The sequence below is a fragment of the Chanodichthys erythropterus genome, chromosome 8 (assembly GCF_024489055.1).
Source record: "Chanodichthys erythropterus isolate Z2021 chromosome 8, ASM2448905v1, whole genome shotgun sequence".
NCBI lineage: Eukaryota > Metazoa > Chordata > Actinopteri > Cypriniformes > Xenocyprididae > Chanodichthys > Chanodichthys erythropterus.
In genome coordinates, this window is record NC_090228.1 from 19037699 (window position 1) to 19175198 (window position 137500).

At 36.3% G+C, this 137500-nt stretch overlaps 2 protein-coding genes across 2 annotated transcripts; one reads left to right on the plus strand and one right to left on the minus strand.

Moving 5' to 3' along the window:
* The first annotated feature begins 37831 nt into the window (after positions 1-37831).
* sema3c (sema domain, immunoglobulin domain (Ig), short basic domain, secreted, (semaphorin) 3C) lies at positions 37832-118768 on the plus strand. The gene is made up of 18 exons (XM_067392228.1): positions 37832-37999; positions 46808-46971; positions 75158-75318; positions 76668-76730; positions 79346-79465; positions 88226-88316; positions 92742-92861; positions 93392-93534; positions 93641-93755; positions 96929-96998; positions 99525-99669; positions 101288-101510; positions 104887-104975; positions 108120-108161; positions 108347-108504; positions 109427-109494; positions 114565-114695; positions 115510-118768. Exons 2-18 carry the CDS (start codon positions 46839-46841, stop codon positions 115909-115911), a joined length of 2274 nt encoding a protein of 757 aa, XP_067248329.1. The 5' UTR covers positions 37832-37999; positions 46808-46838; the 3' UTR covers positions 115912-118768.
* A 2572-nt stretch (positions 118769-121340) lies between these two features.
* Positions 121341-135620, minus strand: cd36 (CD36 molecule (CD36 blood group)). Its single transcript, XM_067392229.1, has 12 exons — positions 135333-135620; positions 134530-134690; positions 133928-134072; positions 131903-132049; positions 131463-131554; positions 131306-131355; positions 130977-131046; positions 127001-127185; positions 126789-126907; positions 126628-126701; positions 126478-126532; positions 121341-121832 (listed from the first exon to the last, which is right to left on the minus strand). Exons 1-12 carry the CDS (start codon positions 135453-135455, stop codon positions 121647-121649), a joined length of 1407 nt encoding a protein of 468 aa, XP_067248330.1. The 5' UTR covers positions 135456-135620; the 3' UTR covers positions 121341-121646.
* Positions 135621-137500: the final 1880 nt, after the last annotated feature.

Below are 137500 nucleotides of genomic sequence, written 5' to 3' on the forward strand. Positions count from 1 at the left end.
CATCATTGAAATAAATTATATTTTAAAGCATATTAAAATAGAAAACCATAATTTTAAATTGTAATAATATTTCACAATATTATTGTTTTTTCTGTATTTATTATGAAATAAATGCAGCCTTAAATGAGCTTAAGAGAATTCAAAAACATTAAAAATAGTAATGTTTCCAAACTTTTGACTGGTAGTGCATATATATAAAATGCCGGACGAAAGTAATGCCACAACTTACACAACGGTGTTCAGATCATCTTTTCTCTCGACAAAATCAATCTAATGGCAATATTCCCATCCACTGATTCTGAATGTAAGCTTTTCCATACATTCAAAGCTTGCCTGTTACACTGGTGACTTCATGTGCCCATGTGAGTATTGAAAATTATAAAAAATAAATCTAGAAATTATTGAATTGTTGGATTTCAAATCAGTAGGGCTTGAGGCATCAAAAGTAACCAAGAAACAAGCTGTTTTATAGATGGTAATGTAATATTATTACTGAATTCTTATTAGTAATTAGTTACACTAATGGTTACAGCAAAAAGTAATATTATTATTGTAACTAATTACTAGTAGCTATTTACTGTCCAACACTGTAAGTGATAAACATATTGTCTTTGGCCTCAGTTGTGAGCTCTTACAGCAATGAGGAGGTCCGAGTCTATCAGACAACACATACTTAAGATCTGAGTGATGCACCTGTATGTATATTGAGATTGAGAATTTGGCATGTTGGTCAGGAGAAACAAGTAAAACAGTATTTCAATGTACAACCGATTCAGAAGAAGAGGATGGCCAAGATTATTCAGCACAGAGACACAGAGCCAATGCCTGGAGACAGTCTTTTTTGCAGTGGTTCTACATATATGTTACACAATGTTTCTCAGTGGCCACTAGATGTAGCTAGAAATCACTGTGTGCTCTGGTTTTGTATATTTTCTTATTGGAAACAATGAGAAGGTGTATTGTTCAGTTCACATTCTTGCTCAGATTGTCACTTTGTCCTGTGTCTGGGTGTCCAGTTAGTTTGTGTATATGTTATAGTAGTTTATCTTTTTTTAAATATACATTGTCTTGTAAAATTTGACTCTACTGATGCTGGTATCAGTTTATCCATAAAATTACCCTCCAATCAATCCTTCCATTTTAGTTTAGATATTTAGTAGAGTAAGAAGAATCACACTCAAAAACCGAGGAAATGTTACAAATATTTAATAACATGTGAGTGAATTTAGACATGCCAGCTCAAGAAATGTGAAAGTGTTGTGTGAACTGTCAAAATGCGTGTGGGGAATGAGAGGGTGAGAAAACAAGTACAGCTGAAAAATGTGCTAACATCAGGTCAACAGCGCCAGTCCTCAAAGTCTTACCGTATCAACATTAAACAAGCCAAGAATGAAATCAACTAAAACACCACCCATTTACTGAGATTTAGGCCAGGACTTCTAAAAAAATCTCTTAAAAACACGTTTACACAACCAGATTTTCTAATGTGTTTACCATGTGCTTCTCGCTATACACTCATATCCTTCCCTCTGAACGTTTAGTGCAAGCACATAAACAGATACGCATGTACAGATATGTTTCTATATTTCCTAAGTAGAAAAACATGCTGCTTAGATGTTAGGGTTTTGCTATGATGCCAAAATATTCTAAATTGCCTTCCTGTGTGGTTGCTAAGGTGTTGCTAGGTGTGCCAAGACAAAAAGTCAAGATGAATATGGCTCAGGTTCATTTTTTTAATTTATTTTAAGTATGAGCAACAGTAGTAAACACCACTAATCGCATATTATACTTCAATGTAAATAATTTAACTCATAAATATAATGTTAAATACATCCACACTTTAAAGCCAAGTTAAAAACTCTTCAATTACATCACAGGAACAGTCTATCTATAGATGTGCTGACAGGCCGTATCCCAGTGTTTCTGTTGACTTGTTAGACTCTTTAACACTTATACATCTTTAAGGGTTTTGTCTAATATATAAAAGATTCACATGCTCATTTTAACACTTGATAAAACATATTTAACCTCATCTCCTCTTCTGGGAAAACCTAATCTGAACCACACATCCCTGCAGATAAGTGGTGTGTATCAACACATTACTTGTAGATAAGTGGTGTATTTGTCCTCTCCCGTGCCTCTCTATCTGTCTTATGGGACTCTATCTGTGGACCAGTGCACATATATATATATATATATATATCTCACCAAAAGTGTCTGGCTTCTTCCTGTGAGAGTCTTCACTAACTATATTTTAGGTATGATTTTTTTTCAATTGCCTCCTTTCACCCATGTGATTTTACTACGGAAGAGGATTAGGGCCAAGCAATAATAAAAAAATAAAACCATCTCGAGATTAAAGTTGTTAAATTATGAGAAAAATGTTAAATTTCGAGAAAAAGTCGATGTAAAATGTTGAGAATAAACTCATTAAATTATGAGATTAAAGTCATTAAATTACGAGAAAAATGTAATTTAATGAATTTGTTCTCGTAATTTAACGACTTTTTTCTCATAATTTAATATCGCAATGTGATTGTCACGCGCATTTTGTCAGTAAAGCCGGTTCTCTGATTACCGCTAAATCGCCATCACCTGTCATTCAAGGCGATTCATCTGCGATAATGAACGCGATATTGCGTAGCTTGTCAGTGATCTACGGTTCTGTCTATTAAATGCCACTCCATTTGAAAGCAGGTGATGGCGATTTAGCGGCAATCAGGGAACCGGCTTTACTGACGAAATGCGCGTGACAATCGCATGCGATATATTGCCCCGCCTTACTTTATTCTCAACATTTTATCTCGACTTTTTCTCGAAATTTAACGACATTTTTCTCATAATTTAATGAATTTATTCTCGTAATTTAACAACGTTTTTCTTGTAATTTAACGAGTTTATTCTCAACATTTTATTTAGTCTTTTTCTCGAAATTTAACAACATTTTTCTCATAATTTAATGAATTTATTCTCATAATTTAACGAGTTTATTCTCAACATTTTATATCGTCTTTTTCTCGAAATTTAACGAGTTTTTTCTTGAAATTTAACAACTTTAATCTCAAGATGGTTTTATTTTTTTATTATTGCTTGGCCCTAATCCTCTTCCATATAAACTCATTAAATTACGAGAAAAAAACTTGTTAAATTTCAAGAAAAAAGTCGAGATAAAATGTTGAGAATAAACTCATTAAATTACGAGAATAAACATTAAATTATGAGAAAAAAGTCGTTAAATTATGAGAACAAATTCGTTAAATTACGATAATAAATTCATTAATTTAATGACTTTATTCTCAACATTTTATCTAGACTTTTTTCTCGAAATTTAACGACATTTTTATCGTAATTTAATGAATTTGTTCTCGTAATTTAACAAATTTTTTCCCATAATTTAACAAGTTTATTCTCAACATTTTATCTCGTCTTTTTCTCGAACTTTAACGAGTTTTTTCTTGAAATTTAACAACTTTAATCTTGAGATGGTTTTATTTTTTTATTATTGCTTGGCCCTAATCCTCTTCCATATAAACTCATTAAATTACGAGAAAAAACTCGAGAAAAAAGATTACAAGAAAAAAGTCGAGATAAAATGTTGAGAATAAAGTCATTAAATTACAAGAAAAAAAGTCATTAAATTACGAGAACAAACTCGTTAAACTTCGAGAAAAAAGTCGAGATAAAATATTGAGAATAAACTCATTAAATTATGAGAATAAACATTAAATTAAAAGAAAAAAAGTCATTAAATTATGAGAACAAACTCGTTAAATTACGATAATAAATTAGTTAATTTAATGACTTTATTCTCAACATTTTATCTCGACTTTTTTCTCGAAATTTAACAAGTTTTTTCTCAACATTTTATCTCGACTTTTTTCTCGAAATTTAACAAGTTTTTTCTCAACATTTTATCTCGACTTTTTTCTCGAAATTTAACAAGTTTTTTCTCAACATTTTATCTCGACTTTTTTCTCGAAATTTAACACGTTTTTTCTCGTAATTTAATGAGTTTATTCTCTACATTTTATCTCGACGTTTTCTCGAAATGTAACGATTTTTTTCTCGAAATTTAACAACTTTATTCTCAAGATGGTTTTATTTTTTATTATTGCTTGGCCCTAATTGTCACGGTTCATTAATCCGCTGTCTCATACTGTTGTCTGCGTGTAGGTTTTGGGATGTGTCACTTGATTGTTCTGTGTGGGCGTCGCCGCTGATTGCTGATCAGCGGCAGCTGTGGATCCTTACACCTGCCTATATAACGCCTTGTCTTTCGTCTCATGTTTGTCAGATCGTTTGTTGAAGTCCTGGTGTTGTCCCGTTGTTTCTCGTGTTTCTTGTTCCTGGATTGGATTCTCGTCGCTGTTCCCTGTTACCTGTCTGTCTCGTAGTGATGGGCAGAGCGAGGCTTCGTGAAACACTGAAGCAGTTGAATCAAATGTTGAATTTTATCATCGCCCTCTACCGGTGAACCACTGAAATTTCGAACTGTTTTGAAATGTTTCGAAACAGTGATGACGTAATGAAGCCTCGTTTACTAAAATCACGTGACTTTGGCAGTTTGATACACGCTCCAAATCACTGATTCGAAACAAATGATTCATGAAGCTTCGGAGCTTCATGAAGCATGTGTTTCGAAATCGGCCATCACTACTGTCTCGTTGGATTACTCGTTCTGGATTTCATTCACGGATACTCACACGGACACACGGACTCATCATTCAGGACCATCACTCATCACGGACACTTCATCGCCCATCGAAGTCCCTGTGTTACCCCTCTCCTGCTGTCTGTGTTGCTGCTGTGTGTTTGTTGTCTACTTACCTGGCGTGAAGCTCTATTAAAGAGATATTAACTTGCATTTGTATCCAGTCTTCTTTTCCGTGACACTAATCCTCTTCCGTATTTTACCAATATAGATCTACTATATTATTTATATTGTGAGGGAAGAGCTTTTGTTTTGGTCTAAAATGAAAGTTTAAGTGACATATTGGCATACAATTATTATTATTATGATGAATAAAAATAGTAAACTCTATTAGACTTAAAATTGTAGCTATATTTTTAGTAGCCAATGAATAAAATACAACAAATGAAGTACAGTTTATTGTTTTTGGAGGCATAAAATCAACAGTGTCAAGGTATTTCAACTGTCCTGATATCATAATGATGAAGAAAAAAAAAAAAACAGTCTTTGAAATCTTTGAGTAGTTTGACATATTTTTCATCTGACATTTCATACAGTCGACTGATGATGAATATGATGCAGGGCAACATCTCACTGCATGATATAGCCTATAGAATGCACATAGCATGTCCATAAAATTCAAGATATGAAAGGCGATTGATTTGAACCCTTTGAAGCTACGCCAACACCGGTAAGATCAGAACATTCACTGCTACATTCAAACGTGCCAGAGATGGACGTGCTCAGCGCTTCTTATATCACAACTATTCAGTGTTTATTTTAGATTTCAGACATTTAAATAGATTTTTTTTTTAATTTAAATTTTAGACTGGCTAAAAATCTATTTGTTACATTTATGTTTCCAGCTGGTTGGTGGTGCCCACACTCCATAACCGAGTGCATACATGTAATATCTGAGCAAGAGTACAGCCATGAGGACACTACAGTATATTTTCCAGTTTTGTGGAGAGATTCGTGCTGCACATTACATGCACTTTCACGTTAATATATTACATTGATGTGCCCTCGACATGAATTGTTAAAAAATGCCATAGTAACTGCCTCAAGCGAACTATAAAAATGAAAAGAATGACACGTCTGAAAGCTGCAGTTGTTTTTTATTGGCTAAAATGAATGGCGAATATCTCAGCGCCTATAGCCTATAGTTCATGATAGGCTATAGTTGACAAGTTTGTAAATATTTTAAATAATAAAAGGAAAAACAAAATAAAAGTGATAGATCTGTCATACAGAGCTATTGTGCCTGCGTGACACGTTGCTCCCCCACGTTAATAATAAATGTGCACATATTGTGAATTAATTTAATAAATGTAGTAACCTAGCTTTCTAGGTAGCCTTCAGTAAATTAACTTCTTTAACAAAATGATTCATAAAACATCAGTTGACCATATGTTTACTTTCAATTTCATATTTCCATATTGATTAAAAAAATCGCCACATTATGTATATATATATATATATATATATATATATATATATATATATATATATATATATATATATATATATATATATATATATATATATATACCGCCCTCCAATTTTTTGGTGCAAATACATTACAGTAACTTGACATTATCATTGAAGACCAGCAATAATAATTTTCATTTTGATTACATAACAATGGCAATAATGGGAATATATACATGTCAAAGACAGATATGCCCATTTGGCCCAGGTTTGTAAAAGATACTAGCTTCAACAACTGATTACCAATTAAGCTTAGAATACAATGAACCAATTAGAACCCAGTTTAGGTCAGATAGCTGCTAATAGTGGATAGTTTGATGAATCGAAAATGTAATTTTTTTTCTATGTATAAACTGTTTATATAACTGTTTTCGTAGTTTGTGTTGTCCCTTATCAGTGCAAAATTATCACAAATTTAAAAGGATTCATGCCAATATTGTCCAAAACCCCACTTTTCTAGGGCGTTTCCAAACTTTTGGAGGGCAGTGTATATATATACACACACACACACACACACACACACAAAAAAAGATTATAAAATTATTTTAAATTTTAAAATAAAGTTATTTTATTTTAACTTTTTAAAATATTAAGATGTATTTCACATGTATTCAAGGTGTAAGGAAAATAGTTTTACTTCATGATTACACAACATGACATTTTATAGTAATACATTTTAAACTTTACTTGAAAAAACTATATGACACCAGCATAAATACAAAGGGTACATAAAAACTTGGCATGTGTTTTAAACTAGATTTTTAAAAGAATTTTCTTCATTGTGGACACTCTTATTTGTCATTGATCATCTAAAAGGGCTGGAATAAGCTGTAAAGTAAAACAGACTTCTTTGCAGATCGTCAAAAGTCTGGCTCTGGAATACTAAAGTTCATCTGGTTAATAGTTTACAGACTGAAGCGTTAACTCTGCTGACACATAGGGGGAGATGTCTGGCCATGGCAGTGGTCCAGACGTGCAGCGATGCGGCATGCTGCTCTCCCAGTAATATTTCCACTGCTAATACTGTTATCACTGCTAATGTTGCGGCGTGATGATTGTTTTTTTCATCTTGAGCTCAGTGCGTGGTGTATCACTTATACAATGACAACAGGAGCATTGGGCTGGGGAGCACAAGAAAAAATATGTCAAGAACGTAGTAACTGCAATGCGTTCCAGATGACTACTAAGTGGCATGTGTGTGTGTGTGTGCCTGGGGCGTGTAAAGTGAGGTCTTGGGTGAGTCTTGGTTGACTCAGTGAAATAGTTGTTGTTGTAAACCCTTGGCCTGCTGATTAAATAAGTTAAGCAGCAGACAAAAAGGTCTTCAGACCCACAATCACTAAGGTCTAGGGTTGAACAGACATCACAACCAATAACCAGAGCAGCAAAGATGATCACTGTGCTGCCTCTTTGCCTGCAACACACGTTGGAGATGTATGTTGTGTAGAAGTGTTAAATAACTGAATTTGTTAGATCAAACAAATTGTCCAATCAAGAATCTGCAAATAATTTGTGATGTCATGTGGCAAAATCACATTACCAACATTTGTGGCTTTAGGTTAAAAATTGGAGTACGATTGTTACTTGGATTCAATACAACTTCACCAAAAATGCACATGATATGTATATATTAAATACAGAAATATCCAGAAGTTCTTCTGTGTGATTTCTACTGATAAAAGCATAAGCCAAATGCATACATGTAAATGCTCTTAGAAAGAAATTGAGAAACTGACATAACAAAACACTTTATTTTTTTATAATCCACTTTAGACTTTCTACTTTGCAACATGTTAACTAACTCTCATTATAGTATTAGTAGACTGTTAGAAATATAGAAACTCTGTACGCACATTTGTATTTAGGCATGTTCATGAGCAGAAATTATAATAACTCAAGAAAAACACCATAGATTAAACAGTATTGCAGACAACTCAAAAACCGAGCTTAAAATTGACCCACAACCTACAGTAGGGGTAGCCTAAATAATGAAAATTCACCCTCATATTGTTTTATATCAGTACAAGTTCTGTTTTCTGTTGAAATTAAAAGGAGATATTTAGCAGAATGTTCACACTAATCTTTTCCATACAAAGAGGATGGTGACCGGTGATCAAGCTGTGAAAAGCAACAACAAAAAATCATCATGAAAGCATTATATATGACATTGCACTACATTCAAAGGTTAACCATGTAGTTTCTGTGACACTACTGTAGTGGAATTACAAAAATAATGCACCTTTCGCGCATTGCGTCTCCCCAACTCAAACATCACAAACACAGCTCTTGTAGGTGCTTGTGAAAAGTAGGCTAGTTTCAATAAAAGGTCAAGCATATTAGGAATTCTTTTAGCTGTGTTGCTGTCATGAGTAAGCAATTGAGTAGAAAAACACTGTTTAGAGCGAAAGCAAACGTTTCGCTTATAATAAACCCATCCAATGTACTGCACAGGGTATTTTGGCATGATATGCCACAACTGTTTGAAACTGTCTACACTAGACACATCAATGTAAACAATATAAACTGAAACATTTGTCTTTCTGAACTGGTGAATGATGATTGTTTCAAAGCGTCCACTGTAGTGCGTTGCATTTCAGTGCCCTGTTCGCTTTGACATGTTCATGGCCTGTTTAATCTTTGTTTAAGACCTAAATGCAGTAAAATATTCCATGCACTTTTGTAACTGAAGCTGAATTTCTTTTCCCATGTAATGTGTCAGCCATGGTCCCGCACCGACTAAACACCCTCTGGCTAAGCCTGCTACAATTTCTCGCCCCAAACTCAAGCTGTTGTTTGAGCTGGAAAGAGAGAGATGGATCTCAATGTTTTGATGGTGCCTGGGGGCTCAATGTTTACACTTTTGGGGGAGATAAACCCATGAATGGCATACTAATAGTAGTCACTGAACAATAAACTGGGTTAAAAGAATGTATTTTTAGCACAAAAATCTTACATACTTTACCTCTCTAACTCTTTCCCCGCCACTGACGAAATTTTCCGTCATTTATGACACAATGCTTTGTCGCCATTGATTAAATTTTCTGTCAATCCATGTGTTCAATGTTATATAGTAAGCATTTTCTGAAAGAGTACAGAAACTCTGGATCAAAACACAGGCGAATATATATATATATATATAATATAATATATATATATATATATATATATATATATATATATATATATATATATATATATATATATATATACAGTGGGTACGGAAAGTATTCAGACCCCCTTACATTTTTCACTCTTTGTTATATTGCAGTCATTTGCTAAAATCATTTAAAAGCCACACACCTGTCTATATAAGACCTTACAGCTCACAGTGCATGTCAGAGCAAATGAGAATCATGAGGTCAAAGGAACTGCCTGAAGAGCTCAGAGACAGAATTGTGGCAAGGCACAGATCTGGCCAAGGTTACAAAAAAATTTCTGCTGCACTTCCTAAGAGCACAGTGGCCTCCATAATCCTTAAATGGAAGACGTTTGGGACAACCAGAACCCTTCCTAGAGCTGGCCGTCCGGCCAAACTGAGCTATCGGGGGAGAAGAGCCTTGGTGAGAGAGGTAAAGAAGAACCCAAAGATCAGTGTGGCTGAGCTCCAGAGATGCAGTCGGGAGATGGGAGAAAGTTGTAGAAAGTCAACCATCACTGCAGCCCTCCACCAGTCGGGGCTTTATGGCAGAGTGGCCCGACGGAAGCCACTCCTCAGTGCAAGACGCATGAAAGCCTTCCTGAAGGACTCCAAGATGGTGAGAAATAAGATTCCCTGGTCTGATGAGACCAAGATAGAACTTTTTGGCCTTAATTCTAAGCGGTACGTGTGGAGAAAACCAGGCACTGCTCATCACCTGTCCAATACAGTCCCAACAGTGAAGCATGGTGGTGGCAGCATCATGCTGTGGGGGTGTTTTTCAGCTGCAGGGACAGGACGACTGGTTGCAATCGAGGGAAAGATGAATTTGGCCAAGTACAGGGATATCCTGGATGAAAACCTTCTCCAGAGTGCTCAGGACCTCAGACTGGGGAGAAGGTTTACCTTCCAACAAGACAATGACCCCAAGCACACAGCTAAAATAACGAAGGAGTGGCTTCACAACAACTCTGTGACTGATCTTGAATGGCCCAGCCAGAGTCCTGACTTAAACCCAATTGAGCATCTCTGGAGAGACCTAAAAATGGCTGTCCACCAACGTTTACCATCCAACCTGACAGAACTGGAGAGGATCTGCAAGGAGGAATGGCAGAGGATCCCCAAATCCGGGTGTGAAAAACTTGTTGCATCTTTCCCAAAAAGACTCATGGCTGTATTAGATCAAAAGGGTGCTTCTACTAAATACTGAGCAAAGGGTCTGAATACTTAGGACCATGTGATATTTCAGTTTTTCTTTTTTAATAAATCTGCAAAAATGTCAACAATTCTGTGTTTTTTCTGTCAATATAGGGTGCTGTGTGTACATTAATAAAGAAAAAAATGAACTTAAATGATTTTAGCAAATGGCTGCAATATAACAAAGAGTGAAAAATTTAAGGGGTTCTGAATACTTTCCGTACCCACTGTATATATATATATATAATTCTACCTTTTTTCGTTCTTTTTTATCAAGCATGAAAAAATATAGTGCACACATTGTATGGACTACTTTTATGTTACTTTTTTGTGCTTTTAGAAATTTGACAGCCCCTGGTCATAGATTTTGTTAAATACTGCTGAACTATCCTTTAAGGCTGTATAGAGGAACACATACTTTGTGACTCCAAATTGGCAATGGACTTACTTATAGTGTAAGCCTGGTAAATATGACTTTGATTAATATGTGAGCAGTTCTCTGGAGTCAAAAGTGTTTGGAGTCGACACAGTAATCACTGAGTCATGCACAGAGGGTGGCACGTGGCCACTCGGTTATAAATGAATGCCCTCTGTGTTGAAAGGTTGGCTGATTTCCATTATAATCTTTGTTTTGTTTACATTATAATTAATCATGAAATTACTCACTGGCCAGTGGTTAATAGGCCCTATTTCTCTTCATGTTTGCCTGACCACCACGGCTTATGTTAAATGTGCATTGTGTGCCCATATAAACACATAGCGGAACAAGAACATTAATGGGGAAATCTCAGGGGATGGTGTTAGAGAAGAGAGTTTGTTTAAGCAAAAGTGTTAGATTTACTGTCCAAGAATGTGTATGTAAAGTGAAAAATATGGAATAAGAGACAGAGACAGTTTCTTCAGAGGTGTGAAAAATGAACATAGAGAGCCTAGCATCCAAACTGACATGAAGAAACCTTAACGTGAATAAAAATAAGTGACTAATTTTGGAATGCTGTAACTTATCAACTATGTATATGGAAGCCTGTTTCCACCTCGGAGTATAAAAAGTTTAAAATATCTGGTGTTTCGGCCCGAGACGCTGGGATAAGCTTTAGCAGCCCTGCAACCCTACATAGGACAAGTGGTTTGAAAAATGGATGGATGGAAATTGTGAGATATAAATTGCATTTACTAGAAAAAAGATATTAAAGGTGCCCTAGAGGTGCCTTTTCAAAAGATGTAATATAAGTCTAAGGTGTCCCCTGAATGTGTCTGTGAAGTTTCAGCTCAAAATACCCAATAAATTTTTTTTAATTCATTTTTTTAACTGCCTATTTTGAGCCATTATTACATATGCACCGATTAAGCGTGCGGCCCCTTTAAATCTCCCGCTCCCTGCCCCCTCCTGAACTCTCGACTCTATCACTGCATAAAAAAAGTTCACACAGCTAATATAACACTCAAAATGGATCTTTACAAAGTGTTCGTCATGCAGCATGTCTAATCGTGTAAGTATAGTATTTATTTGGATGTTTACATTTGATTCTGAATGAGTTTGATAGTGCTCTGTGGCTAACGGGCTAATGCTACACTGTTGGAGAGATTTATAAAGAATGAAGTTGTGTTTATGAATTATACAGACTGCAAGTGTTTAAAAATGAAAATTACAACGGTGAATACAGTAAGAAGCGATGGTAACTTTAACCACATTTAACAGTACATTAGCAACATGCTAACGAAACATTTAGAAAGACATACAAATATCACTAAAAATATCATGTTATCATGGATCATGTCAGTTATTATTGCTCCATCTACCATTTTTCGCTATTGTTCTTGCTTGCTTACCCAGTCTGATGATTCAGCTGTACACATCCAGACGTTCTGCCCTTGTGTAATGCCTTGAACATGGGCTGGCATATGCAGATATTGGGGGCGTACATAATAATGATCCCGACTGTTACGTAACTTTGGAGGTCGTTTAAACAAATTAGATTTTTATAAGAAGGACGAAACAATGGAGTTTGAAACTCAATGTATGTCTTTTCCATGTACTGAACTCTTGTTATTCATCTATGCCTAGATAAATTCAATTTTTGATTCTAGGGCACCTTTAAGTCACAGTTTGAGTTAAATGACTTTATAACTCAAAATGTGACTTAATATATTTTTTCAATGATGAGAAACAAAATCACAATAGCAAGATTGCAATTGCAATGTAAATTTGCAATTGCAAGATATTATATCACATTGTGAGTTACTGTATAAAATTGTAATTATGAGGAACAAAATTGCAATACAGGCACAGTGCGATTATACATAAAGTCGAAATTGCAAGATATATAACTCACAACGTGACTTTAAAGTTGAAGTTTCAAGAAACAAAATCACAATTGCAAGATACAGCCAAATTGTGATATATAAAGTTAAAATATTACTTTTTTAAAACTATATAAATGACTTTAACAGTCTGACTTTAGCATGCTGCTAAGCTAACAACACAGTACTCTAATAAGCATTAAAAAATTACACACAAAGTTTTTAATCAATAGTTATCATAATTGTATGGAGCTCTGCGAGGTAAAAAATAGATATTGTGACTATGAATTAAGAATTTGTTCCCACAACTTAATTTGTGGCCATGTTTTATTAATTTGTTCCCTAGTTTTAGTTAAATCATGACCAGTGTTGGGTAAGTTACTCTAAAAAGTAATTAATAACTAGCTACTAAATATTCAAAAGTGTAATTAGATTACTGTACTAATTACTCTCTTTAAAAATGACTGAATTACTTCTTTATTGTTACTTTATAAATCACATCCATCAACCTTGACCAGTTGAACAGATATAGACATGAAACTGCTTTTTTAACTCTTTAAAATATATATAATATACAACTGCATAAATTATGCTTGGACTGATCACTGAGCTTTTTGCAATGCATTCTAGAATTCATGAACTATACATGTCAGCTTACATTTTGGCCAAAAGAGGGTATTTTAACATAATGATAAGCATATAGTCTCTATTCACTGCAAGAAAAGCCAAAATCCACACATACCACACAAACAGCCAAAGAGCAGCAGGTCACCACCGGCTGTGCCATTATATATTTAGTGCTAAACTGGCTGTGAAAGTTTGGATTGGGCCCCAGGGAGCCCTACTGGCTCTATAAGCTGCAGCGCACAACCATGCTTACCCTGCATGCCACTGAACACTCATGTCAAGTGCCTCCACAAATTTACGATATGATCAATAGATACGCAACACAATGATCTCATCTCTAATTTTGATGCTGACATCAAAATTTACTCAAACCACAACGATAATGAGGAAGAATTTGAAATCTCCCGAATGCAATTTGAAATTTTGTGGATTCAAAGGATATTCGCAAGCTACTAAAAGACCATAATGTATCATATGTCTCATAAGCGCACTATAATCCAGCAGAATACATACAAACAAGCAAGCATTTTTTTACTGATGGCTAAATAAATCATATGAAAGTGCATCTGTAGAGTCAATATCCACTAACATGCTGCTAAGGGTCGTAAGTCATCCAGTGCACCAAAACGCTGAGGCTGTAAAAGACTAATTATATGATCTGTTTTCGCAGTACACAAGCAGTTGCATTTTTGTATGAAATATGTTTGCTGGTAGCCTAAGTGTGTGTTTATTTTTGTGTGTGTGTGTGTGTGTGTGTGTGTGTGTGTGTGTGTGTGTGTGTGTGTGTGTGTGTGTGTGTGTGGTTCAGTCAAGCAGAGCAACAAATCACAGCCTTAATGAACACAGTCACGGTTAGATGAGAGAGATCATACTGTAGACTGCTGCTGACAAATACACCAGACGCTACAACAGCATCATGGTCTGTTGGTTAATGAGCCATACAGTATTAATCTTGTCAAGAATATTACTGATGAAAATGTTGGCCGATGAGGGATTTAATTACTTTTTTCATTTTTGTTATTTCATCAACGATAATGAAGACAAAATATACATTATGATGATAATTAAATTATTTTAATTAAATACATATTGTAGAAAATTAATAATGCATTAATGTTTTTAGCTCACTCAAATGATTCATATATACATGAATTATTGGCACCCTTAATAATTATGAGCAAAAGCAGCTGTGAAAATAAATCTGATCTTTCATTCAAAGAATTTACAAAATTATAACCTTTCACTTAAGGAAAATAATTGAAAGTGGGGGGGAAATTCATAACTTTATTATGAAATAAATGTTTTTCTCCAAAACACATTGTCCACAATTATTGGCACCCTTGTATTAAAAACGTTTTGCAACCTCCTTTTGCCAGGATAACAGCTCTGAGTCTTCACTTATAATGCCAGATGAGTTTGGAGAACACCTGACAAGAGATCAGAGATCATTCCTTCATACAGAATCTCTCCAGATCCTTCAGATTCCCAGCTCCATGTTGGTGCTTCTTCTCTTCAGTTCACTCCACTCATTTTCTTTAGGGTTCAGGTCAGGGGACTGGGACGGCCATGGCAGAAGCTTCATTTTGTGCTCAGTGACACATTTTTGTGTTGGTTTTGATGTTTGTTTTGGATCATTGTCCTGATGGAAGATCCAACCACGGCTCATTATAGGATTTCTAGCAGAAGCGGTCAGGTTTTGATTTTTTATCTGTTGGTGTTTGATAGAATCCATGATACCATGTATCTGAACAAGATGTCCAGGACCTCCAGCAGAAAAATAGGCCCACAACATTAAAGATCCAGCAGTATATTTAACCATGGGCATGGGGTACTTTTTATCCATGTGTGCACCAAACCCATCTGGTGGGTTTGCTGCCAAAAAGCTATTTTTTTAGTTTCATCTGACCATAGAAGCTGGTCCCGTTTGAAGTTCCAGTCTTGTCTGACAACTGAATATGCTGGAGATTTTCTTGAAACCATCCCAAACAACTTGTGGGGATGTAGGTGCTGTTTGGTAATTTTTTTTAGGCTTTCTGAGACTCAAGACTCAACTAATCTCTGCAGTTCTCCAGCTGTGATCCTTGGAGAGTCTTTGGCCACTCAAACTCTCCTCCTCACTTCACATTAGGACGATTTAGACACACGTCCTCTTCCAGGCAGATTTGTAACATCTTTAGTTGATTGGAACTTCTTAATTATTGCCCTGATGGTGGAAATGGGGATTTTCAATGTTTTAGGTATTTTCTTACCACCACTTTCTATTTTGTGAAGCTCAACAATCTTTTGCTCACATCAGAACTATTCTTTGGTTTTACTCATTGTGATGAATGATTACGGCAATTTGGCCTTTGTGTGTCCTCATGTTTATTCTCCTGTGGAACAGGAAGTCATGGCTGGAATTTCATGTTCATGATCACCCTGGTGTGCTACAAAAAATGTAAATATGAATGGGAATATACTTCAGAGATATTTCACTCATAAGAATTACTAGGGGTGCCAATAATTGTGGCCAACGTGTATTGGAGAAAAAAATTTATTTCATAATGAGCTTTTTCCCCCCATTTTCAATTCTTTACCTTCAATGAAAGGTTAGAATTTTATGAATTTTTTGAATGAAAGATCAAAAAGATCAATGCAGATTTATTTTCACATCCACCTTTGCTCATAATTACTAAGGGTGCCAATAATTGTGGAGGGCACTGTATATATATATATATATATATATATATATATATATATATATATATATATATATATATATATATATATATATATATATATATATATATATATATATATATATATGAAGAGTTCAGATGCAAAACCCTCTAAATCCATCAGACATCTTTTATTTTAAATGAGCATTTTTTACCAGGCTTTTACAATCAAGTTCAGGAGTTTCATTTTAAAGGTAATGATAAGGTTATTAGCTAGTGAATAAAATAACTTTTTTTTCAAAAATGTCACTTTAGACAATTTATTGGTTTTTAACGATTTAGATTTTCTTTTGCGTCAAAACCAGCTAAATCCACTTGTGCTTATTTTGCAAAAACCTAAAAATCCACCTATTTGTGGCAAGACATAGTAAATAGTTGAAAAATCACTAAAGATACAACTAGAAACCCTGAAAAAGATGAGAGCACAATCATTTAAAAACTAAACAGTAGACAAACCTCTTTACACAGGGATCTAACACGTCTCTTCTATTCAGACTCCACGTTTGCCTCCTCCGTTTACATGGCACAGCTTCCATATGAGACAGAAGAATAGCATCTTGTTTGTCTTTGTCGAAATAGAGCTGTTGTTTGATGTATAATAAATCCGATTCCTTCAAAGTAACGCACTGCATGAAGAACTGTTATGAGTGCATGATACAATTGCGACCAAGCCATTTCCACTGTAGGCTATTTTGCCTTATGACAGGCGGAGTTTTGAGGTAAATAACGTTTTCTTCTGCCATTCAATGTTAGTAGGACAGGCTGATCCATTTCATCGTACTCCATCTTTTAATTTAAAAAACTCAATCTGAATCTGAATCTAAAAAAATCTCCTCAGCGCGCCGCTATATTGAAACCGCTCGAAATCATATGATTCGATTTGCACCTTCTGATTGGTTCTCGGAATATAGCGGCTTTTGCTGCCAAAGGGAAGTGGCGTCTAGAGGCTTTTGCCAACAAACCGATATTTCTGAATGGGCTGACGCTGCGATTTAGAGGATTTGAAGCACGTGATTTGTTGAACTTGTACTACGTGCCATAAGCATTCGTTCAATGTCATTATCTCTTTTTTGACAGAGATGGCGTTTAGCGGCTTTTGCATCTGAGCTCTTCATATATATATATATATATATATATATATATATATATATATAGATGTTAATCAAGTATATCCAAAAAATTTACGTAATATTACAACTTCTTTTGCACAGATAGTGAACGCACATAGGTGCACTTGAACTAAGTTACATGCTAATAAGAATATTTTTTACTTACTTACTTACTTATGTTGCCTTAAAAACACACTACATGTAATACAATATTTAAAATACTATAAATGTACTACAGAGCGGAAAAAAATATTAAAATAAAATTATGCATTCAAAAAAATAAATTTGAGTTAAAGGATTAGTTCACTTTAAAATGAAAATCACCCCAAGCTTTACTCACCCTCAAGCCATCTTACACAGCAAAATCTCCAGAGTTAAATCAACTCTGCTCAGAATAAATATGGTCCCTCTCTAAATAGTGCTAAAGTGACACTGAAGCAGAGTTAAAGTTAATGAGATAATTAAGTTATGATTGAGCATTAGTGATGAACACCTGCTGTTAACAAGCAGAATCAATGAAGAGAAAGACAAGAACTACAACTGACTTTAGCCACAGCCTTAGATGAAATCAACTGAAGATAAAAGACATAAAATCTCTCATGATATGATTAAACAACTCCACAAACAACTGTTCTCTGAGTAGAGTTGATTTAACTTGATTTTGCTGTGTAGGTGTATATGACTTTCTTCTTTCTGATGAACACAATCAGAGTTATATTAATAAATATCCTGACACAACCAAGCTTTATAATGGCAGTGAACTGGACCAATGAGTATGAAGCTCAAGAAAGTGCATCCATCCATCATAAACGTACTCCACGTGGCTCTGGGGGGTTAATAAAGGCCTTAATAAAGGCCTTCTGAGATGCGTTTGCATAAGAAAAATATCCAATTTATAAAGTAAAATATTTAGCTTCCGCCAGACCGCCTTCCGTATTCCACTTACGAAGAAAGTGTAAAAATCTTGCAGATCAAATGGCTTAAGATACGTCCTACGCCTTCCATATTCAAATTACATCGCATCAGTTATTTAGTTAATAATGATGAGAGTTTTACACTTTCTTCGTAAGTTGAATACGGAAGGTGGTCTGGCCTTTAAATAACCAAAGCTAAAGCTAAGAAATGTCAACTAAATATTTTGCTGTCCTTCCCACATTAAAATGTATTCAGTTAAAATATAATGCACAAGTATTTAGCTCTGTGCTTGGATAAAGATTTTAATTTCAATTTCTTTCATACACAGCAGTACTCAGTTGTGTGAATTATATACAAGTTTGCAAACAGAGAAAGAGTGAGAGAAAGAGATTCAAAGATTTCTTCACTGTTGACCCGATGATGTTATTTCCTCTTTTCATTAGCAGCCCAATAACAGTGGCAGTTATATAGCTCAGAACCTTTTAAGTAATTAAAACTAGTAAATGTCCAGGAGGTGTATTAGGTTATGTGCTTCAAACAAATAAGCTTGGAATGGACTATATGCACGGAGGCACCTCAGTGTTCCTCCTCTGCTAAATTCAATTCGACCATAATTTTTTACACTTTCGTATGAAAAAAAAGCGTAAAAAATTAAATATTTATTGTGCACTTTAGTTTGATTCATTGAATAAAATGTGAGTTTATACAAGTGTGCTGAAATCATTGATCTTGCACTGCTCTGACTGACAGCTGCTGTGATTATTAAGGGAGAGTGCGGTGCTCGCTTTCTGTCTCATTCATTCACAAGAAAAGTTATTGTTTTTCATAAGATTTTGTGAATACTTTATACTTCACATTGACAAAAGGTATAACCTAGTTATTTTAGAATGTTTAATAACTAATCAAAAACAAAGTGAAAAACAATTTGAGGAAATGGCTGATATATTCGCAAATAAATCCTACTTTGCCGCCACCTGCAGGTTAAAGTGGTAATTATTGTCTTTTTTATTTTTTAAATAAGTGTATTCTAGAAAATGTTGAATTTCCTACATTTTGAAACGTTCGTTTTTACAATGGGGACAATCTCAGAAGGATGAACAAATAATGTTTGTGGTCATCACATTAAAAATTACATTTGAAGTGCAGGAAAATAATGCGTGCGTGTGTCTAATTACAGACACGGCATTTCTTAAACGGCCCCAATATCTTTGTCTTTATTGCAATCAATAAAACTGGTTTATTGGCAAATTAGGTAAATGTGATAACTGCATTAAAATATAAATACAACATTAAAAAGTCAACCACTGATGGTTTTGTGTCGATGTACAGCGAGTAGAGAATGATCCGCTAACAGTTCACCGGAAATGCCCGAGCTGGATTAATGACAACCAGGAAGTAAACGTGCATATAGCCTATTATCTTGGAGTTTGAACACATTTAACAAGGAATAGTGGACCCCAAAATAAAAATTTCTCCATGTCTTGATATTGAGTGTATTAAGACATAAGAGCATTCATCAGATAAAAAGTTACGGTGCTTGTCACTGGGGCAGTACCCTAAGGTGCAAAAATTAAAAGGTACTAATATGCAGTTTTAATGTACTAATATGTACCAAAGATGTACTTTTCACTTTTATACCTTATAGGGTACTGCCACAGTGATAGCACTGTACCGTTTTTCAGAGAGTGTTGAATGGCAAGCGTTGTTGGATCTCTTGTATATCATAACCAGTTGCAGAAGTGTACATTAGAATATGCACAAAGACTTTGTTTTAAATTTGGGGGAAAAAAGTAACTACATCCAAGAGACACTATTGACTTATTATGGGATTATGGAGATTCCATGTCCATAGATAATACCACTTTTTCAGCTTAGGTTTTCACTGGTCACATATGTTTGTAATAGCGTGTGGTTGATTGGCCAGCCTGCTTTGCTGTAATGAACCCATTTCCCAGGATTCTTAAAGTGGCCTCGAACACTGTTTGAACCTTTCATCAGCAAATGAGGTAATGGCACAATGAGGAATTCCAGTAAAGAACCAAAGCCTCATGTAAATGGATATATGATCCAGTCCATCTGCTGGCTGCAGCCTTATCTTTACCAGGTTTGTGACTCTTAAAAGTTGGTGAATATCTGGACTCCAACCTTTTGCTATAATTAATGTTTACTTGATATTCAAAGTACAAAATGTTCAGAATGCAACCAGCCTTTATCAGTCAGTTTCTGAGCATTGAAAACAACCAAAAATTGATTGAAGTGCCGGTCTATAAGTGCAGATATTTAGTGTAATAGCACTGTTTGTCTGTGTTCCTGGCGTTTCAGAGTATGTTAGCAGAATGGAAAATACGGAGTGATTACAGAACACTTTCAGCAGGAATGGGAAATGACTGTCTCTCTATTCAACTTTTTATTAAGTTATTATGAACGCATAAAATATTGAAGGGCAATAATCAAACCCTTTCCTAGAACTCATGCAGACTCTGTTGTGATCGTTCTTAAACTGTCCTGAGCAGTGATACGCAATGGAATGGTTCACATTAAGCATGAAATTACTGTGAAATTCAAAATACAAGCTGTAAACAGTTTTTCCCTATTTATTTCATAAATATGAACTCATTCTTGGCATGTTGGCCAAGCATGTGAAAAGTGTGCAAAAAAATTATTTAATGTAAAGTTTATTGCTAATTTTACTGTCGTTCAGGAAAAATATACAAGTCTGATTGCTTAGAAATGTTACAAAGAATCTTTCTTGAAAAAACTACATGATTTTAGGTATATCAAACTTTACAAAATGATTTATGTGTGAACTACACTATAAAGTTTAATAATTAGGGTCAAGAGTTTGTTCAAATTACTAATTGTGCTGCTAATAATACATATTTATCTTTCATTGTTAGGACATGGTGTATGCTACATTTGGTCATTGTGTACTTATTAAATCAGGATTCATTTATAATACTGTATATAATCATTTATTTAAACAAAGACAAACTTACACTAGTGCAGGAATGTTAGCGCTTATTTAATTTAAATGCTCATTTTGCAGTTTTTTCAAATCTGAAATGTATGTACTCTGTCCATAAAAAATTCAATCCATCAACTGAAGTCAACACGCGTTCTTCTTCAGTAAATTAAACGTAATTGAATTGCACTGTGTGGATGACAGGCCCCGCTCAGATCTAGATTTACATGATGATTGGTCATGCCTGTCTGCAATGACCTCTGGCCCCAGGAAGCATATAAAACAGCAGGATGTTTGGACAGGGTGGATTCATAACAGCTCCCCAAATGTTTAGCCAATACTCTTTCATTCCGCCAAACCAGGCTAATCAGAGAAATGTGGAGATGTCCCACGTTAATTTACCCAGTATGCAAGGGAATAACGTATGCGGCCCTATTCTTAATTATAAAAACAAAGTTACAAGTTGAGTGCATTGTTATTGATTGTGCAATCTAGCAGGGTCTTTTTCCAGGGTAGAGGTAATTTATAGCTGTAATACAATTCAATTTTCAGATGAGGCCATCACAATATTAGTTAAACGTTAGAGCACTTTCAGTGGGAGTCACTTCCTGCAAGCACTGACTTCCTTAAGATTTTCTTTAGGGAGTGTTTACTGAATAATGATATAGGAAACTGAAACCATAATGACTCAGAAAGTGGAAAATAAGTCTAAAATTTTTGTAAGCAGAGCATCTGGCACCATTGTCCAGAGGCAGAATATGCTTTGCTAAGCAGCTACTGGTAGAAATAGCATTTTAGACCCGTGTTTATCCAATAATGTTGTACATCAAAAAGCCTGACATCTGAAATAAAATGCTACTGATTATAGAGTAGAAAAATGATTTTGCCAGGTCTGAGAATACTTGTATGCATAATGTACGATAATGGACAGTCAGCCACGCTTTTTGTTACAAAATATGAGAGGCATGCTACAGTGTAAACCCTAACACCCTAAATAATTAATTGGTTTGAGTAGGACAAACATAAATTAAACAAATTAGCTCAACCAAATGAACTTTTATGAGTATTTAGCACTTTCTTTTTCTTTCAAGTTCACAGAACTGATATATTTTAAGTAAACTGAACTGTTCAATTGTTTTCAGTTCTATTAACTCATTTCTTTTCATTTAGACTAACTTAAGTTTAACTGAAACTGGCTGGGATTTCTATTTCCCTGCATACTTTGCCCATGGCACTCGAAAGGGAGAGTAAATGCTAAAATTAAGTGTTATATAGTGTTTTTTTTTTTTTTTTTTTTTTGTAATGTTAAGTGGGAGATTTAGTAGTGATTAATGTTATTTGTTAATGTTAATGTGGGTTTTTGGAGATTTACCATCATGGTGACAAGTGGTGCAAGTGGCTTAGTTTGAGAGCAAGTATGTTAAATGCTTTATATAGCTGCACTCATTCAGCAAGTACTTTATCATGCTATTGTTAACATGTTAGCAAATTAGCAAGTTAGCATTTTCCGAATTAGCTTGTTATAGCTAGCTGATAAAAATGTTTACATTGAGATTACATGATACTTTTGAATTAAATGTATAAATTAGTGTACTCAAACATTTCAAGTTAAGAATAATTAAAATGTGAGTACAAAATAAAAATTTGCCAGTTCTGCTTACTTAAACTTTGAATTTCTTAAATTAAAAATTTTGATTGCCTCAATTTTTTTGAGTTTTGACAACTTATTCATGTTTACAATGTTGGGCAATGGTGAGTTATACGGTTTAGTGTCATGATACAAAAACATTTGACCACAGAATGCCACAATTGACCAATAAGAATCAAGCAATCCATAGAATATCGAACGATATCTGCTTTTCCTCTGTACATCTGTGTGTTTCCAAGTGAAATGAATACACAGCTGGGTTGGGTGAACTTTAGGCCACCGTACAATGAAGCCTTGACCTGGTCGTCCCTCAGGAGAACCAGCAATAGCAGACATCCTGCCCCTGGTTTCTTAACCACAGGTGAGTGAACTTGGTAGGTGTCAAGGGTTTTAGTAGCTATCCAGGGGATAGTTTGGGTGTAGGAAGTCTCATTAAGGTCAAAAGTGTGGCCGCATGAATACAGAATGTGGTTTCTGAGGTATATCATTTATTCCACAAGGGACGGTTCTCCCTCCCTCAGAGTCAGACAAGGTCCCATGGACTGAATAATGTCACATCATGCATCTGCATTCAATGGCTGGAGTGGTAAGTGATATGCTTTGTCCTTTGACCCCAACAGAAAGGCCAGCATTCGTCACGCAGGACTTGGCTTCTGGAACATCTGTCAGAAGGCAGGTAGTCACCAGGGCAAACAGGGTCGGTGCTCCCGCCTATGATGAATGGATGCTAATGGAAACTGACTCAAGATGGCTTGACTCTCAGTCAGTCGACATATCTGAATTTACTCTGACTGTCAAAGAGTCTTTTACATGTTGTGAATTCTGTGTAAAATAGTCTTAACTGTGATTTGAGACATGATTTTGACTTTCAGTCAGCTTTGGTAACCATGTGGTCGTTACCTTGTCGCATTTAGTTTTCTTTCAACATCTGATGATTCGTGCATTGTTAATTTCAGACTTTTGTACTTTAAAGGCCCCTTTTACAAAGTCTTGATTATGTTTTGGGGTCTACTGGAATAGGTTTTAATGCTTGAATGCTCAAAAAACACATTTTTCACATATTTTACATAGTTGCAGCACCTATCTTCCCAGTCTGTCAGTAACGCTCTGTTTAGTTTCAGTCTCCATGTAGTCATTCCTTATAATAAAGCACGATGTGCTCTGACTGGTCAGCTGGATCTGTATGTTGTGATTGGTCAACTGCTACCAGCGTGTTTGGAAAATATCATAACCACGTGTTTCAACAAATTACTAACGCAACTCAACCAAGCCTTACAATCCCTTAAATGAGGGATACTGTGACATGTACATGAAGAAAGACTACAATTGAGGAGTTTGAAGGAGTATAGAGAATAACTCCCTTTGCAGTGGACTTTGCTCTGTAACTTTGCAGACTTTTTCATGCACAAACAACAACATCACTCACTAAAGAAAGCTGGAAATGTAAAAAAAGCATAATAAGTCCCCTTTAAAATGCCAATTTGATGTAAAATGTTGGATACATAGTTTAGTGAGAGATCAAATCCGATTTAAATCCGCAGGAGATAAATACTGATTTTGGAGGTGGTGAACTTGGTGCCTTGGATGAAATATGAGTCAACTGGAGATACGAGTCAGCTCCCCAGAAAGCATGCGAAATAATGTTGAAACCCTTTTCTGGTAGATCTATAGCTATATTTGCTAGAAACTAAAACTTTACAGTAAACCATGAGCTTAGTTTCTTAAATTGGATTGAAAGATCAATGACTCTGTTCATAGCAGTTCTTCAGTCACAGACAAAACTACAGTATGACATCAAAAGACTTCAAATATATAATGTTTTGAGCTTTTTTTAAAGTTTCTATTAATAGCCATTGTATGAAGTTCTGCAAAATGTGAATTATTTTCTTCCACAGACAAAAGGAAGCCATAAAGTTTGAGTAAATAAAGACAGATTTTACATTTTTTGGGGTAAAATATTCATGTAACACAAGCAGTTCCAGGGTTAAAGTTTTCTTTTTTATAATGGAATGGGGCACATTTGGTTACATTTCAGGATTTCACTTGCTACATCATATCTGTTCTGGCACTGGCAGTTGAAATCTATTTTTTTTTTACTTTGATCAAGAGTAGGCTACTCAGTTAACCAGATGAGTATTCTTCATTACTTTATTTCCCTAGAGGTCGAGAAGGTCACCCTTGAGACTGTCAAATGAGATGGACAGCTGACCTTATAACCTTTCCAAAGGCTCAATAGGGGAATCATGACCATTCACAGCAGCTAAAAGCAATGTGATTTTCTGAAAGAGAATGACCAAAGGACAAGATCTATTGACACCAGCTGCCTAGTTGGAGGAATTGAGTATCGAGCTATGTAGCATTCAAAGAGATGGCCTCAATAAGAAGTATTCCATTAACACAAGCAAATTAAATTCCTCTGGTGTCTCCTTTTGAGCTTTTCAAGACTAGAAGTGATCTGCCAAGGCAATTAAATGAAAATACTGTAATGAAAAGGCTAAGCCACCTCAATGTCCCCAAGGTTAATTGGTAACACTTTATTTAAGTGTCCTTGTTACACATGCTACATTTAGTTACTATAGTAATTACTATAAATTGTACATAACTACATGCAACTAACCCTAAACTACACCCTAATCCTAACCCTATCAAGTACATTTAGTTAATTATTATTACTCAGTACTTAAATGTATTATTACACAGTAACACTGACACTTTAAAATAATGTCTAACAATTCCAGGTAATCTTATCCAATGTCTGTTCAATGGTCTTGCGAAGTTGAATTCATTCCTGCATCAACATCTTTTACTAATTCTCTAACCTCAACCATAATTTACCTCTAAAATTTGAAGGAAATCATAGGTTCGTAAGATGGTCAATGACATGATGCTAATCTTCTATTAATTAATAAATAACAGTCAGAAACATTCAACATTTTAAAATCCTATGAAGCCAAAATGAACAAACAGCATAATTCTTAAATTTGTACATTTAAAACTAGACTTTTTTTCGTAGATTTTTTTTTTTTTTAGAAGATCTTTATCGTGGACACTATTATATGTCATTAACCCAAGAATGTAGCTGAAGTTCCAACCTTAAATCTGATTGTTCGATTTGTTCCAGGAACCAAAATGATTTGAATCCAAGAACACATCCTACTTGGCAAAATCACAGTAGGCCTGTCCAACTGAATGGAATAAGAGGAGTAATTTTGATGGATGAATCCTTGAAAGGAATGTTGAACCTGATGCTCCACGTTCTTAACAGGTCTAATTTATCACGCTTGTTTCAGAGTTATCCACATTGAGGGAGGTCTATGACAGTCATCAGAATGTATAGAAACTAAGCTGTGACCCCTTCAAGAAAGGTCAAGCAGGTTGGTGAAAAACCCAGTTTGAGGGTAGACCTCAACAGCGTTGTTTTCACTGTCTAAAAATGTTCACTTTCTTTCTCCCAATGTTGTGTGTTCACATACCCTAAGTAGCATATGCATTCTTTCTAAGGTGTTTGCTTGGTATGTTCATCTGTTTTCACTTGCTGTAAGTTCCACCTGTCTACCGGAGAGTCTAACAACACCGTGTAATGTTGATGGACCGATATTCCCTTTTTTCTGTCCTGTCTGATTTCCTTTCAGGTGAGGTTGTTGGATCCGGTCCAACAGAGACTCAGAAAGCAGACAGACCATGAAGAAGGTGATTGTTTACAGGCATTCTGGAGGCACCAGAGCAGAGAGCATGTTCTGCAGTGCATCACATTGATTAGTACATGGTGCTGTGCTATGTAAAGTTATATACCCCCAAATCATCCTCATCCGCAAGCAACGGTTCACCTACAAACAGTGCGTTTAATTGGTATTGTTCAAGTTTACCATTCATCATTTACTCTCCCATTCAACATGTTGTTCCAAATCTGTTTCTTGCCATGGAACATAAAAAATATGTTTTGAAGAATGTTCATGCTGCTCTTTTCCATATAATCCAAGCCCTAAAAAGGAAAATTTCAGAATGATCCTCACATAAAACTATCGTATGACATCAAGAGACTTAGTGCGCAAATTGTATGAACCTCTTTTATGATGCTGTTCATTAACTTTGACAAAGAACAGCATAAACATTTTTGGGGTTTCACTGAGGAAAGAAAATCATATGGGTTTGGAACAACATGATGATGACAAAATTTCTATTTGTGGACGTGCACAAAACAATGCAAATGTTAATCTATCTGTGCACATGAAATATCTCTTTTTATATGAAATGCATAATGATGCATGTCCAATACAGATTCATAACTCGATAATTTGTTGACAGGAAAAGAGAGACACTCTATCTTCTCTTCCTAATTTGCATAACTCTTTTAGTAGATAATTATATCCATCTTGTGATGTCCCACAGATGTGTGTCTGCTCTGAATGAGGCTCCTTTAGTGCTGGAGAGTGAGAGGAAGAGGGAAAGTGCCCAAGACTATAAAAAAAATGAAGGGAGTTTATTGTCCCATAAATGCCCACATGTTGTCAAGTATGTTGTGTTATGTAGGTCTTCAGCATCTGTCTCACTTTTGTCTCTCTTACTCATTGGCTTTGAGCAGTTCTGTATACTAAACATTTCACTGGCTTTTTTTGTTTGCTGTTGACAGAGCCTAGGACTGTAACAGAGGCAAGTGTGATTTAAGCCAGGACATCTAATTAATGTTCTGACTGATGTTCCAAAACAAAACAAAACAAAACAAAACAAAACAAAACAAAACAAAACAAAACAAAACAAAACAAAAAAACAAAAAACAAAACAAAACAAAAAACAAAACAAAACAAAACAAAACAAAACAAAACAAAACAAAACAAAAAACAAAACACACACACAAAAACTAAAACATAAAATAACACATTAAAGTGACTGACTTATAAAATATTTAGATTTTTTACATAAATTGCATTTAGTTCATGGACAAAAGACATGCCAACTTCTGAGACTTACACCCATGCTGCCTTTCAGCCCAAATTAAGCCATGAATCAAAATAGCGGCGCTCTTTAAAGTGCAGGAAATATGATCTGTCCAGGGGATCTTTCCATGAGCGTATTCTTTATTAGGGTAAAGAGCTGAAATGCAAGGGTTATTAACTTTAATGCAAGTCTGAATTGATTTAATATCCAGTGATTATTTAATCATGAGAGCAAGTCTTTGGCCGTCAGCTTTACGAAATATGTCAGTATTAAAATTAGCTGTAGGGGCCAAAATTAATTTATCCATACTCCCACTGAGCACTAGGAGAATGGAATTTATTAAATATATTGAGTGATTATATGTATTTTACAAAAATAGATGGGATTTGTCTTTTATTGGAAAAATGAAGAGGATTCACAGCACTTCACAATGCCTCAGTTCGACTACAATCAGACCGAATTACTGCTTGTATGGAAAACAAGATGTAACAGATCAGAAAATGTACATATTTGACAGATTTAGTGTGTTATTCAATACTACATTTAAAGTTAATTTGTATGTAATAAACTGCAACTTCAACAATGAAGTGTAATTACACATATTTTAATTAATACATGAATTTATATGATTAAATATATTTAAATACATACAATTTTTAAAATGACATTACAGTATATTTTAGTTTACCATAAATCCTTGTCAATACATTTAGCCATACTCACTTTAACCATATTTCGAAGACAACAGAGGAAATTATGAAACTATATATAAGATGTGGTTAAAAGGTTAGTTCACCCAAAAATGAAAATTCGGTCATTTATTACTCACCCTCATGGCGTGACCTTCATTAATCTTCAGAACACAAATTAAGATATTTTTGATGAAATCCGATGGCTCAGTCAGGCCTCCATTGACAGCAAGATAATTAACACTTTCAGATGCCCAGAAAGCTACTAAAGACATATTTAAATGATATAATATCCTTAATGTTATGAAGCGACGAGAATACTTTTTGTGCACCAAAAATCAAAATAATGACTTTATTCAACAATATGATGGGTGACTTCAAAACACCGTTTCATGAAGATTTGAAGCTTTACGAATCTTTTGTTTCGAATCAGTGTGCCTCAAACTGCCAAAGTCACATGAACCATTGAAATTTCGAAAAGTTTCAAAACACTAATGACGTAATAAAGCCTCGTTTACTGAAATCACGTGACTTTGGCAGTTTGATACATGCTCCAAACCACTGATTTGAAACAAAAGATCTGTAAAGCTTCGAAGCTTAATGAAGCAGTGTTTTGAAATCGGCCATTACTAGATACTGTTGAATAGTCATTATTTTGTTTTGTTTTTTGGTGCACTAAAAGTATTCTCGTCGCTTCATAACATTAAGGTTGAACCACTGTAGTCACATGAACTGTTTTAAATATGTCTTTAGTACCTTGCCCCATTGATAGTGTTAATTATCTTGCTGGCTATGCAAGCCTCACTGAGCCATTGGATTTTATCAAAAAATATCTTAATTTGTGTTCCGAAGATGAGCAAAGGTCTTACGGGTGTGGAACGACATGAGGGTGAGTAATAAATGACAGAATTTTCATTTTTTTGGGTGAACTAACCCTTTAAGTGAGTCAAAAATACTCTGAAGTTCAGCTAATTGCATTTAATATAAATTTAAACTATAATTCATTTTCATTCAATTGTAATAAACATGCAATAAAAATGTGAAAATGTTAATTCAGTTCAGACAAGTATAGTCTTTTAATGTATATTATTTCCATCTGTACTAAAGAAAGTATGCTATAAAAGTATGCTAAAGTGTACTTCACAAGGGTAAATTTATTACCCTTTGAATACTCAAATGTGTAAGTACAGTGTCAATTACATTTTTTGTCAACCCAGCCACAAAAAACTGATTTTGAAATGTAAATTAAATATATAGAAACATATAATCCCCAGCACTCGTTTGCATAAAGTTGGGCATTTCTCCATGTTTTGATGCTCTCACCACTTGAGCGGCTGCAACTGTCTGTAGTTGTCTATTTTGAGATACCGTTTGGGAAAGAAACAGAGCGATTCTGACACAACGACATACTCAGGGAGAAATGGTTGCCGAGTGAGTCAGGATGAGCTAATCTTGTTAGATCAAGATCACGCAGCTCTGGTATAAAGCTGACTTTGTCCGTTTTCCTCCTCATCGCTTGCTCATACATTTTCGCCCATTCCTTTGGATCACTCCTAAAATCACGTGTTGTCGATATCCCTCAGATATGGAAATACTCTCAGTCTCTCTCCTAAACTCCAAGTCATTTTCCATCAAACACAAGAGCCTGAAATCAATAACCAAGTCTGAACGCCTTCGTTCTTCAAGAAACAAGTGTCAGTGGAAATCTCACTCAAGCTCTTTGCAATGAACACAGCTAAACCTACAGGTCTGTGTGTTCTCTGGGGTATTAGCAACTTGATTTAGCATGACGTTCAGAGAAGAGGAACTCTCAGTGCTTGAAGCATCCCTCACAGCTGTGAATACCACCATTGTCTAGTTAGTGGTCAACCAAAGTCGAGTTTTGTCATTTCTTTGACAACGATTCAAATTTTAAGTTCATTGACCAAATTTTTCAGTGGCTCTGCACTTTCTACTCTGCACTGCTACTTATTAGCAGCCTCATTATTCACCTTTTCTTCTTTGTTTATCCAAGCTTTGCTTCCAGGGTTCGAGACCCAGCCGCAGCTACGTTAGATATGCTAAAGCTAGGTCCCCTGGCCTTTCAGGGAACAATGTGTTTCTATTCAGAGTCATAGGCGAACACGCAAGGCTATCAATCAGTGGATCTAGTGCTTAGAAGTAACTTGCTCATCAAAGAACCTTATTAGAACTGAGAAACTTTTACCGAGGAGAGCTATAATGGGGCGTGCTGGGTGACTGGAAGTGAAGATGGTGAATTTCCTCAGAGCATGCTGAGTGAAAAAGGCAATATTTGATGTGTTTAAATTAAAGTGATGTTAAAAGGGCTATCCAATGCTGGATTTAAGCTCTAGATTTTGATTATAACAATAATTTTGTTCAAACAAATGCACAATGGAAGTCTATGGGAAATTTTCAGTCAAAATGTAAAGTTTGTATTTTAGTTAATACACTTAAATAAATGTATCCATATTTGAGCTGTAAAGATGTATAAATAATTTATAATATTTAACATCACATTTATGATCATGGCATGATTGTCTGATGTTGGTTAATGTTCACAATGACATTCAGGTAAACAAATAAAAGCGTTGCATTTTGATTGTTTTTATTTATTTATTTATTTTTGAGATTTTAAGTTAATATTTCAATAATTTAACAACACATTCACATCATCATAGTTCTCTGATGTCGTTTAAAGCTGCAGACTGTAAGTATTGCCTCTTTGACGCCATCTCTGTTTGAAACCTGCAATTGCAGTTATTTGCGGAATTATTATCTTTACATGGGTTGTGCTGTGGGTACTGAACATTGGAATCACAGATTCTAAGTCTTGGAAGTATGACCAAAATAAGAATTTTCACCAGAAAATGTCATCTGAACAAGTAAGTAACATGTCTGCCACTTTTGTTCTGACCAACTGAGAAAAAAAAAAGTATTACAATAAATAGCACTACCAATGATTAAAGGGTTAGTTCACCCAAAAATGAATCAGTGTATCGAATCATGATTCAGATCGTGTGTAAAACTGTCAAGGACTGAAATCACGTGACTTTGAACTCCAAACAGCTGATTCTACACGCTGATTCATTATGCTCCGAAGCTTTATGAAGCAGTGTTTTGAAATCGGGCATCAATAAATAAATTCCGAATAAATTTGTGTTCCGAAGATTAACGAAAGTCTTACGGGTGTGGAACGACATAAGGGTAAGTAATAAATGACAGAATTTTCATTTTTGGGTGAACTAACCCTTTAAATCTAACAGTGGCTTAGCTCATATCACATCAAACCATGCAAATTATTATTATTGTTATACTTTGTTCTCAAACTGTTAATGTTAACAACATGTTAACAATGTGTATTTAGTGTGTATAAGTGTTACCTGTAGATTTTAATTTCTGTACAGTCTAATCTCTAATGTTAATTTGTCATACCATACAATCTGCCATCAGAATTGTTCCAGCTGTGAGAAAAGGCTATAAATGATCCGCCTCATATGCGATATAGCCTACTAGCTGGGACTCGTTTCTTTATGTAAACAGACGTGATGCAAATGACGCAAAGACGAATGGTGGGATGCTTGAATTTCCTGCGAAAACCCACCAGTACCACGCAAATTATTTCAGATAGTCGAACTTCAAGAGAAAATTGGACAGAACTTCTCACAGAAAATGTTAGTAAGCAAATTTATCACACTATTCTCATGTTAAGATGTAATTTTGAACTCTTGTGGCTGTATTTTTGAAAGTTTCTTTTTACGTTTATAGTGCATTACTGTAATCAAGCCTTTGCTTGTTTTTAATAAACTGAGGGACAAGTCAAATTGTTTTCTGGTAATTAATAGAAACAGCTTCAAGGTGCAATATGTAAGAATTATGCAGTAAAATATTCAAAAACCACAAGGCCAGTGTTATATATTTTGTTCACTTGAGTACTTACAATATCACAAATGTTTGCAACTATTTGTAAATCGTGAGAAAATTGCATTTTTAACCAAGGCTCCGGGACGTGTGAGGAGTCGCCTGTCAATTGCGTCATACCCGCATTACCCTCAGTTTCCGGTTTTATTTTGTAGAAACCATGGAAACACCAAATACGCTTTAATATTTACATGTTTTAATAGACAAGGGAGCAACTGTTTTGATATATTTATAGACAGAAAACTAATTGTTGTTTTATAGCTCAACACGTTCAGTCTTATTGTTTAAATCAAATTTTTTTGTGAGTACCATGCTTTACCATGCCTCAGAGAAAAACACTATTTTGTGAAGTAGCTAACATAGCATAATCAGATGCAGCTTTATTTTTAGTAACAGTAATACAGCATTTTCTCCATCATACAATACGTTTTATAATTAATTGCATGCCATTTATCAACACAAGACATCCAATATTTAATATGATATTCTAAAATCGATCTATCTTACTGCAGTGTGCAACAGTGTCTCACAGCACAGATTAACCTCATTACATCATTTTTAACACTCAAATGTATCTAACATGATAAACAGAGCTGCGTTACCTCATACTCATGACCGGAAAAGCGGAAGCAGCGCCGGCGACTGTGGCATAATAAAAGTTCTGCTGCTCGTGAGGCGTGTGTTGCGCAATCGCTCCAGTGGCCTCGTTCAGCTCCCACAACACTCTGTCCTGTTCTGTGTCATACTACAGTAACATTAATAATCACATCCATGAACATGATTTCTTCCCGAGTCCTATCCCAAATCTTTTCCACTGGCTGTTGAGGTGAAGACCACATGTCCCAAGATTCCGCGCTCAAACTTGGTGTCATCAAGCTACGCCTTTGTTTTGAATAGGCCTCTAGTGACCTCTAGCGGACAAAAAATATTACATATTGCACCTTTAAACCAGCTTAAATACATGTGCAAAAGTCGGACCAGCACTGATCACGTCAGGCTACAAGTTTAAGTCTTTCATTCCCAAACTCAATAAAAATGTCTTACTTTTCCATTTTCTCCACTTTTGCATTAGTGGAGGCGGTGATCTGTGCAGAATGTCTGTGTCTTTACATTAGCATGTGTGTCTGTTTGTGATGACCATTGCTAATGCAGAGTTTAAGCCACCTCTGACCCCAGATTATGTATGAGCCACTTAACATTAGTGTGACAAATGCTAAACATCTGTAAGAACACAAGGAAGCACACACACATCAGTTCAAGTGGACAAAAGCAAATGCAGCACTTCACTGCTGTGTGACTCAGATTTTATCTCCATTTACAATGTATTATTTTCCTTTCATTAAACTAATCACCTTAATATTCCAGAAACATTCCTTCAGCCAACGAGGTATTTTGGCAGTCGATGGCCACCCATTTTAGCCAAACATTTCTATCATCACAGATATCTGTGAGTAATTTTTTCCCAAAGCACACCGAGTTTAATGATAACAACTCTCCAGTTTTTATGATCAAGCATCTCAGCAAGCCACAGTTGTCTGTGTTTTTGCATTAGGCCTTAGATATTGTCTGAGACACTTTCTAGTTTCTGATTTGTGCTGTTTCTTCACTAAAGTAAATAATGTGACATGTATGTGTGTGTGTGTGTGTGGTTTTACAGCCCCAAGAACCTCCTCTCTGACCATTTCACTGAAAAGCTATTAATCACTTCAAGAGTCAGTGAAGAGCTAATTATTTCCCGCTATCCCCACACACATACAAATACACACAATAGGTTTAGGCTAGTCTTATTGTCGAGGCACAGAAAACCTGCTTATTTAAACTGAGGCTATAAAGTGGCAGCAACCTGAGACCTGTTGAGAGTATCTAACTTGAGACTATAATTACAACACAGGAATATAATGACCTCTAATTACAACTCACAACCAGGAAGCCCTTTCACACATCAGTAACCACACAACTGCTGAACAATGCAGATATTTACAATTGAGGTTTGCCTACTGCAATTTACAGTCTTTTTATAATATATTTATATTTATCTGTTTCCCCACTAAATAAAAAAATGAGGCTATTGTACATATATAATATGCAAATAAATCAAAGAATAAACAGAGATAAAAAAAAAAAAAAAAAATCTGAACACACACACACATATATATATATATATATATATATATATATATATATATATATATATATATATATATATATATATATATATATATATATATATATATATATATATATATATATATATATACACACAAATAAATATGAATATATTTGAAAAATATTTTTTAAAAAATAGTTCTGAAGATGAAGGTCTTATGGGTGTGGAACGACATGAGGGTGAGTAATAAATGACAAACATTTCATTTTTGGTTGAACTAAGCCTTTAAAGAAACATTTGTAAATGGCTTAAGGGTCTGAAATGTTTTGGGGCCACTGTACTGCACTATAAAAAATATATTTTCATGACTTGTTATCACAACATTTTTTCTTTTGTCAAATCAACTTAATTAATGTGGTTCAGATAACATAATATTTTGAGTTTCTGTTGATTAAATCAATCACCTTCATTGTATTCACTCAAATTTTTAATTTCAATGAACTCAAAATGTTAAAACAACCAGGTAACTTACTTTTTTTAAGCTGAACCAACAATTGTTTTTTACAATGTGTGCATTTAATTTAGAGCACTGTATATGGGCTCTTCATACTGAATATTTGGCTATCATTCACATGATACAGATCCAGCTTTCACCATCTGTAATTAATAACTTGGCAGTAGAGTTGTGGCGGTGAGGGCAATTCTGACTTTCCTTGCTGAAGTCTGCACAATGTGGTTTGGAAATTGGCTCCAGAGCGTCCAGCTCCCTACACTCCCTTTACAACTGGAATCTTGGATAGAAATAACATTTAATCTGGGCTGTGGAAGTGTGTATAGAGACATTTCACTGTTGATTTATTGGGCTTTTTATTAACGGCAGGATGATAGTTTAATCCGGTGGTTCTAAACTAGTGGCCTCCAACTCCGCAGGTCTGTTCTGAAAGCCGTAGACAGCAGGGATGCTAGAGTCTAAACGCAAATAATAAAAAGCTACTAACCAGTTAGGACAGCAATGTAATAGGCTTCCTGATCGCCCTGTTGGGGTTCATTTTTATGATAACAACCGGCTTTTTTTCCTAAAAAGGAAAAAAACGTTCCTTCTGCCGTGATTTCTCCTCCATTGTTTTAAGTCATGAGTCCTGAGCCCTACAAGGACAGATCTGCCCAATTCCAGCCTTACTGGAGAACTCACAGATCACTACCAATTCACAGTGGGTGCGAAACACTGTGGGTTTGGCCAACATCTGCGGCTAAAAACTGTACTCATCAGAGAAGATCAGCATCAGGCAGATCTGTCTTTGTAAAGGACACGTTGCTGCTCTGACAATGTTCCACCAACTCGAAGGATTGTTTTTTTCCTGCAGGATAATGCGCCAAGCCACACAGCCAGGCCAATTAAGGTGTGGATGGAGGACCATCAGTTCAAGTCTTGGCCATGTCATGGCCAGCCCAAACTCCAGACCTGAATCCAGCTGAAAACCTCTGGAATGCAATCAAGATGAAGGAAACATGGTTAAAATCCACCAAACAAAGTGGAGCTATGCCAGGAGTGGCATATTTTTTGTGTCAGGAGTGGCATAAAGTCACTCAACAGCAATGTGAAAGACATGCCAAGACGCATGAAAGTTGTGATTGGAAATCACGGTTATTCCACCAAATGCTGATTTCTGAACTCTTCCTAATATAAAACATAGTGTTGTGTTGTTTAAAATGAATATAACTTATTTGAGGTCTGAAAATATGGCATCTTTTTGTTGACCAGTTGTCCTTTTCTGCAAATAAATGATCAAAATGACAATGTCTATACTTGAAATTTGGAAGAAATATCAGTTTATAGAATAAAACTAAAATGTTCATTTTACTCTATAAATAGTAAATCCAAATCTGTTAATTTTTTCCAGAGCTGTATATATATTTGTCATCATAAGAATAGAGGGTATGCACATGACGTCACCGTCGACTGTTATGACTGCGGTTACGCCCACTGAGTGGAAAAAAAGAGAGCGTCAGCATTGGTTTTCAGCGTGAATGCCACGAAAAACACATCCAAAACATGAAAGAGCTTTATGACTGACTGAACAAATAGTTTTGGACACAAAATCTGAGGTATATATTTAAAGACTGTCGAAAGCTACAGAAAAAGGAAGCATATGGATCACTGCAATTCACAGAAACAGCTGGACTCCAGGCAGTGAAACATGGATTTGCAGTTATCATTTTGTGTCAAAATGTTGTATTTTGAGGTAAAATCATACCGTATATATTGTGTTGACAACTCATCAATTAAATATTTACCATCTTATATTCTGTATAATTGGGTGTTTTTAAATAAACACTGACAAACACTATACAAGTTTTAGGGCTGGACGATATGATGATATATATAACATTAATATAAGTGATTACTCGGATTTAAACCTACCTATATTGTAGTTATATAAAATATTCACAGGAAGATTTGCTTAATGTATTTCCCCAGAGTCAAAATCAGACACATATAAATGTCAGGAAACACGATTCCTGGCTGCATGTCAATATCCATGGATTAGGTTTCTTTGACATGTCATAATGAACCTTTAGTGTAATCGTTTGTTTTACTCGCATGTTCACAGTTTCCCCTATTAAATCCAGTCATGCAGAATGTTCTTTTGCCACTCAGTCCAGCTGAGGGAGCACGTTCTGGCTGGAAACTGACGTCATTGCATACCCTCTATACATTTTTAAATATATATTTTAAATATAAATAAATATTTTTAACATTTTAAAATATTATTACAAATCAAAACCATTTTCTATTTTAAAATATCACAATATTACTGTTTTTACTGTATTTTTTGATCAAATAAAAGTGAGTACTTCAAGATTTCTTAAAAAAAAAAAAAAAAAAAGGTACCAACCCCAAACTTTTGAAATTACATTAGTGTTTGTGTATTTCATTTATATTCACATTAACTTACTTGCATATGGTACTGTTATTTAAATAGTCTTAAAGATTGATATTTTAATTAGTTAAAGATGGCAGCTGAATTTAGAGTCTGTGAATTATGAAAAATATTTTTTTTCCCCTGCTGTGTTGGGTTGTCATTTTATATAAATGTAAATTAAGTACAGTAACTTCTGCATCCAGTGATGGATCTAAAGGGGCTTCAATAAGCAGAATCTGACTGTGGAGTCCTGGCACCGTCTCTAGACTGCTGCTCACTGCGCATGCAGGCAAAGTGAGACTCCGAGTCAGAGGTCTGGAATATCTGTTCAGTTACTTGTAGAGAGAGAGAGAGAGAGAGAGAGAGAGGAGGGGAAAGAAAAGAGGAGGGGGGCTCAAGAGGAGAAGAGTGTAATAGGAAACCAGTCCACCCTTCTCTCTCACTCTCTTTACCTCTCTCAATCTTCTCAACCTCTCTCTTCCCTGTCCCGCAGTCAGCCGTTTGGAATAACGCCTCTCTTCACTCTCACTGGGGAAGTCCACGCAACACTATTTCTTTACTACGTCTGTGACTATAGTGTTCACCCACTCTCTGCTCAGTGAGGATAGTCCAGCTGGGAAGCCTCAGAAGGTGAGTCCCGTTTGGGGGAGATTTAGGGAAGGGGGGAATCCAGGCTCAGGCTAACAGGTGCAGACGCCCACCAGAGACAAGAAATCAAGACCTCATAAAGGCTTCAGTCACTGAAAGAAGTGTCTATATTATTAAAAAAAAAAAATGCTTATTTTAGAAATAGACAGTCATATAATTGTTATTTTAAATCTTTGTTCATATGATTCCTACTTTTTTTATTCATGAGCAAATATTTTACCTGATGGTGTGCCAAAAATGCTCCTCAAAAGTTAAAATAGCATAATTTCTGTCTAGATTTAAGATTCATTGATATTTTATTGATATTAACTGAAATTAACTGTGCTATTATGTTTTTATTTCTCCATTGGCATTTTTTGAATTAATTTATTTTGCTTGGTTTTAGGAAACTGCTCTATATTTAAGTGTTTTTCTTGTTACAAAAAAAGAATTTCTTGATTTCTTGAAGTATTGTGAAGAACACTCTTCCATCACTCAGCTGATATGTATTATTTTGTGCGTCTTGAGCGTTTTTTTTATTGGTAGAGTCACTGGGGAATGTGTGCTGTGTCTCTCTCAGACAGGACAGCAGTGAGTGTGAATGAGTCTAGGGAGTTTGAGACTAAGACAGTGATGTTATTATTTTATAAGTGTGTCCTAAAGATAGTATCTGGGATTTGGTCCAATATAAAATGCAATATTGAATGGGGATTTTTATTGTTGTCACATTGTGGAAGTGTGTACATGGAGCACGCTGGTGAATGACAGGGTGTGGTACGGTGACGGGCATCTCTCAAAAAAAAAAAACACAAAAAACACAAAAATATTACACAATAGGCTTCCAGAATACATTTACTCTGCATCAAATTTCAATGTCAATATGATATTAGGATTGATTATTTCTATTTCATTAAAGACTTGAACCTCTATCCTTAAGGTAGTAAACTTTGGCATGTTACTTGTCCAGTACTGTTTGTGATATGGACATCAAATCTTGTAGTTTGTTGTGAAAGTTGTGGTCATATTAGCGAAATGTAAAATCGCATTTTGAGCAAAAGGTCTATTGTCTATTGTCAATAGTGTAGTGATGTATGAAGCTCAGCTCACACAAAGTCACTTTCAAACCAAGCAGCTTTCTGTTGGTCAACACAACAAATCCGCGTGATTCAGTTGCGACATCTTCAAAATAACCACAAAATCATTCACCCTCACATGAAATTTCAGATTGCGTGGATTCATTTTGAAATGACTGGATTTCTGTGAAAAATTGCCAAATGATGTATATGTGAACATGCCTTAAGCAAGTGGACAAATTTCACCTGATGGGTGAACAAAGCCTCATTAAATTAAAACCCAAGCCATATATACAGGATAGAGACCTGAATATCATCAAACACTAGTGAACTTCCAAACAAGCACATGGCAATGCCCTGGCAACCACCACCAACAACACTTTAGCATTATGGCATTCACAGGTAAGTACTACTAAAAATCTGGTAACATTCAATACGGTTTCTATATCATTGTTTTAAAACATCACAAAAGACACGTAATTTCCTTCCATCTGTTTAACCTATCTTAGATGAGCCAGTTCTTAGTTGAAGTTGGCAGTTATATTTCCAGTGAGAAATAATTGGTTTTGATTGACACTTTCATAAGGAGAAAGATGGAAAACTCATTACGCAGATAGCCATGACAAACACAAGACGATAAGCTTGAAGATAAACGGCTTGTAATACGTTTCCAGGCTGCTGTGCTTTCAGCTGAAGCTGCATGAATGCGCATTATGACAGCTTTGATAGACGTTTGAGTTTCTCAGATGACACTGTGATCCAGGTTTAGTGTCGGTTAAAAGCCAGTCAGAAATCACCTCATGACAGAATTTATTAGGAATGTGGAAGTGTCAGTAAGATAGTTTTAAACAATTCAGCAAATAGTCTGCCAGATTTCACAGACTTCACATTTGAGGGACCTGTTACCACAACTTAAATAAATGCGTGGATGCAATTTAAAAATTCTAATTTATTGTTTTAATTAAGCCTTTAAAGTTGCAAACATTATTTTTTTGACATAATAATGTTGATCAACTTAATTTTGTTTGTATATTAACCCTTAAATTCATGACTGTTTCGCCAATCATTCTTACATATTCGGGTCTTTATCGACCCAGATCTATATCTAACACGGTGGATCTCTACCTGTCGTGATAATATAAAACTCCTCTGATATTAAAGTAACAATTACAGAAGAATAAAATAAAGCATATTTTGTTACCTTTTGGAGCTTGAAAGGGCTCAGTTTGAGCAGATGTTTTATGCCATCACCACTGTCCTCGTCAGAGCTCAGTTCCCAGTAAATTCAGCAAATAATGGTCTAGTTTTATGTTTGAGGTCACGAATATGAGCCCATTCACGATCTCAAACGTATTCTCAAAACTATATAATTTTCAACATCTTTAAAATCAATATTTCAATCACTAACAGCTTCAACAGATCCATCCAGTGACAGTTACAATCATATTTGATTGAGTTTATTACTTGCTCTGCAGTAAATCGCTGAGCCATTTCATGTTTCTCTTATTATTTAGTTTTCTTTCTGAATGAGTCGTCACTGCAGCATTGTGTTTCAGACATTGCCACCTTGTGGAATAAAAGTGAATTGCACTTATTCCTTCATCTAAAGTTCAATTATTGTTGTGAAGAAAATACACTCATACACACCTCGGGTCTTTAGCGACCCTATACAATTTTTTACAAAAAATGGATACAAAAATAGGTATTCTTTTATAATTTTATGATTTTTTTTCTTGTTATATACTTTATAATGAATTGATTTAGGAAGGTTGAGGTCTTACTTTAAAAAATGAACAAGGAGGAGGGTAGTGAATGATGTCCCGGGTCACTAAAGACCCGAGGTATGCATTTAAGGGTTAAAGGGTTAGTTCACCCAAAAATGAAATTTCTGTCATTTATTACTTACCCTCATGTCGTTCCACACCTGTAAGACCTTCGTTCATCTTTGGAACACAAATTAAGATATTTTTGTTAAAATCTGATGGCTCAGTGAGGCCTCTATTGCCAGCAATGGTTCAACCATAATGTTATTAAGCAACAAGAATACTTTTTGTGCGCCAAAAAAAACAACAACAAAATAACGACTTTATTCAACAATATCTAGTAATGGGCAATTTCAAAACACTGCTTCATGAAGCTTCGAAGCTTTACGAATCTTTTGTTTCGAATCAAACTGCCAAAGTCACGTGATTTCAGTAAACAAGGCTTTGCTATGTCATAAGTGTTTCGAAATCTCAAAGGTTCACGACTGGGGGCGTGACTTTGGCGTGACCTTTTAGTGTTTAATGCTGTTATGTTTGACATTTAAAAGAGTTTCCGTAATCTTGAAGATTTTGTGGTTACCACTATGCCAGTGACAAGTAAATCTTACTAGCTAGCATGTGCTGTGCTAGCTGTTGATCTGAACTGAAATAGATAAGATTAAATGATTACCAGTACTACAATTATGGTAGTTTGAGCGAACTTAATTTTTTTGAGTAATCAACCTAAAAATATGCGTTTATGCTACAAAGTTCCTCTAACTCAATGTAGCTTGGTTGGACGTTAATTCACTCAAAGTTGTCATAACTCGATGCAAACTGTTGCATTATTTTTTTTTGTAGAGCCAAAACATTATTTTTTAGAGTGTAAGAGAGGTGATATCCTAAAGTTTGATACTCGCACACTGTTTCATGATACAATAAAGCCAAAAATTTGGGCCTAACCAGCTGCAATGTAACAAGCGACAACAATCAGGACATTTTGTGCTGGATAACTCAGCTTAATACAACTTTTTGTGATACCAATTTGTTTCATTTTCATGCTTTAACTGGAGACTCAAATTCTAGACATCTATCAAATGTTTTATGCTCAACATTAAAGAAATACATGCTCTAAGGCCATTTTTACTACAGTTGGTAGCTAATGGTAAAGTCATAATATGGTGGCAAAGAGCTATTCAAACATGTGTTGTTATGAAAAGAGAGACGCAAAGTGTTGCATAGCGAGACATAAAAGTAGCACTGGATAAATGAAATTTACAGAAAAGCCGCAATATTAAGGCCTTGACTATACCTGGTCATTAGGCACATAAACAATGAGGGATTATGTCTCATTTAAGGGTTGTGATCTTAGAAGTTTGAACATCAGCTCATGCTCAGTATCGGGCCAGTGATGGATCTATGATAGCCCGGTGATGACTTTAGCAGCTGTATGTATGTATGTCTGGCAGGCCCTGACCAGCAGTAGAAAGCCATTGCTGTCCAGAGAGCGGTAGCCTCCACCCAGCTTAAGAGCTACTCTCTAATACTCACTGCCAAAGACATTTCAGCCCACTGCAGTTTATCATATGCTCAAACAAACATACGCACATGTATATACATACGCACCCTTGTAAATATGCACTAACTCATACAAAACACCAAGGAGACTTTTTCCTTCTCCCCATCACAAACACTCAGGCAAACACTCTCACTTATAAACATGCTCTACACAAGCATACAAATTCATATGGTCCTGTTGTACATACACTCGTGGGCAAAAAAAAAGAAAAGAAAAAAGGGCCAAGCCAAAAATGGCAAAAATATTTAGTGTTCTTTTAACGATCAACCATCAAGACATTAGCAAGAATTTCACAAATACTGTAACTTAGAATGGAATAGCCTTCACCAACTTGCAGACAGCTTTTTACAGGAAGAGTCAGTGTTGTTCCACTCAATGTTAATGGCTTCAAACAGTACATGAGTTGTTGAAAAATGTCTCCCAGCTCGTTTGAGTTTAATGTGACCAAATATTCACAATAGGGTTCAAATCTGGACTCTGAGCAGGCATGAGCCTGATGGACTTCTCAAGCCATTTCAGCCAATTTGGGCAGGTGCATTGTCTTGTTGAAAAATAACAAGTCATCATTCCACTTTAGATAACTTTTTAATTGTGGGAATGAATTTTCACAGTTAAGTAGTTCACCAATACCAGCAGCTAAAAAGGCTATCCAAACACCTGTTCCTCCAAGCTTCACAGTGGTAGAGATGGATTTATTATTATGTTTCTCACCAGATTTTCGAAGACACTGCTCTGGAGCATCACCACACAACTCGTGTTTCATTGTGATTTATTACTTCACACACAACTTCCCATATTTTGCCAAAAACATTGAGACAGCAATGGGTTTTTAAATATTGCATTTGCTTTGCTAATTTCCTAACCATTCCTGACAATTAAAAGCTTAGTGTTTAGCCCTTTAGGGCTTGGCCCATTTTCTTGCCCAGGAGTATATGAATATTCTTTCAGTAGTGTGGCGGTAACAAACATCAATATTAAAGGGGGTGCGATAGAGTTACCAGCAAATAACTAAAGTCACACAGATTGAAGTGGGACCTATTATGCTATTTTTTATTTTACCTTTCCTGTAGTGTGTGATATAGCTGTTTGTGCATTGTAAACAATATGAAAAGTTGCAAAGCACAAAGTTCATGCCAAATGGAGTGAATCTCTCCAACAGAAAACGCCTGCCTTAAAGGATTAGTTCACTTTCAAATTAAAATTTCATGATAGTTTACTCACCCTCATGTCATCCAAAATGTTTATGTCTTTCTTTCTTCAGTTGAAAAGAAATGAAAGGTGCCATCGAATGTTTTTTTACAAGATGTAATATAAGTCTAAGGTGTCCCCTGAATGTGTCTGTGAAGTTTCAGCTCAAAATACCCAATAGATTTTTTTTTAATTCATTTTTTTAACTGCCTATTTTGGGGCATAATTAGAAATGCCCCGATTCAGGTTGCGGTTCCTTTAAATCACACGTTCCCCGCCACCGGAGCTCACGCTTGCCTTAAACAGTGCCTAAACAAAGTTTACACAGCTAATATAATCCTCAAAATGGATCCTTACAAAGTGTTCGTCATGCATCGGATTATGTGAGTATTGTATACTGTTATATTGTTTACATTTGATTCTGAATGAGTTTGAGGTTATGCTCCGTGGCTAATGGCTAATGCTACACTGTTGCAGAGATTTATAAAGAATGAAGTTGTGTTTATGAATTATACAGACTGCAAGTGTTTAAAAATGAAAATAGTGACGGCTCTTGTCTCCGTGAATACAGTAAGAAACGATGGTAACTTAGCAACATGTACATTAGCAACATGCTAACGAAACATTTAGAAAGACAATTTACAAATATCACTAAAAATAACATGTAATCATGGATCGTCAGTTATTATCGCTCCATCTGCCATTTTTCACTATTGTCCTTGCTTGCTTACCTAGTCTGATGATTCAGCTGTGCACATCCAGACGTCCTGCCCTTGTGTAATGCTTGAACATGGGCTGGCATATGCAAATATTGGGGGCGAACATATTAATGATCCCGACTGTTACCTAATAGTCTGTGTTATGTTGAGAGTCACCCGTTCTTCGAGAGGTCTTTTAAACAAATGAGATTTATATAAGAAGGAGGAAACAATGGTGTTTGAGACTCACTGCATGTACTGAACTCTTATTTGACTATGCCAAGATAAATTCAATTTTTAATTCTAGGGCACCTTTAAGGTTTTTGAAAAAAAAAACATTCCTGTATTTTTCTCCATATAGCGGATTTCAATGGCCTCCAAACGGTTGAAGGTCAAAATTATAGTTTCAGTGCAGCTTCAAAGCATTCTACATGATCCTAGGCAAGAAATAAGGGTCTTATCTAGTGAAACGATTGGTAATTTCTAAAAAAATAATAAAAATGATATACTTTTAACCATAAACACTCATCTTGAACTAGCTCTCTTCTTTTTCTTCCCTATTTGAATTCCGGCAGTGTAGACACTGCTAAAAGTATTACTGCCCTCCACAGGTCAAAGTTTGAACTAATTGATATATACTTGCACTAACATATTGTATATGACAATTTAGTTCAAACTTTGACCTGTTTTCATCAAAAACCTTAATTTATTTTTGACTGAAGAAAGAAAGACATAAGTAAATTATCATGAAATTTTAATTTAAAAAAGTGAACTAATCCTTTAAGTGCCTCATTTAGTACTGCCATTATGTCTGAGGCGTGGCTACATCACCATGTAACACATTTGAATAATGCCGCCTGCTACTTTGGCTCTTCCTCAAACAAAAGTATTTTTCTAACAACTGCTTTCTGAACCATGCAGTTCGAAGCAGGTTAGTGTGTTAATGGACATACAGTTTTTACCCATGATGTAAAGAAATGACAGTTATAGCATCACATCTGAAATAAAAGAGGTATACAATAAAGAATCACCACTGTGAAGAGTCCTGCACAAGTATAACAAGCATAATAGGGTGAATAAATGGCAGAATTTTTTTTTTTGGGGGGGGGGGGTTCTTTTAAAATGATTTACCTGAAAGCTGACTATAACACTTGAACTTCAACCTGACACTGCCTCCTAAAAATGTGGTGCTCATGGCGTAAGATGCTGAAAAACCAATGAGATACATCAAAGATCATCCATATAGCGGATGACTCCATACAAAACAATTTAAACGGCACCCAACATGGTGTTTTCTGTGGTATGCATGCACTTGTGTTTACTGTGAACACACCCTTTGCAGTGTGCTCATACCTCACTGAGTCAGACATGCACTGTAGATGTCTTGTACAAAGTTCCTATCAATCTTTCACATGATTCATGTATAAGACATGAGCAGAGAGACTGTGCTATTCTTACTCTGTTCTTTGTCCTTCTGCACTCTCTCTGCTACAAAACAAACATATTATTAATATATAATTATGAACTACATGTATTCTTATTTTCCAAGAGAGTTCTGGTCAAAGAAGGCTGTCTGTTCTCCCTGGAGCATGAAGCAAAAGTTATTCCACAGGAAATCAAACTTCGCCCCATGTATTATTGAACTTCTGTTGTCCCATAATAGAATAGAGAGGAGAGAAACACAGGGGAGTGTCCATTCATTCTTTTGTTAGAAGTAAAAAGAAGCATCCATATATTTGAGGTACCACTAACCTGACATTCTTATTACATTATACAAGACGTCCTCGTGTAAATGTAAAATAATGACTCAGACTGGACAGGAGCCATTGTTTATACGGCATTGTTTAACATTATAACTGAGTGGATCAATGTCATGCCACTTTCTCAAACTAATTAACTAGAAGACATACAGGAGGCCTTTAAGGAAAAAGCTTTCAAGCATAACTGTTATGACATAACCATTAAAATATGTATTTTAACTGGCTGCTTTTGAAACACTGTTGATTTTACACTATATCAAAGACATTTACTCACACAGAAAGTGGCTAATGTTTCAAATGTGAAAAATGTTTAAAGGAATGTTGTGGGTTCAAATACAAGTTGAGCATTATCAAAATCTGTAGAAAGGTGTCAATTACCACAGATTATTTAAAATTGTGCCTTATTTTGTAAAATTGCATGCACAGTAATGTATTTACACTGGATTATGTATGGATAATTGATTACAATAATGCATTATTTTAGGTATAAAGTTATACAAATTGTCCTTCTACAGCTGAAACTACTTTAAAAGGTGAATTATAGTAACTTACCAATGTAATTCTTGTGATTTGCACATATAGGGTTAGTAGTCTTACATCTTATGTAGCAATAAGAATCTTTCTTTATTAAGAATATAATTCCTGTAAGCAATCAACCTCTATTTTCCAACTGCATATATTTATTGCTCCTACTGTACTTTATAAAATAAAAGAACAAGAATGAATCCCATGCCCAGCATCCTTTACATTTCTTTTACCTTGTCTTTGCAGGTGGGCTGGTCTGGGTGTCTCCTCAGCAGTCATGGGGAGGTCAGGAGCACTCTGGGTTTGGTCTTTGGGGACGAGCGTGCAGTTGTTCCTTCCCCTCGTCCTCTGTGTCACCTGCATACATGGTCTTTCTCCACCACAGCCACGAGTCCTCCTGTCATTTCAAGGTAAGAATGGTCAATGTCATTCTCCAATCAAGGCATTTCCTTTTAGATAGGGATACTTTAATTACAAGAATGCTTCCTGATGTTATGAAGGCATAGCAGGGTGGCATATAACATTCTTATGTAATGACTTCATGTCCTCTTTTAAGTGAGGTCACTTCCCCTGATAAAAGCATTCTCATCAGATTGCTTTAAACCAGATTGAGGGCTCCATTTGTTCCTCATTACATCCGTGTGCTGCTGTTATGAGTGTTTTTTTTTTTTTTTTAAAGGACTAGCTGAAATGAAAAAGCTTTTTACTATATTAAATTAAGGTATGTTGTTCATTGATCAAATGGCACGTGATATTTTGTTCATTGATTGGCAGAGAAAAGCTCCATATAGAACTTGTACATTTGTATATTTGAACATAGTGCATATGTGTTAAAGTTACATATATATTTTTGGACACCGAACTACAACAAATGGCTGGTAGGGTCTACGAGTTTATTTCCGGGTTGGTAACATCAGGAACCCCAAAATGTACATAAACCCTGCCCCCGGGTACAGGCAACAAAGGAGGTGAGGCCATGTTGGGCTGCTTTAGAGAAGAGGAAGAGTTGTTGTAGTAGAGTGTTGTTCCCATGCTATCATTTTACGCCAGACTGCTTCAGAAATGAGGGTCAATTCAATGCTGGGTTTGCACAAAAGATTAACATGACGGCACATGCTAGTCGATGAGTTGAATCAACTCCACAGCAACTACATACATTTATCCACTAACCATTCAGAAATGTCCAGTTGCATTATAATAGTTGTAACTTCTTCCTGACTCTCTCCATCAGTGTCTGAATCTGGTTTGAACAATGTAAGGCTGAACACGGTTACTGACAATCCTCATTTTGGCTGCATGTGAGATTCTCCAGCTTTGTTGTTGTTGAGCAATTGAAGTGCGAGCTGTTAAAGCTCCGCCCTCTTCTGGAAAGGGGGCCGGGAGCAGAAACTAATTTGCATTTAAAGGGACACACAAATTTGGCATGTTTTTGCTCACACCTAAATAGGGGCGAATTTGACAAGCTATAATAAATGATCTGTGGGGTATTTTGAGCTGAAACTTCACAGACGCATTCTGGGGACACCAGAGACTTATATTACATCTTGTGAAAAGGGACCTTAAACTAAAGTGTGGTCAGGAAAAAAGTGAATACTTTTTGGGAACACACTGAAATGTGTTATTCAAAATGAATAAATTATGGAAAATATTTTCTGCTTGTGAGTCACACCAGACTTGCACAATCCTGAGTTTCAATTGCTATTCAAATTTTCCAAAAGTGATCCCTACTGCAGATGGTTTAATGGGCTGTAATGATAAAGTGTTTGTTGAGTTGAAATGCTAAACATCACTGAGACGTTTAAACTGTAAAACCGAACAGTGAAATTAATTAAATTAAATGAGTTTGTTTCACTCAAATAATACTGAAAGTTCATTGTACTTAATAGAAAAAAGTTGCATGAACTCAAAATTTCATTGTAGTAAGCTGAACACAATATGATTGAGTTGAGCTGCAGCAGATTTCTAATTCCCAACATGCTTTGAGTCAGACCATATAAATAACTGTTGAAATTAAGTATTATTTTGTGTGTTTTTGCACAAGATTAACATATGGAGATATAAGTTAATGTTTAATGTTGTGTTGTGTTGGGATTCAGGGGGGTTCTGTTATGTGGGTTACCACTGTGGTGAAGAGTAGAGCCTGGGGTTCGGTTGAGGATGAGCTGCAAAACATTTAAGACCACATATGTTGTTTGATTACATTTATGCAAGTATGTAATGACAGTCTCTCTGATAGTTATAATAATAGCATGTGTTATTTGCTATGTAACATTTAACCAAGATCTGAATGTGATGTTTATGTAAATTAACTGTATGTAATTAACATTATGATGATTTGGTAAAGGGATGCTGGTGACGGGATTGTTAGTGAGAGGCACGTGTGCACCACACTGTCCTTGATCCGCTTCCATGGCTCTCAGCCCCGCCCCACTTTTCACAAAAATTTTAAGTTCTACCAACTTTAAAAAAAAAAAAAAAATGAGTTAGTTTACTTAAATGTTTTGAGGTAATAAGTTTCCTCAAATGTTTTGAGTATTCTGAATTTATTGGGTTTTACAGTGTGTTTTTTGTTGTTGTATATCCACAGTATTACATAAAGCTTATATTATGTGCTTGCAACATTATCTCTGAGTGCTAAATCAAGAGTTATGTTTCCATGACTTTGATCATTCTAATGGAAATGGCTGAGCTGGGTCTCATATCAGATGTCAAGGGTGATCTTTCCTCTTTTATCTGCTGTAGCAAACATTTAATATAGTTGAGTAAGGAAATGGATGGTGTGTCACTGCATAGGGCATCTAGACCGTCATGGTGCAGGCTTGCTGGGAAAACATTTTCATTTGAAGGTTTTCTGATCTGAACGGATCTGATACTTTTGTTGGTGTAACCTGGACAATGTAGACAGATTGATTCAGGCATATTAAACAATTTGTCATGACTTCAATGAAATCGGTTAGCTTAGATTTTACAACATGAAACTTTAAATGAGAAGTCTTTTAAAAATCTACCTAAAAACATATATGGCAAGTTATTAAAAACTTTGTTTTGATGTTGGTTTGCATACATTTTTTGAAAAACATTCAGAGCTTTTTCCAAAAAAAAAAAAAAAGTTTTAGTAAAAAGTCAAGTGGTTTAACCATTAAGTGAAATGTAGTCTAGTTCTTGCTTTATTCCTTAGTATTTTTCATTGTCTGGTTTTGTCAGTGGTGAACATTTGTTTCTTATTCTTAACATTTCAAACTGTTTTTACATGCTTTCCAGCTTTCTTATTCCTTTCAATTAATGTTTTTGGCCTAATTTGTCATTCCACTCTTTCTCCTTGTCTATCCAACACATTCCCTAGTGTAGTCATCCGTCTATGTCTTATGTGCTGAAAAGAAACAGTGGGAAGCTTTGGATATGGCGACATAAGTAGTGTCAGAGTGGATTGTGCCATGGAAAAACTCTGCTCAGACTCAAAACATTCTGGAACAGTTTTGTGTCTTTCTGAAGAATGCCACGTAACATTCACTGTTTGAGACTAATAAGGACATCCTAAATAACCAAACGCCCTTGTTCTGCCATTTGCAAATTAAAGTGCCCAAATATGTCAGAGCTGGTTTTCGAGCCAGATCTTGGTCTTAGACTATTCACATTCAAGTCTTTTACAGGTGTGGATTTGAGTAATGTCTCTGAGTTTGAGATGGCCTCTGGAGAAGTCATCCAGTCCAGAGACCTCTGCAAATAATTTGCGTTTTGAAAAAAGATTTCACTAGGTGCTATAGCGTAAATACCAGAGATGTCTTGATCATTGAAAAATCAGATGTATCTGTATTTTGGAGATTGTTTCATGGTAAATTAACAATGTAATGTATAGCCTGGGAATCTATCAACAGAACAAATTTATGAGGTCCCAGTTTGTCATCTACATGATTTAGACATCCCTTTAGTCCCTTAGACCTTTTGGATCATTTTCATCCAGTTTCGGAAGAAAACAGATGTATAGGTTAAAACATTCCAGTATTATCACGGAATAGGGGCTGAATATCTCAGCTGCATCGCACTAAGAATGCTCCAGATGTTCTGGGGTGTTTGAGGTGCTCCAGTAAAGTCACATCTAAAAGCATCTTTATGGAGAGAGCTGGGAGTTTTGGGTGTCTCTGAGCTTCCATGATTGGGGGGGCTGGGGGGAACACAGTGGAAACGGTATATTTCAGTTGATTATGAAATGTATTTATTTCCTTAATGAAGGAAGAAATAAATGGCAGAATGCAGCTTTTGGAATCTAATTAAATAAAGATAAAAATGCTATGCAATGTCATAATTTATGAGCACATTTTACTTAACACTGCCCGAAAATTTCCAGTGCATTCCTATTGGGCGTTCTGTAAACTTTGTCTTTGCCAACAACAGTAACCAAGGGTGGCAGAACTTAGCAAAGGGTCAGTTACTCTATGTGATTTCAAACCAAACTAACACCTTGTGAGAAAATAAACCAGGTTGATAAAGCGGAGGTCAGAGTGTTTGATGGTCAGTCTGGCGAGAGCTCTTTTGAAACTCGATTCTGAGGGTATACTGGCGTAAGGCCAGATTTGAGTGCTTGTGTCGTGTCGAAAGAAGAGTTGCTGCCTCTGAAATTCTTCCTATCTCTGCCTAATAATCTGTTCATCCAAATCAAGCCTGGCAATTGAAACTCAATAATAAACTATGATAAAGCTGAACCATGTGGTCCCATTGAATAATAAAAAAAACATCTATATTATCCAACAATAAGTAGGGATGGTGTATGATAATAAATCTCCCCTTAGTAATCAGAAAGTTATCCAACAGATTTGTTTTATTTGGAATCTCAAGATACAACCCGAATTCCGGAAATGTTGGGACGTTATTTAAATTTGAATAAAATGAAAACTAAAGGACTTTCAAATCACATGAGCCAATATTTTATTCACAATAGAACATAGATAACATAACAAATGTTTAAACTGAGAAATTTCTCAAATTTGATGCCTGCTACAGGTCTCAAAATAGTTGGGACGGGGGCATGTTTACCATGGTGTAGCATCTCCTCTTCTTTTCAAAACAGTGTGAAGACATCTGGGCATCAAGGTTATAAGTTTCTGGAGTTTTGGTGTTGAAATTTGGTCCCATTCTTGCCTGATAGAGGTTTCCAGCTGCTAAAGAGTTTGTGGTCGTCTTTGGACTGCAGGAAGGCCAATTCAGCACCCGGGCTCTTCTACGTCAAAGCCATGCTGTTGGAATAGCTGCAGTATGTGGTTTTGCATTGTCCTGCTGAAATAAGGCCTTCCCTGAAATAGACGTCATCTGGAGGGGAGCATGTTGCTCTAAAACCTTTATATACCTTTCAGCATTCATAGTGCCTTCCAAAACATGCAAGCTGCCCATGCCGTATGCACTTATTCACCCCCATACCATCAGAGATGCTGGCTTTTGAACTGAACGCTGATAACACGCTGGAAGCTCTCCCTCCTCTTTAGCCTGGAGGACACAGCATCCGTGATTTCCAACAAGAATGTCAAATTTGGACTTGTCTGACCATAGAACAGTTTTCCACTTTGAAACAGTCCATTTTAAATGAGCCTTGGTCCACAGGACACGACGGCGCTTCTGAACCATGTTCACATATAGAGCTTTAGTTGGCATCTGCAGATGGCACGGCGGACTGTGTTTGCCGACAGTGGTTTCTGGAAGTATTCCTGTGCCCATTTAGTAATGTCATTGACACAATCATGCCGATGAGTGATGCAGTGTCGTCTGAGGGCCTGAAGACCATGGGCATCCAATAAAGGTCTTCGGCATTGTCTCTTACGCACAGAGATTTCTCCAGTTTCTCTGAATCTTTTTATGATGTTATGCACTGTAGATGATGAGATTTGCAAAACCTTTGCAATTTGACATTGAGGAACATTGTCTTTAAAGTTTGCCCATCTTTACTTCTGAGAGACTCTGCCTCTCTAAGACATCCCTTTTATAATTAATCATGTTACAGACCTCATATCAATTAACTAAATTAGTTGCTAGATGTTCTTCCAGCTGAATGTTTTCAAAATGTATTTCTTTTTCAGCTATTTGTTGCCCTCGTGCCAACTTTTTTGAGACCTGTAGCAGGCATCAAATTTGAAATGAGCTCATTTAGTGGATAAAAATGTAAAATTTCTCTGTTTAAACATTTGTTATGTTATCTATGTTCTAAAATATTGGCTCATGTGATTTGAAAAGGTTGTAAAATAAAAATTAAAATAAAACACAACTATCATGTAAAAATGTTTTTTTCTTTTTTATTGCATTATAGTATGCTAATAATAATTTAGGCATAAAAAATGGCGAAATAATATGTCAAAGTGACCAAAATTACATTTAACTTGTGACGAAGACATGCTCTTGGCAAGAGATTCACACAGTTACATGAGATTTTTTATTTTTGGTGCAATACTGTTTGGGAGGAGACAGCCAGACATTTGCACATTTGCCAATATCATGAAGTCAGCTTGGTTAATAATGCATTTACTTCAATTAGGACACAATCGCAAACAGCATGTTAACTTGGCTCAGCCCCTTTGTAAGGATAATGTCTGTTTATCAGTTCTGACCTGAGTCCACCCTGTCCAATTTGCTTTAAGCCACATGTGTGAACTTGAGCCAGGTAACACAAGGCAACACCCTTTGCAAATAAAGGAGGTCATGCATGCTTTAATTGATACCCATGTTGATTTGTCCATGGGTGGGTTGTTGTGGTTTTTGGTTAACCTTCAGAAATGCAAGGCATTTTTGGAATCCTTTATAAAGTATTCTTTCCAATCATGAGATGAACATGGATGTTTGCCCTTTTATGCAGCTTTTTTATGTCAAACACACACAACAGGACTAATCTGACCTTTACATTGTTTTACTAGCTGTGTCAAACTCTGTTTACATCAGCTGACAGTTCTGTTCTTTGTTATTTATAAACTGATATTTAACAGAGTATTGACTGAGGCAAGTAATGCATTTCATCTCATAAGCCTTGTTGATGAAAAATAGGAGATGGACAAGGCAGCTGTATGGGAGGACATAGCTGGGTGTTTTCATTTTGCGACGAGCCGTCATCTATGACAAATTTATGCCAGTTTGCGTGCATGCACAAATTTTCTCTTTCCACAAAAACACGCACCGCATTTTTGTCCTCTGATTGTTTTGTTCATACTGCAATTATGCAGTATTAAAACTCTTTTATCCTCCAGCAGGCCACAACATAGCATTTAAGAGTGAATGTGTGCATTATACCAACAATGCCATAATTTGAGATCGTTAAGCCTTCAAACATTTATAAAAAAATACACATTCGGAACTTTAAAAAATCCTCATCTATAAGGGTTTGATTTTTATCTTAATTATAGCCCATTTAAAGCAGAAAATCAAGACTAACATTTGCTCAAACCCAATCATGGCCAGGGTAAAACATTCTCTGAATTTTTTACCCCAGATATCACTTTGAAATGACTTGAGCCAACATCACATTCATCGTCTATAAGGTAACGTCTTAGGCATAAATCATTTGAGTGATGTAGCTGAAGCCCAGAAGTGCAATGTTAAACGATCCATTCAAAAGACTTGAAGTTTTACTTTGGTTTGACTGTAATGGGTTTTTGAGAGAGCTGACCTGATGCATGTGACATCTCACACTAAGGGCCCTATTTTAACGATCTAAGCACATGGTCTAAAGTGGGCGGCTCAAGTGCTCTTAGGGCGTGTCCGAATCCACTTTTGCTAGTTTAACGACAGGAAAGAGGGGCAGCGCGCCCGTAGCATGGTCTAAAAGTGTTGCCCCTATTCTCTAAATGAGTAACGGGTGTGTTTTGGGCGTAATGTGAAATAAACTAATCAAATTCTCATCTCCCCTTCCCTTTAAAAGCAAGCTGTGCTCGCGCCGTGGCGTGATTCACTATTTACATGGTGGAATTTGCAAGTGGAAATACTGAACGCTTCTCCAGTGAGGAAATGGATCTGCTCGTGCATATGGTTAAAGCACGCAAGCAGACCGTCTACGATTCCACCAAACATTTTTATTTTTAAGCACACAATAATAATTTATTGTATTACTTTTATTTTTAATATTTGGCATGTTTGCATGACGTTGCGCGTCCCTGTGTGTGTAATAATCAGAGTGTACGCGCATTGTGCACCAGCATAAAGGCACATATTACCGACACACTCTTTAAATAACAAACAAATATTGCGCCATTGACTTTAGACCAGGTTTCAGTTGGTCAATGGCACAGTCTATTTCAGTTTTCTCAAAATAGTAACGTGCCAACAATGCGCCTGAACACACCTCGTTTTCAGACCAGCACGCCCATGGGTTCACAAATGGGCACACAAATGCATTTGCTTTTAAACAACGTGGCGCAGGACATAAAAATGATAACTGTGCTGATACTAGCAAAAAACATCGTGCCTGGCGCCGCATTGCGCCAGGTGTATGATAGGGCCCATAGATATTAAAAATAAAAGAATTTTTGATTTACATGTGAGCTTTGTTCTCAGTAGTTGTTAGCTCATTGCTAGGTGCTTGCTGGATAGTTGCTAAGACGTTGCTATGCAGTTTCTAGGGTGGTTGTTTGGGCATTGGTAGGTGGTTTCTTTAGTGTTTTGCTTAAGTTGCTACAAAACAAAACAAACAAAACCACAAAACAATACATGCAACAAAAATAAAACAAAAACAAAAAATCAAAACAACACAAAACACTGTACACATGCATCAAGAAACAAAACAAAAAACAAAACATTCAGAAGCAGAAAAAAACAAAGTGCAACAAAAACAAAAAATACAAAACAATACACACAACAAAAATAATAATAAAAAAACAATGCAGAAACAAAATAAAACATAGCAAAAAAAAACAAAAAACAAAACACAAGTCTACTCGCTAGGCAAGTTACACATAGTCTAATACTGTATTTAAGGCACATTCACACTAAAGACAATAACTATAATTATAATTATACAGATAGTGATAAAGACAGTTCTAAAAATCATTCAAAATATAATAGAATTGCAGACTCCACACCACAACTATAAGGTCACAGAGAAACTATATCGTTGGAATCACTTTCAGAACAAATAGTTTTTTTCCAGCTGATGAACGACATTGGCAGCCAATTAGAGTGCATCCTGCTTTAAAGAGCTCGAGCATTTAAAGCATCAGATGACACTTAGAATAAACAGAATGATGTTGTTCGCTATTATAGTTATCCATAGCATTATCTTTATACTTATCATTCTTGGTGTGAACGGGCCTTTAGGATTCTGAAAAACACTTATCACCAAGTATGAGAAATAGTAATACTGATGCATGCCTTAGAAAACAGCACTATAAATCAACCATTGGCTGCAGCTTGCCTCTATAGGTTGAGTGTGAGGTTAAGAGGTTGTGGTTAGGACAGCAGAGTTAAAGTGAGGTCTGACAAACTATCTATGGAATATCAGTCTTTTTCAAGTTGAGATTTACAGTCCGAATAGCTTTGTAGTCATGACACTGATTTTTTGTGGCTAAGGATAATAATTCAGAACATTGAACACATGTAAAATATTAACCAATGAACACAAACACACACAAACAGTGCAAAATGGTCAGGGGGAATTCCATTCCGTACAAAACATGGCTTGTCGAAGCATATTAAGGCCAACAAATGTGTTTATCTGCAGGCTATGTCTAGGTTAACTGTATAGATCGAGTTAGAGTTTGGACTGCAGTGCCCGAGGCAGACAATCTCTGTCCTCTTTTTCAACCCCCATTTCACCTCCATCTCTGCCTGAAGGTCTCTCGCTCACCTTTCTAACCTTGGTAAATACCGCTGGTTTACTCTGTTTGCCTGCAGATACCTTGATCAATCCATGTCCATCAATATTGAGAACAGCCCATCATAATGGTGGTGTTAACATGCACATTCTGCCCTATTGATTCACGCTAATGTATTCAAGCATTGTCCCATGTTTCACCCTCCAAGACTTTTAGCATTATAAGCTGTTTTATATCTGTTTTCTCAAACTGTGCAGGCCTACGGCTTTGAAAAGAATGTTTAAAGCCAAATATGGTCTATGGTTTGAAGATTCTTAATGCTTTTCCAGCTGAGTGGCCAAAACTCTAAATTGTAAAAGGAAAGAGGTTGGTTTAAAAAAAAAAGAAGAAAGGGAAACATTGGCGTAATGGAGTCGACAGGTCTTTCCTGTGCTCAAATGTGAATTTCACTTTCAAAATGAGACTTATTTTAGTCTACATGTCTGTGTTCATCTGTATTACAGTAAGTTACATGGGATTCACCCCGGACTTTCCATTGTCACCGTTTTAAGTAAATCAGCACACAACACTGTGTGTGCATGTTTATGTATTTGTGAGGGGTGCCTCGTGTTAAGGTGAAAGGTCACGGGGGGCCCAGGGGGATCGGTGACAGGTGAAGATGTGGCCATGTGCTAATTGGGGCAAAGAAGCCATTAGCATTATGGGTAGGTTAACGTTTAAAGTTACAGCTCTTGTAGGAAACCTTGAGCGGTGCCAGAGAAATACAGCACTGTAACTGAGTCTGACCTGACACAGAGAGATACGAAGGATCTGATAAACTGCTGATAAACCTTAATGCTGCAAGAGAGCTACCCTATCTGAACTCTGTGCGAATATTATGCTATCTGTAGCGGATTCTGACAAAACTGTATTACCATGTGGATTAAAACCCAATCATTTCTAATCATATTTAAACAGGAAGCACTTCTTTTCATTGCAGACTTTCTGAATCACCTGCTTCACCCTCTGTTGACCTCAACAGTTTCATTTGTGAAGCTGAAGTATGAGTCACATGATGTAGTGTTGTCAAAAGTACTTCGATACCAAGTTGGTACTGAGATATAGACAGATATATCTCATTATTGTGTGAACACAAAGGCCAATCAGATGTGTTGTCGAATCCGCTCAACAGTGCTCAAAGCATCACATTTTAAAAAATTCAGTACCGACTTATCGAAGTTGATACATTTGACAACACTAACATGATGAGTATGACTTGTCTATATTCATCCTAATAACATGCAGGATAAGATTTAAAACATCCCAAATAACAGTAGGCTAAAAATATGAACCAAAGTGATTTTGAAGTGTATGGATTAGGACATCATTTATGAATAATATTGCCCACAATCCATTGTATAACAGAAGAAGAGTTTATGATGGTTCACTTAACATAGCCAGTATAAAATAACTGTATTATATTATACATTATTATATTCATTAGTATTTATATTTCCTAATAATAAACATGATCATCAAAATTGATAATATTAAATATAATATAAATGTTATAAAAGTAAAAAAAAAATTCAAGCTTTTTTTTTTGACTTTATTATTACTTTGATATGCATATGTTTAATGCATGTTTTGAAGCTCTGTTTTTATATTATGAGAAGCTTGCTTTAAAGGCGCTATATAGTTTTATTGCTATTATTATTATTTTAAGGAACTGAATTTAGCTATATGCAAACACTTGCAAAAAGTATCCCACAAATGGTAGCTGTTATACAATTTTTTGCACTGTATATGAGTATGCAAATTGAGACACAACCATATAAATAGTCCTGTTTTTCTTCTACCATGCACAAGAGAACCATTGTATCTGGAAATAGTGTGGCAGAAACAGTTCTTCTCTGACTGGTCACCCGAGAGGACAGATGTGTTGAAGGATTTAAGGGTAAAATGGCAGCCCATTTGTTAATTGATGCAGTCAGTTGCTAACAGTGCTGTCAGTGTGAAATGCAATGTATGCAGGTCTTCTTCCCCTGTGCCAGTATTTATAAATGCTTATTGAATGAGAGTGCTTGTGTATTTGTGTATGTGTGAGTGTGTATGTGTGCATTCGGAGACCAGAGGAATGTGGGTAATGTCAAGAGCACAGACTGTCTGACGACTCTGTCGCATGTTACCCTACAGTCTGGGTGGTCGTAACTTGTTGAGCGCATCCCAACCTGCTTCCTGTGTTCACCTGATCACCCTAAATCAAAGTAGTTTCTTACAGTGTCTAATACTTAGTCACCATGAAATCCAAATAGAATTTAGATTTTTTGTTTTTAATTTTTAAATATGTATTATAATATTTACATTTATTTTTATATAAATTAAAGGAGTGGTTGATTATGATTTCACTTTTTTAACTATAGTTAGTGTGTAATGTTGCTGTTAGAGCATAAACAACATCTGCAAAGTTACGACGCTCAAAGTTCAATGCAAAGGGAGATATTTTCTTTTAAAGAATTCTCTGTTTAAGGACTACAACAAACGGCTGATAGGGACTACAACAAGCTTCTTCCCGGGATAGTGACATTACAAACCCTAAAATTTACAAATTTACATGGGAACACAACAAAGGGGACGAGGCCATGTTGGGCTGCTTTAGAGAGTTGTCGGAAGAGTTGTTGTAGTAGAGTTTTGTTACAATGTTGTCATTTTATGCCGGACTGCCTCACAAATGAGGGTCAATTCAATACTGGATTTGCACAAAAGATTAACATGACGGCACATGCTAGTTGATGAATTGAATCAACTCAACAGCAACTACATACATTTATCCACTAACCATTCAGCAATGACCAGTTGCACTCTAAAAGTTGTAACTTCTTCCTGAGTCTCTCCATCAGTGTCCGACTCTGGTTTGAACAATGTAAGGCTGAACACAGTTACTGACAATCCTCATTTTGGCAGCGTGAGATTCTCAAGTTTTGTTGTTGTTGAGTAACCGAAGCATGAGCTGTTAAAGCTCCGCCCTCTTCTGGAAAGCAGGCCGGGAGCAGCAGCTCATTTGCATTTAAAGGGACACACACAAAAACTGTTTTTGATCACACCCAAATTGGGGCAATTTTGAGCTGAAATTTCACAGACACATTCTGGGGACACCAGAGACTTATATTACATCTTGTGAAAAGGGGCATAATAGGTCCCCTTTAATATATTTATATTTATTTCATGAGTTTGAAAAGCCCTAACCCTAATCATTCTCAAAAAGTAATAGTGCCTTACCAAGCACCAATCACTTGGCAGCCTCCATTTTTCCATCTTCCAGCATGATAGATCATGCCACTGAACTAGGGCCAAAGATATTGTAAGCTTTAATGAGGATGATGTATACGGTTGCCTGGACAGAGGCTTTGAGTCTACGAGTATGTGTGAAATCACTTACACATCACATTATGTGAGTGTAACCATGCAGAACCAAACCAAAGAACCATGTCATTGTCTAAACAGCGGTGGCTTTTGAAAGGGGTTTAAAGTCATGTCTTGAAGGCAGGGGCACTCCATCTTCATGAAGAACATGAGTTCTGGGTACTCCACCCACTTGTTTCCCTGAGCAACACTGGCACCAGTAGTGTTCAGGATGAATGGGACATGGACGATATATATTTGCATACAGTTAATTTATGCATACAAGCTTTTGGTGTTCAGGCAATGAGAAGGAAGTTAACAAAAGCTGTGGCTGTAATTGGAGCTTAAGCCAGTAAAACAAAGTTAATGGAGCATGGAAGACTTTGGCTCTAGAGCTGAACTGCAATTAGTGACTCTCAGCAGGTCCATGCAATCATTTGTCCACATGGTGTTGATTGCAATATAGTCTTGATAATCCTTTGACATTCTCTGTGAGAATAACTATTAGTGCTTTTCCACTGCACGGTACGGTTCGGTATGGCTCGGTACGGCACGCTTAAATAGTGCCACCTCGGTTGAGGTTCCCAGCGTGCCGAGCCGATACTAAATGTGACGTGTAAACACTGCAGATCACTGACTGGTCAGAGAGAATTGTCACTACCAGCATAATTGGATTTGAAACACGAGACACCAAACCCGCCAGATTTAAATAGCCAGTAACAGCCACCGCAATATCATTTGTTCGCGTGACTTTTTTTTTAAACGACTTGCTTTAAATTACAAGCTTGAAAAAAGGAGTGGCTATATCATGGTCAGTAGATGAGGTGCAGACTCGTTGGTAGCTGAGGAACGGATCCACGGCAGTAGAGGTAGCACAACTATAACGATCGGTCTATAATCCCACACACTTTGAAGCGGTACTAAACTGCAGTGGAGAAGCAAACCGAAAGTAAGCGAGCTGAGCCGAGCCGAGTGGCTCCACGCAGTGGAAAAGCGACATATGTTTACACATGCAGATTTCTGTGAATCCGAATCAATCCAATCTGAGATGTTTATCTGTACTATGTAGGCCTATGTACACAAGTCACCATGAAATAAAAATTAACAATCCTTATTATAACAAAATATTGCAGTATTTATTATAAATTATTTATCAGTGATTTTTTTTTTATTAATGTGCCCTCGTAATCTTTAATTAAAATAACTTCTCTTCTCTTCTTTGATGACGTGTTTACTGGCGTGAGGGCGGGGCAACCTGTCACTCAAATGAGTTCAACCAATAGCAAACCACAACGATTCAAAGATCCAATCAATTTTCCTTTGACAAAAATTATTTATGATTATTATATTAATTTGGCATTATTTATGATTAATAAAACAAATAAATTACCTATTTATTTATAAAATAAACTAATATTTATTATATATAATTATATATATATATATATATATATATAATTATAATAATTAATTGCACCTAACATTAACATTTATTTTCACAGAAAATATACAAAATTTTTCAAAAATATATTTTTACACTGAAACTCCAAATTAATGCAGAAACAACATCAAAGACAGTATTTAAAATGTATTTAAATATTTGTTTAATGGCATCTTTGTGTACGATGAATGAGGACCAGTATCACTGAACAATACTGATTAAACAGCTATATAATGAAAATGAATACATAAATGATGTTATTTTGGATTTTTAAAGGATTAGTTCACTTTAAAATGAAAATTAACCCAAGCTTTACTCACCCTCAAGCTATATGACTTTCTTCTTTCTGATGAACACAATCGGAGTTATATTAATAAATATCCTGATGCATCCAAGCTTTATAATGGCAGTGAACGGGCAGATGAGTTTGAAGCTCAGGAAAGTGCATCCATGTCATAAATGTACTCCTGGGAGTTAATAAAGGCCTTCTGAAGTAAAGCGATGCATTTGTGTAAGAAAAATATCCATGTTTAACAAGTTATAAAGTAAAATATCTGACTTACGAAGACAGTGTAACACCTCTTGCAGTTCAAAACACTTATGCTACGTCCTACTTCTTTCCTAAGTTGAATACGGAAGGCGGTAAACTCCCCGGAGCCGTGTGGAGTACGTTTATGATGGATGGATGCACTTTCTTGAGCTCCATACTCATTGGCCCTATTCACTGCCATTATTAAAATTGGATGCGTGAGGATATTTATTAACATAACTCATCAGAAAGTCATATACACCAAGGATGGCTTGAGGGTGAGTAAAGTTTGGGCTAATTTTTATTTTAAAGTGAACTAATCCTTTAAGCATACAGACTAGTTAAATGTGGCTAGGGCTGCCGGTTTGACTGATTCATCTTTGTTTTACTTTCAAATTACATGGCAAAGCTGAACTCAGTCTGCAATCAGTTGTAGTGATTCTAATCTGACAGGAGGCTGAGGCTGGATTTTGTGTCTGTTGCTAATTTCAGCCTTTGGTTAAAGCATTGGCAGCCAAGACAGAGGAGAATGCAGCTCTTCGGTGACATTACTGGGCAACCTACACCAGACGTTTGGCATCATGACTTTAAAATCAATCCAGCTTCCCTTGTAAAAGAGCTCAGCTGATATCTTGCCAATATCAAACATGCTCCTTGTAAGGCTAACAGACTGATAGTATTCTGTTAGCCCATTCTAAGAATATCATCACCTGATGATAATCTGATCAGGCCAATAATCAGAATAGTGTTCGAATACTTTTACATTTAATGCATGTAGCAGATGAGTGCATTAGCTTAAAGTTTACTCACATTTAAAGATGTTAAACTTTGTTGATATGGAATGATCCCCAAAATCGTTAGTTAGTTAGTTCTTACGGACAGGTGATAAAACAGGCTAAAAAAAACAGGCTAAAAAAAAATTCTACTGTTTTTTTTTTTTTTTTCGTTGGTGAAATCCAGTCATCTTCTCGCAATCTGGAATTTCATGTGACAGTGAAATATTTTCCCATGCAGAATTTGCAATGGGTTTGAGTTGGTCAACTGAATTTGCCATGCTGACCAACAGAAAGATCCTTGGTTTGAAAGTGATTGATACACTATTGATAGGCTTTTCTGCCCACAAAATTTGTAAATATGACCAAAATTTTACACTGAAGTCCCATACATGGGCTTATTTGACTCAGGCCATTGAGTAACCACCTAGCAAGCACTTAGAACTCCTTAGAAACATGCTAGAAACCACCCAGAACACCGTTGCAACGCCCTAGCAACCATATAACTCCCTAGCATAATGGTAGACATTTTTGATATGTAAATGGACTTATAGGACACTGTTTCCCACTATCCCACATAACTCGTATTCTTTATTTGAGGACAATTAGTCTAAGCTACATATCAGACAATTTTGTAAAACAAGATTGACTTATTTACTTAATTTTATCTCCGTTTAAGCATCTGTCAGTTTTTATCATTGTAGTAGAGCAGCTTCACAAAGCTAATATGAACAGAGCAAAGCAAGTATTGACAACACCAGGCTGGAAGCTTAGCAAAAAATATGGATTATTTGATCCGAGTCAAGGTGGATGTGTACTCATTAAACTCTTAAACTCGTAACCTTGATCCACATACATGCAGTATATGGATTTCTCTGGAAGCTCCTCTTGTATGATCAAACATGCGATCTTGCATGTCTTGGTGGTCTCCTCTGAGAAGATCGAAACCCATAACCCTCTCATGCTGTTTAATAATGGATGTTTAAGAAGTTTCTTAGCACAAAAGGGCCTTGTTCCAGTTCTGCTTGACTGCTCTGTATAAATGAAAACAAAAAGGTTGTGAGTGGAATGAGGAAGAGGAAACTCATCTACAGTTAGTAGTTCTTAGTTCATCGTTTGGATGGCTGCTCAAAGCTTGCTCATGCTAAAGATCTGAAAAAGATCATCTTGTTCACATTGTTAATAACCTTTTTTTATGGGTTACTGTTCTAGGTTTATTATAAATTAAGCTGATGAGAGGCTAAAGGTTTTGAATCCAAAGACCCTTAAATCTCTTTGTGAGGGACTCCCCTCCTAAAATAGAAAGGCAGCTACTTGATCAAAAATATAGTAAAAACAGTGATATTGTAAAATATTACTAAAACTAAAATAACTATTTTAAGATAATTAAAAATGTAATTTATTCCTTTGATTCAAAACTGAATTTTCAGCATCATTACTCCAGTATTCAGTGTGACATGAGCTTTCAGAAATCATTCTAATATGATTTTCTGCTCAAGAAACATTTATTATTTTTATTGTTGACAAAGTTGTGCAGCTTAATATTTTTTATGGAAACTGTCATATGGTTTTAAGGATTCTTTGATAAAGAGAAAGTAAAAAATAGAATAGCTTTTATTTAAAATATAAATTTTATGCAACATTATAAATGTCTTTACTGTCATTTTTCATCAATTTGACGCATACTTACTAATTTCTTTCAAAAAAAAAAATCTTTTGAATGGTAGTGTATTTTCATAGAAAGACCCATTGTGAGAGTTTATAAAGTGTTATTGTAAAGTTATATTGTGTTATTGTAAGCGTTATTATAAAACACCAGAAAACAAAAAACAAAAAATGAAAATAATAGAGCAGTATCAAATTTGGTATGTTTAAAAAATAGAGTTGAAAAAATTATTAATATTTACATTTTTTGATAACCCTAAACTAGATTAGATAGAGCTTTCTATCTGATTTAAACATTATCAAACTGTAGTATAATAAGAATCAACCTTCCCATTTTGACTACACAAGCTCATAAAAGACTTTTATACATATATCAAATATCACTCCACTGAGGAGCTCAGGAAGAGACCTAGACATAACACTTCTGAGGAAAACGTTCCCAGCACTTCTCAGCAATACAACCCTTCCAGAAAACCACACCATTGGCAGTTTAAAGAGCACCCTGCTGCGCGAACAACCATGTCATGGTCAACGGTATCTACAGAGCAACACCCTGTCTCCTCCAGGACCAATCCTACTAGGATGTGTGATGAACATCTCCGGGTTGATCTTCCTGATTTAATCATGCAGGAATGTGGTCAAGCCCATGACTAATACTGTATGCTCACAAACAAAATATTCATTATCATAAGCCCTCTTGACGTGATTTAGCCTGGGGTTTAAAGTTACATATTGGCCTTAAAGTTATGGAATATGGTTTTGATTTGCTTAACATTGATTCATATTCATCGTGTGTGCTGCGTTTGATTGCTGACAGTGAGTTTGATTGCTGGAAGCTCAGTGTTTCTCTCAGAAGTTGTCACTGTACAGCAGTTTGCTGGGTTGATGTCTGCCAACTTTCTGTGATGTAGCATAACTATGCATTCTTCATCTTTTATCCAAACTGAGGTCAGACCTCTTATCAATAGTCTCCATGACTGGACTAAATTATGTTTTTAAATTAATAACATGAATTAAATTGTAGTTTACCTTTACAGAAATGCTTATGTGGTTAGTAATTCCTGTTCTGGGGTCTCCAGACTGTCTCCAGACTGATCTGTCTGTAGATAGATCACTAACGTGATACTGGAGTCTGGACCTACTAACTTATTCACAAAACATAAAGTTATAGCTGTTACATCACAGTGAATCTTCTCAAAACAGAAATAAAAAGGAACAGCAGCATTTAACTATACTTTGATATAAATAGGCATAAAATGGTGAAAAATATCCAATGGGACCTTCATTTACATCCAAACAGATACTAGTATATCAGACTTTAGGATAGCAAGTTTGATAACTCTCTCAGTTTGCATTGTCGCAGATCTGTCATCACACTACTAAAAATATAATCAGTAATATCACTACGTTTAGTCACTCCTTATATAAAAAGCGAGTGTGATATTGCTTTTATACAATAGTTCAATAAACAAGAAGTTAATCTTGAATAACTTTCATTTTATATACAAACTTCTTGGTTATTTGCGAATTATTAGTTGAATTAAAGGTGCCGAAGAATATGTTTTCAAAAGATGTAATATAAGTCTTAAGTGTCCCCTGAATGTGTCTGTGAAGTTTCAGCTCAAAATACCCCATAGTTTTTTTTTTTTAAATTAATTTGTTTAACTTCCTATCATTATAAATGCGCCGATTCAGGGTACGCGGCCCCTTTAAATCTCGTGCTCCACGCCCCAAGAGCTCACGCTTGCCTTAAACAACATAAACAATGTTCACACAGCTAATATAACCCTCAAAATGGATCTTTACAAAGTGTTCGTCATGCAGCATGTCTAATAGCGTAAGTACAGTGTTTATTTGGATGTTTACATTTGATTCTGAATGAGTTTGAGGCTATATGGTCCGTGGCTAAAGCTAACATTACACACTGTTGGAGAGATTTATAAAGAATGAAGTTGTGTTTATGAATTATACAGACTGCAAGTGTTTAAAAATGAAAATTACAACGGTGAATACAGTAAGAAACGATGTTAACTTTAACCACATTTAACAGTACATTAGCAACATGCTAACGAAACATTGAGAAAGACAATTTACAAACATCACTAACAATATCGTGTTATCATGGATCATGTCAGTTATTATTGCTCCATCTGCCATTTTTCACTGTTGTCCTTGCTTGCTTACCTAGTCTGATGATTCAGCTGTGCACATCCAGACGTTAATACTGGCTGCCCTTGTGTAATAACTTGAACATGAGCTGGCATATGCAAATATTGGGGGCGTTAATGATCCCGACTGTTATGTAACAGTCTGTGTTATGTTGAGATTCGCCTGTTCTTCTGAGGTCTTTTAAACAAATGAGATTTACATAAGAAGTAGGAAACAATGGTGTTTGAGACTCACTGTATGTCATTTCTATGTACTGAACTCTTGTTATTCAACTATGCCAAGATAAATTCAATTTTTAATTCTAGTGCACCTTTAACCTTTGTGTCTCTCTGAGAAAAGGTGAGGTCACATTTGAGTACTTTCAGCCAAATTTTGCGGGTGAAAAAAACAGAAAAGCACTATTGGCGTGGGGAAATTTTTCACCCTTACAAATAACTCACAGTTGCTCTGAATCTATTTGAAATGACTGGATTTTACCCATGAAATGTTTTAATGATTCCATGAATCATCCATAAGTTGTTTCGACCCTGAACGAATCAGTGTTTTTGAATGAGTACTTTGATTGAAAGATTTAATGACTCATTCATAATGTTAGTAATATGTCACCACCTATTGGTGTATTGATGTAAACTGCACAAACTAAAAAACAAAACAAAAACACCAATAATGTTCATTGAAAGTAATGTTCATACAAAGTATAAGATAAAAAAGATAAGACACGCAATATCGCGTTCAATATCGACGGCGATACATATCGATATTGAACGCGATATTGCGTGTCTTATCAGTGAACTACGGCTCTGTCTATTAAATGCCGCTTCATTTGAAAGCAGGTGATGGCGATTTAGCGGTAATCAGGGAACCGGCTTTACTGAAGAAATGCGCGTGACAAAAGCATTCGATACATCGCCCAGCCCTAATGCAAAGATTACTTTTCTAAGAATGTGGCCCATCGTTTTAAACTGTTTTTTTTTTTTTTTTTTTTTTTTTTTTTTAATCATCTTGAATATTCTTATTGGTCACTAGCTATGCTTCTATCCTCATTTTTTTATAAGCATTTTGGGATAATCTTATAAAAAAATGCTGGATGGAATTCTGAAAATGTGCATAAAAAAAACATATGTGCTCAATTGAGGTGGATACATTTTTTAAACGATACGAATACATGTGCATAATAAACTAGATGGAAATACATTTACCGAATAAATCCCTCAATGTGCAACAAAAAACTTGTGTGACTGCCTCGACAGTGGATGTGATTGGATAATTGGACTAGTGGATCAATTTCATTGCACAGCATCTCAAAAGTTAGTTAGAAATACCTGAGCCAAAGATGATATTCCAATTTAGTGCACAAGTTAAATTCACAACTTCACAACTATTGACCCGAAAACATGTTCTCCAACCAATACGAACATATAAGTCATTTGTCACTTCCCTGAAATACGACCCATAGGAGCGTTTACTAAAGTGGCGCCCCTATCGAAAACAGGACACTTTCATTTTAATTCATGAAATACGACCCATATGAGCTTTTGTTAAAGTAGCGCCCCTTTCGACAACAGGACACTTTCATTTTATTGCATTGTTCCCTTTTATCTGAGTTATATTTTGGGTCTTGCGTAGCTCAATTGGCAGAGCATTGCAATAACAATATGCAATCATGTGATCATGCGATTGTGGGTTCGATCCCAGGGAACGCATGTGCTCATAAAGTGTATATGCACTATAAATCACTAAGGTTAGGTTTAGGGGTGAGGTGGGTGTTAATAAAAAAATGATTTTTGCTAAATGGAAATAGGAGAAATGGTGTAAAAAGTCCACACATTGCATTTAAATGAACACATATTTTGATTGATAATGACAGTCACACGTCATTTCATGACGACAGACGTAACATGACACTGTCATTATTTTTACGCCAGCTAGAGGGCGAATGATTTTAAAACGTAAATATAGGTCATAATAAGGTGCTTTAAAAAACGACATTTAGGGGCTTTTTTTTTTTTGGAGGACAGTTTGTAAATACATTATGTAATCCTATTATCACATGGAATATAAGCAAATCCCCTTTTCAAAAGCATTCAGATCCTAATAAAGTCTCATTTTCATGAAGCTGCCAGCCTCTCTTGCAGTATGATGCAACGATCAGTCAGTATTTCTCTGTGATGTGCAACTTCCAGCTTTGCAGACAGTTCAGGAAACACAGGGCCAAATTAACACTGCAGTGGCTCATAAACAATAAGATGAATGTTCTCCATTGACGCAGTCAAAGCCTTGATCCTAATCCAACTGGCCTGGCACAATTTGAAAACTGCATTGCATAAGTGCCATCTAACTAACTCAGGCTACCTGGAGAGAATCTGCTTAGAAAAATGTACGGAAATGGAAAAATAATAAAAATACTTGCACAAAAGCATAATTCACCTTGTTAGTTAGTACAATTTCAATGTAGGATTTATAATTCAAACAACTGGTTAGTTTAGCCAAAAATGCTTTTCAGACACAAATCTCTTGTTGCATCCCAATTTACATACTATTCATAATAAATAAAATACAAGACTAGAATAGGTAATTCTCACACACTCAAAAGTATAAACTTTCCCATCTCCAGTGAAGTGCATACTTTTAGTGCATAGTATAAGCATGTGGATAGGGATGTACCCTCTGTCTGCCCTAACTGAGAAATGTGCTAAGTGACCTTTGGCCTTAAGTAAAATATTATTTTACATTTAGAGTAAATTAGATTATAGGTCTGTTGTATTTTCTTCTGAAAACCCAAATATGAAATAAATTACAGCATTTTGCTTAATCGCATTATTAACAGGTGTGATAGCACCTGTCAGTTGGGAATGTTGACTTGGACATGTGTCCATAGCTCTAAGAATGATTCATGTTTTTCAGAGCTCAAGGGTCAGGACAGGCGGACATAAAACACCACACAATCCTCCCGAGAGGGGGAACGTGTGTCTGTTTATCCATGGGGTGGGAAGGTCTTGTGAACGCTTCCCACTGTGTAGTCTTTTACTTCACTACATTAGAAATTCTTTTAGAAAGAGAGAAAAAAATGCCACAAAAATAAACTGTTTAAGGTTAATCATTGTTTAACCTAACACACTCAAACCTAAACCTAAACTAAACCTTTATTTACACTACCGTTCAAAAGTTTGGGGTCAGTAAGATTTTCTTTATATTTTTATTTTTTGATACATTAAATTGGTCAAAAGTGACAGTAAATGACAATGTTACAAACAATTTCTATTTCAAATTAATGCTGTTCTTTTCAACTTCCTATTCATCAAAGAACCTAAAGAATTAATCATGGTTTCTGCAGTAATATTAATATTGATAATCTGAAATGTTTCTTGAGCAGCAAATCATATTAGAATGATCTCTGAAAGATCATGTGACACTGAAAATTGAAGTATTGATGCTGAAAATTCAGCTATGCCATCACAGGAATAAATTACATTTTATAATATGTGTTTGTTTGTTTGTTTATTAAGTTTTTTTAGGCCATGTTAGCATCATGGCTATTTACATGGCAAACACAAACATCAATATTATAATCCATAAAATTTACAATATTATATAAAACATTTCAGTGTGACATAAAATACAAACCCGGTTCCAAAAAAGTTGGGATACTGTACAAATTGTGAATAAAAACAGAATGCAATGATGTGGAAGTTTCAAATTTCAATAATTTATTCAGAATACAACATAGATGACTTATCAAATGTTTAAACTGAGAAAATGTATCATTTTAAGGGAAAAATAAGTTGATTTTAAATTTCATGGCATCAACACATCTCAAAAAAGTTTGGACAAGGCCATGTTTACCACTGTGTGGCATCCCCTCTTCTTTTTATAACAGTCTGCAAACGTCTGGGGACTGAGGAGACAAGTTGCTGAAGTTTAGGAATAGGAATGTTGTCCCATTCTTGTCTAATACAGGCTTCTAGTTGCTCAACTGTCTTAGGTCTTCTTTGTCACATCTTCCTCTTTATGATGCGCCAAATGTTTTCTATGGGTTTAAGATCTGGACTTCATTCTGGCCATTTCAGTACCCGGATCCTTCTTCTACGCAGCCATGATGTTGGAATTGATGCAGTATGTGGTTTGGCATTGTCATGTTGGAAAATGCAAGGTCTTCCCTGAAAGAGACGACGTCTGGATATGTTGTTTTAGAACTTGGATATACCTTTCAGCATTGATGGTGCCTTTCCAGATGTGTAAGCTGCCCATGCCACATGCACTCATGCACTCACCCCATACCATCAGAGATGCAGGCCTCTGAACTGAGCGCTAAAACAACTTGGGTTGTCCTTGTCCTCTTTAGTCCGGATGACATGGCGTCCCAGTTTTCCAAAAAGAACTTCAAATTTTGATTCGTCTGACCACAGAACAATTTTCCACTTTGCCACAGTCCATTTTAAATGAGCCTTGGCCCAGAGAAAATGCCTGTGCTTCTGGATCATGTTTAGATATGGCTTCTTTTTTGACCTATAGAGTTTTAGCCGGCAACAGCGAATGGCACGGTGGATTGTGTTCACCGACAATGTTTTCTGGAAGTATTCCTGAGCCCATGTTGTGATTTCCATTACAGTAGCATTCCTGTATGTGATGCAGTGCCGTCTAAGGGCCCAAAGATCACGGGTATCCAGTATGGTTTTTCGGCCTTGACCCTTACACACAGACATTGTTCCAGATTCTCTGAATCGTTGGATGATATTATGCACTGTAGATGATGATAACTTCAAACTCTTTGCAATTTTTCTCTGAGAAACTCCTTTCTGATATTGCTCCACTGTTTTCGCTGCAGCATTGGGGGAATTGGTGATCCTCTGCCCATCTTGATTTCTGAGAGACACTGCCACTCTGAGAGGCTCTTTTTATACCCAATCATGTTGCCAATTGACCTAATAAGTTGCAAATTGGTCCTCCAGCTGTTCCTTGTATGTACATTTCACTTTTCCGGCCTCTCCCAACTTTTTTGGAATGTGTAGCTCTCATGAAATCCAAAATGAGCCAATATTTGGCATGACATTTTAAAATGTCTCACTTTCAACATTTGATATGTTATCTATATTCTATTGTGAATAAAATATAAGTTTATGAGATTTGTAAATTATTGCATTCCTTTTTTATTCACAATTTGTACAGTGTCCCAACTTTTTTGGAATCGGGTTTGTACATTTGGGTGATACATTTTGAAATATTCCATGCAATATTCCATGTATCATAAAAATTACAATTTGTTTAACAGTCAAATGAACTTGACACAAAAGACATAAAGGAGGATCTTCGCTTATCAATAAAAACCCATGGGTAAGTCTTGAGTGACCCAGTCTGCACCTAGTGAAGATGACTTGGTCATGTCTAGATTTGAAGTTATGGAAGATACTTCTTTTTATACTGGGGTTTATTTCATACAGTTTATTATTTTTATTTTTGTCCCGTTCTTTCTGCCACTTGTTAGTGATGTATAAGTTAATTACCGGTCTAAAATCAGAAGGTGGTGTTTGACAGTCAGATATTTCCAAGTCTAGCACATCCCTGGCAGCCATGTTTGCTCTCTCATTACCAGTCAGTCCAATGTGACTTAAAACCCAGCAAAATATAATATTAAAGTTTTCCTTCTTTAGAAGATCTAATTTAGTTAAATTTCAACAATTATGAGGTGATCAGTCTTTACGGATTCAAGTGCTAATCAAAGGCAATTAAAAAGTTCTGTTCTTGACCCTTCTCAATATTTTCCAGAACCAGGAGTAATGCCTGAGCCTCAGCTTTGAAGATAGAGCCTTGGTCTTTTACAATATGTGACCCATGCTGTCAAAATGAGTCACAATAAAAAGATGTATGATTTGTTGGAATCCAACAAAAAAAAAAAAACCTGAGCTACACCTGTTTGAAGTCAATAGAGACAGTAAAAGTCAATTTTGAGATAAATCGAGTTAAAGTTTTCTGAAGGTTCCAAAACAAAATCACCTAGCAACCATACCTTAAAAACATTGACAGCACTTATGCCGTTATATTCAGTCAACATCTCTTATAGTTATTTTTTGTTGGTGTGCATGCTAATATAGTTATTATAACTTGGGATGCACAGATACCAATACCAAGCTCATGTATTTGTACTTGTACTTGTAAAAATACCCCCGATACCAAAGACTGATACCACACGTAATGTAACTTACAGAACTGTCCGTGCACAGAGACACTGGCGACAGCAGCAGGTGGTGAAATACCTGAGAGGTGTGGAATTACTTCAAAATTAATGATGACAACAATTGGGAACATTGCGAACTGCATGCTTTCAATCACAATTCATTATCGATAAGTGAAGGCGGGATAGGCGGAATCGCGCTGAATGACACAAACCAAACGCACTCTCTCTCGCACACGCTCTCTCTTTCTTGCGCGCGATCAGTTCTCCTTGCACCTTAATGGTCAAATGCACATATAGTTGTCAAAATGTCGTGTGGAGTATCTCATGTAAGTATAGTCGGTTATGGCTTAAGTGGACGTAAACATTTGGGTGAAAACAGGATGTGTATCAGCAAAGTCCCTTTAAGACAAGTCATTTCACTTGGCGGCCATCTTTGAAACACCTCTCGGGCATCCTGGGCATCATGCAGCTCCAAAGCTGTTTGCCAAGCTTTCGATTAAATTTCCTATTTGAAATCAACAATGAAACTGTCTCATAATTTTTTTTCCAAACGCTCAAATCACGACAAAAAAACCCTGTATTTTTATGCTGGATCAAGCTAATGCGCATGCGCAGATCTAAATGCGCTTCGCTTGTGCCTAATTTAGGATGCGCGCGTCTGACTGTATCTATAGAAACCGGTGCTTCTAACGGCCGCTGCAGTGATGCGATGACTTTACCAGACGGCGATTGGCTCTTATTTAGAAGGCGGGACTTATTCCGCCATATTGCGTGTTACACTTTCTCCCATTCAAAACAATACGAGTGACACGTCTTGTGTTATTCTAGAGTCTTTGGTATCAGTATCCATGGATTCGGTCTTAAAGGGACCGTAGCCTATATTTGTCATTAATGTTAATAAAACAAAAAAACAAAAAACAAAATATGTTAAATAAATGTAAACAAGGTAAATAAACCTACTGTACCTGAAAAACAAGTTTATTTAATTTGTATCTCTATAGTATTTGTTGTATTGTTTGTAATTTGTTCGCAAATTTCTTTTTATATAACCACGATTATATATATTGTTTATAATGCCCTTTGAAGGTTATTGGACTGTGAATTTTTTGTTCTTTAAGTTTGTGACAAGCATATAAAAAATATTACTTTTTTCATTAGAGTAATAATAAAGAAGCTGTCCTACATTCATTAGTTTCACTGTGTTGTGCTTGAAAACTGCAACATCACCAAAAAAAAAGAGAGAGAGAGAGAGAGAGGAATTAATAAATGTATAGGCATTGGTATCGGCAGGTACTTGGTTCTTAAAAAATTGTATCAGTGTATCCCTAATTATAACTATACATTGGTGTGAATGGGCCTTTAGAATTTAACATCTGGGAAATATTTTGTGCAGCACACATGGTTAAGAAAGAAACTTAACCTTTAGTTATGAGCAACACAGCATTTTTACTATGTTATAACAAACCTAAAACAGAAGCTAAAATATCCTGAAATTAAAGGCTCACCAAACAACAATTTTCTAAAGAGAAAGTCTTTCTGAAAGTCTTTAATGGCACGAGTCTGCTGAATGGGGTGAAATGGGATTTTATGATTTCTGTCTGAGGTTACAGATGCAGCATGTTTCTAATTAGTCTCCTGAAACCAAACCAGAAGTGGGATTTCTCTCTTTCGCTCCCTATTTTGAGGCATTTCATTTAATACTTATTTCCACACATATGCTTCCTCATACATTTATTCTTCAACGTCACATCTTCGTTCTTGTCTAGTTCTCATGCTCTCAGCACGTCGCAGTCTCGCCCTGATGAGCTCCTTGAGCAGGAATAATGCCACTCTTATCTTACGGAGATGCTATCCGTAGTGCTTTGAAGCCTGGTTGATGCAATCTGTTGCCCTCCGCGCCTCACTTTATTAAATCCACGTTAGAATGACAAGTTTGACAAGGCCCTCTCCACTAATATAATCCCATAATAGTCTGGTGAGACATGCTGTCTACTGTCAATGTTCGTCAGAGAGCCTGGGGTGACTATCTTCACTTTGTCTTGTTTGCTGGGTGCTTTCTGAGAAATCTTTAGAATAATCAGGATGTCTTTTGAACATATATATATATATATATATATATATATATATATATATAAAATTAAATTCCTAATTTTGCCCAATCCTGCTTTGGATGTGCTGGTTTGAATAGGAAGCAGGGGATGGAGTTATTTGTCACAAGATCCACTAAGGAAGGTGGGAAATGGGGAATTGGGCTGGTTTTGTGATCATAGGCTCTTTATTTGAGGATAAAAAGCATAAATGTGAAAGGAAAGTGGACGTGGATAAGAGAAATGTGACTTTAATTGGAACTGGAAGGAGTTATATGGACATTGAGGAGAAAAATAAGGAGGGATGGCTTTAGAAAAGTGTTAAAAGAGGATAAAGATGAGGAGGAGGGTATCAATGTGGCCTCCACTTCTCTATACATTAGTGAATGGCTAATGAGAAACAACAATGAATATTCATGAGTTTGGTCTTCATTAGAGAGACTTTGATGGTATGGTGAAGGGCCTTGCATCTCTGTATATGTGTGTGTGTGTTCTGGAATAGGATCAGGGTTCAGCAGCCTCATCATTGTCAGCAGTGCAAGTAAACACCAAAACCTCACTCATATTAATGCAAAGAACATGTTTGTGTTCGCGTTACAGAATTACAGAAAACCCAGTCCTTTGAGCACTACACTTTGTCTGAGAAGGCCATGGACTACAGGATTCTTTTCATGGATGAGGATCAGGACCGCATGTACGTGGGCTGCAAGGACCATGTACTCTCGATGGACATCAATAACATCAGCCAGACCACGCTGAAGGTGAGAGAGCAGTCAAAACCCCTCTATATCAACAACAGTTCGGCAGCTGTAAAAAACCAATGGCGACCACATTTCTTCTTTCACATCTCATTTGACAAATGGGAGGGATGCAGTTTGGTTAAACAGTGCTGGCTCTTGAGGAGACAGATTGAACACAACTGGCACAAATTATGGTAGTTTATCTTTCCTTTTCCAACTAAGGCTGGCAAAACTTAAGATTCATTGCATTCTGCTGGTCTATCTATCCTGCAGGGTGATTCAACCCTAATCACATGAGTTCGCCAGTAAAAAGCCTTAGGTCTGAGTACAATACAGCATGATTTGTGTTTTCTTTTAGAGCTTGTGATTGCCGAATAACTCCTAGGCTTTAAAGTGGATATTTATAGTAACTTGCTTTTTTCAATGAAACACGAAAAAAGAGAAATTTTGCATAATGTCCAGGCTGCTTTTGTCCATTTAATGAAAGGTGACTAAAAAAAAACAAAACTAAAAAAAACCCTGAAATGTGCCATATAAGCATTTTATGACTCATATTCTATATTTGAAGCCAAGCTTTCTGTAAGGTCAAAAGTTTAAGGACCTTAAAAGTTTAAGGTCAGTAAAAATTTTTTTTTTTTTAAATATCTTATTCTCACCAAAGCTTCTTTTTTTTGGATGAAAAATATAGTAGAAACAGTAATATTGTGAAATATTATTACAATTTAACTAACCTTTTTCTATTTTAATATATAAAGTGTCAATTATTCCTCTGATGCGAAGCTTAATTTTTAGTGTCTTCATTGTCACATGATCCTTCAGAAATCATTCTAATATGCTGATTTGCTGCTCAAGAAACATGTAGTATATTGGAAATTGTTGTGTTGTTTAATATTTTTGAGGATTTTTTGTTTCAGAATGCTCTGATGAATAAGTTCAAAAGAACTACATTTATTTGAAATAGATTTTTTATTTAGTCTTTAGTCACTTTTGATCAATTTAACATAACCTTGGTGAATAAAAGTATTAATTTCTTATATATATAAACCTAACCAAACTCAAACTTTTGAATGGTAGTGTAAACCTTTTTTTCACAGCTCCCAAATCTCATTTGCGGTTGCATATATTCAAATATGGTGCATCAAGACATTTTATGCCAGGTTTGACATCAATTGTCATAACAAAATGGCAACTATTGATTGAATATGATCAATAAATTGGCTAATTACATATACACTTGTCTAGTAGTACCAATGGATGTGCATTGTAACATAAATCTGTCAGTCAAAAACACTACTGTTATAAAGTTCTTTCTTCACTATTACAAATATCTCATTGCTATCTTCTTATTGTTTTTTCTCTTTTTTTATCAGATCTTCTGGCCAGCATCCACCAGTAAGGTCGAGGAGTGTCAGATGGCTGGCAAAGACCCCACAGTAAGACCACTGACACTTTTAAACTCCTGGCATGTTATAGCTGCCCAGCTTTTTTATGCCTCTGATTCACAGCAGCAGCAGCATTCTTGATTCAAATCCTATTTGTCTGTTGCTTGGTGAAGTGATCATCCAGTGAGCTGTTTTCACAAGCATTATTCTCCCAACAATCAAAGCAATTAAACTTGTCCCAATCAATCAAAAGAGCACCAAACATGAGCTGATTCTAAATCAGAGTTTATACCTTGAATTTTAACCGTTATGGCTGGATCAGGAACAGATGCATGAGTTTATTCAAAATAAAGTATTATTATTCCAATTTCTATCAGTCAAGGCTAGATCAGAAACAGATGGTTCTTGCCCCAGTGCCCATGAGTAAAAGCTGTCTCTAGATGTTGTCTGTAGCGCAATGGGAGGTCACAATGTGTCATTAATTACGTGTGTTAGAATAAAGTAAAATGTGAATGGACCAATGTTCTAAGCTGGCCAAAGAAAAATACTGTACTTAACACACAATGATGCAAATGATCATTTTAAACCTGTATCTCGTGTACTAATGAAAAACACAGGAATTTACATGTGCACTGGTAATCAATTATGAAATGAAATATTGTAAAGTATATTTTAATTGCATTTACCTGGAAAAAATAGGGCAAATTCAGGCACACCTGCATTTCAAACAAACAAACAAAGAAAGACAGGGAAAATGGAAAAGACCAAAGGAAACAACCCACACAGTAGGAGACTCCTATGCAGATCCGCATTCAAGTAGCCAAACCCCACGCGGGATCAGCTCCGCCTCTGGGCGGCACCGTAAATTCTACCATCAATCAGCGAATCCTGAGCGGACCCATGTCGGATCCGCAGACGCACACGCACCTTTACTGTAATGGTTGTATCAAATTGCAGGTCTCAAACGGACCCGGTCCACGATCCGCCTTCATTGCGGATCCGTCACTGCGCGCAAGTAAACGCCGATACGGGTCTGTTTGCAGATACGTTCCGGAAACAGCGATTTTTTTTTTTCAAGGACTACAATCAGAGATCTCAATTATCAATAGGAACATTAACAACTTTCAACATTCAATACATTGAAGAACAAGTGGAAAGAGGCCATAAATGTCTTATATGATTCTTAATAAAAGATTATTTATTAAGTATTTAAAGACTTTAAAGACTTTTTTTTAACTTTGAACAACACCTTATAAGGTGCAAACTACAAGCAATGCAGCTGCAGGCTGAATCTGACACTTCATTTCAAAGAGATCAATCCATTGACCAGGAGATTTCCCATGAGGATTTCCATTCCCATTAACCACTGAAATGATACTATGACAAAGATATCACTTTCCTCATTTCAAACTGATTTTTTCCACAACTATATGACTACCCTAAAAGCTGTATCATATATTTGCAAATGTATTAGCAATATCACGCTTATAGTCATGTGAAATGGCTGAATATCAGATGGGCTGCAGTGTCAATTTGAATGCATTTGTGTTTTATTGAAAAATTAAACAATATATATTGTCTTTCAAACATTAAAGCACTTTTCAAGTACCTTTTCATAAGTTTTTTTCCAGGTTTTCCAGGACTTAAATTTCAAAAAGTCAAATTCAAGTACTTCAAGCACCTTAAGCACCTTGTATGATCCCTGCATAGTGAAATATGCAGCTCAGCCTTCCTTCACTGCTTCAGACAAATATTTGTATTTGAGCCCTTCCTAGAGTCTGTTTTCCTATATCGATGTGTGTGCGTGTTTAAACTAGGGTTTGCGCCACATATTTCCTCTGACGTTTTATTTGTATCTATGGATCTGTAATATTGCCCCTTGTCAGGTTGTTAGGTTTCCTCTCCGTACAGGGATATACCCCATCCCTCTCCCCTGAGAGGATCAACAGCAGCCACAGGAGCGGCAGCGCGTGACCTCACATCTGCATAGTTTCGGAAACACTGAAGCATTTCTTTAACAAAGCTGTAAATGATATTAAGATGTGTTTATAGAGCTCGCTCTTGTTAATTCTGCCTGATCTATACATGAACCGTAAGCTGTCAAGATGTCTTTTCACCTTTGCGGAAGAAAAATGTTTCATACCGTGAATACAAGCCAGAATGATGTGCCACAGAAAAAGACAAATTAATGACAAACACGTCAAAGGGAGGAGTGGATGGTGGGGTGTGTGCTCTTATTTTTCTGAAGTTACTCATGAAGGGCCTGCGTGCGCACATGCTAACCGAGAGCTCATGCAGCTGCTGTTTTGACACACTTCGCCAAGTTCCTAACTGCTCCCCTGGCGCTTTTCTTTTTTCGACTCATCCCTCTCTTACTCTTTTTCTGGTCTGGATCATGTGCAGTTGGTTTGGCGATACTTTAGTTTGGGTTTCCTGGATTCCTTGAATAGGCCTTGAATTCCTGACCTATATAAACTTCACTTCATGAATTATAGATTTGGATCAATAAGATCAGTCATCTTGATTTTAATTGGCATTTTCAGTTTTCAAAATGAAAAAAATTCCGCTTTGTAAAAGAATCAGCAATAAATGACTATAAAAAGTTTTAATATAGTATAACTTTTAGGATCAAAAGCAATGATCTGTGTTTCTTTTGTTCTCCTCAGCATGGATGTGGAAACTTCTTAAGAGTGATCCAGCCTTATAACAGGACGCATCTGTTCATCTGCGGCAGTGGAGCCTACAGCCCAGTGTGTTCATATGTTAACCGTGGCAGGCGTCCTGAGGTCAGTTTACACTCGCTAATGAAAAGCATTCAGATGCTCTGATTTAGTTCAGTTTCGCCTTAACTTTTAATACATTTGCAGACTTGCCAACCTTGGAAATTTTTTTCAAAATACCAGTGTGACGGGACGGGACACGTTTTGTTTTGTTTTTTTTGAGTCATATTTTTTTTTACATTTTTGAGAATACAATACACAAAACTAATTTTGACTTTTTTTTATTTGACAATTAAAAATTTCACTCCTCCTGCTCAAAAGCATTTTTGAAATTCACGATTAATATTGCATTGCATAATGTGTGCTTTGCTAAACTGACAACCACAAGTGAATCACATTCATATATTTAATATGGACTAAAAATTTTTGTTTGCAATTTCAAGTAGGCTATATTTACATACAAGTAACCTGACAGTCGAGTCTTTTATACAGGTTTTGTAATGAAAACTAGTCTAAAATTAAGAAACCCTTAGAAAACAGTAAACAGTGAGTTTACATGTGATTCATTTAAAATACTTAATTTATTATTCCAATATCCAAATATGATACTAAATTCCACAGAAAAAAGGGTTTCTATTTGTAACGTGAATTATAAACAAGACAAACATTCGCTGAATAAAGGTTAGCCAATACAAACATATTTATAGAAAACTGTTGGAAATGAATAGAAACGACCATTAAGAGCAAAACATATCAAGTATTCAAGAATATCAAGTAGAAGTTAATCATATAACGAGGGGTTGTGTTAACTAAAGCGTCCGTCATTTACCAAATCTTAAAAACACGGATGGATAATTCAAAATGTTTTCTGACAAAAAAATAACACAAGCAAGAACAAATTTTAAATCAAGCACGGCAAATTTCATTTTACAATGATCTTTCCTCTCTGTGTGTGCACACGCGTTTGTGTATAAGAGAGAGCTCGCCCAGCTCTGAGACAACGGTACTTTGCATAAGTAACTAACGTGCTAGTTTTCATACAATATAAGTAGGCTATGTAACATAACTAGGTACGCTATGAACCCAGCGCTATGATTGGTCGAACTTTTTCTTTTGCTGGTTTTGAGTATTAGGCGTGCACAGAGGACTCACCAGGTTTTTGCGTAGTATAGAGTGACAAATCATACCAGCGTACTCTGAGGTCAAAATGCGTACCCGCTACGCAAAATGCGTACATGTTGGCAGGTCTGCATTTGCTTCAGGTTTCTAAAATGTTGTATTGGGAAATGGACAGTAGGCCATTACCCTAATTTCCTGGTAAAAATGTTTTTTTTAAAGTAAAGTCATACATCATCCATCCTATGACATGAGAATGAGGGTAGTTAGAGGTCAAAAAAGAGAGAAGAGACCACTTGAGATGAGACAAGACATGCCAATTGAGAGGAGAGCAATACAAACAAAACAAGAAGAGTCAAAAGATGAGATAAGACATGGTGAGATGAGACGAGACTAGTTGAAACAAGACAAGAGACGAGACAAGACAAGACTAGTTGAAACAAGACAAGAGACGAGACAAGACAAGACTAGTTGGAACCAGACAAGAGATGGGAAGACAAGGTGAGATGAGACGAGACTAGTCTAAACAAGACAAGAGATGAGATAAGACAAGGTGAGATGAGATGAAACTAGTTGAAACAAGACAAGAGACAAGATAAGACAAGGTGAGATGAGAGGAAACTAGTCATAACAAGAAAAAACAAGAAGACAAGAAACGAGATAAGACAAGATGAGATGAGACTAGTTGAAACAAGGCAAGAGATGAGATAAGACAAGGTGAGATGAGACGAGTCTAGTCGAAACAAGACAAGAGACAAGATAAGATGAGGTGAGATGAGACAAGACTAGTCTACACAAGACAAGAGACGAGACAAGGTGAGATGAGATGAAACTAGTCAAAACAAGAAAAAACAAGAAGACAAGAGACGAGATAAGACAAGGTGAGATGAGACTAGTTGAAACAAGGCAAGAGATGAGATAAGACAAGGTGAGATGAGACGAGTCTAGTCGAAACAAGACAAGAGACAAGATAAGATGAGGTGAGATGAGACAAGACTAGTCTACACAAGACAAGAGACGAGACAAGGTGAGATGAGATGAAACTAGTCAAAACAAGAAAAAACAAGGAGACAAGAGACGAGATAAGACAAGGTGAGATGAGACTAGTTGAAACAAGGCAAGAGACGAGATAAGACAAGGTGAGATTAGACGAGTCTAGTCGAAACAAGACGAGAGACGAGACAAGGTGAGATGAGACGAGACTAGTCGAAACAAGACGAGACAAGGTCAGATAAGGTGAAATGAGACAAGACTAGTCTAAACAAGACAAGAGACGAGACAAGGTGAGATGAGATGAAACTAGTCAAAACAAGAAAATACAAGAAGACAAGAGACGAGATAAGACAAGGTGAGATGAGTCGAGTCTAGTCAAAACAAGACAAGAGACAAGATAAGATGAGGTGAGATGAGATGAGACAAGAATAGTCTACACAAGACAAGAGACAAGACAAGGTGAGATGAGATGAAACTAGTCAAAACAAGAAAAAACAAGGAGACAAGAGACGAGATAAGACAAGGTGAGATGAGACGAGTCTAGTCGAAACAAGACAAGAGACAAGATAAGATGAGGTGAGATGAGACAAGACTAGTCTACACAAGACAAGAGACAAGACAAGGTGAGATGAGATGAAACTAGTCAAAACAAGAAAAAACAAGGAGACAAGAGACAAGATAAGACAAGGTGAGATGAGATGAGACTAGTTGAAACAAGACAAGAGACGAGATAAGACAAGGTGAGATGAGACGAGTCTAGTCAAAACAAGACAAGAGACAAGATAAGATGAGGTGAGATGAGATGAGACAAGAATAGTCTACACAAGACAAGAGACGAGACAAGGTGAGATAAGGTGAAATGAGACAAGACTAGTCTAAACAAGACAAGAGACGAGACAAGGTGAGATGAGATGAAACTAGTCAAAACAAGAAAATACAAGAAGACAAGAGACGAGATAAGACAAGGTGAGATGAGTCGAGTCTAGTCAAAACAAGACAAGAGACAAGATAAGATGAGGTGAGATGAGATGAGACAAGAATAGTCTACACAAGACAAGAGACAAGACAAGGTGAGATGAGATGAAACTAGTCAAAACAAGAAAAAACAAGGAGACAAGAGACGAGATAAGACAAGGTGAGATGAGACGAGTCTAGTCGAAACAAGACAAGAGACAAGATAAGATGAGGTGAGATGAGACAAGACTAGTCTACACAAGACAAGAGACAAGACAAGGTGAGATGAGATGAAACTAGTCAAAACAAGAAAAAACAAGGAGACAAGAGACAAGATAAGACAAGGTGAGATGAGATGAGACTAGTTGAAACAAGACAAGAGACGAGATAAGACAAGGTGAGATGAGACGAGTCTAGTCAAAACAAGACAAGAGACAAGATAAGATGAGGTGAGATGAGATGAGACAAGAATAGTCTACACAAGACAAGAGACGAGACAAGGTGAGATAAGGTGAAATGAGACAAGACTAGTCTAAACAAGACAAGAGACGAGACAAGGTGAGATGAGATGAAACTAGTCAAAACAAGAAAATACAAGAAGACAAGAGACGAGATAAGACAAGGTGAGATGAGTCGAGTCTAGTCAAAACAAGACAAGAGACAAGATAAGATGAGGTGAGATGAGATGAGACAAGAATAGTCTACACAAGACAAGAGACAAGACAAGGTGAGATGAGATGAAACTAGTCAAAACAAGAAAAAACAAGGAGACAAGAGACGAGATAAGACAAGGTGAGATGAGACAAGACTAGTCTACACAAGACAAGAGACAAGACAAGGTGAGATGAGATGAAACTAGTCAAAACAAGAAAAAACAAGGAGACAAGAGACAAGATAAGACAAGGTGAGATGAGATGAGACTAGTTGAAACAAGACAAGAGACGAGATAAGACAAGGTGAGATGAGACTAGTTGAAACAAGGCAAGAGATGAGATAAGACAAGGTGAGATGAGACGAGTCTAGTCAAAACAAGACAAGAGACAAGATAAGATGAGGTGAGATGAGACAAGACTAGTCTACACAAGACAAGAGACAAAACAAGGTGAGATGAGATGAAACTAGTCAAAACAAGAAAAAACAAGGAGACAAGAGACGAATTAAGACAAGGTGAGATGAGACGAGTCTAGTAAAAACAAGACAAGAGACGAGATAAGACGAGACTAGTCAAAACAAAACAAGAGATGAGATAAAACGAGGTGAGATGAGATGAGACTAGTTGAAACAAGACAAGAAACGAGATAAGACAAGATGAGATGAGACTAGTTGAAACAAGGCAAGAGACGAGATAAGACAAGGTGAGATGAGACGAGTCTAGTCAAAACAAGACAAGAGACAAGATAAGATGAGGTGAGATGAGACAAGACTAGTCTACACAAGACAAGAGACGAGACAAGGTGAGATGAGATGAAACTAGTCAAAACAAGAAAAAACAAGGAGACAAGAGACGAGATAAGACAAGGTGAGATGAGATGAGACTAGTTGAAACAAGAAAAAACAAGGAGACAAGAGACAAGATAAGACAAGGTGAGATAACAAGGTATATAACAAGGTGAGATGAGACTAGTCGAAACAAGACGAGAAGAGATAAGATGAGACTAGTCAAAACAAAACAAGAGATGAGATAAAACGAGGTGAGATAAGACTAGTTGAAACAAGACAAGAAACGAGATAAGACAAGATGAGATGAGACGAGTCTAGTCGAAACAAGACAAGAGACAAGATAAGATGAGGTGAGATGAGACAAGACTAGTCTACACAAGACAAGAGACGAGACAAGGTGTGATGAGATGAAACTAGTCAAAACAAGAAAAAACAAAGAGACAAGAGACGAGATAAGACAAGGTGAGATGAGACTAGTTGAAACAAGGCAAGAGATGAGATAAGACAAGGTGAGATTAGACTAGTCGAAACAAGACAAGAGACAAGATAAGACAAGGTGAGATAACAAGGTATATAACAAGGTGAGTTGAGACTAGTCAAAACAAGACGAGAAGAGATAAGATGAGACTAGTCAAAACAAAACAAGAGATGAGATAAAACGAGGTGAGATGAGATGAGACTAGTTGAAACAAGACAAGCAACGAGATAAGACAAGATGAGATGAGACGAGTCTAGTCGAAACAAGGCAAGAGACGACATAAGACAAGGTTAGATGAGACAAAACTAGTTGAAACAAGACAAGAGAAGAGATAAGACGAGACTAGCCGAAAACTAGAGAAAAAGCAAGAAGAGAAAAAACAAGAAGAGAAAAGACATGAGACGAGAACCAGATGAGATGACACAAGATGAGACTAGCTGCAACACATGAATACAGAGAAGAGATGAGACAAGATTAAATTAAATGAGAGATAAGAAAAGATTAAATTAAAACAAAAATGGAAGAGAAGAGAAAAAGTGAAGAGACTAGATGAGTTGAGACAAGATGAGATTAGGAGAAGAGAGGAGACGAGAAAAAAAAATGAGAACCCGAATCCCGATGGGATGAGACGAGGAGACAAGCCACAACAGGAGACTTGAATACATACAGTATTAAAGATTAAAGGAGAAAACATGAGAAAAGATGAGACAAGACTAAATTAAATGAGAAGAGATGAGACTAAGATTAAGCAAAAATAGAAGAAATAACACATGATATGAGTTGAGACAAGATGCAGCAAAGTGAAACAAAACAAGACAAGAGATGAGGTGAGAAAAGATGAGAGGAGATAAGATGAGATGAGACAAGAAAAACTGAGAACCAGGGGGGATGAGATCAGGGGTGACAAGCCGTGACAAGAATACAAAGTTAAAGATTAAAGGAGAAACATTGAGACAAGTTGATATGAGACAAGAATACATAGTTAGAGAAAGAGAAAAAAGAGAAGAGAAAAAAAATGAAGAGAAGAGACAAGGTGAGACCACATGAGATTAGAGGCAGTACTGCTAGCCAGCAACTTGTTTTCTATCATTCTTTTTTTGTTTGAAAAGCATTTTACTCTCTCGACCCTCCATCCGTATCCATCTCTCTTGGCTGCACACCAGCTGGACTATTACAGGAGCAGAAAACTCTGGAATGGGGTGACCTATAACCTTTAAAAGTGTGCAGTGTAGCTTTGTGACATAACAATGACAGGGCCACCCTGAAGTCACCATGTGACTTGTTTATTTGCCTATAGTTGCGTGTGATGTAAAGAGGCAATACATTAGTTAATGAACACACGTGTCCTCGTGATAAATTAGAAGCTCTACATCTAGCAGCTGTATGTCCTGACGGAGACTCTCTACGTTTCTGGTTTCTCTCACTTCACGTGACTGGTCAACATCACGACACAAAAGAAGGGGATAGATTGGCCTGGTAGTCGGAAACCTGGAAGCATCTGGACAAGTCTGTCCAAGCAATAAGAAGAAAGGCAGCTCTCCAAAACCACTCCACAAATGTGTGCTCGGAAATTACTCAGAAATCTTTTTATATAGATTGGCTGTGAAACATTTCAGATCAACTTGAAAGATGAGAATAGATCTGATGATGGGAAATGGGATAAAATGACAGCAAGAGCATATGTCAGAGTCATCATTTATATTTATGAAGGCTATGATTTGATTATCAGCCTAAAGTCTGGTCAACTTTGCAGCTTGTTCCAGGCAAGACTGTTTCCACTTAGGGAAAAACTGTTTGACTAACATATAATGAACCACAGGTTTTTTTTTGTTTGTTTGTATGTTTTGTTTTTACACGTTTATTAGGACTGGGTAAAAAATATAAATTTTGCGATTTTAATTGGTTTTAATGTTGAAGAAACAATATCAATCCTTAAATCCCAAGAATTGATCTTTCCGTCTATGTTGTTTTCAAATGATGAACTTCGCATCGTGCCCCCCCATCCAATAAATCTCAATAATCTTTCTGCTTGTGATATGAAACAAAGTCTCAGCTTTAAAATTCTGATCACAAAATTCAAACAATAAATACCGTTTTGGAGCTCTTTAATGTGGCATGTCCTCAGTTCAAAAGAAGCACATGAATGGATCATCTCTTCCGTTTTATTACTTGTTACAGCACAAAATAAACATGAATGAACATCAGAAGGTATGTTGAAAGATACAGTACAATGTACCAGAATCTGTATCATGTCTCATGTAATCGACCAATCAGTGTTTCAACTGCGAAAAGACATCAATAAAACAGCTTCTAAACAGTCACAAAAAGTAATGTTAATGTTAACATTTTACCTCAGAAAAGCCATTCAATGACTGCAAACTCCTTAGTCAGCTACAAAGATTTACTTAAAGGTGCCCTAGAATTGAAAATTGAATTTACCTTGGCATAGTTGAATAACAAGAGTTCAGTACATGGAAATGACATAAAGTGACTCTCAAACTCCATTGTTTCCTCCTTCTTATATAAATCTCATTTGTTTAAAAGACCTCAGAAGAACAGGCGAATCTCAACATAACACCGACTGTTACGTAACAGTCGGGATCATTAATATGTATGACCCCAATATTTGCATATGCCAGCTCATGTTCAAGGCATTAGACAAAGGCAGCCTTGTCAGAGTATTAACATCTGGATCTGTGCACAGCCGAATCATCAGACTAGGTAAGCAAGCAAGGACAATAGCGAAAAATGGCAGATGGAGCAATAATAACTGACATGATTCATGATAACATGACATTTTTAGTGATATTTGTAAACTGTCTTTCTAAATGTTTCGTTAGTATGTTGCAAATGTACTGTTAAATGTGATTAAATTTACCATAGTTTCTTACTGTATTCACGGAGACAAGAGCCGTCGCTATTTTCATTTTTAAACACTTGCAGTCTGTATAATTCATAAACACAACTTCATTCTTTATAAATCTCTCCAACAGTGTAGCATTAGCCGTTAGCCATGGATCACAGCCTCAAATTAATTCAGAATCAAATGTAAACACCCAAATAAATACCATACTTACATGATTTGATGCATGCATGCAGTATGCATGACAAACATTTTGTAAAGATCCATTTGAGGGTTATATTAGCTGTGTAAACTTTGTTTATGCACTGTTTAATAGTCAAGTAATTTTTTAGTAATTAAAAATTAATTAATAAAAATCTATGGGGTATTTTGAGCTGAAACTTCACAGACACATTCAGGGGACACCTTAGACTTATATTACATCTTGTAAATAAAACGTTCTAGGGCACCTTTAAGATGAGAATTTTGTTAAATATACGCAATATATTGCATATTCATTGTATTTAAACTGTTCTACAATATTAAATACGTTTTTATGACAGCCACCATTAAAAATGTTATATAAAAAAAACGAGTAGAAACATAATTGCCAATATAACGTTATTATTATAAAAACATCCTTATATTCAATTTAAATGTAAGTAGTCCACAAAATTTTAATTTTAATATTATAGTGATGTACCAACAGGGGATCCCTGTATAGTTTGCAGAATTAGTTAAGATATATTTTTTATCTTGAGGAAATTTGCCAAGTACAGTACTTGATAGGCCCCATTTAATTAATATGGAATCGAATTGAAATCAAACTGAATCCCAAGCTTGTGAATCGAAATCAAATCAAATTGTGAAATTTGTCAATGCCCAGCCCTAATGTTTATTCATGTACCTTAATGGGCAGGTTTATCTGAAATAGTTGATACCGCAATAACATTGTGACTGCGAAATGTACGTTTTTTTTGTGTGTTTTTGGTGTCATTGGCAGGAGCAAGTGTTTCAAATCTCCTCCCGAGCAGAATCAGGGAAAGGGAGGTGCTCCTTCAACCCACAAGTCAACACCGTCTCAGTCATGCTCAGTGAGTGCTGGCGTCTTTTGTGTCTTTATCCGCAGGTGCCATTTTGTCTTGCACACTTACTAAAAGACATTTTCTCTATGATCTCTTTGTTCATGACCCCATAGTGTTACCAAACGCCCACATTTTGTGGGTGTCTGCTCCCCTTCCGATGTGACAACTTTGGGTCGCTCAGTACCGCCCCCTTAATCCTTTGATCTGTAATTGGCTAGATGGTGTTAGGTTGCTGTTGACACAGCTATTGGGCTACATTACACTCACACACACTCATGCTTTCACACACCAGAGGGCCATTAGAATGGCACACCAGTGTAATTTTAGTATTATTGAGATACTATTATATTTTTTATTAATATGTATATTTAAAAAAAAAAATGTATTACATTTTTTAAATTTTATATGTCAGTTTTCATTTTATGTCTACATTAGGGGTGAGATCTCATGCCAAAACATCTCGCAATATTAAAATGTGGCGATAATTCTTGTTAAAGTGAAAAGCTCGCGATATTGTGAGTTTGTGGAAATACGCGAGTTTGTGGAAATACCTTTTATTGTAACGAAGGGGACTCACAGGCAGGGATCCAAATGCAGCGTTTACTAGAAGTAAGAGTGGTCGTACAGGCAGGGTCAAAACAGGAACAAACAGGAGCAGTGAGGAACAGGCAGAGTCGTAGTCAAGGGACAGGCAAAGATCAGGACAGGCAGCAACGGGTCAAAAACAAGAAACAGGCAGGAACGATAACAAGCAGGCAGACAGGATAGAAACGCTCAGAAATGATACAATGGTAATCAAAACCTCGCGGTGAGGTGGTGTGAGTGAAAGTCCTTTATAGTCCTGTTAATGTACTGCAGCTGGGTGTGGTGATTAGTGATAGTGATTGGTGGAGTGAGTGCAGGTGATTGGCAGAGAGGATTATGGGTAATGTAGTCCGGGAACTGACAGGAACAGACGGTGATCATAACATAACGCCCCCCTCCCGGAAGGCGCGTCCTCGCGGCGTAAAAGGAACAGCTAGGGAGGGGGGGTGGGTGCATTGGGGACCTGCATGCAGAAAGGAACAGGGTCCCCAATGCAGGTCCAGGAACTCGGGCAGCCACGGAGGGTCAGGTGCCACGGGCAGCCACGGCGGGTCAGGAGCCACGGGCAGCCACGGAGGGTCAGGAGCCACGGGCAGCCACGGAGGGTCAGGTGGCTTGAGCAGCCACGGCGGGTCAGGTGCCATGGGAGGCCACGGCAGGTCAGGTGCCACGGGAGGCCACGGCAGGTCAGGTGCCACGGGAGGCCACGGCAGGTCAGGTGGCTCGGGCGGCCACGGCGGGTCAGGTGCCACGGGAGGCCACGGCAGGTCAGGTGGGTCAGGTGGCTCGGGCGGCCACGGCGGGTCAGGTGCCACAGGAAGCCACGGCAGGTCAAATGGCTTGGGTAGCCACGGCAGGTCAGGAGCCACAGGCAGCCCTAGCAGTTCAGAGGCCGCTGATGACCGCGGCCGTGCAGGGTCCCCACCCACAAGCTCCCCACCCTTAGGTATACTGCCCCCCCCAAAAAAGTTCTTGGGGATTTCAACGGGGACCGTGGCGGGTTTGTGGGCAAGGAGATCGGGCGGCGCCGGCCGGGCAAGGCGTTTGGGCGGCGCCAGCAAGGCAAGAAGCACAGGTGGCGCCGGCAGGGCAAGGAGCACAGGTGGCGCCGGCAGGGCAAGGAGCACAGGTGGCGCAGGCAGGGCAAGGAGCACAGGTGGCGCAGGCAGGGCAAAGAGCACAGGTGGCGCCGGCAGGGCAAGGAGCACAGGTGGCGCCGGCAGAGCGAGGAGCTTGGGTGTAAGAAGGGGAAGAATAGAAGGAGCCTTCCTCTTCCTCCTCCTCCTCCTCTTCCGAGGATGAGGCGATGGTTCACCGGTTGGAGCGTGTTCAGGAGCAGACTCACTGGCTGAAGCGGGTTCTGGAGCGGACTCAATGGCTGGGACGCCCCCCACATCCTTGAGCACTGCAGGGGCGGCCATCTTGCCCGTGGGCACTGGCAAAGCAGCCATCTTGTCCAGCGCGTCCAGGGCGCTTGAGAGCGTTGCAACCGGCGAACTTGAGAGCGTTGCAACCGGCGAACTTGAGAGCGTTGCAACCGGCGAACTTGAGAGCGTTGCAACAGGCGAACTTGAGAGCGTTGCAACAGGCGAACTTGAGAGCGAAGCGGCAGCCGGGCTTGAGTGCGAAGCGGCCGCCGGGCTTGAGTGCGAAGCGGCCGCCGGGCTTGAGTGCGAAGCGGCCGCCGGGCTTGAGAGCGAAGCGGTCGCCGGGCTTGAGAGCGAAGTGGTCGCCGGGCTTGAGTGCGAAGCGGCCAGTTGATGCCTTGGAATGCCAGCCGCTCGCGCTGAAATCAGCGGTGGGTCAACCACACTGGAACGTAATCCTTGCCGTTTTCTGACTGATCTAGAGACGTGACGTGGCTCTGGGCGATCAGCGGCGACGTGACATTGCTCTGGGTGATCAGCGAAGGCGTGACGTTGCTCTGGGCGATCAGCGGCGACGTAACATTGCTCTGGGCGATCAGCGAAGGCGTGACGTTGCTCTGGGCGATCAGCGAAGGCGTGACGTTGCTCTGGGCGATCAGCGAAGGCGTGACGTTGCTCTGGGCGATCAGCGGAGACGTGACTTGACTCTGGGTGATCAGCGAAGACAGGACGTGGTTCTAGGGGATCAGTGAAAACGTGATGTGATGTTGTCGTGACCGCCATTTTGTGAGTGTTCTTTGATGCAGCGGCCATTAAATGATTCACTGCGGTGTCGTATTTCCCCTCGACACCCACAGTAAAACGTGAACCAACGGTAAGCAGGGCAAAGTCCAAGAACTCCACGAACGACCCTCGGGGACCATTGGTGAGTAAATAGTCCTTAAGTGGTTCGTTTAATCCATAAGTGAAAAAGTCAATGAGGGCACAGTCAGGTAGATCAGATAGGTGGGCAATATCCAGAAACTTCTGAATATGTGCCTCCAGGGTACAGTTACCTTGACGAAGGCTGACCAGACATATTGCTGGGTCCATGATGAAGGCTGGACACACTCGTATAAGCTGCTGGATCGTAGAGGGCGAGGTCTTCTGTAACGAAGGGGACTCACAGGCAGGGATCCAAATGCAGCGTTTACTAGAAGTAAGAGTGGTCGTACAGGCAGGGTCAAAACAGGAACAAACAGGAGCAGTGAGGAACAGGCAGAGTTGTAGTCAAGGGACAGGCAAAGATCAGGACAGGCAGCAACGGGTCAAAAACAAGAAACAGGCAGGAACGATAACAAGCAGGCAGACAGGATAGAAACGCTCAGAAATGATACAATGGTAATCAAGACCTCGCGGTGAGGTGGTGTGAGTGAAAGTCCTTTATAGTCCTGTTAATGTACTGCAGCTGGGTGTGGTGATTAGTGATAGTGATTGGTGGAGTGAGTGCAGGTGATTGGCAGAGAGGATTATGGGTAATGTAGTCCGGGAACTGACAGGAACAGACGGTGATCATAACATTTATAGTGCTTACATGATATTGTTGTGTTTTACTGCATATGATAATTCATACTCAGAAAGTAGAACTGAAGTGGCATTAGCAATTAGCAAAAACATTTCAAAATGCACCTGCATTGTTTTGCATTTTGTAAATTTCAGTCGAGTAAAAGAATAAATAATGAGTATAAATCATATATTTTGTCATTGAAGATTTCTTAAAAAGTGTTCAAATATTGTCTCTTCTCTTTCCTGTGAACCCAATATAGTGTATCGTCACGTTTTAATTTTAACTTTATTAACCCAGAAACAAACATGCACTCATCTCTCAGTTTACATCTCGTGAGAACTGCCACACATACTCTCCTATGAAATCACACCTAAATATAATATGCTATAGGTCATCTTTAAGTCATCTGTATATGCGAGAAAGTTTTAAGTGGATATTCCATTAAGTCGAACAGTTCCTAACCGTCTAGACGGCACCAAAGACTGACGGTCCTTGACATGACAGCCTGCAGCTTTCTTTGTCTGATGTCTGTCTGCGAATTTCCATCATACACTTGGCCCCTAGTCGTACATGTCAACCACTGACCAAAGCAAGATGGAGTGATGAAGTGATAGAATAGTGGACTGATGAAAGGAAGGAGAGATTTGGGGAATGGAGATTTGAGCAGGTCATTAGTAGAGCAAACCGCAGAGAAATTTAAATCCGTATGTCTCATATTTAACAGACAGATCTGTTCAGCCAGTAGCAGAAGCCATACAGTTATATGCAGTAGGTTTACAAAATAAACTGAAAATCAACTGAATGTATTAAAAATGAAAGCACAATCACTATTCATTTGAGAATATATCAAATCTTTAAGTGAAAGTTTTTCCTTGAACATACAAAAATCTGTATAAAGCAACTGTGGGACACATTTGTGTTTATGTCTTTGGTTAGATCAGGAGCTGTTCTCTGGCATGTACATCGACTTTATGGGCACAGACGCTGCCATTTTCAGGAGCCTGACCACAAGGAACGCAGTGAGGACGGACCAACATAACTCCAAATGGCTGAGCGGTATACAAACCCTACATGCTATTTCATCCATCTACATTATTATGCCTGTTCTGTCAGGAAATTGTTCATAATCTTTACTTGAAACTACAAACAATTATTTATGCGTAGTTTTAAATTACATGTCCACGTTCCATGCCATTTCAGTAAAATAATACACAAACCACACAGCAAAAACGGTCTTTGCACACATCAAAGGAAATGGCTGAAGACAGGACAGTTTTCGATGATTCCACCAGGAAAGTGAAAACATATTGTACATGCATAACGGTTTTCTCAAGGGGTCACATTATCTTTTGTGCCATACAATCCAAATATACACAATGAAGCGCATAGTTGGTCAGGATGTGTGAGAAATCTCAGTTGGCCAGCAGCTATATTAAATTTCACATAAACTCAGGCATTAGCACCCTTCAGAGATGTTTGATTTTTTAGGAGAGTAATCATACAGTACAATCTTCTTATTTCTCTTTTGTGGTTCATGTAGAGCAAATTGAGTGTTTAAGCTGTTGTTATTCTTCTTTTTTGACTAGAGCCGGTGTTCATTGATGCCCACTTGATTCCTGACGGCTCAGACCCAAACGACGCCAAACTTTACTTTTTCCTGCGCGAGAGATTGACAGACAGTAGTGGAAACACTAAGAACATTCACACTATGGTGGCTCGAGTATGCCCTGTAAGTCTCTGATTTTTTTAGTTTTTTAAAATACTAATATTATTAACTCAATAATATTTACATGTATTAATACAGTTTATTTTATTTTATTGTAAATTCTATTTAGAATGACACTGGTGGTCAACGCAGTCTGGTTAACAAATGGACCACTTTTCTGAAGGCTCGGATGGTATGTTCGGTTCTAGAGGAAGATGGTACCGAGACCCACTTTGATGAGCTTGGTGAGACTACAAACACACACGTACATGTTGGATTTCCATGTTTTATGTGGACTTTCCATAAACATAATGATTTTATCCCCTAACCCAAATTGCAACCCCTAAACACATCCGTATTTTTACATTTTCAAAAAAAAAGTTTAGTATGATTTATATTTTGACAATTTTTACCATATCACTATCACTTCAATATCCACAATATATCACTATAGTAGGGCTGGGCGATATATCGCATGCGATTGTCACGCGCATTTCGTCAGTAAAGCCAGTTCCCTGAGCGGCATTTAATAGACAGAGCCGTAGTTCACTGACAAGCTACGCAATATCGCGTTCATTATCGAAGGCGATTCATCTGCGATATGAACGTGATATTGCGGGGCTTGTCAGTGATCTACGGCTCTGTCTATTAAATGCCGCTCCATTTGAAAGCAGGTGATGGTGATTTAGCGGTAATCAGGGAACCGGCTTTACTGACGAAATGCGCGTGACAATCGCATGCGATATATCGTGCAGCCCTACACTATAGTCTCCTACACTCTTAAAAATAAAGGTTAAAAAATTCGTTTTTGCAGCAAATCCATAGAAGTTACATTTTTGGTTCGCCAAAGAACCTTTCAATTAAAAGTTCTTAAAAGAATAATTTTTCCACTATTAAGAACCTTTTGTGCAATGGAAAGGTTCTATAGACTCTTTATGGAACCATCAACTTATTTTTAAAGTCCCCCTGTGGTGAAAATAAAAGTTTTTAATGTTGTTCATATGTCTATGTGGTGTTTTTGACATGCTTTAAGACAATGTACAAATTCATAAGTCAACACCATTGCTGAGTATTTTATCTTTAAAACTGCAGTGATCAAAACTTGGTTTCAAAAAATTTGAAATTGCTGGTGTTTCTGACGTCACAAACTACCTTGTAACCAATCACGTCAAAGTGCCGGCGGCTTTAGCATATCATTAACTATAACCGCTGTTAAACAAGGGAGTCGTGTAACATTAGCAACACATTATTAGCAGTTTGAAAACATGGTCAAGCAAAAAGCTAATCATGTTACTTACCGTTATGTGTCCGACGTTGTAAAAAGTGATACCATTGTGCAGCGTTTATCTCAGTAAGTTGACCGAATGGATCTCTGAGCTTGTGCGAGTGAGTGGAGGCGGGGCTAATTAGCATATTCATAGATCCGTGTATACTAAATGAAGCAATTGTGTATAGTTTAGTGTTGTCAAAAGTACCGACTTCAGTACCTAGTCGGTACTGAAATTTTAAAAATGTGACGCCTTGAGCGCTGTTGAGTGGATTCGTAAACATCTCTGATTGGCCGTTGTTTTCACGGCTCATCGGATATGTCTGTGATAGGCTTCAATGATCAACGCTGTAAAAACGTTGTAAATAGTCATCAATTAATCTCTTCACTAAGCCCTTACACAGATACGCACGGGAGCTCCGCGCTCCCACTTTCAAAACGCTTTCAAATTCAAACACTTCCGTGTGCTTTCAAATGCTCCCACGCGTTGATCATTGTAGCCAATCACAGGCATATCTGATGAGCGCGTCAACACAATGGCCAATCAGAGATGTTTATGAATCCGCTCAACAGCGCTCAAAGCGTCACGTTTTTAAAATTTCAGTACCGATAGGTACCAAAGTCAGTACTTTTGACAACACTAGTATAGTTACATACCAGCTATTTTAAGGCATCAAGATTTTAATAATTTTTTTCACTGATAAAAACGTTTAAATATGTAATTTTGGTAATCAAAGATGAGTTTTGATAAAATTATTGACTACTATATTTAAAGAGTGTACCTTTATATTTAAATTATGTTTTAATTAGTGCTGTCAACGTTAACCGATACATTTTTTCCAGTTTAACGCGTTAATTATATTTATGATCACGCTCCTATTCATGCAAATGCTTTTAAACCATTTAAACGCGTCAAAAGAGAACGCGCTGTCTATGAACGTGCTGTCACGCACACCACACGACGAACAGAAACACGCGCACCAGTATCAAGTTCTCTGTCACGCTTGAACGAACAAGAACACACAATAATGCCAAAAATGTCCGTTTTGTCGAGTATCCTCATAAGAGCAGCCTTGAATTCGTTAAATAACGTCTTAAACGAAAGTAAAAGGCGGGGGTGATGCATGTGAGATCCGCGTGACAGCAGCTCTTAAAGGGACAGCAACAAAAGTTATTGAAGATAATGAAAGAACAAAGGTAACTGAGAAAATTATTCACTGCTCTTGACTAAAGAACTTTTGTAGCTTTAATAATGATTAATCTATATTTAATTTAGGCTATAAATCATTCAGTTTATATCTGTTAGACAGGTACGAAAGACACAGGTAGCCTAAATACGGCATTTATTATGGGTTTATGTGAGGATTGTTCTAAGTTCACTTAAATTAAAAGTTGTATTTTTGAAGCCTAATAAATGTTAAAGAATGATAGCTTTCAATTACACTATAATGTTGAATGGATATAATTCGTGCTGAATGTATAATTCATTAGTATCAGTGATACTGGCCTTCATTCATAAAAATATGCCATTAAAAAGTATTTAAAATATATGGTCTTTATGTTTAACTTCAAAATTACTACATTATAAAATATATTAAAAACGTATAAAAACGTTTTTAATTGCGATTAACCACAGAAAAAAATGTGTGATTAATCAAGTTAATTTTTTTAATCGATTGACAGCACTAGTTTTAATAAAAATAAACTTATTTTATGGTTCATATTTGCAACATGTATTTTGCTTTGTTTATATTCAATAAAAAAGAAATAATTGTTTGAGTGACATATTTTTTGACAATAAATAAATAAATAAAAATTTTACTAAAGAGGACCTTTAAGCCCATTGCACATTTAGATATGGTTTAAATTTCACATTCTAGTTAAACAGCTTCTTATATTCATTGACCATAAAACAGTGGTTTGTCAGCATTCAACAATGACCCTAGGTCATTTGTAAAGCTTTTCACCTCATTAAAATCCTTTTAGGATCATAAAACACTCGGCACAAATAGCTTACATTGGAGGTTTAAAGCCCGTGACGGATTTACACTTTCACCTGTTTTATTCTTGTTATGCCGAACTAGAACCGTGTAACAAAGTTGTGGGACATATGTTCAGTGATTGAGTGAGTGCTTGTCTTTCTCCTTCCAGAGAATGTGTTTTTATTGGAGACGGACCACCCAAAGGGCCTTCTCATCTTTGGAGTCTTCACCTCTACAAGGTAAAGCCAATAGCAATATTGAGCTTGCCACTAATGTGTGTATATATGCATGTGCATGTTTTTATGTGTGTATTTGCCAAATATAGGTCAGGCGGAGTTGGAGCTGAGGGGATGACGGGGTTTCTGGGAATCACACCTAAGGGTGGTGAGGCGAGGGAAAGGTCACTTCTTTACAAACATACAGCTAATGTTAGTTCAGGGGGTCATCCAATAGCTTTTTACTGTTGTGAATTTAACATTATGATGATGAGGTCTCGCTGAATGATTTAAATTGGACTGTCACACAAAAAGAGAAAGAGAGAGAGACAAGTGTGATGTCACTAAGTCAGATTAGATGAGTGAAGTTCTTAGTTTTGTTTTATATATGCAAATAAAAGTAGACAAATGAAAAATTGTTGACAAATTTAGAATATAGCTAGCTACCAGGGTCAGACATTAACCAAGACTAACCTGAAGTGAATTCCCCCTCTTCTATTATTTATTACTAAATGTAATTATTAGGTTTTAATTTAACTAAACAATAATTTAAACTAATATTTGAGTTTATAAAAAATTTATTATTTTAGATTACATATCATATTTATTTCATTATATTGAACTCTTCCTATATGGTACATTTTCATTTAATAGTATTCTGCTATTAAACCTTAATGGAGTTCTGCTTATACATATATACTCATATATTACATATATTTCATTTTATTTTATTCTTTCTATATTCCATGTTTGTGTATATTTGTATGTATTCTATACATTTATATTCTATATACCATATTCTACATTTGTATATTCTATATATTATATTTAATCTATTTAACTACATTAATATTTAATTTGAACTGAGTTTATCAATATTATACTTTTATATAGTACATATCATTTTTAATATAGTACATATTACATATATTATCAAACATATTATATTGTTTTTTTCACTATAGTGTATTATTTGTAAATGTTTGTATATATTCTAAATACTTTATTCTATAATATATAATTTATCACTAGAAAAACAAGAACATCCTTATTAAAGAGTTAGTTCACCCAAAAACCCAGTTCACCATTAATTACTCACCCTCATGTCGTTCCACACCCATAATACCTTTGTTCATTTTTGGAACACAAATTAAGATATTTTTGATAAAATGGCTCAGTGAGGCCTCCATTCCAGCAAGAACACTCCCTTTTTCGATGCCCGGAAAGCAACTAAAAACATATTTAAAAAATGTTCACGACTACAGTTGTTCATCCTTAAAGTTATGAGGCGACGAGAATACTTTTTGTGCGCCAAAAAAACAAAATAACGACTTAATTTAACAATATCTAGTGATGGGTGATTTCAAAACACTGCTTCATGAAGCTTCGAAGCTTTACGAATCTTTTGTTTCGAATCAGTGGTTCGGAGCGCGTATCAAACTGCAAAAGTCACGCCCCCCAGTGGTGAACTATTGAAATTTCGAAACACGTATGACGTAACAAAGCCTCGTTTACTGAATCACGTGACTTTGGCAGTTTGATACATGTTCCGAAACACTGATTCGAAACAAAAGATCCGTAAAGCTAAAGTTGAACCACTGTAGTCACATGAACTGTTTTAAACACGTCTTTAGTAGCTTTCTCGGCATTGAAAGTGTTCATTATCTTGCTCTCAATGCAGGCCTCACTGAGCCATCGGATTTTATGAAAAATATCTTAATTTGTGTTCTGAAGTTGAACGAAGGTCTTACAGGTGTGGAACGACATGAAGGTGAGTAATAAATGACAGAATTTTCATTTTTCTAGCATAACACGGATCATTTCACTGTATGATAAATATGGGGTACCGCACAGTTAGAGATATTGTTGCGATGTCTTCTGAAGCTCTAGCGAAGAAACAAGTAAGACTACTGAGGGTTGTTTTTCTCTGAGAAGCCAATGGAGCAAAAGTCTCCATTTGTTATCTCATTGTTTGAGAAAACGGTTCATTTCAGTTCAGATATAAAATCTCATTTGTGATATTTCCTATGGGTTATTTCATCACATTTGTTACAGTGGGTTTCCATGAGTGTATGTTTACTTGTGTCAGCAGTGGCATGTGTGTATGTGCGTGGTGGTTGAATAAGGTGAGATTTCGGTCAAGGTTTCCGAATTGTGGCTCAATCTTCGACCACATTCAGCCATTTTGGTTTTCCTAATGAGGCCAATCCAAACAGCGCTGGCTTCTTTGTCATTGCCCTGCTCTGTTATTTATCATTATATGTCGCCTCTTTCCCTTTGTTTTGCCATCAAACAAAGAAACTCTTTGTCTTACTGTCTGATCAAAATCTACGATGTCCAGCCAAACCACACTTCATCCCAGAGTGTAACCAAAGTGGTGTCCCCTTTCCTTTATGCGGCATTTTTCTCTCTCTGTGGACTGAGTCTCCAGTGTAAACGTTACATCATCCCTTCCATCCAAACGGTCAGGAAGGATGTGCAAGAACGTCTTTTTACTGTCTGACTTCCTTCCATGCTAAATATGTGTGTGTTTTGTGTTATTCCTTACAGCTCTGTGTTCAGAGGTTCTGCTGTCTGTGTTTACAACATGGCTGACATCCTGACGGTCTTCAACGGACCGTTTGCACACAGGGAAGGGCCCAACTTCCAGTGGGTGGCTTTTCAGGGCCGGATCCCTTACCCACGACCGGGAACTGTGAGTCAAACACATTAATGTCCGGCCTTGGTACAGTCACTCTTTTTATAACACCATTAAACAGAGTAAATATTTATGGTTTACACAGTTTAGTTAAAAGGCAAATAATTATGCGTGAGAAATAATAATAATCAACATCTTATTTTCAGTTGAGTTTATACAAGAAATTTGTAGAGTTGATTTATAGGCTTATATTTGAAGGTAATTTGATTTTAAGAATTATATATATATATATATATATATATATATATATATATATATATATATATATATATATATATATATATATATATATATATATATATATATATATATATATATATATATATATATATATATATATATATATATATACATATATATATATATATATACATATATATATATATATATATATATATATACATATATATATACATATATATATATATATATATATATATATATATATATATATATATATATATATATATATATATATATATATATATATATATATATATATATATATACATATATATATATATATATATATATATATATATATATATATATATATATATATATATATATATATATATATATATATATATATATATATATATATATATATATATATATATATATATATATATATATATATATATATATACATATACATATATATACATATACATACATATATATATATATATATATACATATACATATATATACATATACATATATATATATATACATATACATATATATATATATATACATATACATATATATATATATACATATACATATATATATATATATATATATATATATATATATATATATATATATATATATATATATATATATATATATATATATATATATATATATATATATATATATATATATATATATATATATATATATATATATATATATATATATATATATATATATATATATATATATATATATATATATATATATGTTACTATATTAAACTTTTTTTAATGTGTTTCCAGTGTAATGTTAAAAAAACCCTTAAATTTAAAAACATTTAAAATTTTAAAACCTTAAATTAAAGCGTTAGTTCACCAAAAAATGAAAATTCTGTCATTTCTGACAGTTTGATACGCGCTCCGAATTTCTGAATTCACCCTCATGTCTTTCCAAACCTGTAATATCTTCGTTCATCTTCGGAACACAAATTGAGATATTTTTTTGATGAAATCTGAGACAATGTCTTTAGTACCTTTCTGGAACTTGAAAGTGGTGGTTAAATCACTGTCTATGAGGGATAAATAAACTCTTGGATTTCATCAAAAATATCTCAATTAGTGTTCTGAAGATGAACGAAGGTCTTACAAGTGTGGAACGACATGAGGGTGAGTAATTAATGACAGAATTTTCATTTTTGTGTGAACAAACCCTTTTACAGTACTCTTGAAATAGTACTAATTTAGAGGGGAATTTCATAACATTTAGTGCATGTAGACAAAGACTCACTTATTTTAGTTTCAGTCTGGTTGACGAAAAGACCCAATTAATGTGACAAAGCTTCACTGAATAAAGCCGTTTTAAGCTTCAGCATGGTAATCTAATCTTCTCATTTTTATCCTCTTCCTGTCAGTGTCCTGGTGGCGCATTCACCCCTCACATCCAGAGTACTAAAGAGTTTCCAGATGATGTGGTGACGTTCGTGAGGAATCACCCCGTGATGTTTAACCCCATTTATCCGGTCGGCAGGAAACCTCTGGTAGTGCGGACACATGCCGATTACAAATACACCTCTATAGCTGTGGACCAGGTCACCGCTGCAGACGGACACTATCAGGTTCTATTCCTGGGCACAGGTAAAGCCCCATACCACAAATCTCAAGACAATTAAATGACAGTACTAGAACATTTACCAACTCAGAATTAAAACCACCAGATGAATAATAGCTAAAATGTTCCACAATATATTTCTAGTTACCTCATGCCTTCTGTTTGTGGAAGGAACTAGCCCAGGCACACTTAACTTTGCTTGACTGCTTGTTGACCTTGTCAACAGACTAAGGCAGAAAAGTTGGAAAAGACTGATAACGTTTCATTGGAAGTGATTTGTCAGTAAAATTATACTTTATTTACTATACTTTGAAAATATTTGGTTATTTTATTAAACTATGGAATAAGCACACATTTGACTTTGTTATACTGTACCACACTGTTCCATAACAGTTTACATTATACGCAACCATACCAGAGCAATGTTCCTTACAATTTTAGGGCTGTCGATTTAGCGATTAAAATGTTTATTCTAAAAATGAAACTAAAACTGCCAGCAGGTGTCTTAAAGGGATAGTTCCCAAAAATGAAAATTACCCCATGATTTACTCACCCTCAAGCCATCCTAGGTGTATAGAATACAATCGGAGTTATATTAAATAATGTCCTCTTCCAAGCTTTATAATGGCAGTGAATAGAGGGTTAGATTTTGAAGCCCAAAAAAGTGCAACCATCCATCATAAAAGATATCAACACGGCTTCAGGGGTTAAAAAAGGCATTCTATAGTGAATCGATGCATTTGCATAAGAAAAATATCCATATTTAAACCTTTAAGAATTTAATATAACTCTGATTGTATTTGTCTGAAAGAAGAAAGTCATATACACCTAGGATGGCTTGTTGGTGAGTAAATCATGGGGTAATTTTCATTTTTGGGTGAACTATCACTTTAATGAGTGAGTCATTCAGTCAACTGATTCATTCAAATGGCTGATTCATTCAGGACCAAAGCAAGAGGCCATCTTTATGAATGTGTTGCTTAGAGATCCAAAAATGTTCTACTGTGACTTTGTTTGGAACTATTTATAACTATTTTAGTCTAAAATGTAACACTACAATAATTTCTTGTTTATTAAACTGTTGTAAAAAATCAGTATCACATTTGGAATCATGCAGATATTTTGTAAAAACAGCACTCTTGCTTTTGTGGTATTGCTAATCTATTTCATATGATATAAATATGACAAAACATTACATAAGAAATTTCTCATATCTTGAACTTTAGTGGCATTTTAACTGCATTTTAATAAGCTTCATGCAGTCAGTCCTTGCATGTTCTTAACTAGGCCTTAACTGTATGCTTTATGATGACACACAGGTCTAGGCTGGGGCGGGGTGTGTTAAAAGCATTAATAATTTTAACGCATTATGTTTTCCGTAATTAATCAATCCAAATTAACATGTTAAATTGACAGCCCTAATAAAATTTTATATAAATGTAAATTTATACTTATCTATATTTCCAATTACTTTTAAAAGGGCATTCTAGGAGGCATTATATCTCCTCCAAAATGTATACACTACATAAATATAAAATAGTTGCTCTAAACCAAGGAGACAGGGCCCACTAGAGGTCTTCAGCAAACTTCCTAAGGGGGTTGGTTTTTCTATTTCTTTGTTATTTTAACTAGATGCTGCATTCCAATTTGCCTACTTATACTATGCCCTAAAAGTAAAAGTATGTACTCTTTTTGTGATGAAAAAGTACATACTTTTGAGTGTGTAGAAAAGAGTAGACAAGCATACTATCACGTCCTTAAATTGCATATTTTTAACGAACAATCTATCACATAGTTACACGCATCCTGTCACTGTAAACTAGCCTGTCAATCATCTTATTACAGTTAAAATCCTCCACATTTCATCTGATTTAATTTCCTGCCAAATTGGAGAGAAATTAAGCTGCACGTTGATCTGCCAGTCATGGGTCTTTCATGCGGAGAACTCTCCTCATGTGTATAATGCTGGATTTAAAAGTTAGGCTAATAGCCTATCAAATCTTTATAAAAGTCCATATTGTTGTTGCAGATGAATATTAACACGGATAACAATAAATAAATATATTTATTGGGTTAAATGTTGATTATCAGTCACTCAAACCTCTTTAAACCTCTCCCCTTACCGTCGGTCATGCACCCTCCATGTTTGTAGTTTTTTTAAACACTATTTATTCGTGTTTGTAGTTCTGAAACAAATCCTCCTCCAAAGCACAATGCTTTGTGGGCAATATTAACCATTATAGCATACTGGCATATACATTCTGGCATACTCTTTTCAACATACTATGCTTTGGGACGCACTTATTGCAGCCTCACATACTATTTAGGATGGATAGTATGCACACAGGGACTGTTTCCTTTTATTTCCAGTTTCTGTTTATAAAAATAAAGATAAAATTACAATTAAATGTAGTATACTATAACAATTCATATAACTCCATAGATCACAGATTGTTCAGGCATGAATATGTGTGCCACTGACCACCACCAGGGGGCAACGAGTCTACACAAACCTTCTAATCTAATCGTTTTAACATAAACATATTGTTTACCATCTATTCAACATTAGTTAAATGGAGGATATTAAGAGTCCTGCTGTGTCACAGGACCAATATATTATATTAACTTTTGGGATGGGAATGCAAGAATGAAAGAAAGACTGTGTGTTTATATGAGAACAGAATCAGAGACACGACAGCAGACAGGCTCTTCGGTTACTAGGGAACGGGGATAGGGACATTTGGAGAGGATTCAAAATCACAGCTGTTTGTATTTGCCTATCAAAATTCCTGATGGAAAGCCAGGATTGTTGTGCGGAGCGGCCTGGCTGGTCCTTGGCAGGGTTTTGTCTTGAAATGTTGGCCATTTAAAATGGGAATTTCCAGGGTTTGAGCTTAATTCCCCATTGACCCTCTCTTAGAGCGTCTGCAGCGGAATATACACACCTATCATGACCTCACAGAATGAATGAGCTTGACCTTTAATGGTCATTAGCAGCTAGTGACAGCAAACTCATCACTCAAAACATTTCTACAACTGAAGATATCCAATAAATAATTTCCACCAGACAGATGGCAAAAACCCTTTACATTGAAGGAAGGCCACGGGCCATATCAAGGGACTAGAGAGTGGGTTCTTTTGACTTGAACCAGTAAGAAATCACATAGCAACCACCCAGGACACTTTGGCAACGGCTCACATTTTCTTCTGAAGTCTAGTCTACAGATCTGTTTCTCAGAACAGATGCTCAACAACATCAAAAACCAACCCAGACACACACAAAAAGAACAATGGAAATGGAAAGTTCATACTCAGTTCAAACCCAGACTAAATTACTGAGGTTGTTTTTGCTTTCCAGACTGTCCAATATACTCTCCTGATGTTCTGATATTCTGCTCACAGATAAAGGCACGGTACAGAAGGTTGTGGTCCTGCCGTCAAACGGCTCTCTGGATGAGGATCTAATCCTGGAGGAGCTGGAAGTGTTTAAGGTTTGAGTTCTCACCACACATAACACATCAAAGTATCTAGAGGGCAGACTGCATGAGCGGAGTTGGCAGTGCCACAAAGCCTTTTTTTGGAACTCAGTGTTTTACTAGGGGAGATTTTAATGGGAACAGAGGCTGGGGTTGAGGTGAGGTAAAGGTTACATTGTGAGGTTTCTTATGATCTGCTTGAAATCATCAAAATAGGTTTAGGCATCATGATCATCAATTTATGGACCATGAAATGCCACACACGTAGCTCATTAGACTGTTTAATTTGGCATCTCAACACATGCTCACAGATTTGCACTTGCAAATACAAACTCAACGCTGTGATGTTCATTATTGGATCAATGATAAATAGGCTAAGAATGTCCAAGCAAACTATTTTTAAAAGTCTAGTTTAAAGGGGACCTATTATGCCCCCATTTATAAGATGTAAAATGATGTCCCCAGAGTGTGTATGTGATGTTTTAGCTCAAAATACCTCACAGATAATTTTTTATAGCATGTTAAAATTGCCATTTCAGTGCGGTCCCTTTAAATGCAAATGAGCTGCTGCGCTCTGCCTAAGAGGGCGGAGCTTCAGGAGCTCGTTCTCCCCTGTCATGATTCAGTCAGGAGGACGCACTATAATGTCAGAAACTGCAAATATATGCTGCATGGAGATAGAACAGGTATAGTTTAATTCAGTTACGGTTATAGCTTATATTGTCTTCTTGTTTTTATCCACTATATTAGCACAAGCCAGTTTACCGATGAGATTTATAATGTTTATTGTACTTCACACCATGAAGTATGAAGCATCTGTTTTCACTCTAGAAAATCAGTGTAAGAGCTTAATAAAACACATTGCAAGTGTGCATTAAAATAATATCCATAAACTCTCTCTCTCCCTTGCATTATCATCAAGATACACAGCGAAGTACACAGAAACAGTATATAACAGTAAACAATATATAAAGACATTATGTTTTTTCGGCTGGTGCCTAATAAACTGGTAAACTTTATATCTGCAAATCAACTCAGATGAACTGTAATAAAGTGCTCTCACCTTTATTACTGCAGTATTCAGTATCACTCTGGAGACTGCATGCTTTGTATTGTCACTTTTGTATTGACATTCTTCACAAAGCAATCCGGTGTGAAATGATTCGCACAGACATAAACACATTTCGCTAGAGTTGAGGGAGCGTTTTCTTCAAAAACAAAATTAATCCACCTCCTCTTCAGTGGCTTAGATTTCAGGAGTAAATGGAGAGAGCTATGTGGATTAATCCATCCAGTTACAGAACACCTAAAACGCTTGGGAGACATTCTCCTCAGTGCAGTAATGGTGGACTCGTTGTGAACTCACTCAGGGCGGTTCTATGTTAAAATGGCAGTGTCTGTCAACATTTGTGGGCGGAGCCTGTGGCTAATGTGACATCACACTGCCGGAGATCTGGAAACTGCTTGTTCTGAGACACTGCTTATGATTTATGGGGATTAAAAAAAAAGAAGTGGGTGGATTTTTATCACTATAGGGTGGTTGTGTACACACACTGCCAACACACATTTATATCAAAAAACCATGCAAAAGTGAATTTTGCATAATAGGTCCCCTTTAAAACAAACATGACCAGTTCTTAGAAATATCATTAATGATGCGATGTAACAGAAGTAGGCACAGATCTTTTCTTCCTTATTGTGACATACATCCAAGTAAAACGATTATCGAAAAAGAACAGGGAAAAAAAGTAGCACATGGATCGTTGTTGATTGGATGGAGGCAGATTTGAATATGAGCTTTCAGTAGTTTGTAAAAAAGGGGTGGAGTTTAAGCAGACTAAATAATAGAAGCCTGGCAGAAGTCACCAGAAAAAAGAGTTGAAGATCAAATTATGATGTTTAAATTAGAAATTATGAGCTCAAATATCTTTTATTTTTTAAATAAAACATGCATAGATAAATCGTTCACATTAAAGGATTAATTCACTTTAAAATGAAAATTACCCATGATTTACTCACCCTCAAGCCATCCTAAGTGTATGACTTTCTTCTTTCTGATGAACACAATCGGAGTTATATTAATAAATATCCTGACGCATCCTAGCTTTATAATGGCAGTGAATGGGACTCCACACACTCCGGTGGATTAATAAAGGCCTTCTGAAGCGAAGCGATGCGTTTGTGTAAAAAAATATTCATATTTAACAAGTTATTAAGTAAAATATCTATCTTCTGCCAGACTGCCCACTGTATTCAACTTACGAAAAAAGTATAACTGACATCAAGTCTGTTACGCTTTTTTCTTAAGTTGAATAAGGAATGCATAGGACGTAGCGTAAACCTTTTGAACTGCAAGAGTTTTACACTTTCTTCATCGCAATATTCATTTAGAAAATAGAACGTATGGTTTTCTATATCACACTAACTTTAATCTTTAATTAAATTACTCTACAATTGGCAAAAAGTGTAACCATCAAATAAAAAGAGATTACACTTTTTTGAATAAAACACACTGCCCGGCCAAAAAAAAAAAAACATTGCTGATGGAAATAACATCGCAACATTTATTTCCATCGAGAGGTGCATAATTTTTTGGTCAAGATCTTGTATTGACAATGCAAGAGGTGAGCACTCTGTAAAGTCTCCTCTAGCACATCCCAAAGACTTTCAATGTGCCAATACATGTGTGAAAATGATTCTTCATGCTCTCTTAACAATTCTTTCACAATTTTAACCCTGGTGAATCTTGACATTGTCTTAATACATGGCTGTTTAAGAAATGAAAAGCTACACACTCCATCTTTTAGGGTTAAAAGAACTGTTGCCAAACATATAACATGCTAGAAACATAATAATCACTGTAATAATGATTCATTCATAGATTCTTAGGTATTTGCCTATTAAAATCCAATTTTTTTTTTTTTTTTTTTTTTTGGTCAGCCATTGTAAATATATAATTTAATGCATTTTTTCCCCCATCTCTTATGAGCTCAGGACAGTTACGCCTAAAAAAAATTAGAAATTTGTATATAGATACATAGGCATTTTATGCATAAATTGTAATTTCTAATGTGTATTTTTTTTTTTAATAAGTGAATATCCTGACAAAAAAAAAAATCTTCTAACTTCAATGACACTATTGCTTTTTTTGATTTTCAGAAGCAGTCTCCTATCACCAACCTAAGAATCTCTTCTAAAAAGGTAACTACATTTAGTAACTCTTCTATCTAGCTGCACTTTCTGACCATGCGCTACATATAGTAAGTGGGGGTGGTAATAAATTGTGGAGGGGGAAATAGTTGCTTTAATTCTGGGTAATTATCTTGTCACCAGTCCTGTGGGTTAAATGAACAGCTTTTGTGATATGTGGTTTGTTTGCGTTACAGCAACAGCTGTATGTTAGCTCTGAGCATGGAGTGTCCCAGGTGTCCTTGCACCGCTGCAACGCATACGGCTCTGCCTGTGCGGACTGCTGTTTAGCACGGGACCCGTACTGCGCCTGGGATGGCCTCAGCTGTTCTCGATTCTACCCCACTGGCAAGAGGTACACAGGCACACACACAACAACACTCAGGGTGGCATAAATTGCAGCAGCAGTGGGGCAGAAATAAATGATGAAGACAGCTTTGGTTGTAATGCAGAGACACACAGTCAGGGCCGAAGATTATTTGTGGGACTTGAACAAAACCGTAACCCTACATATTAAAACTAATTTAGACAATATTATATTTTAAAGAGTTCTGGCTTAAGAGTTTCCCCTATATATATATATGCCTGTCAGGGGAAACTCTTAAGCCAGAACTCTTTAAAATATAATATTGTCTAAATTATATATATATATATATATATATATGACATAGCGACAGACTAGAGATTGACAGTAGTAAGATTTGATGGTGGGCATTTTTGACTTGGGCCAGTAAGCGACCACCTTGTACCACCCTAGCAACCACACAGCAACACAGAAAAAACATTTTGACAACTGTGTGGAAACACTTCAGAAACAATCCCGTCTTTGGCATTCGGACCACACACATACAGCCGGTCAATCAAACAGAACAGCCCACATTCTGCATATTCATTAGTATTTACATTGTGGATTGTTTCAGAATGGGACATGTTAAAAATTAATCTGATACTTTAGCTAAACAGTTTCTCTTGAAGTCAGATGTGTTGAGTTGGGAAAATACTGATGGAAGGAACACCCATCAAAACATTCTTCCCGAAGTAATAAAGTGGAAAAGACAGACATTTCACTTCACTGCACTTGTGGCAGCTGAATCATGTTAATTGTGAGGAATTAAGCTAAAATGTGACTTTCATGACAAGGAGTGTGTTTTAGAAAATGAAAAGCGTGCAAGCATTCAGACAGAAACGTTGATAAAAAGTGAGAGAATGTAAGAGGGAAAGGAAAGAATGCATATATGAAAATATGTTGGATTAATCCTGTGTAAATGTTATTCCAGGAGAAGCAGAAGGCAGGATATTATGCATGGAAATCCACTGACTCAGTGCAGAGGGTTCAATCTGAAAGGTAATAACTACCTGCATGTCAACACTTGGGCTAAGCAAATAAAGTCACAAAGTTATGTGCTGAGATGAGAATTTCAATTTTCAGTGAGCAGTTTATTTATTTATTTTAAAAAAGTCAAATCATTAGTTATGTTTCCATCCAAAGTTGTGAGTTTGCGCAAAACTGGAATATCGCATAAAACATTTGTGAATAAAGCAGCGTTTCCATCCCATGTGTTTAAGAGAACAACATCATCACTTCCTGGGAAATTAGCACAAAATATCTGTAGTAAGAAGTGCTGCAATGAGGGAAGCCACTGTGGCTCTTTTATCCTCGATCATAAATGAGCTCTCAGACGAAACGCAATAAACACCGTCATGTTATCTTGCAATCAGATGTCTGGTGTTTGCGAAGGCAATCATGAGAAACGCTTCTGGGGGGGAATTAAACCTCATCGTTTTGATGACAGACTTTAGCTCAGAATTATCAGAATTTTTCAGAATTACCAAACCAAATTCTGAGATGCTGTCTGTGCAATGAAACTGATCTGCTGGTTAGTACAGTTAGCCAGTTCCATCCTCTGTTGCGGTAAAGTCACATGAGTTTTTTCAAAGTCCCTTTAAGACAAGTCATTTCACTCGGCGGCCATCTTTGAAACGCCTCTCGAGTGCAGCTCCTATCTCTTTGAATGGGGAAACATCAAATTCTCTAAAGCTGTTTGCCAATTAAATTTCATGTTGGAAATCACCAATGAAATCTGACAACAACTGTCTCTTAAATTTTTTTTCTAAACACACGAATCATGACAAAAAAATTTATTAATCAGGCTGGATCAAGCTAATGCGCATGCGCAATCCTAAATGCGCGTCTCTTGTGTCTCATTTTGGAGGCGCGTGTGATTGTTTCTATAGGAACCTGAGCTTCTAATGGCCGCTGCAATCGGCGATTATTTAGATGACTTATTCCGCCATATTGTGCGTTGCACTTTCTCGTATTCAGAAAAATATAAGTGACACGTCTTGTTATAGTCTTTGGTGGTTTTTTTCGCCTCAATATCCGCCTCAATTGAGCGCATATGTTTTTTATCCACATCTTTTAGAATTTATGCGGATCTTGGTGTTTCCACCAAGCTTTTTTTTTAAATGCGATATCCCAAAATTTGGATAAAATGGATGGAAACATGGCTATTGTGAGTTGTTTCATGTAATTGCAACTTTTTCTTGTAAATGCAACTTTATTTCTTTAAACTGCAAAAAATGCTTTGCTTACTTAGATTTTTTGTCTTGTTTCCAGTCCAAATATCTAAAAATTCTTAAATCAAGAAGCATTTTCTAGACAAGTAAAATGTTTGTCTTGTTTTCACAAAAAATAAGTAAAAATTAAGTGAGTTTTTCCATAAAACAAGCAAAATTATCTGCCAATGGGGTAAGCAAAATAATCTTATTCCAAACCAAAAAAACAAGATTATTTTGCTTACCCCATTGGCAGATTGTTTTGCTTATTTTAAGCAAAAACTAATTTTTTACTTATTTTTACTTGTCTAGAAAATTCTTCTTGATTTAAGAATTTTTAGATATTTGTGACCCGTCACGGAAACCAGGGACACAAGTCGGCAGCACAACTTTCGAGCAAAATGAGAAAGAAGCATTATTTTTTCAAAATTGGTGATTTTCGTTTTTTTGCAGAATCTGTTAGTTGAGATCATGAAGAAGCCTTTCCGTGTTTGAGATAGCAGTATTGGTATATTTAAAAGCGTACATTTTGAGGTTGAAATCGGCTTGTTTTTCGGAGATTCTAGCACGCAGTAGGGGCGTGTCATGTCTGTGTGTATTTCCATACTGGGAAGCGTGGCTACTTATTATGCAGCGCTCTGGCCGGCTCTAGCTGATATCAAAATTCAATGAAGAACCATGGCCGTTACACCGAAAATGTTTTGAAGTACTTCTTCGAAAGCCAGATGCTTATGAACAAGCGCTCACTGCTTCTGAAGACGATCTGAGTGACGATGAAAGCGGAATAATAAGACATTACCTCTCTGGAGTCGGGTAACGCGCCGGCGCATTTTGCAGGATTTTTTTCACATTGCAGCAAAACAGACTTAAAATACTCTGTCATTTTTTGTCATAGAGACATAAGTAATATATCAATTGAAACTATAGAATGTTTTCTTTTATTTGTGTACACTCAGAGTAAAAACAAAATGTTGTGCTTTTTGAAAAATAAAGAAAACTAACATGATGCGTGATCTCTCGTCTCCCTCTGAACGAAGTCCAATCTGATAGTTCTCAGAAAATGAACTGTAACTTAGTGAATACTAATCATAAAAAAATTATACTTATGTCTGAAAAAACGTTGAAATGTCACGTTTTAAATTGTGTAAGTCAAATCGAAAACAAACCTTCTGTGTTTATGTAATCTGTATGAAAAGAGAGCCATGTCAGACGCCCGTGATTCAGCTCATTATCCGCTAATGCGGCCACGCCCACAGAGTCAGCGCTATTCAGGTGCAAATTCAGTCAATACATGTATTCATCATCTCAATCGTGTATTTATTGTCTTGAAAAGTGTTTTGAATAGCCATAGTTAGCGATCTCTGGCCTCTGTTAGTTCAGTTAGTATCCTTTATTATTAATAGTATGCGGTCCATGCAGCTTTACAGGGGGTATGGCTTATCTAAATGAGATGTAAATGAGCCCTATTGTCACTCCCAGCAGGTGAGAACAGGTGAGAACTGCAACTTTAGAGGCGTTTTTCTCCCTATAGAGCTTTCTTGAGTGCCTACCTTCAAATGGCCACAACTTATCCAAATATTATCAGATATCATGTGTTTCATGTGTTACACATCTTTGGAAAGCTTGGAGACTACACTTTCAGAATCTGTGAATAACTCAAAATGCCCCAGAACCGACTTGTATCCCTAATTTCCGTGACTGGTCACATTTGGACTGGAAACAAGGCAAAAACTCTAAGTAAGAAAGTGTTCATTTCTTTTATATCTCTATATTTTAAAAATGTGATTTCATTTCTGAAAGTTACTGCTTTTTTTCATAATTGAAAAACATTTGGTTAAACTTGTAATTACTAGTTGAAAACTCTTGAAACTTCTGTGAAAACCCCATCATCAGGCATCGACTTCAACAGTTAGTGTGCTGGTCATATTAGCAAAATTTTGCAAACAAAAAAGTTCTATTATATTTTATTGTCAATCGAGTACCTCAGGGATTACGCATTTTTGTAGGCAAAACCCGGAAGCGAGTTAGCATTTTAGGACTTCCGGTTCCAACGCTGTAAAGTTTTTTTAATGGGTTTTTGCTAAATCGCCTGAAATAAGGTCTGTGGTTAACAAAGCCTCTAAATACTTTCACGTTTTGATCTATGACATAAAACACACCAGTTATAACCCACTTGTGATTTTTTAAACTTTTACTGTGTCTTAAAATCGGCGGTTGCTAACAAATTGCTAAAAGGGACTACTTCCTTTGGTGGGGACTTTAGACATCATCATTAAAAACAGGACATTTGGACAGCATTTCTCATGAAAAAGTGGATAAGTATTCATAACAGCACAGATCATAATCAGCGAGCATGTTTATAAATAAAGTTGTTTTCTAAATAAAGTTTGAGGAAGCTTGGTGGTGGTGACATTGATCCGCGACCATGGTGTGTTGTAGTCCGTTTATAGCCTACTGTTAGCCTTTAATATCTGACGACCTTATTTAGGCTTCAAAATCTATAAATGTTGTGTTAACTTGTAAAGATTATCTTGATAGACAAAACGTGTAAGTGTCATAACCCTTTGTTAAACACAGAGCTTATTTTCTGCGATTTTCCAAATGTCTATGGGAAAAATGCATAGGCTTTCAATCGAGGGAACCCGTGCGCCGCTAACTTCCGGGTTGGCCTGCAAAAACATATCATCGCTGGGGTACTCTATAGTCTAGTGATGTATTAAGTCACTTTCAAACAAAACAGCTTTCTGTTAGTCAACACAGTGAATCTTATGACCAACCTGTAGCGAAATATGCACGAAGAAATTTTCACTCTAACACGAAATTCCCGATCACATGTATTTCTCTTGAAATGACTGGATTTCCAACATTAAAATTGTACTTCTACACAAATGTATGTTGTGATTGGCTGTGATTGTGCCACATTTTTGCTTTCTGAATGTGAAGACAAACTCCTTGTTGCTAGAAACTAAGTCACGTCTGGTTAGGACTCATAATTAAACATTTTGCGAGAGCATCTAGAGAAGAGCATCTAGAGTGAATCAATCTAGTGACTAAGTATTTGCTCATCAACACAGCCCCAAATGGATCCATTTTGGCGTTATGAAGGTTGCCATAGAAACTAATGAATTCAAACTGCTCAGAGTAAAATCTCCAAGTTGTCATCTTGTAATTATGCTAATTCAGACGTGAATACAGCCAATGCTAATGCTAACACACTCATGCAACAAAGTAATTTTTTGATGTTTTGACGTAGTTTTCCAATACTAGCATGTTTTAATACTAATGTTTCCAATACATATACATGTATGTAATTTCCTAATGAAGGTCATAATCTCAATGTTTAACTTATGCAAATTCCTCACACATTTCTGTCTCTCTTCTTCAACCACTCTTGTTTCCTTTTTTCTCTATCTGTCTGTCTCATTCTCTCTCTCCTTGTGAAAAAATCTGTCATGGGACCAGATTCAGAACACCTGCTAATTTGAATACAATTGGCACGGATACTGTCAGTGATCCAGATGACTCAGTTCAACACTTGGATGCATCAGAATTATTAAATATCAGTCTTAACGATGAGCGAAAGCATTATACCAGCTGTATGCACAAAACAAAAGTAGCATAATGTCAAAACAGATGTTGAGTGTATGATATCATTGGCCAGTATACATGGCCACTTATCCTATTACACGCTAATCTGGCCCATGACTCTTTAGAGCATTTTTTACTGCATACTCAGTGAACTCGGACCACATTAAGATCTGCAGATGTTAGCGTGTCAACTGAATTACATCAGTGAAATTACAATTAGTAATCACAAAGTGTGTGAGAGGATTGGCTAACACTTGATGTCATGTTTCAGCCTACAGGAATGCAGTGGAGATGACTCAGTATGGAGTCAAAAACAACACCACCTTCCTAGAGTGTCAGCCCAAATCTCCTCAGGCCTCGGTTAAATGGCTCATTCAGAGAGACAACGATCGCAGGAAAGAGGTCAGACAATTCTGTCCAAAATGATACAACATTACACACTGATCCTCAACAGGCGACGTACAGTACACTGTGCAGTCATTATGTGTTCGTAATCATCAAACAGCCCCATTAGAGTGACTCCTCCTAAACTTTTAATGCTTCCTCTGTGCTTGGAGAATAAGAAAATAAAGGACGTACAGGGATGTTCAAAACTATTTGTCTTACAAATACATGTCATCTGGCTTACAAAAATAAATAAATGAATAAATAAATAAGATTAGAGACAGACTTACACACACACACACACACACACACACAAAAAAACTTACAATAGCATTTAAGAAAATATATAATATTTTTTTACAATGTAAAAGGGGTTTCTTAGAATAATGTAATCCTATATAATGAATATATTAAAAATATAAAATTATAATATAATGAACAAATTAATATTATTTTAAAATATTATAAATATTGAAATTAATTTAAACATCTTATTAATTAACTCATCTTAGTTAAGGGAATAACATAGTTTAATATGAAAAAACGGTGGAGTATCCCTTTAAAATAGCAATGCGCCTGAACAAACCCCTTTTTTAGACCAGCATGCCCATGGGCGCACTAACTGGCGCAAATGCATTTACTAATTTAAGGACGTGGCGTTGAACAGGAAAACGCGAACGCCGCCGGACGCAAACTAGCAAACACACTTGCGGCTGCACCTTGCGTCACATTGCGCCGGATGTATTATAGGGCCCATTATGTTTTAACGTTTTGTATTCGCTAAGCATTTAAAAATCCTGCATTTACCAGTCACTCTTCTTTCTGTTTGCAGGTGAAGTTGAGCGATCGTGTGGTGTCCACCAATCACGGTTTGCTCATCCGTTCGGTGCATTCTTCAGACCAGGGCCTGTACTACTGCCTGGCAACAGAGAATGGCTTCAAGCGCACTCTGGCTAAGATCCGTCTCCAGGTGCTGAGCGAGGCTCTGGTCAGCGCCCTGAGCAATAAACAGCAGTCACCCTGGGGCTGGGCAGCCACACTGCACCCTAAAGCCCTGGTGTCGGCCTTCAGCCCGGCTGAGACGTTGGCCATGCACCAATACTGCAAGGAACGCAAACAGATGCAGAGTCTGCAGAACATACAGAGCCCCATGAGAGGCGATCTGGGCAAACTCAAACCCCTGCTGGACCACAGGAAGAGCAGGAACCGCCGGAACCACTTACTAGAGGAATAGAGGTGGAAGGAGATGGATGTAGAGATGATGAAAAGGAATAAAGACATGCATCAGGAGAGAACTCGAATGGAAAATAAAGGAGGAGAAGGTTGGAGAAGATTCCTCTGATATGAACCTCAACTGTTTTTTGTTTTTTTTCTTCAAGCTCAAAGCATCTCAGGTGCTTCCTGTACAGCAGTCTTATATACATGAGGAACGGCCGGAGCAGAAGACTCTGAGAAATCCTAAGACATACACATGCACTCAAGCTAATCTGTGTTTCATGCTACATAATACAAGATGCCACATGTCATTTATTAGTGCTGTTGTCATTTAATGTGGGTGTAACATTTCAGAACAATCCAGAAGGTAACGCAAAGTCCTTTAAGTCCCAGCAAAATAGCTTGACAACACATTTTTTTCTTGCACATTTTCTTTTAAAAAAAAAAGGAAGTTGGGGTGGGCTCATTCTTTTTTATAGCCAGTAGTCTTTAGTTTACGTCACAGTCATGAATCTTTATTTGCTCTTTGCTAATGCTAGCCAAAGACAGGTGATATTAACAAAAGGGACATTCTCATTCTTAAGAGCAAATTTCATCCAATCAAATGCATACACTCCTGAGTGCAAGATGAGTCATCAATATTTTTGGTTTGTTTAATGAAAGAGAAAGACTGTAAATTTTAAATGTACATATGCGTTAAAGGTTTATATTATCAAACTTTAGGAGTACACTAGCTTTAGCATTAGCCTCAAAGCTAAAAGACATGGACTAATACCCAAAAAATTTGAGTTTTGGTTTCTAGTACTACACATCTGATAACATTTGATCAGATATGGATCATGAGATTTTTGTAAACTAGCATTACTATCTAAGCCAACAGAAACTGATTAAAAGCTACATTTCAATTTGGATTTCTAGGTACTTATAGCTGCTAAACTTGTTAACTTTTAAGAGCACACAAACATTAGCATTAGCTTCTAAGCTAAAAGAAATGGACTAGAAGCAACATAATGTCATGAGAATATGAAAGCAGTATTAACTTTTAGGTACACGCTAATATTTGCAACAGAAATGGACTAAAGGTCACAATTTTCATTTCGACTTGGATTTCTTGGTACATAGAACATATTCTTGGTACTTTAGGAGCACACAAGCATTCACATCAACTTTTAAGCTAAGACTAATGTAATATATCATGGTTTCGATATCATATATGACATGTTTGGGGCAAGAAATTTGACTTTTTGGTAGGAAATTTTCTTTAAATGGAACACATATTTCTATTCTACTACCTACAACTCTTCAATACCTCAAACTAAACTACAAGGCTACATTAAATATGTACAGTAGTCTTTATCAATGGCCTTCCCCACATTGATATGATCACTGTCAGGTAATTTTGTGGATTCGAGCTCATCTCAAATATAGTAAAAGCTTGTTTCTAGCAAATTAATTGTTTATTCTCACTTAATGGATCATGAGAATCCTTCTTGGACGCACAGACCGAAGTACACCAGCCCAGCTGCACCACAGATGTTCATATGGGAAGAGAAGATGGTTTGGAGACATTTCAAACTGTACCAGACAGGTGGCTCTCTGAGCCCATAAAACTGTAAAGAGTTTTGTGTGTTTGCCCAGTGTTGTGCTTTGAGAAACATCATTAATCCAAAATACTTCTTCCTTAATCACCGAGAAAAAAAAAAAAAAAAAAAAAGTAAAAAAAAAAAAAAAGTTTTGTCATCATTTACTCACCCTCATGACCTTCCAAACATGCAGGACTGGACAGTAACTGGTCATGCTTTGGAAAAGAGCAGTGTGAACATTCTTCAAAATATCTCCTTTTGTCTTTCCTGAAAGAAGGAATGACATAAGGGTAAAATATGTCCATATGTCCATTTTTTTCTTTTCTTTAATTTATTTCTTTTCTTTAATTTAGTGTATGTGCAACTTTTCCTCTTATTAAAATGGTATGCTAAACCACAATAAAATAGTTTAAAAACCCATTCACACAAGGGACAATAACTCTAATGATACAATAAAGATATTGTTCTAAATGTAAAGGAATAGTACTTCAACTATAACAATAATGGCACAGAGAAACAATATTGTTGGAATCACTTTCAGAATGATTTTTTTTTTTTTTTTCAGTTAATGAATGATAAAAACATTAAAGCAGGATGGATGACCTCAAGTTTACCAAAAGATTAGTTCACTTTCAAATGAAAATTACCCCAAGCTTTAATTCCATAGAGTTTAAAACATGTAAGGATAGGCCCTATGAGGCATGTGATCATGCATGTTGTTTCATTGTTATACAGGCACATGTTTGATGATGTTGGGAATGTATATCATGTTAATATATTCTGGTTTGCTCAGTGTGAACAGCTGTAATGTGATTGTCACTCATTTTAGATGACGTATAGCATTGTACAGCTTACAATTTTTTATTGATGTCTGTGTAACTTGTGTTTTTGTATTTTGAATGCCTGTAAAAAGTTTAAAAGCTCAGCTCTTAAAAAAAAAAAAAAAAGATGAGAAACTTCAATTTCACAATTGATTTCTGTATGGCTAATAGATGCATTTCATTCACATTTAAAAGGTTTTTTATTTTCTCGGAAATGCCTGAATTGTTATTTTTATGCCAAAATTCTTCAGATATTTTTGACTGAATCTGCATTTCGCAGAAGTTTCAAGGTTTTTGTTTTTCTGTGGCATTGTGTGCCCTCTCTAAATGACATTTGGAGTAACAATATAATAACGTTTTAGTATTATTACTATAGAAAATATGCTGTATTCCCTGTGAATGTTAATGATAATTTTATTTTATTAAATGTCTTGATTCGTGTATTCCTATTTATTAATAATAAAAGATTGAACAACTGCATTAAACACCATGTGGAACTTTTCATATGAACTCGTCATATGTTTTAGGAACTCTTTACAAGAGAATCAGATTTGCAGTAGGCTCCTGAAAAATATTCACATTACATTCATAACTTGAAGTTTTAAAGACAATATAATGGAACATGAAAACCAAGTTCAAACAGAGCACAAGAATACGTTTATCATTGTTTTGTTTAAGTGCATATATAATACGGTTGTGTTCACACAGAGTTTTTCACGAGAGTGAAAAACGAATTTTACTCAAACCCACGCTCTAAAATTTCCAGGACTCACATCCTTATGTTCGGTTAAAGGGTTAGTTCACCCAAAAATGATAATTCTGTCATTAATTACTCACCCTCGTGCCGTTTTACACCTGTAAGACCTTCGTTGATCTTTGGAACACAAATTAAGATATTTTAGTTGAAATCCGATGACTCAGTGAGGCCTCCATAGCCAGCAATGACATTTCCTCGCTCAAAATACATAAAAATACTAAAAACATATTTAAATCAGTTCATGTGAATATAATATTAATATTGAACCACTTTAAAGTGACATGACTATTTTTGGAGCGCCAAAAAAAATCAACTTATTTAGTTATGGCCGATTTTCAAGCTTCGGAGCATTATGAATCAGTGTATCATGATTTGGATTGCGTGTCAAACCGCCAAACTTTGGCACTCCGAACCTCTGATTCGATACGCTGATTCATTATGCTCCAAATCTTCCTGAAGCAGTGTTTTGAAATCGGCCATCACAAGTTGTTATTTTGTTTTTTGTTTTTTTGGTGCACCAAAAATATCGGATTTCAACTAAAATATCTTAAATTGTGTTCCAAAGATTAACGAAGGTCTCACGGGTGTGGAACGGCATGAGGGTGAGTAATTCATTTTTGGGTGAACTAACCCTTTAATATAGGTGCGTTCACGCGGCCTCGTGTAGTTACGAGATTCCAGCTTGTAAAAAGCATTCACGTCCTCGTAGAGCTCGTAATTACAGCTTGTAAACTGGGAGTTTGTACTACGTGGCCGCTGTACCACCTGACCGCTGTAGATTAATTTAGGCGTTGATAGTGGTGCCATGGAAACGCATAATTCCCAGTCCGAGGACGTGAACTGCTCCGAATATAACGTCACGTGTTGTCATTTCAAGAATCCGGTAAATACGAGGTGACGTGAATGCAGCATAAGTTAACGGAACGTCTTGTCACGTAATAGCCTACGTTGAACGCGCGTGCATCTAGTGCGTGTTGCATTTTCATGTGTGGCTTTGGTAACTTACAGAGACGCAGAAACAAGATGTGTTTTAGATCCAGTAATCTTCCACTCCAGTCAGTTTTATGGTCATATTCAGTCAGATATAAGTGTGCTCTCGGTTATTTAGACTGACTGGTAAACTGACTGATAAACTCGCGCCCACCGTTTACAGGACAGGTGACAGTCAGTTATCGCGAGAATAGAAAACATCGGACATTTTATGAGATGCACCACAACGTAGCTGACTTTGATAGTCATCAATTTAAAATGTTACAAACCTGACCTTTTCTGCACTTTTTAGACAGCTGATATACTAGATATGACAATTATGTGAAAATCTGGAATCTGAGGGTGCAAAAAAATCACCAAAAAATCGCCTTTCAAGTTGTCCAAATGAAGTCCTTAGCAATGCATACACACACAAATGTTTGTTTTTATGAATTGTGGGGACATTCCATAGGCGTAATGGTTTTTATACTGTACAAATCATATTTTCTATCCTCCTGCACCTAACGTTAAACCTACCCATCACAGGAAACTGTGCACATTTTTACTTTCTCAAAAAAAATAAAAACTCATTATGTATGATTTATAAGCCTTTTGAAAAATGGGAACATGGGGTAATGTCCTCATAAGTTACCCTCTCCTTGTAATACCTATGTCACACCCATGTCATTATACAAATTTGTGTCCTGATATGTCACAAAAACACGCACACGCACACACCTACACACACACACACACACACACACACACACACACACACACACACAAAGCCATAAAGCATTATAAATAGGGTAGCAGTATTCAAAAATAATGACATTATGAGACATTATATACAATATATACACTGTAGAGTATAAATCAAAGTAGAGTATAAATCTACATGCTGTTCGCTCTTACCAGTTCAAAACCCATGGGTCCAACCAGAGCAGAAAAGCAACAGAGATGACCAGTGGCACTTCATAAAGCAGAGAGAAGGTTGCTCCTACCCTTACTTTTAATATTAAACAAACCCCTTTGTCCCACTCAACCACAGGCCTCTTGTTCTGCAAACCCTCCCATTTTGATTTAGCATCCACTGAAGAGTGGAAAATAAATCGTATGGATTTACAGGGTATAACAGAGAAATCTGTTTCAGAATTTTCTCTGTTTCTCTACTCTTCAGCCTGGTGGTTGTTCTTATGCATGAGAAGGCAGAACTTGATGTGATTTGAGATGTGCAACAACTATGTAAGGAGGACAGAAAAAAAATTACAGAAAACAAAAATAACAATGAGGCAAAGTTTTACAGTTGTTTGTTTTACTGAAATTGTGCTGACATACAAAACTATTTCATATTTAAATCAACCACAGTATGACCACATAATGGCAGAATATTTGCCCTGATAACTACTGAAAATATGACTTGATACAATATCAAGCAAATACAGAAAGAAATCAATAATTTTTGCTCCGCAAAAAAGCAGAGTATATAAATTATATAAATAGAATTGCAGTACTCTGAGCTCAAATAACAATTACAATATACACTTACAATTTTTATAAATACAATTTTTTTGTAATTCCAATTACAAAAATCAAAGACACAAAGCACCAAGCATCCTTCCCTTTATTTAACAAAAGGATATGTATTTTTCTCCAGTTTCCTGCACACCAACAACGCTCCAATCGTACAGCTGACAAATATGATTAAGCCGACCGTTAAAAGTCCGATCTGAAACCCCTCCAGCAGATCCATCCGAGAAATCAGCTCTTTCTTGAACAAGTCGGCCGTCTCATCGTCCAGGACTGCCGTCTAACACAAATAAGAGACACAAATCCTATAGTCAGCAGTGAGGCGACACCTAATCCTGCTCTGATGAGACAATCCTGATGGTCCAGGGGTCAAACATGTGTGAGATTAGCGGTTTATGGACCACAATAATTCTACTAATATATATAATGTAAGATTTCAGAAATTACTTTCTTTGTCCCAATAAAGTACCTAGTGGAGATAATGGATCTAGAGTGGGCTTATTGTATCTAAATGCTATATTGTTCATGCCATGTGCTTTTGTTTTCATTTGCGTTACGTTATCATTGGTTTATTGTTTCATTGCGTTCATGTGTTGCTCATTTGTCTATTTGCTCTATATTGCTCATTTGTCTCAGTCTGTCTATTTATAGCCCTCATTTTGTCATCTGTCTTGATTGTCATCTTTTAATGCTGTAGTCCACTGCCATGCTTTACCTAATCAAGTTTATGTTTAACTTATGTTTATTTTCAAGTTATTGCTATCACTTTTTGAATTATGAAATAAACTACATTTGGGGTCAGAAAGCTGACTCAACTTCTATGGAACTATTATATTATAAATTAACCGTTATATTTTTGGACCAATCACAACCCACAGCATACAATCGCGCTAATTAAATATGATTTTACTGACTTGATAAACATGGATCACTGATTGAACCTAAACACTTTAGTTGGACCTAAATGCTTTAATTCAACCTAGATGTTTTTTTTAATGTTTTTATTGATGCTGTATACTTGAATATTACAATGATCGATTATATATCGATCACTTATACCTTAATAAAAAATTAAAAAATAAATAAATAAATAAATATATATATATATATATATATATATATATATATATATATATATATATATATATATATATATATATATATATATATATATATAATAAAAAAATATATATTTTCATTTTATGGATGTGAATTTTTCTTATTATTATTAACAAGTGTATAAGATGCTATATCTTTATCAGTTACAAAGTTGATAAAACATAATATACTTTACATAATTGAAGCATATCAAATTGACTCGGCCATAAATCAAGATTCAATTTCCTCTCAAATTGATGTACATAATAACCTACATCAATCCAGAATATTAATGTTTATACAGAATGTGTACAGAATTATTAGTTGATTTTCTGATCATATTTTTTTTTTTCCAAGCACACTTTACCAATTTCAAACCACATTAAAGGGATAGTTCACCCAAAAATGAAAATTTTATGTTTATCTGCTTACCCCTAGCGCATCCAAGATGTAGGTGACTTTGTTTCTTCAGTAGAACACAAATGATGATTTTAAACTGCAACCGTTGCCGTCTGTCAGTCAAATAATGCTAGTGGATGGGAACTTCTACTGTAAGAGTAAATAAAACTCGATTCGTTTGGTCTGATCGCGCTCTGACTCGCTCTCATTGAAGTATATGCGCAAGACATCACTGCCGCTGTCAGAGACCGAAATAGAATCAGACCAAACGAATCGAGTGATGAATGCAATTGGACATAGTGGTGTATTAGAGGTAAAAAATGATATAAATACTGTTCGGTTTCTCGTACAAACCGATCGTTTCGTGTCTTAGGACATCAATGTGTTGTCACGAGCCGCAGGGTTTAATTTGGATTTGTCTATGCAAGTTTATTTACTCTTATAGTAGAAGTTCCCATCCACTAGCATTATTTGACTGACAGACGGCAGCGGTTGCAGTTAAAAATCATCATTTGTGTTCTACTGAAGAAACAAAGTCATCTACATCTTGGATGCGCTGGGGGTAAGCAGATAAACATCAAATTTTCATTTTTGGGTGAACTATCCCTTTAATCTTAATAACAACTATTAATTTTGTATTTAATCATTTATAAGTGATATATAATTGTTCATGAAGGCTGGAAATGAAAAACACCTTATATTCAGGTGTGCAAAATTATCAGGCAGGTTTTCTTTTAACGTCTAAATGAGCCCAAAAAAATTGATTTAACTTTAAGATTTAAATGCACATAAAAAAGATGCAATACTAACGCAGTGTTAGAAATTGCAAAGTTAATACTTGACCAACGGACAGCAAAATGCTCATTAGGTCAGCAGGGTCAGACAAAAACAGGTGGAGTAGAAAAGACACATGTTAACTGCAAAAGAATTAAGAATTAAGGTGAAGAATTAAGTGTGAAACCATCAGGAACCCTTTAGTTTCCAGCACCACCATTTTCCAGAACTGCAACCTACCTGGAGTCTCCAGAAGTGCAAGGTGTCAGGATCTCAGAGCCTTAGGTTAGGTAACGAATCCTAAAAAATGACCCACTCTGAATAAGAATCACAAGCTGAAGTGTTGTGAAATACATGAAGACTGATTTTTTTAGGCTTTATAGACAGGGAGATTGAGAGGGACTCTTGAAGATAAATTCTTCAAACAGTGGTACAAGAGGATGTGGTGCTGATCCTTCAAGAGTCACTCTCAATCTGTCTGTCTATAAAAAAAAAAAAATAAATAAAAAAAAATCAGTCTTCATGTATTTTACAGTTAAACACTTCAGCTTGTGATTCTTATTAAAGGTGCTAAAGAGGATATTTCCGTCGACTGAGAAACCAAGACTGTTAGTGAGTTTTTGAAATGAGCGCATTCGTAAGAACAACCCCCCTCCTTCAAAGGAACGCCTCCCAAAACTCCTGCACGAGTATTGGAACACGAGTGTTTACCACCGGCATTCGCTGTGTTTTTTGGATTCATTATGTCAGACTCACCGCAGGTAACTCATAATCTGCAGTTGTTACTCTTGTCTCCTGACAAAAACATTGAATGCGCCGCCTGTGGAGTGTGGGAAATTACTGGAGCGCAGCCGCGCTCGTCTCTCACAAGGAACGTCACGGCAGTGATTGACAAGCCAGAGGGCCAATCGTTTACGCGATGATCGCGTAAACAATTGGCTGATGTTTTTAAGGCCCTACCTCGTGCACAGATGATGTATATTAATATTATTCCTTTCAGTGCACCTAATAAATAGTCTTTTATCAGTTAGTAAAGACAGTTTCAAGTAATATTGCAAAAATGTATAAAACAAAACATCCTCTGTACCACCTTTAAGTGAGGGTCATTTTTTAGGATTCTTTAGCTAACCTAAGGCTCTGAGATCCTGACACCTTGCACTTCTGGAGACTCCAGGTAGGTTGCAGTTCTGGAAAATGGTGGCGCTGGAGACTAAAGGGTTCCTGATGGTTTTATACTTAAAGGGTTAGTTCATCCAAAAATGAAAATTCTGTCATTTATTACTCACCCTCATGCTGTTCAACACCCGTAAGACCTTTGGAACACAAATTGATATTCTCGTTGCTTTATAATATTAATATTGAACCACTGTACTCACATGAACTGATTTAAATATGTTTTTAGTACTTTTGTGGATCTTGAGAGATGAAGTGTCATTGCTGGCTATGGAGGCCTCACGGAGCCATTGGATTTCAACTAAAATATCTTAATTTGTGTTCCGAAGATTAACAAAGGTTTTACGGGTGTGGAACAACATGAGGGTGAGTAATAAATGACAGAATTTTCATTTTTGGGTGAACTAACCCTTTAATTCTTAATTCTTTTGCAATCTGACCCTGCTGACCTAATGAGCATTTCACTGCCCATCGGTCAAGTATTAACTTTGCAATTTTTTAGTATTGCATTAGTATTGCATCCTTCTCATGTGCATTTAACAATTTTTGACTTTTTGACCAGTCTGAGTTAAATCTCTTCTTTGGCACATTTTGCCTGTAAAAGAAAACCTGCCTAATAATTCTGCACACCTTAAATATGACGCGTTTTTCATTTCCAGCCTTCACGAACAATTATATATCACTTATAAATGATTAAATACAAAATTAATAGTAGTTAAGATTGATGTGGATTGGAATTGGTAAAATGTGCTTGAAAAAGAAATATCCTTTTCACTATCACAGAAATCAATATTGAGTTTAAAATGCTCCAGAACATGTTTAACTTTAAGTGAAACTTATTTTGCTTTATTATTAATGTAAAATGTATCCACTTCTCCAAGCTTCAAGTCTCCAAACAGAGAAGACCAGAAAAAAGGTCTCAATCACTAAGTATACATACGCACAAATTTGTGTGTGAAATCTGCGTACAAACACTTTCACGGACAAATTATGATTCATCAATAACTGTCGTTCTAAGATTATTCTAAATTTAACAAGAAAAAAAAAGCCCTTATATGGACATGATTTGGGTGTGTTTTATGTAAATTACATATCTTGGGTATGTGGTTACTCATTTAGAATACTCCGAATTCATCAACATTAGAACGAGTTTAAGAACAAATCTGTGTCCGTACACACGTGTTGTGAATTAGGTGGAAATTTTTGTGAAAAAATATCAAATGTGCGTACAATTATTAGTAACTGAGACCCATTGTTATTAAGAATATTCCTAATTTAGTTGTTTGAGACTCAGTTTTGCTAAATATTTGTATTACCATTAAATATTTTACTCAATGTCATCAAATTTGTGTGTGTGTGTAATAATATTATATATAATAATTGACATTTTACTCTGTAATACATGGCAATGCTAAAATTATTATAGGCCCGGTTGCTTTAGTTGGACTTAACTGCTAAATAGATGCTTCATTAGCACTCACCTCATTCACCCACAAAATAGGGAAAACTGTGTAGTCCTTGATTTTGTTCAAAAGTCTATGAGAAAGAAAGACAAGACGTCATGTTAGGCCAGGCATGTATGAATTTAGCAATGCACACATGCGTTCTTGACACAATGTCTGTTTACATACACAATATCTGCCGATGGGCCGTACAACATGTTGAGCTGAAGCCTTTTTGCAAATCTCAGAGTGAATCCTGTAATCTACAAGTGACACAAGATGCATAACCATTTTATTATTATATCCTCAAGCTTCCTCCTTTTAAAAAAATTGTGAAATGGGCTCCTCACCGGTTCCACATCCATAAATATGGAGTGCTCATCAAAATTCGGATTCAGTCCGGTCACTGCCTGGACGAGATCATTGCTGCCATAGAGGAAGTGGGGTAGAGAGATGAATACTGGGGTTCCTGTGGGGAAATTCGTAAATTAAATTGTGAAAGACAAATGCATTCAATAAACTTTAGTCTGAGCTGACTTTATAAGAGGCTCAAAGCACTGACCTCTACAGGGAGTCATGTCAAGAAGTCCTGCCATAGTGCAGTTTTTGGTGAGCACAGTGTCTTTACAGTAGCACTGGTTATCTGGGTTGACCACTGGAGAGGCCAGAGCCTCAGCAGGCAACATGTACCGATACACATCGATTCCCTTCAGGTCCACAGTTCTCTCATATTCAGCAGATATTGACCTAGAGGACAGGCACAAAAGTATGTGTTGCAAGTAGGCAAGGTGTGCTTCATTACATTAACTATTGATATGTCTGCCAACGTTTGACAACCAGAAAGTGTCCAAATACTTTTTGTCTTCATTTTGAACATTTGAATGTTATCATTTGTTTTATAAGTGATATAATACACTACTGTTCAAAATGGTTGGTAAGATTTTTTTAATGTTTTTGAAAAAAAGTCTCTTTGTCACGATCACCTGTGAGAGTGCCCTTTAGCCATTAGAGGGCACTCCGTCCCGGACTGTCATTTCCACCTGTCTCATGGACTATATTCCCCATACACACTTCCCAGACTAATCACCACTCATCATTGCACCTAGCTGTTGTGTATTTGGTCCTTAGTGTCTGTCTATTTATACCGGCTTTGTCTCTGCCTTTGTTATGGTGTCTTCACGAATGTTCCTGGTTTCTCTGTTTTGGTTTTCTTTGTGTTTTTCTTGTTTTGTGTTCGGACTGTTACTGTGGATTTTGACCCTTGCCTGTTTCTGGATTTATGCTTTGGATTACCCCATTAAATTACTGCAAATGGATCTTGCCTGTTCGTTTCTGTGATATTACGTGACACTCTTATGCTCACTAAGGCTACATTTAATTGATCAGAAATACAGTAAAACAGTAATATTGTGAAATATTTGTACAAATTTAAATGTCCTTTATGTGAATATTATATGTAATTTATTCCTGTGATGGCAAAGCTGAATTTTCAGCATCATTACTTCAGAATTCAGTGTCACATGATCCTTCAGAAATCTTTCTAATATGCTGGTTTGTTGCTCAAGAAACATTTCTTATTATTATCAATTTTGAAAACAGTTGTGCTGAATATTTTGTGGAAACCATGAATATTTTTTTCAGTATTTATTTATTAATAAAAGTAAAAACCTTTAAAAAAAAAAAAACAGCACATTTTCTGTCAAATTTACGGTCACGTTTGATCAATTTAATGCATCCTCGCTGAATAAAAGTATTAATTTTTATTATTTTTTTTAATTACTGACACCAACCTTTTGAGCAATAGTGTATATGAATTATTCACTTTCGAAACACTGCGTTTGACACACTTTGGGGAACGCCTCCTCGTGAACCGGTGTCTGAAAACAAGTATCAAATCACGACAATCCTATTGGCCGGCGACAGCCTATGACATCATAACTGCGTGACCCGGAAGTATATAAAGAGTGCCTAGAGAAGCAGTCAGTATGTTTTTCGTTTTCAGGGACTGTTTTGTTTGAACGCAAGCGTTATCAAACCGGTGTTAAGACTAATTATGTTTGACAAACATGTCAGGAAGTATGTGCATCTGTGTCCCATAGTGTTGACATCTGATCACACACATAACTTATAACGTTGTAAACTAGCACTGCCACAGGTTGATGCACGTGTCATTCTGAGGTCGCAGGTCCTATTTGGACCTCCTCTAGAGCATGATGGCGTAAGTTGTACTCCTCTTGCTTAAAGAGTGAAAGTGTTTTTACTGACTACATTGCTTGGTGGAATGTGTTGATAAAATTAAGCTCAGGTTGAGTTAAACTAGTTATCCTCACTTGATAGTTGGGTTCTAAGATTTGGCTCCCTTAGAGTTTAGACTGCAACTGGCTGACGCCCGTGTCATTCTGAGGTCGCAGGTCCTGTTTGGACCTCCTTCGGAGCATGATGGCGTAAGTTTGTACTCCTTTTGCTTAAAGAATAAAAAGTGTTTTTACTGAGTACATTGCCTATTGGAATGTGTGCTCAGGTTGAGCTAAACTAGTCAACCTCACTGGATAGTTTGGTTCTCAGATTTGGCTCCCTTAGAGCATAGACACTGCCACTAGCTGACGCCCGTGTCATTCTGAAGTCGCAGGTCCTGTTTGGACCTCCTCTAGAGCATGATGGCGTAAGTTGTACTCCTCTTGCTTAAAGAGTAAAAAGTGTTTTTTTTATTGAGTACACTGCTTGTTGGAATGTGTTAAGGTAGACTGTTTCACACTCTACAGTCTTATCTGCTAATTAAACTCTGTTTCATTCTGAGCGAGTTCCATGTTTGTGGGATCTTGTTTATCAGCAACCAAGCTGTTCTAGGTGTTTGGCCTTCACAGGCCACCCTTTAAGCTTCTGGCATCGTTGGTATATCGTTCCCCAAAGTATGTCAAACGCAGTGTTGAGTTCCCTTTCGAAAGGGAACGTCTCAGGTTATGTATGTAACCATGGTTCCCTGAGAACAGGGAACGAAACACTGCAGGTGCGTTCCATTCAACCGTAAGTGGACTGCACAGGGTGTTTCGCCATCTTAAAGTGAGATTCCATTTCGAAGGGAGCGAACCTGTTCAGTTCAAAGGGCACTGCGAATGGCATAGGGAATAAGGGAATGTCGATACATCACTTCACAGGAAGTAGAGAGGTAAAATCACCTGTCATTGCACACCACGTCACCAGACAGAACTACAATGGAGCAGAGCTGTGAAAGAGTTTTTTAGCGGCTCTCCGATGGAGGAATTTACGCTTTGAGTATTCATACATTTTGTTATTCTTATATATTTATTTATGTTATATCATAATCTGCGCGAAACCATCGTGACTGTCTTTGATGACGTTTGCAGTGCGTTCCGAATGAGCAACTATTGCCAGCGAAGTACACTTCAACTGATATACCGTGCTCAGGGAGTAGGGAACAGTGAACACTGCGTAGGGACCCTGTCGAATGGAACGTAGCTTGCGTTACCTGCCATGCATCGGGGCTGCCTCCTTATATACTTCCAGGTCGCGCAATGATGACATCATATGCTTTTCAGACACCGGTTCACGAGGAGGCGTTCCAAAGCGTGTCAAACGCAGTGTCTCGTTCCCTGTTCTCAGGGAACCATGGTTACATACATAACCTGAGACGTTTTCTATTTTTTTATTACATTACATTTTTTAATTGTTTTCATTATATTACATTAATATTTTGCTTTGTTTGTAAAGTGTGCTATATATTTTAAAATAAGTTAAATTGTGTATATATATATATATATATATATATATATATATATATATATATATATATATATATATATAATATAATATTATATTATATATATATATATATATATATATATATATATATAAATATATATATATATAATATAATATTATATTATATATATATATATATATATATATATATATATATATATATATATGTATGTGTGTGTGTGTGTGTGTGTGTATACACATATACATGTATGCAATAACATTAATACATTTTTAAGTGTGCTGTAAGTGTGTTAAGTGTATACATTATTTTTAGCCATTGCATATGCATGAATGAAAACATTAGGACAAAATCACTTATCATGTGACTAAATGAAAAAAAGACACTGTCTAGCTTTGATCTCCTGCAGTTATGGCTTTCTAGTCACAGATGATGTGAAGGAATGTTGGCACTGCTAGAATCTTTTCTGACATCTCTGACCCTGCAGAAAAAAAGGAGTGGCCTGACCTCTGGTGGTAATGACAAAGAAAAGAGTGGACACATGGACACGTGGATTTGTTATATCTTATCAATCTAATCAGATGAGAAAAGTCCATGAACCCTCATGGAGTAAACGGGACTTTACTCAATAGATTATGAGAACATTGCTGATGCATATCAAAATACTGTATATAGTAGTCTCAAAGTATGTGGACATCAGTGTGACTTATGTATGTATGTATAAATGTCATACAGTACACCATGTCAAACAAAATGGCGTTTATTGTAAAGAATGCTGATTAACAGGGAATGAACTAACCTGCAGATATCAGAAGAAAAGAAGTATAGAGGTTCTTTCTTGTCCAGGAACGGGTGGAAGGAGGAACCATCTGTTGACATATGAATACAACAGTAACATTTGAATAATGTGTGCAATATTATATTTGTAAAGGAAATCTTAGAACAAATGGTGACTTGCAGAAGTTCTGAAGGCCCTTTAATTAGATGATAAACAGATGAAAATCTATGGACACAACTATCACAGTTTTAGGCCAACAGCTTTGGGACATACCACATATTTGTAGATGTCAATAGTAACATAATTACAATTATTTAGATATTAATGAAATATACTGGAGGTAAACTTGCCTGTTCCATTTATCTTGTCGCAATAAGGGTCATTCCAGTAACTCAGTGATCTGTACAACAGTTTTTCTGTTAGACTGAGTTTTACAACATGCATGTTTTATTTACATGTAAATGTTCCATGTTGCACGTATTTTTCATGCTAATGTAACATACTTACGTTTCTCCCTGCCAGCGTTCAATCGTGGCTACCTTTTTGATGTCATCTTTGCCTGTGAACACAGTGTACGGTCCATCGGTGGTGTCATTGTACTAAAAGAATAAACAGAGATATTTTCTCTTTGAATATTAAAGCATAAATATGGGGCAGTACAAACTGGCAGCATTTCTTAGTCTCTGATTTAAAAACCTTCAGAATTAAAATAAATTTAAATTTTCTGGCTTTTTCATGCATCTTCGTCATATTTTGTCAAACCATTTCTTAGGGTCTTTAAGTATTCTTACATCGGACATTCTTAGTCTTTGTATTCTTAAATACATATTTGGTTGTATCATTTACTTATATAATTGCATATGTTTCATTTTAGGTCACATACAAATTTGCAATTCAGTGGGGCTATAAAGGTGATTTATTAGCAAGTGAAATGTTGTCATCCTTACTGGATAGAAAACTCCTATCATGCTGTTCAGCATTGGGTCTCTGTAGCCCCACAACAACTCCTTAACAGTCCTGTTCTGGAAGAGGTTGGCATTGGAGTTTTGGATAAACAAATTTGCCAATTTATGATCAAGTAAACCATAGACACCCTGGAAGAAAAGAAAATATTGATTGATCACAGCACAAGTATGGAACCATAAATTCCTAATAAAACTCTGAATTCAGTCAACAACATTTACATTTATAACCTTTAAATGCCTCAATTTTTATCTGACCGAACATCACCTGTAATTATGAATCTAAGCTACAACAATGAATATGAAATTATGATTATACGACTTTGTTGGTTATGCATTAACATGCAGACTCAAGTGCTGAGCTGCCTTTGGACATATAATCACAGTTATCAGCATTTTATCTTTCAATCTGACAAACTTTGACTTGCTTTAGAACTGGACTTAAGTTTTGGACTCAGATGTGCCAATACATGTGTGAAAATGATTCTTCATGTTCCCTCTCAACAATTCTTTCACAATTTGAGCCTGATTAATCTTGACATTGTCATCCTGGAATATAGTCATGATGTGTCTTCCTACATGGTTGTTTAAATGAAAAGCTACACACTCCATCTTTTAGGGTTAAAAGAACCGTTGCCAAACATATAACATGCTAGAAACATAATAATCACTGTAATAATGATCCAATCACAGATTCCTAAGCATTTGCCTATTCAAACCCAAGGCAGTGTATGTTTCAGCTTAAACTGTAGATCACTGACAAGCTTCGCGTTCATTACCAAAGGCGATTCATCTGCGATATCGCGTAGCTTGTCAGTGATCTACGGCTCTGTCTATTAAATGCCGCTCCATTTGAAAGCAGGTGATGGTGATTTAGCGGTAATCAGAGAACCGGCTTTACTGACGAAATGCGCGTGACAATTGCATGCGATATATCGCCCAGCCCTCATTGTTAACTATAATTTTAAATTGTAATAATACTTGACAATATTACTGTTAATATATTTGATATAATATTAATATTACTAATATAATATAATATAATATTAAAATAATAATAATAATAATAATAATATTAAAGATTATTACAGTTTTAAAATAACTTTTTTCTATTTTAATATATTTAAAAACTTAATTTATTGCTGCGGTGGCAAAGCTGTATTTTCAACTTCATTACATTACAGTTTTCAGTGTCACATGATCCTTCAGAAATCATTCTAATATGCTGATTTTATGCTCAAGAAACAGTTTTTATTATTATCAATAAACAGCTGTGCTGCTTAATACATTTTGTGGGAACGTCATACATTTTTGTTATGATTCATTGACGAATATATACTTCAAAAGAACAGAAAAGAAAATGTCTTTACTGTCACTTTTGATCATTTGATCATCAATCTTCTGAACAGTAGTAAATGCCACTGTTCAAAAGTTTGGGGTTGATAGTCGATATTTTATTATATGTCCACACATTTAAATTAATCATTTGATACAATGCACTTATTATGTACATACATGTTTTTACATTGTACTTATATTATTATAATTACCTGCATGTAATTACATCTATATTACACTTTTGACCCTTCCCTTACCCCTTAAACATACCCAAACTTGCCCCTAACCTAACCTGCATCCCACCTCAACAGCAACAAAAGTGCTTTGCCATACATCAACGCATTGTACGTATTTTTTGATGTGTGTATAATAAAGACACCAAATATAAAGTGTCCAGTTTCTTAATGCTCACCAATACTGCATTCATTTGCTCAAAAATACAGTAAAAACAGTAACATTTTAAAATATTATTCAAATCGAAATAACAGTTAATATACTTTAAAATGTAAATGATTCCTGTGATGGCAAAGCTGAATTTTCAGCAGCCATTAATCCAGTCTTGAAGATTACTCATCACATTAACTCGGCATGGAGAACGAGGGAGGAAAAGAGACCAGGAGGAAGACAGAAGGGCAGAGACGGATGGCAAGAGATGGTTGTTGAAATACATACTGCTACAGCCAGGTTGAGTGATGTGAATATGTCCTCTTCTGTTCCTACTGACATGCCAGGCTCAAAGATGGCTCCCGCCGGAAGCACAAAGGACACAGTGAAGTTATCATTGAAGGTGATATTTGTTTTAGGGAGAAAACGTGTCCTGAAAGACAACATGAGCATGCATATAAGACCATTAGGAAATACATTATGACCATTTAGTGGCTAAAAGTGGCAGGTTATATGGAGTTTTACTGGTCATATTTCTATGAAGCAGCGTAATGCTATATTATAAGAATATATAACATAGGATAACATTTCTTTTTTTTAAAAAATGATTTGTATCCTTGGTAATTAAGCCAATTGATGTCACTAAAATGTATATGTGTATATGTAAAAGTATATTAATGTTACTTATAAACATATAACGATTAAATGCTAGCAGCATGACAAAAGCTTGAAGTGCATTATGTTGATATTAGAAGTAAGCAAAATACTAATGCGTTGAGATGCTAGATCAAGAGTTCTAGTCAATTGAAATTTAAAGATCAAGAGGTGGATTTGCTGGAAAAAGAAGAACGGTTTGTATTGATATCTATCTATATGGCCACAGATCTTACCTGTACGTGTACGGTCCTTTCTGCACCAGCGCAGGTTTGGCCCCTTGACTTACAACCTCGTCAGGGTTCTGAACATCAAACAGCCAGAACTGCCTGTATATTGCTGTGTCAACAGACGTCCAGGTGTCAAATGCTAAAGTCCCGTTTTCCAACACTGTTTCCTTTAGAGACACAAAACATTCTTGGTATTAGATACTCTTTTATACCTTTTTATTCTTGTATACAGGGGAGACTGGGGCAGGTTGTCACAGTCAAATGAATATTTCTCAACATGGGGTTATTTTCAGTCAATCTCTGTATAGGCACGCACATTAAAATCTTGGCTATAATAATGCTATTGAACATTTCCAATGTTTTTGCCTCAGAAGAAAAATACAGCTCATTTAACACAGACAGTCACTGACCTTGACACTATGAGGCAAGACAAGAACCTGCTGTTTAAATACCTTTAATATGAAATACCAACATACAGGACATATATTTATTTAAAATGTATTAGACGTCATTTTAATGGCTTTTCAGCTAAATTTAAACATTAAGACAGTTCATTAAAGAGCAGAAGAAAATGTGAAATGTTAACTTAAATTCTAATCAATAAATCCAGCATTCTGCCCTTGACCCATAAACCCCATTTTATTTAATCTCATATATCATTAATAGTACGTTGCACCCTGCATTGGCGATTCCTAAATTATTCAGAATATTTCTCCACAGCAACTTCATCATGACATGTACAGCTGTCTGTCTGGAGTATCTGCAAACGCATGTGCGCCGAATATTGATAAGAAAAGACGACGGCTTACCTTGTTCACGGTGTTTTCAATAAACATGTTGCCCACAGGGATGAGAATCCCGCCCAGCACGGCGATCAGGGCGCCCAGCACGGCCCCTGTGATGAGCGCGCATTTCTGATCACAGCAGGTCATGATGGCGAGCAGCAGCCTGGACCAACACTGACCGGTGGCGCGTCAGGTGCGAGCATTAGGTCGTCCTGGGAATTATGCAAGTTCCTAAATTCCAGGGATCGAAGGTTGTAGAGGAGGAGATTGAGGATTGGGTTGCTGTTTATCACACCCGGAGACCCGAAAGACGGAGTTATCTCAGCGCGACAACGCACTGCTGGGCGGGGAGCGGGCGCGTAACACACGGCATGCAGAGGCCAATGTCACTGTCAGACGAGACTCAAAAGTGAAATATCTATTTGATGTGCACTTCAAAAAGATTTAGATGACTTGGAAAATTCAGAATCAGATTCAGAAAAGAAAAAAAGTAAAAGAAAATAAAAAAATTCTTTAATGGAATTTAACATTAATAACTTTTAATTTCAGTTTTATTTTTTATTAAATTTAGATTTAAATTCACTTTTGAACATAATGTGCAACACAAACAGAATTTACTTACAACTGAAAGGAACAGAATATAATAGATGTTAACAGAAAAGAATATTGCATTCCATGTATAATTTAACCAACGAATATAGAATGGAATAGAATTTCAGATGAATGCTCGATTCTGATTGGTTAATTGGTCAATATGGACACCCATATATAAAAATATAATTTAGAATAGAATAGAATAGAATAGAATAGAATAGAATATAATAGAATAGAATAGAATAGAATACATTTCGGACAGCCATGTATAAAAACAATAATATATTTAGAATTTAATATTAGAGTAGAATAGAATTTCTGAATTCTTGATTCTGATTGGTCAATCGGAACATATATATATACAAATATATAAATAATTTAGAATAGAATTGAATACAATAGGATATCAGGCCACTGAAAGCCCCAATTGACCAATCAGAATCAAGCATTCCAGAAAGCAAAAAAAAAAAAAAAAGTCAGAACATATTTAAATTATAATAGAATTTGTAAGGGAAAAAAAGAAAAAATACATTGTGCAATTTGATAAACATGTTGTCAGATGAATATAATTTCCTTACATTTTAAAATGACAGCATTTTCCCAAGCAGCTGCGGAAGTAAAAACATATAGACTAGCTGACATATCAAATAGCAGACCAATAAAAAGTTCAAGGATAGTTTTTATTAGTTATTGCTGCTGTGCATTAGAGGAGTAGGCTATCTTTACATACTTCCCCTCTCACGTGTGTGCTGTGTGTGTTATATTTCAGCGTTATCTCTGAGTTTAAGTAATGTTACCAAGTTTTAGCTTCTACTGTCCTCTAGTGTTCGTTGGTCTCAAGTTGTCCATACTGCTGACTGTAGTGTGATTATGTACCGGACATGACACTGCTGTCGGAGCGAATTAAGACACACGTATTATAGCCTATTTGGGTTTACCCTCAAGTCGTTCTACACCCGTAAGACCTTCGTTCAACTTCGGAACACAAGATATTTTTTGATGAAATCCGATGGCTCCTCTATTGAGAGCAAAGCTGTCAAGATCCATAAAGGTACTAAAGACATATTTGAAACAGTTCATGTGAGTACAGTGGTTCTATCTTAATATTATAAAACGACAAGAATACTTTTTGTGCGCCAAATAAATTAAAAAATAACGAATTTTCAACAATATTTAGTGATTGGGCGATTTCAAAACACTGCTTCATGAAGCTTTCTGAGCTTTATGAATCTTTTGTTTCAAAAGATTCAGATCTCATATCAAACGGCTAAACTGCTGAAATCACGTGACTTTGGCGCTCCGATTCACTGATTCGATTCGTAAAGCTCAGAAGCAATGTTTTAAAATCGGCTCATATAGATATTGTTAAAAAAAAAGTTATTTTGTTTTTTTGGCACACAAAAAAGTATTCTTATCGTTTTATAATATTAAGATAGAACCACTGAACTCACATGAACTGTTTCAAATATGTTTTTAATACCTTTATGGACCTTGAGAGTTTAAATGGCCTCAATGAGTCATTGGATTTCATCAACAATATCTTAATTTGTGTTCCGAAGATGAACGAAGGGTGTGGAACGACATGAGCGTGAGTAATA

Excerpts from the sequence above, each read along its gene's own strand:
- sema3c (XM_067392228.1), top strand. The coding sequence starts at position 46,839 with ATGGGGAGGTCAGGAGCACTCTGGGTTTGGTCTTTGGGGACGAGCGTG. Across the intron at positions 46,972-75,157 it reads AGTCCTCCTGTCATTTCAAG|AATTACAGAAAACCCAGTCC; the intron begins GTAAGAATGGTC and ends TTCGCGTTACAG. Across the intron at positions 104,976-108,119 it reads AGGAGCTGGAAGTGTTTAAG|AAGCAGTCTCCTATCACCAA; the intron begins GTTTGAGTTCTC and ends TTTGATTTTCAG.
- cd36 (XM_067392229.1), bottom strand. The coding sequence starts at position 135,455 with ATGACCTGCTGTGATCAGAAATGCGCGCTCATCACAGGGGCCGTGCTG. Across the intron at positions 134,073-134,529 it reads AAAGGACCGTACACGTACAG|GACACGTTTTCTCCCTAAAA; the intron begins GTAAGATCTGTG and ends GTTGTCTTTCAG. Across the intron at positions 126,908-127,000 it reads TGACATGACTCCCTGTAGAG|GAACCCCAGTATTCATCTCT; the intron begins GTCAGTGCTTTG and ends ATTTCCCCACAG.